This window comes from Anopheles nili, chromosome 2 (assembly GCF_943737925.1).
Source record: "Anopheles nili chromosome 2, idAnoNiliSN_F5_01, whole genome shotgun sequence".
In the NCBI taxonomy this organism is placed as follows: domain Eukaryota; kingdom Metazoa; phylum Arthropoda; class Insecta; order Diptera; family Culicidae; genus Anopheles; species Anopheles nili.
In genome coordinates, this window is record NC_071291.1 from 34147799 (window position 1) to 34291977 (window position 144179).

At 50.1% G+C, this 144179-nt stretch overlaps 2 protein-coding genes across 2 annotated transcripts; both read right to left on the bottom strand.

Annotated features, from left to right (window-relative positions):
- Positions 1-4168: 4168 nt before the first annotated feature.
- On the bottom strand, positions 4169-74035 carry LOC128721401 (uncharacterized). Its single transcript, XM_053815153.1, has 6 exons — positions 73954-74035; positions 36960-37393; positions 22606-22828; positions 15034-15161; positions 9169-9337; positions 4169-6964 (listed from the first exon to the last, which is right to left on the bottom strand). The coding sequence occupies exons 1-6, from the start codon at positions 74024-74026 to the stop codon at positions 6450-6452; spliced, it is 1542 nt and encodes a 513-aa protein (XP_053671128.1). The 5' UTR covers positions 74027-74035; the 3' UTR covers positions 4169-6449.
- Positions 74036-87360: 13325 nt separating this feature from the next.
- LOC128721905 (histidine-rich glycoprotein-like) lies at positions 87361-88938 on the bottom strand. The gene has a single exon (XM_053815711.1). It carries the CDS (start codon positions 88936-88938, stop codon positions 87361-87363), a length of 1578 nt encoding a protein of 525 aa, XP_053671686.1.
- Between the last annotated feature and the right edge of the window lie 55241 nt (positions 88939-144179).

A 144179-nucleotide genomic window follows, 5' to 3' on the forward strand; every position in this document is an offset into this window, starting at 1 on the left:
GAGGCGGCGAGTTAATTAAGCATGATATAACATTTGGAAGCGCAATCGGATGTGGGACGTTCTTCGTGAAACCGTACTCGAGCTGCACCTTTACGATGGTACACGCTTTGCTCCATTGTTCTGATTGCACCGGTGGAAAGGACCTAGAGCTGATGTGTTTTTCTTCTCTTTGTCGTACAAACGCTGCACCGAACCACGATGGTGATGTTTTGTCAGAAATCGTTGACCAAAAGGGTTTGCTGCACTTTGATTTCAAGTGATTTGACTGTGACTCAAATATTTCGCTCACCCGATGCAGCAGTGTAGATACGGTTTTAATTAAATTAGCCCTATTATGACGCTAGCCCTGGGGGTAAAGTAAATGAAGCTCGTCCTTGTTAGAGAGGACATTAGAGGGCACATGCAGACCAGTTTCGGTGTGTGGTTGAACCTTGCTGCTCCGGGAAAGGGTTAAAGTCTCACAGTCTTGGAATTGCATCCTTGCATCTATTTTCTGCAGCGAATTGAATGAGTGAAGTGCAAATGTATTGATATTTTTGAAGAATTTCGGATTTAATTTTCGATGTTGAATCTCTTACAATTACAATTACGTAACAGTATTGCGTTCAAAGGGTGTATTTTTGTTGGTCTTTTTTACCTGTTTCATTTCTGTCTTACTTTTTAATCAGCTTGTGCTTTTTTATTTAAAATTGAAATCGAACATGGATTGTTTTAAAGCTTTATTTGAACACAATGGGAACGAAAAGGTTCGATCTTGAAACGATACTCTTTGGGTATGCCCCTCATTGTTTTGGCATGAAAGGCGCAAAGACTTAGTTTTAGATTATTTGCTTCTCGGTATTGCACGAGTGATCGATTTTCATGAATTTAGAGTAGTTTAATAAATCCGATCCACGTCTCAATCGATGTTAGGTTGTTATGTCTTTGAGCATTTGAAAATTAGTGAACTACGCTGCGGCTTTAGCAAATATTCCAATATATTTGCAACCATTTTTTTTTTTCATAATAATAGTTCTATATTCTAGTAAGCCTAGTTTGTTTAATCCGGTTCCACTGCATACTATAATTCCCTTACTTTGTTATAATTTGAGCAAACATTCTCGGATTTAATATTTATTCTTAGCTCATACTACTTTACGGCTTTTTTTACTTCTGTATCCATACTCCCGTACACTGAATATTAATTTCTTATCGGCTAATCGTATCCATACTCGCTTACATAAGACTAACTCCTTTTAACTGGTAGCCTAATCTGGCTTTGCTTACTACCTTCTCTTCGCGCATTACCAACTTTTTACCGTTTATTCGATTTTGCTACTGTTTAGATCGCTATTCTAAGTATCTCCGCTCAAATACCCTAGTATGCTTATGTGTTATACGTACAGCTTTTCAGCACACCGTAGTACTACACATACTTTCAAGTGTTGCTCAAAATGAGCCGTACTAAGGGCATTATTCCAACGTGAAGAAAGAAGCAAACCACTCCACGGGTTGTTGAGCATTCCTATCTTTACAAAAATAAAAAAAATACACACAGCTGGCGCTCATCTTCCAGTTGGTGAATGGCTCTACTCAGCTCCATCCATTCGAATGCTGAACTTTTCATTATTGTGCCGCAAAACGTTCCCCTCCCAGTTGCTGCTATAGGCTGCTGGAAGCCTTTTGCCAGACGCTATAACATAATGCCACGAATCATGCCGACACCGTCACCGGGTTACCGTGCATATGAAAGTAAATACGTTCGACGGCAAAACCAATTGCCTGATGCGCGTAATATGAAGTGAGTTAACAACTATCGTTATTTGCCGAGCTCAGCTTGCGAGCGCAATGCTAACAGGCCGGCTTCCCTTAATTAATCGAGTTCTCATGATGCCGCTTTACACATCCTCGAATCGAATTGTCCCGTGTCGATGTAAACCCGCTTTTCATCGAGCAAAACTTTCCAACAAACGGGCGCTTATGTTGGGGGCAGACAAAACAGTAGACAAGGTGAACGGTATATCCGCTATGTTTGGTTACGTCCACTGTTTCTCGGTGCTCGCAGCTCAACAAGGGCTCCAGCGTATGCAAATCACGTCGTGCACAGCGTGTGCATGTTAAAAAAAACCGCCGGGTTTCTCTCCCCAGTGGTACTGAGGAAAATATATTGCATTTTCCAGCGCAGCACGAGTGTGTGCGTGTGGTAAAATGTATGCAACACCGAGGTAATGCAGCATGGTAATCGTGAAGCTGCTTCAGGATGACGTGGGTGCGAGAAGCGATAAGGATACGGGTCAAAGTTCGGTGCGAGAGCTTTGTTTTTTATGTTTTTTTTTGCTGGATACAAAATTCCAACATTCAAACGCACATGCCCAAGGAGTTGTCTGGCGGTGACGATGCTTCCCTAAACGTGGGGGTTTTATTTAACCCCCGTTTGGCGTTCACATAATTTCCACGCGTCATCTCGCGCTTGCAACAACGACGGCAACGTGGCGACATTTCGCAGCATTAAACTCGCAACATCGAGCGTGCACGAGCCAATTAAAACGAAGAAATGCCATTAAAATGCGACAATTCGTTCGTCTCGGTGAAGCCATCGATGTGGCCCACGGGACGACGTGACGCGCTCAAAAGAAGGCCACCACCATCGTCGTCCTCGTTGGGGAATTCATTTTTCCATCCTCCGTGGCTTTACGCTCGTCGTCTTTAATTAGTTTTATTTATGGAGTCCTGCCGAGCGCGTCACAATGTGCGTGTCCCCGTGTGCAGCAGCTGGGCTTATTAAAGCGGACGGTAATGCTTAGAAGTGGCCTAATAACTACACCGATAATGTTACGGGTTGCTCTTCGCCCGTTTGCGTTGGGGGGCGCGGGAGTTGAAATCCGGACCGAGGCGTGGTCGTTATCACCCAGCGGGTTGCGATTTGTTCGTTAAGGTTTCAATTGCTGGACGAACACGTGCGTCGGGTTCGCGTCCGGGCGCTGTCTGGCTTATTGAACGATCGAGTGGGGAAGTAAATTAATATGTTGGGGTCGTACACTTCGTGCGAGCGTCAGTTGTGTGGCTTCTGGAAAATATTATCGCCCCTTTCCACGACCCGGCGTGTGTGCTGGGGCGTTGAACAACCCCTATTTGTGGGAGATTACGGTGTTTTCCGGCGTACACGACTCCACGAGGGTTTGGGGGCACTCTTGTCGCAAAACCTCGGTGCAAGTCCTTTGCGTGACGTCCCGCGTGCAGCTGTGGATTTATTTTTAATCCCCTTGGGCAATTATACTGCTGAGCGGTGAAATATGTGTAAATTAAAATTATGAACCAGCGGTGCAGAAGCCCGACCTATGCGAAATCTGGTTTAGAGATGGCATTTCAATGTCGGTGCACGGTTACTTTTCCGGCTGTCCCCCATTTAAAGCTAAAATGGGGGAGTCGAATTTCATAGTGAGGGTTTATTTTTCTGGGAAAATGTAGCTAAAAAATTGAAGCGTTTGTATATTTCATACGTTTTGCTCAAATATATCTCATAAGCTTCGTTTTCAAATATCATTCCAAAGCCTACTACGCATGCTATTTTTGTTAGCGTCAATAACAATGCAAGGTAAAGGTGAACGATGGACTATAAATGCACGATAATAACAAGCAGTTATGTAGTTTTAAATTTGAAATAAACCAAAAATATACAAACATTACGTATGGCTGCAAAATTGTTTGCTTTTTAGCGATTTAACGAAATAATCTGATAGTTAAATTTACAAACAGCTTCATACAAAATTGTGAAAAAGTTTATAAAACGCACCATAAAAATGGATTTGAACAAACTAACTTAACCTGCCTACTACGTTTTACCATGCTTTGCTGTTTCATGAGCTTTTGTGATATCTTTTATAATGTGCTCTTGTGTGGAATTGAACTTACCCGTTGCTTAAAAACAAAGCGTTTACTTACGTGCTTTTATTACAGCAAAGCCAGTAACCTGTTACGATTCCAATATTTTCTCAACATCGTTCAAACGATTCCGCCAATGCGCCAACGTTCCAACGCATGCGATGGTCCGAGAACTGGCGCGACAGAAATAACATGTCCCCGTGCCACACAACTGCACAATTAAACCGGCACGCATAAACATAAGCATAACCGTTAACGAACAATTGGCCATCATCATTCTGCTACTTACCGCCGACATTTCGCCATTTGCGCACGCAACACCACCAGCTTCAGTTGTAATGTTTTATTTCATATATATTTTTCCATTATTTTGTACATTCATTTATCATATATTGTTTTTTTTCTCCTCCTCCTCCCTCTTTCCTCTCACGGTGCTACTGCCACGGTTTTGCGCCCGCTGTTCGGGGTGAGACGGTTTGCAATGTTCACGGTTTCCCTTTTCCGGTTTCGGTGCTCGCGATTCGCGTCCGATTGACGATCGATGCGGGCCAGCTCCGAAACGCGTCCTTTTTTTCCACTCTTTCCCCCTCATTAACCTGCTAGATGCGTGTGGGGAGGTTTATTTTCCCACCCACATTTTCCACGCACGCTCTCTCTCTCTCTCTCTCTCTATCTTTCGCTCGCGTGCTTCCTACCATACCAGTGCCGTCTAGCTTGGCTTACTTGCACGTACCGTGGATTAGCAGCTACCGGGTTCAATGCACGGTTCATTAAGCACGCAGTTTTACTGCGTTTCCGCGCCACCCAACCCACCTTTCACAGCGCCCCTTTTTCATGCGTACAGCGAACCGCGATGGGTAAAAGGACACGCGGGCGCACTTCCTTTGGCGCTCTCGCCTATGGCTTTATTTAAATCTTGTTCATTTTACTATGTTGCTTCAGCTGGATACAGTTACGGGGGGTTCGGTGTGTGTGTGTGTATGTGTCTGTGGTTGGCTGCGGGGGTGGATGCATCCCAAACCACCCCCCAAGACGCCGTGGAAAAGGGAGTATGGGCGTTGAGTTGAGACTGAGATTTTCGTAAAATCCACATCTAGCGCAGTGTAGTTCCTTATGGGACATGGGCAGGATAGGGCAGGGTTTCCACCTAGTGTACAGGGGTTGCTTTGCTCAAAAATTTGAAAAAAAAAAATATCACTCAATTACTTCCATAATATAGTTCGTGTTATTCCATCCGACTGGCTGTGGGCGTGTGGGATGGTGAGTGGGATGAGTGAGTGTGTATGTTTGGGGGTTTCATTTGTTTTTTTTTCCTTTCGCTCTCTTGATTTACGATTTTATATGATTTTACCATAGTTTAACGAGTGTTTTCTTTTTTTTTTGTTCTTTCTTTTTGTTTTAAATTAACGGAGTAACTCTCTCTCTCTCTCTCTCTTTCTTTCTTTTCTCTAACGTGGCCACCTGTGCGCCTCCACCAGCTGTTGCAACTTCCTTCTCAACTCGTTTTTCTAACGAAAGCTGCCTCGCCAAATGGTTTAACCGCGGAGAACACACAACTCCCTTCACGCGTTCGTATGCACGCCTGCCGCAAGCAGACCTGCGTTTGATTTAGCTAATGTCGATCCCTAACTCCTCCATCGCATCTGCACGCCCCCGCTTCAACGGGCGTGAGTAACCAGCTTATATACGATCTCTCTCTCTCTCTCTCTCTCTCTGTCCCTCTCTATCTCGTCTTCGTTATGGCCACGATTTCGGTTTCATTATTTTAAAACGCACTTCCACATCTCGGACCCCCAATCCCATAGGACGCCCAAGGCTCGCCTAATGGCGTTTCCACCGGACCTTTGGGCTTGAGGGTGAGCTGAATATTTCGTTCCGCTTACGTTACGTACTATAAGAGATACCTAAAGATAAATCAGTTTAACAGACTTTTGCTTAACTTACACGTTACATGTTTGCGGCCGCAGTGTCCGCACGCCGATCCTTCGAGCGATCCCTTCGATCCTTCGAGCAATCCTTTCGATCCTTGCGTATTTTCTCTCTCTCTCCCCACCCAGGCCGGCCCCTCGATCGGATTAGGTCACGCAGTTACAATTTCGGCATCGTAATGTTTTCTCCACACCATCCGAACTGGCCACAGGGTGTGTCATGCAGTCCGCAACGACGGTACGGCGTATGCAGCGCCGTGATTAAATGGGTTTAAGTGGCCTTCTGCCGTTAGTTGGGCAGGCACCCGAGAGAGGGCGCCACCGTCACCGGGCTTGGGGATGCAGATTTACAGCCGACGAATGCAGAACGCATCAGCCGAGAATCAGATCAGAAGGAGTCGAGGCGGTCGCTCGTTCTTTTGCACCGAAAGGTGTCGGGATGTCCGACGCTTGTCTCTTACCTCTCTCGAAACTCGCGACCACCACTGGCTGTAGGAAGGACGAAGGATGATGCCCCCCACCAGGGACAGGATAACGAAGTGTACTGGGGCGTGTTCGTGAGAAAGGTGTGCGTGTGCTCGTTCTCCCTCTCTCCATCTCTCTCGCTCTCTCTCTTGCTCACGGCAACTTGGTAAGCGAACGATCCTGATGAGCTGCGTCTCATCGAACGGCTTCAGAGCCTTCGGAGGTCCTGGTCCTGCGGCGTTGCTGAAACGTCTGGGAAAAGCAGCAAACCGGTCCCGGGCCCGTCCGCCACCGGTGATTGTGGTGGTGATGGTGCCGTAACAGCCTCTCCGGCCGGTCATGGTTCGAAGAGTGCGAGCTACCGGCCATGGCGCTGGTAGCAAAGGGCGGCCGTGATGAGGCCGCGAGAGGGCACGTTCGGTGCGGGAGCATAAGTGGGAGGCGTAGGGACACGCAAGGAAGCCTCATACGGGCGAGACCGAGAAGGATGGGGCGCAGGAGACAGACTACGATGAGCCGCAGGAGCTGGCGTGCGGCCGGTGGCCACCGGATCGGCTCGGAAGGCGCAGCGCACCGACGGAGCAGAGCAAGGACGAAACCAGCACCGATGCCAGCACCAAGAGCTGATGGTTGAGTGGCGTGCGATGAAGCGGTCGTCCCGCGCGCTGCATTGCTGCTGGGTACTCCCCTGGAAACGGAATGGGAAACACCTGTCAAATTTTTCCCTCAAACTGTTCTTAACCAGTTGGACAGAGCTACGTTCGAGTTGTGGTGCAGTGGATGCGAACGAACCACCGGAGGACTGGGCCACCTGCCGACGTACCGGGCCCGGGCGCTGGAATGAACCAAATGGCACGACGCCGGGGACAGGGGACAGGAAAGCGGAGATCGGGGAGGAATTGGCGGGAAGGGTGAGGGAGTGGTTGAGAAAAGCGGAAGCGATGGAAGACGCATACGTAATATGGTAATGGCGAAAGTGTTGGAAAAGGGCCACATTCGACCACGAAATGGTGCAACCTTTTGCTGGCCCTTTAGATGAAGCATTCCGGCTTCCTATGTGAAGAAGCCTAATTGAGCGTGTGAGCGTGAGCACGAGCTGTGAAGTAGCAAACAGTGTATAATATTATTACGAAGCTAGGCAACATTAGCCCCTTGACGTGCAAGTTTTTTTTTACAACACTTTGCAATTTTCATTGGTTCCAGTGGCTCCTGTTACGGTGATAACTGATAAAGTTCTCGGATGGGCGTTAAAAAAGACGTTCACTTGTAGCGCCCGCGTATTTGCTAAGCACGCAGAATAAACAGCGGAGTTGAATAAGTAATCATTATTTAGCTATTGCAACCAAAAAAAAAACCTTAGCTACCAAAAATGACGGAATGAAATATTTCAAAACCTTGCAGTTTTGCTTTTCCGCGTCTAGTGGAATCAAGACAACAGCATGCCTGGTTGTTGCCATGGAAACAGTCAAACATGTCACTCTTTTGCAGCCGCCGTTTTTGCAAGACCGTTCCTTTTTTTCTCTAAAGCGTCAAAATGCGCTACGCTTGTGGCCGCAATAAATCAGCCTTAATTGTTGAAACGTTTTACGCTAATTGAAATGTTTCGCTACCCGTTTGTGGGGTTTTGCGCTTGTTTTGCGAGCGCATGATGCTTCCCGGCCACAGTTTCAGAATCGATTTTTTTTAGCTGTAACACACCCAAACCGTTGTATTCCGGGCAAAAAACCCCACGACATCGGGGGCGCTTCTAAATAACTTCGCAGACACGCTGCTGCATTTGGGGCCGCGCTTACCACGCAGCCAATATTTCCATTCCGCGCGTTAAACCAAAAGCAGATTATTGGCAAAGTTGGAAGCGAATCGGAAATTAATTTCCCATAACCATTTACGCTCTCCCCCTTTTCGGCTCGCTCGCGTTTGGAAAAGTTTTTGCGAATCATCTCGTCGACGGTGCGGATTATGCGGAATTGAAGCCGTTTCGCATCCTTTCTCCCCCAAAAGGATCAACAGAAGGCGCGTAATAGGTTGGCTCCCCGAAGCTTTCGCCGGGTACGGAGCACAAAATGAGATATTAACCAATCTAATATTGACCCATGGTAAAGGCAATGCCGCTGGCTGGCCTGGCCTGGCCTGGCAGGATGTCCGGAAACGTGCACCACAAAATTTGTTACCGTCCGTCCGTAGTTTATTCGGTTGACCACGACCGTCGTCCTTGCATTGCATCACGAATCTTACCGACTCCCGAAGGGTCGTGATTGCGCTCAAGGCACCGCTCAAAAGGGCGTGTGCATTCGGTGTGCTTGGCTGAGCTTTTGCACAGGGTGCGTTACAACCCACTTTGCGTTACGTCGAAGCAAGCTCGGTCTTCAGTTCGAGCGCTTCCCTGAATGCTTGAAGACGTTCGCCCGTGGGAGCGGATGGAGATTTATTGACATTCTCCGGCCGTCGGTCGGTCGAGTTCGTAAAATCGAGTACACCAGCGCTTACCGACCGGTCGGTTGGCGAGTGAGGCGATCTTGAAGTGAAGAGGTTTCCAAACAAAACTCCCGACTCGGGGCTTGAATGCATCTCGAACTGCCCTGGTCGTACCGCGAGCGAGCGAGCGAGCTCGAATCGAATCCGGGACTGCAAGGACTGCACGGGGTTTCCTCCCATAGGCACCATTCATCAAGCCCGGGGTTCGCAATCTAATAAAAGTCCATTATTGGAGCGATCAATCAAGATTCAAAATATACAGCAATATAAACGGCGCCCGTTGAGACGCCGGGCGGGTCTCTCCGGTTCCAGTCCAATGGGAAATGAAATAAAATGAGCTTGGACGGGGTTTTGTTTGGCCTTGCCCGCGCGTTGCCCCCTTCGCGTCGTCCAGTGGTTCGGTGGGGATTTATGGGTGGGTATAAATTGGTGGACCTACCGTTTAGGACGTGCACGGTGACACTTTTGCTTTTGGCGTTGGACGGATTGCACGTGTACTGTCCGGAATCCGATGGCCGTGCGTTCTGGATGAGCAGGAACGAGGTCGTCGTGTCACCTTTCTCGGTTATGACCGATACGCCACCGCGCGGAGAATCGTAGCTGATGATCTGCGGGAGAACGATAAGAACGAACAAAACACAAAACATGTTAAGTTGTAACTTTGGCCACCGCGTAAGGGATTAAGGTGGAAATGAGTATGCGAAAGGATGCGCATGCTTTCGCATTGATTGTTGAAGGATCATATTATGTTTAATATCTTCATGATCCTTAATTTAAATTGATGAAAATGATACATTAAAAAAAGGTCCAATTTTCAAGGAAATGCGGTGCGTTTATCTTGTAGCAAATAGGTAGTTTTAGAAACATCTAATCGAATTATAATACACGCACCCTTGTCGCGTTTCTTTAGTCTTTAACTGAATAGTCTTTACCTAAAACTACGTGTCACAATCAATACTAATAGGACACTCACGACGATTGTTGGCCATTTTATTTTCACTACTCTATCGCACGTTCTTAGAATTTTTCGCTGTCAATGGTAAATCGAAATCGAAATCAAAGAACATATTGTAATTCCTTGCATTTTCAGCGAACACATTTGCATCGAAACGTAACGAACAGTGCACATTTCATCAGTTCACCGAAATGGTATTTATGGCAATCAGCAAATAGCGCGTATCAAACCGACCGCAACGGCATTGCACTCTCGCAGCGATATCGCGATTTCCATAGAACGCCAACATACACCTTGCTTGTTATAAAGCGCATTTGTTGCGCTGGTCGGAAACGATTCATTTCGAGTCACTTCGCGCAATCCGCGCGAGTCATTCCATATGATTGATGGAAGCTTCCAGCCCACGTGGACTCGCACTCGCATTAGACTCACATTTTCCCGGTAGTTTCCGTCTTCAATTTCCCCGAACCGAGCGGCACAAACACCGGCGGAACAGGTTAGCTCCTCGTTGGTGGTTGTTGCTGCCGTTTTTTGCTGATGGCGAGCCGCCAGCCTTCTCGTGACACTTGTGGCTCGTCAACAAAATGGCGCACCGTGGGCGGAAGCAACTTGTTGATTGGCCTGTCACCGGCAGCGGAACGCCAACCGCTAATGATGATGGCGCTGACCGCCATTGCGCTGTGCTTTCCACGGACGGGCAGCACGGATTTGTTGCGCTCGGTGTTGCGCTAACAAACATCGGCCACTATCGCTGGTTCCGGCTCACCGAACCATACCGTCAATATCCGGTCCGCTGCGATCATCGCTCGTCATTATCAGCGTAGCCATCGGCTCAACGCTCTAAGGGTTGCTCTTGGTCCGTTACTAGGCAACGCTCAACACCGAACGAGCCCCGGGGTTTGTTTTGCCGGTCGGATGCGTCTGTTTGCGAGCTGCACGGTTCAATGATTCCCCGTACCAGTCGTTAGTGTTTTTAGACGATTGGTGTTCGGCTTCTTTTTTGTGATTATTTTTTTTTTATTATTTTTAGCTGCTACTGCCGCTGCTGCTGCTGCTCCCGCTAAGCCATAAATGCCCATCTCGGGCAGCTTTCCATTGGGGAGAGCAAATCAAACATCCAAGTACCCCGATTCCGCGTACGTTCCCAGCGACACCCCTGGATGGTGCGTACTGGTCAGCGATCAGCGACGTAATTTTGTTTCATGAATTATTGATGAGTAAATATTTGCGGGCTGTGCAGCTGTTTATACTTTTCTCGCAGCCGCTCGGCCGATAGGGACGCAGAACCCGAGCGAACCCGTCTTTTATTTTCTGCTACTTTTTTACTGGATCGGTTGCAGACGGTGAACCTGTTAGGCAAACCTGGCAAATACCCACCAGACCGTTTGCTGTTCAGTTCGGTTCCTGCTAGTGCCTCGTGGGGGCTTGTATCTTGGGGCGAGATGGTTAGCCTGCCGCTTTTCCGGAGCTTTTTCCGGGGAATGGTGGGCGGAAAAAAATCACCACAAGCGACCGGCTGTTATTTGTTTTATTCCATTTGCCGTGCTTTCGTGCCGTTCCCCGTCGTTTCGTTCCTCTCAGGCTCAATTCTCAGGTGCACACGCGCACAACGGCACACCATAACGCCATTTTGTAGGACGCAAGGTCGCTCGGAGCTCCCTCAACAGGTTTGCGAATCCACGCGCCGGAAAGGCTAACATCCGGCTTCCGGTTTCCGGTTTCCTGTTTCCGACGTTTATCAACATCCAAATCGGATTTTTATAAAACAACTTACACACAGCCATACGCATATACGCGACCACACAAGCTAGCTCGTGTCTGTGTATAGGAGCATGCATGTAAATCCACACGCAAACTGGCCGTTGAAGCGAAAATGCACCTCAAAAACCCGATTCCAACCGCGTTGGAATGGGATTAAAGAAATTCTATCTGAAGCTTTAAGCTTCAATCATTACGCGACCTATCGAGAAGTACCACTCGGTTTTTTTTTGCTTAACGAGCAAAAATAATCACGCCAGTAATGACGTGCGAAATGTAGGTGAATATTCATTAAAACATTCCGTGTGCGCATTTTCTTTACTCTTTCACTCTCTCTTTTTTTTTGGTGCTCTCACCGCCACCAACGTGCTCATCTCACGTGCCAAAGCGGAGGTCACATTTTTACTGCTCGTTTCCTTTGCTGTGGCAGCGACAAAAATCATTCCTTTTTTAACATCCCTCACCCCCAGACCTCATCGACTCGAACCCGTGCTGACCCCGCACTGGGACGCAAACGACAGCTTCATTATAGATTCGTGCGAATCCATGTGGAAAATGGACACAAAGTCGGCACGCCCGGTGCCCGGATGCTGGACTGTGATTTCTTCGTGGTACGTGGGTGAATCGCAATGTGTGTGTGTGGGATACAGGAACGGTACTATGTGTAATGAGTTACACATTGGAGATGGGGAGTATTTTTGTTTTTCTCTTTCAATGTCAGATCGGTTCGATGCTTTTTCATTACAACACGAAGCAGAGTGCACGGGCATTTGATGTTTGCGGGTTGAAAATGAAACATTCGCCCGGAGAGGTCATCTCAACAAGCAGGTGCATTATGTGGTTGGATTGCAATTCACTGTAACGGACACCGAATAGGAAGGTTTTGATGTGAATTTTTGTCCATTTTTTTTGCCAAAAAGAAGCCAAATTGTTTGTTTTGTAAAGATGTGGAAAACCAGAAAAAATGAAACAGAAATTCTGGCGCATTTTTCAAGCTTACATTTTTTTCTCACAAGCTTAATCGTAAGCTTGAAAGGACATATTTACAAAAGCTTCGTACCCAGTACTGGATCGGAACATTACACCTATCGCCCCACGCGTTAAGCCACTGGAAAATGGCCTCTCGTAGAGGATGTTTGCGAGATGTCGCGCAAACCCGTTTAGCGTCCTTTGTGAGCACCAAAATCACCTCCATCGGATGTTGGATATTCTAGAGTGATTTTGAAGTTGCATTTTCCATTCTGCGGGCCCCATAGCACCCCAATGCGGTGCCATTTTCACCCACCAAATGCACCCGCGAATCATCGGCGATTTGACTCGCACAAAAACGTCGGAACTCGGCGCGAACCTGTACGACTGCCGGTGCCAAAATTCTCTGTCAGCGAGTCAGCGAGCAACCGTTCGTTTCAATTTTCCACCTGACGAAACGCGAGAGCCACACGACGCGTGGACCGTGTTCGATATCCTATTAATTCATTTAGTTTTAGCTCATCGTTCCGGACCCGGTTCCCCGCGTGGCGCCATGCACACAGAACGGTCTGCGATGGTGTGATGGAACCGTGTGTCAGGCTTAATCCACCTGTCCAAGCAAGTCTCGCCGTTAGGTCGGTTGTCCCGGGAGTCCGCAAATGGTTACGTGGAACCCATTTGCACCATCATTTAGGGCACACTCGCTACGACCGCTACGACCAACGACGACGACGCCCACGACGGCGACTCCGGTTCGGTTCCCGGGAAACGTGCGCAATGCAGCTTAGCGCACCGCTGCATCCATGAATATGGTAATGGATTTTACGGGAGAGTGCAGTTGCCTCGGGTGGAATATAAATTAGCCGACCGAAAGGTTGCAACCGAGAACCGGAGATCTCGGTGTTCGGTGCATCGCGGCCTGGCCCTGGCAGAGGTGCATCATCGTGCGACCTGCACCGAGCGAAGCGAAGGATGTCGAGGGAACGAAAATAAAAAAAAAGAAAAAACCAGGTAGGTGGGCGAAAAATCTGGCAACATTTTGCGATCCTTACACCGCTCGCAGGTAATTCCATAATGCTTATTAGCCTGCGGGGAAAACGCGCGAGTCGACGGCATCGTTGGAGCCCTTTTTTTTGGCGTGTAGCGGTAATCTGGAGTGCAGGGCAACGGAGTGGATGAAAAAGAAAGAGAACTAGATTTAACCCTTGCCGTAGGGGTTGGGAAGCTGGGAGGTCAATTGGAACTGGGCGCCAGGGATGAGCACATGCATGGGTGCGAGCTATCAATTACTTCCATTACGTGTGACAGGAAAAATCAATTGGCGCACTTTGGCACGGCCGGTTCTACGATTCAGTACGTCCGTTCGCTCGTTTGTGTGGGGGTTTTATCGTGATTCTTTTTCTTTTTGGCCCCCACATCGCTAGAGGGATGCAATGGTTTTAATTTGTTTTTTTTTTAAATCAATTGCATTCGTGAGCATTGTGCGGATTAGATGCAGTTTCGGTGGTGGCACCGTTTCAATTAGGTTTAATTTCACCGCTCGGAACGGGCTACGGTTCGTCATTCAATTGGGTGTTGTCGAGTTGAGCGAAATGATTTGAAAAAAGGCTGTTTTTATCGATAATACACAAGAGAAATGGTAGCCCCGGAAGGCCGTAAATGAAAATCCGTGGTAGGGATTAGGTTCCTAAAAGGAGTATAGGCTGAGCGTTACAATTGAAACGACTTCAACCAAAAACTGCTTTACTTTTCGAGGGATACTTTCTTTAGAACTGCTTCGAAACTGAATTTCATATTTTATCCGGTCATTCATGAAGATCTTTTCGAGGTTTCCCGCACGCAGACGTGTTATTGATTTATTTCAACATTCGTGTTCAACGAACTACGATCTAACTGAACCTGCAATCAATAGTATACATATTTTGTCTTGCAAAAAATAGTCTTTTTCTTTTGTTGCAGAAATTCTTAGTGATATTCAACTGCGTGTTATGCTGGCTGAATATTGAACACATTGCAGTTAGTGGAGCATCATCTTCTCCGTAAAGACCGTTCAGGTGCATGTGTGTTAATTTTTTTACCAGATGCAACTGAACCTACTGAAAGGTACTTTATTGAACCTTTACTGACTTAAATACACAGCTTTTTTAGATTAAAATCGTTTCGTTACGCAATATAACTCGTAACATTCGATTGACCTTGCGAAAGACAGATTAAAAATTGGTCTGAAACGTAAGTTTAACGTCTAGCAAAAGTATTTAAGTATGCTTGCTGACGCTGAAGAAACGCAACTTATTTGCCTTCTATTTTGTATTGAAACCCTTCATTCTGTTTTCTTGTTCCTTGAATAAGGATTGAACTCGGTCGTGTAGAACAAAGCAATTGTCATACGAAAGGCGCTCTCTCGGATGTTTGCCGTGGTTCTGCCCATCTGAAGATTCCAGAGATAACGCTTATGCGATTTGTAGCGAAGATTTTATCCCTTTTTATCGGCTTACTGTTTATATATGAAACGGTTCCTTCTTCTAAACCGAGCACTGCCGCAATGGCTGGAATGCAATTTCACAAAACCCATTGGGGCTTGGGGCGATTCGCGACCACTCCGCCCGGCACGCCGGTACTTACCGCGTTGTTGTGATTCCAGAAGATGTAAGCCGGCGGCTCGGGGGAATCCTTCACGACACAGGTCAGGTTGATGGTCGAACCGCTCTCGATGTACAGATCGGGGGCACCAATTATCTCCGTCGAGGGTTCTGGAAAGAAAAGCAAGCAAAACGTGGGTATCGTGGCCATGAGAATCGAGGATTTATTTTTGACCATGCGCGATTTCGACACTCTTCGGAAAAGAGTAAGATTTTTTCGCCACCAAAAATGAAAAAAAAACATTTAAAAACCTTTTTTTTTCATTTTCAGACGAAACCCGATACACGGGTGTGTCGTGTGTGAGCTCCTGCTTTTTTATTGCACCAGACTCGAGTTTCTTTAGAAACCTAGCCCGAAGTGGCCAAACCTTATCTCCGATTCGGCCTCTCGCAAGGTGCTCCAGCATAGTGATCCCAGCAAAAGTAATCCTGCAAACAAACCCCGATCCGCTCCGGTAACCCCTAAGCCGGTGGTCCAACGGGAGGCCCAGGAAACCTGCCAACCGTACCCGTGTGGAAATTGACCCCAAACCTGAAAAACCCGGCCCTGAAAGCCTCCGCTGGCCACCCGGAGCTGTGGAAATCGGTCGTATGTTTTATCTTTCTCTCTTCTTTCTTTCCTTTTGCTTGTGAGTGTGAGTGTGTGTGCGTCCCTTTGGGGCGGTTTTACTTTTTAACCCTTCTCGCGTTCTCGTCTTCGGTCGATCGATCGATGCTGCTTGTGGGGGGGGGGGGGGGGGGGGTAGGTTGGATGAAAAGGGCCCACCTTTTCTTCGCTTTTGCGCCGTGCTATTTCATTTCGGGAAGATTTATGCCCGATTCCGTTTGTGCCATTGGCGAGGACTCGACGGCGTGTGCTCGGGCAAACGAAAAACAAACAGCAACGCACGGCGCAAACGGACCGAAACTGAAGAAGAAGAAGAAAGAGGAGAAGAAAAAGCCCCTCCCCCCAACAGCCGGACAATTCTTGCTCCTTCTGCGTATTCCTCTAAGCGGGTGTGATCCAAATTCTTTCCCAAAAACCCCCGAGCAGGGCAGTTCCCGAGAGCGTAAAAAATAAATAATAATACCACGCAAACGGTGTGTCCCTGTGTTTCTGTGTGTGAGTGTGTGTGTTAGGTGGGACATCCTCCTCCCCCCCTCTCCTCCCCCAGTGGTCTTGTTTTGTTTTGTCCCCCGAGAAAACCGAAACTCAACCGAATGGTGGGATTTTCCCTCGTGGTGCTGGTGGAGGAAGGATTGAAGAACCTGGCCTTGGCGCATCCCGCCGGGGGAAAAATGGAATTTATGCGTCCCCCCTTCTCCGGTATGGGACTACAATTCCCGGGGACCGATGGGAATGGCTCGGTTTCCAAGTCGTCCTTTTGTTTGGCCCGTCCCCGGGTGAGGTATTTGTTTGCGTTCGCTTTGAAGCCGTCCCACAAGCCCGTCCAGGTTGCCCATCCTTGGGCGGCTTATTACTAACACCGGGAGTAATAAATCAAATATTTTCACTTGATTTTATTTCCTTCCGCCGGTGGCAATCCGCCGCATCCTGCCGACCGAAATCTTCGGTGACGGAAATGATTGAAAACAGGACGGTTTGATTACGATGGGACCTTTCGCCTGGTTTGGCGCGTTTCCGGACTTTACCCCGGTCGCGCCAATCGATGGCGAAAATAGCGCAGATATTTTCCTCCAATTCCGGGACAGTTTTCCCGCCCCCACACCGGAACCACGCGCGTTGGGTGGGATTTCGTGGTGGAATCATCCTGTCACGCGGCGGAAATGGATGTCATTTTAATCCCACGCCACACTAAGCCCGAAGGGCCTTCGTTCGCCTTCGAGCCATCGGCTAAGGGTCGATGGTGTGAGTGTGGAATTTGCCATTAACGGAATTTATGATAATTCATCAATTAGTTTTTTTTCTTCTTCTCATGCACGTGTGTGTGTGTCCGTCCGTCTGTGCGCATTTCGGTGTGTTTGCTCCGTCGCCTCGGCTGCGAAAATCTTGACACATTCACACTCACACGAATGGGTTTCAGGGAGGCATGGGTATCGAAGCAGGCGTGGAAAATCGATACCATTTTCGAGCTCACGACGGCGTGCCCATTATGTGATTGCGTTGCAGTAATTGAAAGTTTATGCGAGCTTTTGCGTAAGCGCTTCTTCGCAAGCGCTTTGAGAAGTCGCTGATTTGTCGCTTCTTTCCTGCGTCTTGCAGGTTTTTTTCTCGTTTCTGGAAAAAGGGCTCCTTGTTAAAAAGCGTCCAGTGACGTAACGACGAATCTGGTGAGGTGAGCTTGCGATAGCTCGCGTTCGATTTCGAGCTGCATAATCCTCAGTGAAGTGCAGGTGCATTAGCCCGCACGGGTCCACGCCCTCGTACAAACACATACGTACTGGTGGGAGCGTGGCCCGAGAAAAATGGAAATTCGGAGTTTCGTTGCGAAACCACGAGCTGGGCGCACCTGAACTTACTTGCGGGCAGCCAACACATCCTAAAGGGGTTTGGTTTTTAGTGTAAACTTTCGTATGATGTGTGCTCCGAGTCGACCCGAGCCGGGGGAATTTTCCAACTTTTTCGCGCTATCCTTTTCGTTCTAACAACGTACGGTTGTTTCGTTACAAATTTGCCTTCCAAAAGCTCTCTTTAATTCGAACATTTGTGCCAGTGATGCTTTTGCTCAGCAAACATCTTTCCGTTGCGTGCGGTTCGGGCTGTGTGCACGTGGAAAAAGCGTGGTAAATGGGTTCAAAACCCATTTCGTTTCGCCAGCTCTTTGATTCGTCCCTCTCGTACACAAATCCGACGCTTGTGTGTAGTTTTCAGCTCGGGTCGGGCAACGTTGGGCGCACCCTAGGAAGCACCGGAACGCCGGCAGGAACTGATGATAAGCCGCAATGTTGCTCCCAAAACACTCGCAACCGGTACAATCAAGTTTATTTTCGGACTCCCCTCCCCCGGACCGGAAGTTGCCCCTTTTCCACCGTGTGGGAGCTCCCGGAGGTTACTCTTTGCAACTTTGTGCCCGTGCTTTCAACGCGCCAAAGGCGAGCGATCCAAGAGCGAAGTTTCGTCCCTGCTCGAGCCATGGCCTGAGGTTCAGCACCGTAAGAGGATGTGTGCTATTTTTGGGATCCCGAAGAGCCTTCTGCGTGTAACCGAGCGGACAAAAAGCGATTTACACCGGGAATGGTGCTTCCCGCGTGAGCTCGGGCGAAACTTTCGACCTTTCGCAAACCGGAAGTGTCCTCCAACCCCATACGGTGGCGGCGTAAGCTCGGATCCGGCACGCCCCGAGTACCGAAGCGAATCTACGCGCTCTAATATTTATCGATGGTTTTAATTGCGCCCTGCTCAGTTTTATGAGTTTGTCGATTAAGCGAGTGGTTTGGTTTATTTCTTCCGAATGCAAATGAGCCCGGGGATTTATCGTGGCGCCATCGTTCACCATCGCAACAGAGGCAACATGGTGCATGGTGCAGTGCTGTTTTCCGTAGTTTTTCTAGGTTTTCCCTGGCACCGAGGAGTGTTCCATCAGTCGAGCGTCGTGCATTCGCCCGCTGCTGGCTGGTGGTCGAAGGGGGAGTTGATACGGAAAATTGCTTTCGAAGTTTGGCAGTGATTTATCGGCGATACCAACCCGTCGTGTGTCGTCGGTGAGCGGCTCAATCTGCTGGGGCTGTGTGTGGCACGGAGCGTCGTTGCACCATTTGTATTTGCACCAGCCTAACAATTGGAGTTCGCGTGCCACCGCCAGGTTTAATGGAGCTCCCTGGATGGTGGTGGTTTCAGCTCAATTAGCTTCGTGATGTCGAGTTACATTGCTGGGTGCTTTTTGTGGTTATGGAATTGGGGCTGCAAGCTGGCAATGAGAGCTTATGGTTCGAGAGGTGTTCTTGTTTTGATTTTCATGTCGATCTTTTTGCAGGGTGAAATGTTGGTGCAAGATCTCATTTATTGCGACATTGGAATGCCAATATTGAGGTTGTGCCGTTGGTAATAATTTCGTTTCGAATTAAAAACCTAAAATAAACCTCGTAGGTAATAACTGGAACTGTTCGAACTGCGTAATATTACATTATTTTTGATTTGCTAGCTTAAATATAGTTTGTTTGGTTTTCGGCTTCTCTTTCATAATGTATCAAACACGAAAATGTCTGACCTCTATTTCTGACTGAAAAAATTGTGCTGTTTCGTGCAGTTCACAGGAATGTTCATATACTGAATTCATTCATATACAGGAATTTTTATTATGAAAGACCTACAGTTGTACTCTCTTGCGAATTCATTTCATGCTGCATAGCTACATAGAAACCAGAATTTTGTCCTTTGGTTGGAGTTTCAATCATCCGAATAATTTCTTGGTTGCAATAGTGCTGTGATTTTGACCTGCAAGTGGCAATGCATGCATCCTGTGAACGTATCGTGCTGTGGATATATCATGCTAAGAAATTGCAGGTACTCTTTTTCTTGGAACTATTCCGATTTACGAGTGCATTCAGTAATGCAGCTATACTACGCCTGCCTTTCTAAGAAGCTAGCATATGAAAGGAACTCAAAAAGCTTCCGAGTCTTTCCATCATCTAATGGGTAACCCAAATAAGCGGAAGAACTCAAACAACTCGGTGTCAGACTGCAACATAGTTTCAACGTAAGCAAACTAATTTTAAAATCAACCAGCTGCACTTTACGAAAGCGGTTTCGCGAACATATTGTACCTATTCTAAGTTTAGTGGAGTTATGGTAATAATTCTTTGAATTCCGTTCATTCTTGAGACATTTGGCTTTAAAAGTTGAGTTTTGTAAAGGGAAAAAACAGCAGTTTGCCTCGTAAATAATCTTAAACGATGCTTCCCGTGCAGAGTTGTGCTCAAAGGTTGAGAAGCTGTCTCGCTTCTCGCGTTTTGTGACCGTGTGGCTTAGGTTAAATCGAATTCGAGCTACGGACATGCGGAACCGAAATCTTCAATGTGGTCCCGCAATTGAGATTCCAATCACCGGCTGAAGCATCACATCCATCGGAACACATAAATTTTGTCGAGGCTCGGTGTGCCTTGCCCGAAATGGGAGATTTCAATTTCCTTGCCCCCTAAAAACCAGTGTTTGGCAAACATTTGAGCCCGCTGCGCCAACCGAAACCGGCGAAGGTCAGCCATCCCTACGGAAATGGTCCCCCTCCCCAGGAAGGGTTCGAATTGTTTATTTTTCGACTGCCGTTCGGATGGATCCTCACCACGAGCGATGGCGTTAAAAGTCCCTTCAACGGTGGTAAGAATTAAATCGAGCCGTTGGTGCAGCGTTTGGCAGCGACCGTACCTGCAGTAACGGCGTTGGCATCCTGCGGCATCCGACCAACGAGCGACTAAATGAGTTTGGACACTTGGAACAAGGACACGGAGCCGGTGCCACACACGATGCCACACTCACACACACAAGAAAGGCACAACCGTATCGGGATGCTGCCGTAATGGCCCTGTTTACAGCCGGTAAAGGCGAAGCGCTTTATGATGCGCTCTACTGCTGCGTGTCGCAAAGATCGAGCAGAAGAATGGTACCATCCTCTGGGTGGCCAGGAAAGCTGCAGCAGTGCACCAATGCACCGATGGTATCGATGGAAGCACGCTAAATTATTGCAATCGTTTCCGAGGTGCTTTTGCCGATACCGCTGCGGCGAAGAGTCAACACAGCCACTGCTCACCGATAGAAAACCGATCCAACCGAGCGTCGTTTAATTGTGCGATGCACCACACACAAACACACACAAATAAACTGATGCAGCTGGATGCATTCACATCCCTTTATGCAGTAAATGTGGCGAGCTTTTACAGCCGCCAAAGGGGGGACATTTTTGAGCCGATCAAGAAGAAAAGTGCACGATCGAAAAACCATCGATGCAACGGTGCATACGTCAGCCGAGTGTGCGTTTGTTTTATCAGCGCACGGCCGTTGTTGAATTATTTTGTTACCGAAATATGCACACGTTGCCCTGCGGCTAATGCTTCGGATTGTTTTCCGCTACCGCAACCGATCCCATGGCAGTTGATGCCGCGTAATGAGCAGCAAGCATTTGATGACTCGCGCTGGGCAGCGGCATTGTTTGCGCTAATACATTTTCGGTAAATTTGTGCATATTATAGAGCACTCACTCGCGATGTGTGAGCTAGTTGCGTTAATGCACGCTTTGGCTAACATGTTTGTGTGGCGTGCGGGAGGAATTAGATAAGTGGCATTTGGCCGCTTGGAAGTCAGTGGATCAGAATGGATTAGCATTCGACAGCATTCTAGCGCTAGCGAGCCGGCTTGGTATCAGGCGAGTGGTGTTTGCTAGGGTGCAGATTGCGTTAAGTGCCGTTTCATAGCCTGATTCGAGTAGCCTGCCAATCCGCACGCTCTCGATCGGGATCGATAATCGACGGGTACGTTGCATTCACTGGCTAATGTTCCGTAAGATATGCTGCTTCATTTAATGCACCATTAGGCCTTGATTGATGAGTAGTTGGCGAAACAAACATGAACGCTTGGATGTACCTCGCTCGGGGCGATGTGGACATGCGAGACATGCGTAGTTGAGGACTTGTAGCAATGGAATTTAAATTATGTAAACTCGAGAGAACCGGCCAGGGAAGTGCCTCCAAAACAGAGTTTAATACGGCAAGCTTTATTTGAAAATAAACTCATAATTATTATTCAACAATTGAAGAACAACCAAAGCTAGCTTCATTTATTTTGTGCTATTGTTCACATTAATTCTAAACTATAATTTTGACAACCTTCATGGTAACCATTTCAAGATTCCCATTGAAGTGAATTCAAAGTTGCAAAATTAAAATCAAAAGCCTTCCTTTGCCTTGAAAAAGCAACTTTCAGTCAACAAAAATGAGCTTTTGCTTCACTGCAATTATGCGTCCGTACCCTGATGGATTCCTTGGAAGCTCCGCATTGGGAAGCAGGAAACATGAAAGAAATTGTGCGCTAGCTTCCAAGAACCGAAGCATAATTGCACCTGGCGTTATGGCTTATCCAGTCCAGTCAGGAGGAATGTAAATTTCTCAGCTCCAGCCTCGTTCGCGTGAACTTAAACGAAAATATGAAAAACTTTAAAGCACGATTGCAGCTGGTGCGCACTGTCTTCTCCAAATAGGTCCGTTTCGCACGAACTACAAATCACGGTGCAGGCCGGTGCATCCAGCTAGCTGGCCGATTGAATTCCCCAGTGAGTGCAGTGTGGCGCATGCTGTTAGGGTTGCATTTTTGCCTTGCAGTGTTTTGCTGCACCGCCCGGCGTCCGGAGCTCAGTGAAATGATTTTACGACGCGGTCAAACCGTTTGGGAATTAAAATTAATTTAGAAATTGCTCCGACAACCCCCGGCACGCTCGGTCGTCCTGGCCGATCTCACCCATCTCGGTTCGGACGGAGCCTTTTCGCCGAAGCACCCCGAATTTGGTCCGGGCACGATTTGCATGGAATTCAAGGCAGGGTCACTGGTGCACTCTGGAACACGTCCCAGAACCGTGCTCGGTGTGGGTGGTGTTGGTTTTCCCTCGACCAAGCGACGAAAGGCACTTACCGATTACGTTCAGATGCACGAAGTGGCTCATGTGGGGCGTCGTCGAGATCTGGCACTCGTAGATGCCCGAGTCGCGGTGTTGCGGGTACTTGATCTGCAGGCTCCAGTCCTCCGTGTGCGGATGATGCAGCGCTCGGAACCGCTGGTCGGAAGTGTACGTGTACCGACCGACGGTCAGGAGATGGATGTCCCGATGGCGCACCCAGGACACCTGCAGCAGCATCTGTCATGTGAAATGGGATAGAGAGAAAGAGATAAAGCGCTGGTGTAACGAATGAACTAGCTAGGATTCATGATGAGCTTGGAATGATCTGATTTATGCACGATGTACGACACGACGGTGCTCTTTGGAAGTGACGTTTCCCTTTTTGTTGACAGATCTCATCATAGAGCTACTGCTACTAGAACGAATCGGCTCCACCCGATCAAAGTAGGTCTTGTTTTTCATGGAGTTCGTCGAAAAGTCGTCATTTCCGAGTTCGATTTCGAAAAACTCCCATCTTCTGACCGTCAATAGAGCTATTTCATCCTCCCGAGCACGAGAAACGCACTTTCGACCGAAAAATGTGTCCGTTTTTCTCGACATCATTTACCCGCTGCTAAGCAACAAGCTGCAAATCGCTCGAGTTTATCATCTTAATAGCCAACCCGGTTGGGGTTGCATTTTGCTGCACGTTATTGCAAAATGAAGCCAAGCGCTTGGCCATTGCTGTCTTTCTGTCCACCCGGTCGGTCCTGTTCGAAAGATTGTTGAAAGGGGCCAAAGGCACGCAACCGGACGATTTGTACGTCGTACGGTTGCCGACCGCATTGAGGCTAGTGAACTGGCTGGTGTGCAACCGACCACCCCGTGGGGTGGAGATGGTCACATTTTCAGAATGATTCGTGCTGTTCCGTAAAGCGATTGACGGCAGGGTTGAGCAACATTCTTGAAACACAACAGCACCGCCTCGGTGGCCACTTTACCAACCTCCCTATTGCGATGGCAATTACTCGGGTAATTCGAGACGAAGGCAAGTGGAAAAGTGTCACGGACATCGTGGTACAACGTCACTGTACCGCACGAGGTGAACTTCCGGCTAAGAAATCCAGTACCCTATGCGGTTGGGTGGTTCTTTTCCATGACCACGCAACATTTTGTTCGAAGAGGACGACGGTTGGGTATGTCGGATTTATATCCGCTGCGTCCGGGTGCATGTGTCCGGGGTAGAGTGGAGCACTCTTTTTTTTTTTCCTACCATAAAAAGCTTATCCAACCGGTGCGCAACGATGCAACGCTGACGGTAATGCGAGTTATTCCCACCGGAGCATCGACACAACGGCAACGGGCAATTGCATCTGGCGGTTCGGAAGTCGAAGGGCAACGAGCTTATCCAGATGCTGCCGAAGACAGCCGTAATCGGAATAGAAAAGTGCACCGAAGAGTGCAACAATGTTCGATGTCATGAATAATGAAATCAATTAGCTTCAAAACCCGTCGGTTGGTGGAGGTTCAACCGGGACTGGGCGCATCTGGTGAATGCCATTCCGGCACGAGGCACGATTTATCGTACACGATCCTGCAGCCAGCCTGGTCTGCGGAGGAGCTTGGTTGAGTGTTTTTTTCCCAGGAACTAGCTTCGATCGCTTGCTTTAATGGCAGTTGATTTGATCGCCGTTGAGAAGTGCACTTTGCGCTTGTTCATTTTCAGTTGTTAATAACGCTTCGGGGAGAATTTGCTTTCGCAACTAGGCTTGTTTAATCTGTTAGGATCGAAAAATTTTTATTTGAAAATTGCGACGGTGATGGTACTAAAATGGTTTGATAGTGAGGACATTTTATTCGGTGTATGAAAACATTCAAAAACCTTTAAAGGCAGTATTAAATATGAGAAAGAATATTTCTTGCTTGGATATTTAGCATTGATTGCAGCTTAAAAATCACTGCAAAAAAATTGTGCGGCACAGTATCGCCACATCGTGTGTTTTGTAATGATATTGTTGAGTGTTTTTCTTTAATCAGCCGTTAAATTTGCTCTTTCCCCTCCGTGTTTCTGCTGCAAATGATGTTTCGTGTTATGCAAATATTTTTTCATGTTTTGTTGTTCGCAATTATTGCAATTCACCAAGACCTGCAAGAGCCTAATAGCGAAAAAAAAAACAACTAAAAGTAAACGCTCCCGTTCGGGGGTGTCCACGTTGGCTCGCACGATGGAGGCGCCTGGTTGTTCAGCCTTCTCGTTGGTTAAACAATCAATTTATCTTAGCCCACCACTCGGCCCCGAGGGTGAGCCAATTTTCGTGGCACGTCGAGTGTGAAAATTTATTGGCTGTCCATGCGAGGGCCGATATTACGGCATTATTTGGTAGTACACCGCTCCCGGCACGCTATCTTGCTGCACTTGAGCGGGTGGACGAACGAACGAACGAACGAACGAACGGAACATACTTCAGCACTTAAGCACAAGATTAGACCATCACAAATCATGAGCACGAAAGGGTCCACAGCGAAAAACGACTCACGCACACCCGATACCACCCGGTACGCCTGTACGCCACCACGCACCATTAAACAGCACGTGGGGAGGGACACACGGTGGACGAAATGTGACACTCAGGCTTCCAAATGGCGGCCAAGCAGGCAGCGGTGGCAACAGAGCACACAAAAAAAACCAACAATAAAGAAAAAAGTTTTCTCCGAAAAATGACAAGCCGAAAGCGAAACCATATTATAGGTAGCGTTTCGTTCGCGTCACCGGACACGTGTCAACACGGAACACGCAAGGCTCCCTCCGTGGAGGCTTTAATTGATTCATACATATTTGATCCGGCGAAAGCACATAAAAACCGCCTCCACACGTGCGATTTTTCCGTCGCGCTTCGTTTGGCCGTGATAAGCTTCGACCGGTGGCAGTGCGAATGCTCGACGCGGAAGCCCTTAAAATTTCGCTCGCCGTTTGCGGAAGCGTAGCATCGCGTGGGCACATTGCATGGGCGTGGGAAGATAAGTTGGGATGCTTTTTCGCAAGCCTCGCCAGCTCGCAGCACGTCCGGAGCGGAAGGCATAAGCCGCGGCCGTGCTGTAACGGGTGCGATACATTTTTAATTTCTGTTACATTTTAAATGTGCGTTCACGGTGGGCATATGAGCATGTGGGCATGTGGTTCGATTGCGAAAATAATCATTTCGTGAGCCACTCCGGTAGCATGTAGTATGTTACCGGATGGAGGCTGCTTACTGCGTTGGATTCTATGGAAATGTTGTGTGCTTGAGCTAGCGTTTGTCTGTTTAAATTTGACATTTACGTCATATTTTTCTTCAGGGAGCTTGTAGGATAGGTTTTTCTAGTTTATACCTGTTGTGTGCAAGGCTTAAGTTCTTTTGAATAAGATTTGATTTAAATTATTTTTCAGACACTTAGTTCAGCCCCGAATACCATTTGTGAGTAAAAGTATACAAGAGTAACCAATATAGATTGAGAAACAAGGGTTTTGTTATTGATTTTTAAAACATTTTAAATAAACCCATTAGTATCAGCATACATACATGATGATTTTTTTTATTTATCGCCTGAAACGTTAGAATTTGATAAAAAACATCATTAGTTTGTGCAACATAATAGCTTCATTTGGTGACGTATATCTATAAACCAAATCAATACTGAACCTATCTTGATATAGATAGTTATACATTTCAGTGGTTTTTAAACTCTACATACAAAAAGCATGGTTTAATGATAAGGCACAATTAGACAATAGGTAAGGCTAAATTTTTCTAGGTTAATAACTACTTCATTAGTTTGTTCAAAATAATGGCTTGATTTGATGACGTTGATTGATGGAACTATGGGGTACAGGATATGCTAATAAATTGCAGTGATATAATGTTTTGACTTGCAAACATGGAAAAAACATTCCACCTTTTACTGATAAGAGACAGCACTAGCCATTCAGCCATTTGTATATGTCGTTTTATCGAACGGCACAATTTTCCACCACGGTGGATTGATGAACGGATTGATATAGCTAAAACTTGATCCATTTATCGGTGCTGCTGTGTTTTGCTGCCCGTGTGCTTCCGCATCGGTTTGTGGTTCGGCCACTTTTTTGTTCATGCATCTGTAAAGCTGCTGATTTGCGTGCTGGGTTTTTCTATTGGTTTATTTTATTATGCTTTCGCAACCGTTTCTGCACCTCGGTGTCCACGGTGCCCTGCCAAAGCTACCCTTACGTGCACACAGAGCATGCACGATCCATCCTCGTGGGTCTGGTGTGTGAGTTCAAGTGGTCGTAAAATTTCCTCAAACATGGATTCATCCCACCACACGGTCCCGGTTTCGGATGAGGCTTTCATTTCCGGCTTCCACGCGTCCGCCAGCGCTCCCGTAACGCTGACGTAACTGAACCAATTTGGCGAGGAGACACAATCTAGCGGTGTCCTTGTACCGTGAAAATGGCCATTCGGTGCCGACCGATGTAGCGATTTTCCGGCTGGATTGGACATGCATGCAGAGGGTCACGAAAGCACGGCCACGACACGGAACACGAGCGCAAATGGAGACAAAATGGTGGGGCAAAAAGAAAAAAACGAAAACAAAAAAGAACACTATTAGCCACCGGGAGTTGCCTCGGGTGGATCCATCGTCCACCGTTCAGGCGGGTGGGTGGGTTGAGTAAAATAAATAAAATAAAAATATATTTATTGCCCGTATGCAGCAGGAATAAATTATCCACGAATGTTTTTGGGAGCTCCACCGTCGTTCGGGAGGCTGTTGTTATGTAGAACCGATGGCACGCGGCAAAAAAACAGGACCTCGTCGAAAACGGAATTGTCTCACGTTGGGGCGGTTCGGATGGGGGTAACAAAAGACCGCGCGCGTTTGTTTTTTCGCCCCCACGTTGGGGACCTATGGGAGGACGGTGAAAACACCGCACGAGGGGACAGTTTTCCTTTTTTCTTCTCTTGTTTTGCGGGTGTTTTTTTTCGCATGCCACAGCGTTTAACCTCTGACTATTCGGCGAAGATTGGCTGTACATTTGTTTTTTTGTTTTTTTGGTTTGTTTGGCCGCCTTTTCTCAACATCACGCGTGGTGTAACAGCGGAAGCGAACCGTGGTCAATGTGAACGTGCAACTATTAATATCCGGTGGCGGAAAAGTGAATATCAAATCTCATGCCACCGGCGGGGAAATGCTTTTTCACTTGAAAAAGGAGTAAACAAATGCGGTTTGATTACATCAACTGGGCGGTAGCCCCAAGCGGTCGGTGTTGGTCTTTTTGTTTTCGGGGGTTTTCGCATTTGGTCATTAAATTCGGTACAAAGTTCATTTTCAATAGCGCCTATAGTGAAGCGGGGGTTTCCACCGGTGCTCGGATTCATTTGCACGAGCTCGTGTTTGTTCACCGGCACACGAGCAAACAGTGCCGCTAAAAAGGCAAAAGGTAATTACGGGCATTTTGCATTCATGAGGTTTCGTGTGGGTAAACGAAACGTGCGAAGGCTCTTTTTCTAGCCAGCGTGTTTGCTGGGAGGTAATCCCAGCAAATATCGGGCCGGATGTGCCGACGAAAAACGCGCTATCAGGCAGATGGTGTTCGTACTTTCCAACCACAGGCCAGCCGTAATTAGCCTTCGATAGAGTGGTGTCGATTGTGATTTATATTCGATTACATTCTCATTACATGGGGTGTTTCGTAGGTGTGTCCGTTGCATTTAGTGCGCGGTTGAAAGTGGCGTAAATTAACCACGATTGGTTCTGTAATAAATGTTTCAAAATATTAAATTTCCAAAGGTTTTCCATTTTGTTGCATCTCAGACTGTTAGCTTGTAAATTCTGTTCGCCTATAGAAGCGATTGTCACATTAATGTATTTCCAATGTATTGTTAAAGCATATAAAATGCTGCAATAAACCTCATTTAGTACCTTTTCAATACAAATTCAAATTCTCCTCATATGATGATATGCTTTCACCTGGCACTTTCCCCACACATGCTTCGTGGATCAAATGACAATGGAACAAGAGGTAGATCATACGATTATTTATTTTAAATAGCGTGTTTTGGAAATATTTAGCTCCACCATAACCCTCAAGCACATGTTGAGCAGCCGCTTGATTATTTGTTCCCAATATTCCGCCCAGTCTATCAGCATCAATTCCATCGTCGTCGCGTGTCGTTTACAATGCAAATGTGTGTGCCATAGAAATTACATAGCAAAAGCACGACAAAACCCTTCCCTCCCAGGTTTGCGGTGCTCGAAAGCTCTTCTCCCCCCACAGCTGACCGCTCACTCGGTCCCTCCCATAACGCCCCATGTTTTTGTGTAGGAGTTTCTTTTTTCTCCAGCCATCCTGCCAGCCACCAAACCCGTCTAATAACCGGTAAAGATACTCGATTTATGCACTACGACATCGAGCGATTATCATTAGCCATTGGCGTAGTTTGCATCATCATAAATAAAGCTGTTCGTATAATCCTGTAAACCACGCTGCTCCGTACAGTCCGTCGAAAGGCCACTAACAGCTCGACAACACAACCACACCACACGGAGCCCGGTCCGGATCAACCCGACTGCTGCTCCGGGTGGTGCTCCGGTCGTACCGCGCGTTTGAATAATGCATGAGACAACATAATCGAATATATTGATTGACTTTTCCAACAAAACCACTGCCACTGCGCGGGTGGTGCGGTCGTGCTCGCGTATGCGGGTGTTGGCCACGAAAATCATCCGAGAAGACAAAGTACCCGAACCAAACTAAACCAGCTCAAGTTTCTTCGTCCACCATCGTTCCCTCTCTTGCTTTGGGAACACAGATGTTTTTTTTTTTTGGTTGCCGAAGGGGTTTTAATTTTGTTGTCAAACACCGAGTTCTTGCGGGTTGCGAGTCGTTCATTTTCCTTCACCCACTAATAATGTCCCATTATGGAGTTCGGAAGGACGTGACTGTGTGTGTGTGTGTTGTGTGACTCCCTTAAGATGAGCGGGATGAATGGTGTACTTAACGAGGCAGCTCGACGTCAGGATACCAATGAAACCCCCAGCGGGAACCGGTCCGAGGACGACGACAGCCGAGTGGACCGATGACGGTGTAAAACATGCACCACCATCGGAGCCAGAACCGTTGCGAGAATACGCGTCGTACGGGGCCATCATCACGACGCAGTACATAACTCCGATAAAAATCAATGAAGTAATAGTCTGTCTCGTTAAATATTAATGGGAATCAGTTTGCGTTTTTCTATTAAAAAAATTGCTCCTTCGGGTGCATGGCGAGATGGTTCAGATCCCTTTTTTTTTTCTTTCAGTTGTCCGCTCGCATCGCAAGGTGGTGCCATATCTGTGGGGGTGTGTAATTAAATTGCTGCCGGTCCTGTTCCATCTCTCTCTCTCTCTCTCTCTCTCTCTCTCTGGAACACGCCATCGTAGTGCCTTATGGTGTAATGCGGCCGTTTTGGCTTCCATTTCCACGGACCTACCGGATGGATGGGGAGTTTTTGCTGCTTCTGCCCGATCGCCGGGACGATTTATGGCAATGCGTGGTAAAAAGGGGACTCCATGATGGTGGCGCATTCTCGAAGCACATTCATATTCAGCACGGGGTGTGATGGAAAATCGTCGTTTCGCCAAACCGGTGGGTGTGTAATTAAATTCAGTCACTGAAATTTGCCCCGCGTCACGGCGTAGTCATAACAGCAAGGTGTTTAGGGCGATCGGTGAGCATGGAATTTTCAATTGGAAAAATACAACCCAACTCTGTGCAACAAAAATTTCGCTTGTTCGCGTGATGATGCACCTTAAAGAGCTACATTTTCGGCTTCCCTCGGGCGTCATATCACTCTAAGCGGATCTGCTGAAGCATCACGAAATGCATTGCTGCGGTTTTCTTTTATAATCTGCGAGATGCTTCTGCAACTCGTTAGACCGTTAGCAATCCCAATTTCCACCCACACCCAGCGCTCAATAGTGGGTATCGAATCGAAAAATATCAATTTTCAAAATGCTTTGTACCCTTGCATTCTTTATTGATTTGCGGACGTGCTGTCTTCTGTGTTTTTTTGTTGTTGTTGGTTGTTGCTTCTTCCCGCGTCGTCTGCACCGCTGGGGCAATAAAACTGCCGGCCGATGGGAAGAAAATGAAGACGGAGAAAAGGGAGGAAGAAAAAAAAACGCCAACGACAAAAGCGATTGCATCCATTCGGTTGATTAGTTGATTGAACGGCCACGGGACGGGAGAAAACACCTAATCAGGAAAATTGTTTGTTCGCTCGGATACGATAGTGAAGTGGCTCGATTCGGAAACACGGTCAACGTCTTGCCAGACGCCAGGCACGTTATGTTTTCTCGCGATCAGCAGGTTCGATGATGCTCAACAGTTCGGTGGCCTTGGGCAGGGAGTTCCAGCAAAAAATGGCACATTTGAGGTATGGTGTAGGTGAGATATGACAATATATATCATTCAAGCATGGTGTTGGAAGCTGATTTCAATTGAATGAACCACAACGCATTCAAATTGTTTCGAATGGACAAAATTCCCGCAAGATTTAAAGGGAATTAACCTGGGAAGTATGAGCCACTGGTAATCAGAATTGATTATGATTAAAACCATCGCTACATTGTTTCTTTTTTTTCGTGAAAAACAATGCTGATTTCAATTGAATGAACTGCAAATTTTGTCAAACGGGTTAAAAAAAAGCACGATTTAGAGGGAATGAACTTGTTTTGTTTGAAAAATGGAAGTATTTCTGAACATTATATTTGCTCTCTATACTGTTTCTTTTTTGTGGAATTGTATACAGGAATTTGTTTGGTATTTAGCTACGCTAAAATTGGTATATTTCAAAGTAATATTTTCTGTATTGAATTCAACAGAATTTGAAAATATATAGCTATCCCCAAATTAATCGATAAACCTGTACGAAGTTTTGATTGTCAATTGCAATACTCTTTACTACTAGTTAAACGAAACTAGATACATCAAATTACTGTTGGTTTTGCACCCGAAAAGAAACGTCCGTAAATTTGCAGAACCAATAAAGTTGCTTCGTTTTTTTTTCAAAACCAATAAAAAACAGTGCATTTTTAACGACCAATGCACGACCACACGCCCTGCACAGAAAGCGCTTCCGGTGCATGTTCGAGGTTCGGGGCGGAGGATTTTTTTCCTTCGTTGCGCGTTGTGCACAGATCCACCCTCGCACTGTCTTTAACCAGTGTATGCGAGTTTGCATAAATATTTTCGTACACTTCCGTTTTCCGGAGGTTTCGAGAAAGCTCGGTGCCTGGCGCACCAGCCCAACCCCGAGTGTCCTTTCGCAGTGCGCTCCCACGTTCCCCATTTATTGGCTCGTGTCTCATGCTAAGCGGATCGGGTCTGTTTTCCCGCCCGAAGGGGGGAGGCGAGAATCTCGTTTCGATCGTGTCCGGATCGAGGCAGCCACTTCTGCCACCGGTCATGTTTTATTCATGGCCACCGAAAACTGGATGAAATGGAAAGAATAATAATAATCATAAACGAACGGCGCAGCAGCAGCAGCAAAAAAGAACTAACAACCTCTCGGTAAGCACATAAGCACACACACGCACATGTGGGCACTGGGTGCTTCTTGCCGACTTCACAAGTCATCATGTTTGTTTTATGCCTGCGATGGTCTCCGTTCCGGTTCGTCCCGGCGTAGGGGACGGTTTTTGATGGACGGCCAACGAGAGCGAACGAAGCGGACGGCTAAAACCGGTGTAGGAAACGAGCGCACAATTGCCCGTTCCACCCTGCCTTTTCGAAGGCTTTGCCACGAGACACCGGGGACGGGTTCGCCGGCCTTTCGCCTTCGGAAGGAGGAAAAATCGGATCCGACCTCCCATCCGTCGGTTGTGGAAGTAACTCACTTAGATTTATGCTTTTATCGAGTTGCCTCTGATGGTGCACATCCGTCAAATGCGCAAAGCACCGGTCGCCATGGTGACCCATCGAAGTACACGTTGAAAGAAGGTTCGCTTGCGGATAACGGCGGTTCAATACCGAAAAAGGGCCGACCAAAAAAAAAAAAACCAACCACCACGCGCGCTACTAACGCCATTCGAAAGATGAGAGAGAGAGAGAGAGAGAGAGAGAAAAAAAAGTGAAACGAAGCGACAAGCAAAGATGTCATTTGTGCCAGAACGATAAATGGACTTGGCTGTCTAATGCAGTAACGAATTTTTCGTCCCTTCATCCCTTTTGACAGGCGGCCTTTGTGCGGGCTACATTTTCATTGCCGTTCCCATCCGTTCGTGTTCGACGAATGTTTTGATTCGTCCCCCTCACCCCCCCCCCACATCCCACCCAACCTCATGGGGGGTTTTTATGTGGGCAAATTTGTTGAAAGGATTGCCCGATTCTCGAGGTGCCATTTGACTGGGGCTGAAAATTAAACCCCGTCAACCATGCGCCAGCCATTTCTTGACCTTCAGCGTGGGCTTTCGGCTTCAAGCCACCAGGTTCGCCCACTTGCCCTGCACGTGGACTAATAAAGCCACAGATAAACGGTGGGTTGGGGTTTAGATTCGGTTGCCGGCTGGGTTTTAGATTTTTTGTTGCTATTCTACGCCACCGACACTTCGGCCGTAAACTTTTGTGCCAGCCTATTCGAGCACATTACGACTAATGAGCGGGTGGCGCATCTGTCCCGGACACACGGCCCTTTTGCTTCAGATGGCATTCCCTGGAAGGCGGCGAAATTAATGAAATTTTCATGAACTTATTCCCCCACCCCGGGTGGCCCCCGGGGCACTTAATGCCATCTGCGCGAGCGCGAAATGGCCGGAGCCCGCCGTTCGCCAGAAAATGAAACTATTTCTATGCTCGTGCGGGGAAAACAAAAAAAAAAATAAAGGACTGCAAAATCAACGGCCCGTTGTTCCGCCATCGGCTCGAGGAGGAAAAACCATCCTTAATTATGCTGCACCGGGGAGGGCAAGTGCAGAAGGCGTTCTTCTAGCCGTTCCAAACAAGAGCAGGAGATATAGAAAAAGAGCCACACATACGTTGAGCTGACTGGCCACGTGGCCGTGGGTGAGTGGGCTTTATCGACTTTGCTCAAGAGCAAAATAACACACTCCTTTCCTCGAAACTGCTGCTGCTGCTGGCCAACGCAGACGGTGGGCGCCTTTCTGGTTAAGAAAACGAACAGGAGAGAATAAAAAAAATTGGACACTGAACCGACGATACCGGGTTGGGTTCATGTCCTTTGCGCAGCGATTCGCCTTAAAAGACAAAGTTCTAACAATGATGATGGTGTCCAATTCATAGTTCACTTCCCTCCGTTGGTGGTCACGAGTTGGAATGTGCGTTCTTTTTTTTCTTCTCCTCATTCTGGCCCTCCGGTGTGTGTGTGTGTGTGAGAGAGAGAGGAAAGCGACTGAAAAGTTTCGCTTGCAGTTTGCTTTGCCAACGCCAACGCGCCGGAGCGAATGCAACAATCCACCCAGGGTTCCCACAAAAGGACAGACAGCACTGGGGGGCGCTGGGCATTATCCGCAACCGGATTTCCCGGCGCCTCGGCACGAAGCCTGCCTGCAAAAAGGACATCGAGAACGGGCAGCAGCTGAGCAAACATAATGAGAACGCTCTTGCAAGGGTGTCGTTAATTACCGGAAAACTCAAGCTCGCTTCCCTGCCACGGACCTGCGCTAAGGATATTGGATAACAATAGGCGGCTAGTTGGCGTTGTTCGGTGAACTTTCACTCACACACATTTGCCTGGCATGGCCTACTGCCGTCGACGATAAGCTGACAGACGGCACACAAAGAAACAGGGCTGCTGAGGAACGATGATCGATGGGGATGACTCCCGGGGATGCGATCGATTTGTGGAAACTTTTCGACGAGAAAGCGAGCCAGCGAGCGAAATCCACCGCCCGTAAGGAAATAAGATACTTTCGGAAAAGGGCAAACTTAAACAATTTGGCTGCGTGTGCGGGTGTGTATTTTGGGGGGCAGCAAAACGAAACGTACTTTTGCAGGCAATGTTTGGCTTAGTGACTTCGGGGCGCACGGTGGTTCAAGTCACGAGGTAAAACGAAACATGTGCACTTTAAATGGGCAGCTTTGTAGGCTTTAAGAACTGTGTTGCCAGCGATCCAATTTCTTCACAATCATCGTGAAAACACTGACTCTTTGGTTGCACATCGTTCTGTTGAACTATTTTGAAGGAAGAACAACCGCTCTCAGCTCCCGTCGTCAGCTGCAATTGTCGTGTCCGATTGGCGATGAGTTGAGCCAACTTCTTTTGAAAAATAATTTCACATGATAGACACGCGCCGAAACGAAACGCATAACACGGAATCCCTTCAATCCGATATGAGCGGACGTGGACAAAGCGTCGGCAGGATGAAAACACCCCAAGGAGCGCACAAAAATCGCTCGACATGAAACACGAACTGCAGCTCCATCAAAACCGGTCGATTGTGTCCGCACGGGAGCAGGATCCGTATTTTTTGTTTCTTCGCCTTTTTTTCCGTTCGCTTTCTTCCCCAAACAAGCGCCACATTTCACCAACATGGTGTACACCCAATGCCAGTCGTCGTCGTCGTCGTCTTTGCTGCAGCAAACGTCCGATCTATTGTCACGCTTTGTGTGAATGTGTGCGCGTGTCAGTGTGCATGCGAATGTTTGCTCGAAAACCATAGCCTACTGGGATGTTGCATCCGGTCGGTCGATGAGCGCAGTGAATTGTTTTTTTGGACACCATCGACGCACCGCGTGAGCGTGAGTGAGATGCGACCGAGCAGAGAGCGTGAGAAAGACAGAGTGAGAGCAGTTTTTCGAGGGAAAAACAATTCCATCGAAAGGGTTTTCCTACTTTAAGCGGCAAGTCTGCGGCGTTTCTCGTGTCCGTTCGTTCGATGGCGTACGAATTTTTGTTTTCTTTCGTTAGCTTCGACCACGGCAATCCTGTCTGAGTTCGTTGCGCGCGCGTATGTTCGCGGCAACCATTTTTTTTTGCTGCTGCTTTTTTTTGATCTGTCTTGTCTTTCGTCCTAGCACAATCGCCGTGCCACTCATCCGATCAGGAAACACATCGTACCGGACGACGGGCGGCAAAATCATCATCGCAACACAACGGCCCGTTCACGTTCTAATCGGGATTCCGCATAAACCGGCGATCCTTGTTCCTTTTTTCGCTCCTTTATGCTCTCCTTTTTTTTCTCTCTCCCACCATGTCATGTTGCCGTGGTTCGGACAGGACATGCCTCCCCGCATTGTTCGAATTGAAAATCGATCGGCCAACTGTGGTGCCGTTTGTGCGATCATCAATTGTGCCGGCCAGGCAACCGTTACTGGTTAGCCATGGTCACACGCCAACCGCGGGCTGCCAGATGCATACGCGAGTTGCAAAGGTTCTGCTATCATCTTTTTTTTTTAGCGTCGTTGCTCCCTCGCTGAATCCCGTAACGGAGCCCCAACCGGATTGGCTTCGAGTTGGCTGTGGTTAGCGCATGTCCGCACGTGGGTGGGCTGGTTGATTCTGACAACGCATCCCGACACCACCGAATCGAAAGGGAGCATGAATTTAACATCGCGCACATCGAACGCCAAGCACGGTGCATTCGAGAAAGGTCTGGGAAACGTCCGTGCGCGGTTCGCTGACGTGGAATTCATCCCAAAATGCAGAACCGTTTGCTACCGATGCGTGGATTCTTCGGATGCGAACGTCCGTTGCGAAGCCGAAAAATCGTTTCAATTAGCGCCTGGTGGTATTGGGGGTCGATACACGAGATCTCGCATAGACAGCGAAGACACGCACAGACACACACGCATGCGAAATGTCCCTTCGCGTGAACTGCAATTAGTCGGCGATGGAACAAATGAAAAAAAAAAAACCCTTACGCGCCAACTTGCGTACGGATTTTGCATCAAACATTTTGCGCAAAGATGTTCACGAAGCCGGTTTTGTCGGTTTGTTTGGTGCATTTTTTTGTGTGTGTAATAAAGCGCTTCCCAGTAAAGAACACCCTAGCTTTTCCACAGCTACCGTTAAGGCTTAACGCTCATCCACGGAGTAAACAGCAGCATGATAAGAACGCCCAAAACGAACAGAGGCAGCGTTTGCTTTTGATGTTGCACGCGAATGGGAAAGCCGCGTGGTGATTCGTGAGCATTTTCGCCGAATCCAAACCGCCGGTTGCATGAACCGAAATGGGAGCCAAAATTCAATTTGCGCGCGCCTCGCACCAAGCGCGAATCGACCACGCGAAAAGCGACCCAACCGCGTGTTTCGTGCAGCCCGTTTGATGAAAACTTGCCCAAACTCCTTACAACGCCCTGTGGTGGTCCGGTTTTTGGTGCACCGAAAGAGCATACCATACCGGTTGCGAAATGAAAGCCAGGCGGACTTACCGTCTTGTTGCCCAAGTTCTTGACGCGGCAGTTCAGATAGGCGGTTTTTCCCAGCAGCGCTGTGACGTTCTTCGAAGCGGCCACGTCAAAGTACGGCCCAACGCGGGTCTGCTCGGTTGGCAGGACCGTTGTTGTTTCGATGGGCGTTGGCCTGCTGCTGCCACTGTTGGTACCGATGGTCGGTCCACTGCTGCTGGTGGTGCCGATATTGCCACTGCCGCTGGTACCTGTGGCCGAGCTGGGGCCGCTGTTGCTTACGCTAGTACTACTACTGCTACCACTACTGCTGCTGCTGCTGCTACTACTGCTGCCACTGTTGCTGTTGGTCAGCAAATTCGGTTGTCCGTTGGAGCTGCTACTGCTGCTGCTGCCGCTGTCCTTCGTTGATGTCGTTTGCTGTTGCTTTGGTACTGTCTCTCGTTGTGCTGCGTTCACTGTGCGGTGAAAAAGGGAGACGGAAAAATGTGTTATTTTATTACTTTCAATTTTGTGAAACAAATCCTCTCAAATATGAGAGATGAGTGGTTTTGGAGCTATCAACACTCAGTATAAAAAAACCTCATAAGGCTGTACAAATTATCTTCAAGCTACATTTTTAATGCTGAAATGCGCACAGAAAGAAATATTATGATGCAATCCTCAACATAGTTTTATGTAGCTCGTCAGCAAATGCGAACTATTTGATGATCGATCGCATCCAATAAGCGAGAAAAACAACTACAAAGAGCTTAGCCAGCAAACATGTGAGCTTTCCGGAATTTCATTAACATTTGCTCGTGTATTTTTGACTCAAAGAAGAAAAAAAAACAGAATGAAGCATGCAATATCACTATGTTTGAGGCATTCGTAATGGAAATCGTTGTTTGCCTTCGAATGTGTTTGTGTTGCCGCACTGAGGTTGATTCGGCTCTCGTCAATCGCTCCAACGATCGAATTTATTGCTCCTGCTTGATGGATTACACCGAAAATGATGAAATTTTACGGCCACCCTGCTTCAGCAGCATGGCAAAGCTGTACCAGCCCCGAAACGAAGCGAAAATCTCACGCACCCTGTGACTTCCCAAAAAAAAAAGAAAGCTTTCTCCTTTTGCGGAAACTAACTGCCACCACTTCAGGGGATGTCCTTGCGAGTGTGCAAATTTATCATTCATGAGTCCACGAGGGCAACAATCGTTTGGGGAAAGCGAGTGCATCACACAATAGCTAGCAAAAAAAAAAAGAACGCTCACCTTGGCAAACATTTCGACAGCTTTTGCGAGCGGTTCGCAAATAAATTCAATTTGCCTCCCGGGGTAAATTTTGCATCACCAACGCCGGAACCGGAACCGATGCCACCGCGACCGGCCAGATGCGTAATTTGCTGATTTATGGTACCGGACCGGAATGTGTCAGCCAGCAGAACACATCCGAAGGGAGGTCGCGATTGGCCGCCTGCCAAATGCATTTTGGGCGCTCGTGGGCCTCTTTCTCTTCACCCCACTCACTTTAGAGGGAAAGTAAAATGCAATCACTTACCCAACCCGCTGCACTCGCTTCTTTCTGGCCTTAAATGAGTGCGAGGCTCACTCCACCCACCACCCAAATCCATTACAGCGGCTCATTTTGCCGCATTGCTCCCCACGCCGGAGGGAGATGAAATTTGGCAAAATTAATTTAGCCCCACAAGCGCACTCCAACAGCGCACGCAAAACATTTGATCGATCGTGCTCTCGGGTGCGTGGGTGGAAGGCGCTGTAAATGGTGTAATTTAATTTCGTTGCATCCGGAGCGCGGAATAAATTTTCCCAAGCCCCAGTGATCCGTGCGTGAAGGTACCGCGTGCAGGGGTTTTTGTTTTTGACCACTCGTTCGCTTTTTTGCTTTTCTCTGTTTTTTTTTCTTCTTCTTGTTATTATTTCATTTCAATTGCCATTTCCAGGCCGCATTCCCGGCGATGTGGAAATCATTTCTCCAGCTCGATGCCAGCACCAATATCGAGGTTTGGTCGTTTTTTCGGGCGTGCCGTTGATTAAAATGCACTTTACAACCTGGTGCACCGGATCGGATCGGTAACGAATCAATCCACTTCGGCCGTACCTTACGCTTCCGCATTGGGCGCGTAGCGTGGATCCCTGCCAGCGTGCGGATCATCTTAATCATCCCCATCAGAGTGGGTTGGAGCCGTTTGGCGGGCTTAATGCGTGGGCACCGGGGGCCGCACGGGGGATTGCTTTAATCCATTTTGAATGATCAGCCCCCGCGGGCTCGCTGACGATTGAAATGTAAATAAAATATTGAGTGCTCGAAAGCGCATTACGGCGTCGTGCTTTTCTCGCGTTGGGCGAAAAAGCGCAGCCTTTCATTACAGCACATAGCCGGCTTTCGACCAGCCGGTGCCGTTGGGGTTGGAAATATGTTTTCGTCTCGAAAATATGCTTCAAATTGGAAAAAATGCGCCACGAACCGGTGGAGAAAATAAAGCAAAGCATGGCAAAGGGGTTCGAAAGTATTTTGCGTGGATGATTCGTTGGCATTAACTTTGCGGAAGGCGCTTCGGAAATATTAATCCCATAACATTCCTTCAATCCTTATTACTTTTGTATGTTGCACATCCGAAAAACCCACCACGGCATGATTTCTTATCCAGCCGTGAAATTTGGGCGAAGCACAGTGTGAAGCATTGCTCCAGGCAAGCCGAATTTAATTTTTTCGAGTCTTTCATCCTTGATCGGATATTTTTCCGGTTCCAACGAAGCCATGGTGAGCTCGATCGCTCGTGCAAGCGCATCGGTAGCGATGCAAAATGTTTCATTTGTTCTGTTTTGATAATCCACTACAAAGAATCGGATCGAAAAAATAATAAAAAAAGTAGCAAGCATCCTTTGGAAGCGGAAACGATGCCTTCCGTGCCAAACTGCCGCTTTGAAGGACGATACATTGGAAGTGAGGGAATTATGTGATTCGATTGCCCCTTTTTTATGTGCTGTTGCTATTTTCTAATTAATTAGCTGCATTTCGCGATGCTAAATGCATTTATACACAGCCGCACGAGAGCTGTGGAGTGGAGGGCTTTTTGCCGAAATCAATCAAGGGTTGAAAAATTATGAAAATCACCGCTCATTGACGCGCCACAGCCAAAAGAAGTCCACCGCGCCCTCCCTCGAAAATAGCCACGGCGTGGGTGATTTCCATTATTTTCACTCGCGCTCGCGCGATTAGAATAATCACCCGAGCCGGCCAGCTCCGTGCGCGCATATCAATTTAAGCTAATTAGTGTCCCTTAGTTGCCCGGGTGCAACTTTCCGCGTTGTTGCGTTCGCGTTGTTGCGTTGCGCGGTCGATTTGGTTTCCCGATACCCTCGGGCACAGGCTCATTAGTGATTTTCAAAGCGCTTTTGCTCACCTTCCCCGGGCTTCCCGGGCGGTGTGGGCAGGAGGAAGGCAAACCCCGTTAAATCTGGTGATTGAAATCAGTTGATCGAAAATAATATCTCCTCCTCGCGATTTCCCACCGTCAGTCGGGCGTCGAGTCGTCGTGTGTCGAGCGCGATGAATGGCGGCATCATTAATCTAATTAAAAATCAATCAACCACCAAGCAGGCAGGGACCGTGGCAGCGGAACGCTGGTGAATTGCGGGGGCGAGGGCTGGTTATTATGAAATTTTCCACACCCGACAACGCGCTTCACACAGGTGGGACGTTCCCCCGGGCCAGTTGGTGGTGCATTTTTATGGGAAATTTAATCGCAAAATAAGGCTGCCATAAAACGTCACGGGAAAAAATGTCATCGGTTGCGCGCGCACCGAGCGAAGTGGATTGCTTCGATTGATTTTGCAAAATTCGTCACCAAGGCAACTGGTTGGCGCAGTGTGATGGAGCGTGGAAAAAATGAAAAGAAGCAAAAAATCGACCCTAGTCGTTGAAAATGCGCTTCGGGAACGCTTTGGTTCGAAGATTAATCGTCAAATTCCGGTGAGAGATCCCGGTGGCTTCGATTTTGAAAAGGGATAATGTGGCATTAGCTAGTCACCGCTGGTAATCGGTCCCGCGAGAAGACACGCTATCGAGCTGGGCCGGTTTATTGGTTAACAAATTCACCGACCACCCAGACCAGCCGCTTCAAATCCCAGCAGGACGATGACGACGCTGAAAGTTCGAACACTGTGTGTGTGTATGTGTGTGTCACGACACTTTTCTCATCCTTCCCACCAAGCGCATGGAATGACGCAAATGAAGCAACCGAAAATGGAGCCACCGACGACGTGGCTGATGACGAAGCACACAACGACGAAATGAAAAGAAAGCACAAGAAAGTGAACAAAAGCAAGGCAACGCTGATGGGGCCTCGTGGGCTTCATAAGCCATGCGGTGGGGTCGGACAAAATGTCAACCCATCGGTTAGCCGACATCGACAAGCCGATGGGAGGTCGAGGAGCGCTATCGAAAATAAAACAAACTAATTTCCCTAATCTAGCGGCGTTCATTTTCGAGATGAATGAAGATTAAATAATTTATAGTCAACTTTTCTCGCCCGTCTCGCGTCGACGGCGGCGTGATCGACGGTGGCGTAATTCAATGAAATTTCGCTCTGCACCCCATTCCGATTCCCACCCCATTGCCGATGTCTCTTTATGTGGGGACGACGCAAATGGAGAGAAAAATGTCCAGCAATCAAGCGCCCGTTCCGTGGCGCGTTGTTTTGTTTCTTACTCCGCGCTGGAACCGAACCGATTCGTGCACTTATTTACGCGCGTTGATTAATGAAGTTTTGTCTCCGTTGGGTGGAAAAGCTGCTCGGAGGCACGCAGTCGTCGTCTACGGAAGGATGGTTGGAAGTGGAATAGCGCCAAATCGTCGAGCGCCATTTGTTACTGCTGGTTTGTGCGGGGCGTGCGAGTTAACGTTCGCCGATTTCGAGGGCATTTGGGAAATCGAAAATTTACTCATCGAGCAGGGCGCTATATTTATTGTTTTTTTGTTTTTTTTTTCATTTCACATGCTTCGTGAACTCGCGATTTTCGTAACCAACCAGCGAACGAACGGAGACGGTTTTCGAGTCTTTTTCAGGGGCAATCAAATCGCACTGTCTTCTAAGAGCCCTTGCGTTTCACTTGCGAAGAGTTTATCGGTTTGCGTTGCAAACCGGAACTAAACCGGCTACCCGGAAGTGAGAATGCAGCTGCATGCGTGGCGGTTCGAAAAGAAAACAAAAAACTAACCACCCCAAAAAGTGACCGACCGGAGAACCGATTCAACTACCCGTGGCAATAATCAATTTATCACGGGAAAATACATTATGCAAATCGCTCGGATTCGCCCCGCGTCGGTAAAGTGGCATAATTTATGCAGCACCATTTTTGAGTAGGCCATGGTCTCGAAAAACACACACATCCGTTTACGGTGGCGGTTTGAAGCGTTTTGCGAGCGCCTTACTTTAATTATAATCCCACCGTTCCGTTCCGTACGGACCCAGCGAACGCCATTTACGTGCAGTTCCCGCAACATAGCGCTTTATGTCCGAAGTAATGCATTTATTGTGCGCGAGCAGAACCTCGGAACGTTCGGTTTCGTAAACGACAATTACCTCCGAGACGTCGAGACCCGGGTTCCCAGCACTTGGGGTTTTTTTTCTCCTGCTTGGAGCTTGAGCCGATGTTTTTGAATATTTATAAGCACCACCAGGCAACGGTCGGCTTATCTGGCGGCGCTGACTCATGCTTGCTTTCCCCGACCGCTTATTTATTTTTTTCTTCTTATTTCTGTTGGAAGCACGCTGTTTGCGTTGATAAGAATTGACAGATCCAATTAATTTAAACATCCTCTCTGTTTAATATTTGATTGAATTAATTCCACTCTGCTACGGCTGATGCTACTGCTCCGTGGTGTAGGGCTGTAGCAGAAACAACACCATAGAAAAAAAAATTCTCCCAAAATGGCATTAGCTTGGCAAGCTGTTGTCGTGGGAGGAGTGGGAGGAGGAGGAGGAGGAGGAGCGGGGTGGTTAGCACCAACACTGAGCGGTTCCAGCGGAGCGGAAATTCTCAGAGGAAATCTGTGGCGAAAGTTTTGTGCCTGACCAAAGAGCCATATCGCGAGCCCATGTAGGACACCGCAAAAGGACACGGTTCTTGGGAAGCGACCCCGGGACGATGTTTGAGCTTGGGACGATTAATTCCCGCGCTGGGACACTAAGCGCTTGGCTGGCAGAGATAGGGGGGGGGAGGCGAATTGGAGCCAAAGCCAAATAAGGACAAACACACACGCCCGCGCGGGTGTGCCATTTTGTGCTGGTTTTCTGAAGGAAATGTGGAAATGGTCCGGCAAGCGATGAAAGCATACGTAAAACGGTGATTTTCCAGCTTGCGCGCGCGCGTGTGTGTGTGTGATTGCCGGTGTGGGTGGAACCGTTAAGGGGTCACCATTTTTAGGGGAAGGTTTGACTCGTGCGCGTACGATCGCCTGGGTGGTGATAGCGCGTGACGGACAAACCGTGCGTTGGACAACTTCTGATACGATCGAGCAAACAGCTCGGAATTTGTGCTTCTCCCGGGGGCTGGCTTTGAAAGCCAAAAAGGCCAAAAGGGTAGAAGACAATCACACACACGCAGGCAAACGAGCGTGGCGCCCGAGAGCGACAAATAGAGACAGCAACCGATCGATTATTTAATCAGTGCTCGTTTATCGGTTCGTTTGCACCAAGCATGAGCATGGTTTTTGCGCGTTGCCGGAGATGGAAAAGCCCGCGAAAAGCACCAACGTCTATTTTGTGATGCCTTTTACCCGCGTAGTTTGGCGTAATGAAATCGAGACTTTGCTGCCTTTCCGCCAGCTGTGGAAAAGCAAACGCTTGTTTTATCAGCACCGGTAAATGTAGGTCACCGTTGATGGTGGAAAGCTGAGAAAATGCTCGCCCGCTCGGGAGGGAAAGTTTTTGGCCTTCCAAACTGTGCAAAGATGCTTCCGGTGCCCAACGGGGGGGGATGGATTGCGAAAAAAGGGGGGGTTTTATTTTCCAACGGACCGGTTTGCCAGCTCCCCCGTTTTCCCAGCCATTACCCCCGGGTGAATAATATTCAACTGCACTTTGAAGCTGTTGACAATTTATTAAGTGCGATACACTCCTCGAGAAAAGGGGGGGAGAGAGAGAGAGAGAGAGAGTGTGTGTGTGAGAGAGAGAAAGTGAAATACATCAGCCCATTTTCGCAAGCGAAACGAAACGGCATTGATTCAATTCCATTTTCTCCCGCTCGTGTTTGTGGGTGGGCGAACAAAACGCGCTCGAAAAGGATAACACCCGCACCTCCACACCGCACTCCGGGAGACAATTCCCCGGGTCGTGTTTATTCATAGTGTGCCGGAGAGCGTGTGCGTGTGCGTTGCCAGCTCACATTGCATGCACACGGTGCATACGGAATCCGGCCGGAGCACATTCAAATGCGATGGTAAGCGCAAACACGAGCATCATAAAAGAAAACGATCCGGAGCGCCGTGTCGCCTCCCACCCCGCCCCCTCTTTCCCAAACGAGGGGGTTTGCTGGGGCGGAATTAATGTTACACAGGGCTGCGGGCGATCTCGGGCCACGTTCCGATTCAGCGTTCCGAGAAGCAAGCAACCGTCCCGGCATCCGTGCAAGAACTTGTGCGCAGAACTTTGCGAAAGCTTCCTTTTCCTTCCGCACTTTCCCCCGCCCCGAGTCGTGGGAGGTGTCCTTTTACCGGGGAAAAGTGGAACTCTTTCCTGGCGAGGGGGATGGTGAGAGCGAGAACGCTTGAAGCGTACCGAAGGAGCAACTGAAAGTGACATAAAACGCTGGCCATCCGCCCTGCGCCGTCCGGCCCGGTTGCGAGCTGAGCGAATTTGAATATGTTTTCCTTTCGCCTTTGAATGCGTCGGCAAAATGCCGGCTGCAGTTCTGTGTCCCTGCAGGTGTGTGGGTGTATGTGTGTGCCCCCCCCTGCTGTCGGTAAAGAGGAAACAGCTTTCGCAAGAAGCATTTGGCCCGTGTCGTGCCGTGCCGGGCTCAATTTAGCTCCGATTCCAAAGTGGCATAAAATCTTTTCCTTTCGACCTTTAAAAGTCGAATGGCAAGAAATCAAACGTCATGCAGCACGGGAACGGTGCGAGGTTCAGGGGGGAAGACGAATAGCCCTGAGGTGGTTGAGTGCACTCCAGCCACCCGTGCTTTCACCGGCCTCCGGTTTCCCTTCGAACCGGAACCGGAACTGCTCTGTCGGAGTGAACGCTAGCGTCCCGGGGTACCCGGGTGCGTCCTGCCAGTTGCAGCTGCTGAACCACCAGAGCCACCCGACCGGAAGCCGATCCTTGAAGGATATGGAAATGAACGGGAGCCCGAGCGAACGCACGGCTGGGTGGGCGCCCCGGGAGCAAAACGGAAGTTTATATTTGCTTCATTATATTCAATAAATAAATCCTTTTTATATGCGTTCGGGTTCGGGCGTTTGCTCGGGGTAACGGTAAGGGCGCAGATCCTGGGGGTCCTTGTCGTAGGGGTAGAGGGTGGAGGGTCACCCACACCACCGAGAACGCAGGTTATCTCGCACCCGGCAGACGACGCTCCCGGACGGTCTGGTGTGTGGGTGTAAGATAAATGGACCCGAACCCGGACCGGAGCATGTCGTAAAACAGTGTGGTTCACACAATTTGCACCTCGCCAGGCCCCGCGAACACTTTGTCTCGGGTAATCTCGCTTGCATTAACCAAACCGAGCCTTGTGGGTGTGTGTATGGGGGTGGTTGAGTGCAACACAGGAAAGGACAGCCCACAATCCCGTCGTTCTCGCATAAAGGGCGGCATCTCATTGGTGTTACGCTGCTTCAACCCAACACCTGCGAGGGAGTCTCATCCGGACTTAGCTTTCCAAACGAAAGCACTCACTCTCTTCTTTCTCTCTCACACCGCACCCCAGCAAGTGAGGATGTGGCTCGAGCTCGTGGCCAGAGATAAAAGGGAGCAACAATCATAAATACACACGGGCACACGAGCACACAGGGGGCAAAGGCACGTAAGGGGTCCTGCCTGCCCGGAAGGTGACACACCGAGGTTTGGTTGCACTTTTCGAGTGGTCAGAATTTCACTTAAGCTGCGAAACCGAAAGCATCGGGATGGTGGACGCGTCCGGGGACGTGTGAGTGTGGTGCTCGGAGCGGGCAGATGCAGATTTTTTACGGCACGCTTCTTACTGCCACCTGCAGAACCGTTAGCCCCACCCTTCATGCCGCAATGCCGAAACACGGGGCTGTAATTTATTTTGTTCTCTCATTTAAAATTAAATCCCATTTGTTTTCATTACCGGCTGTGGTTTGGAAGCGCTTCTGCGTACGCCACACGACCCATTCATCTGGGTGGTGGAATGAGGAATGAGGGTGGGTGGATGATCCCGGGAAATGCTCCCAGGCCAGAATCCGGACGACCTCGTTGCTCGTTCTCTCACGACTGGGGAACATGTATCAACGGGAGCGTTTTAAATCCCAACACTTCCAGGCAGTGATTCGAGCTTTTTCCATCGAAAAGGACGATCCGCTTGGTTGTGGTTGCGGCACGGCACGGCACGGCACGTTGTATTCAACCATTGATAATGCACACAACAGGCCCCATCGATTGATTAATGCCGCTTCCAACGCCACCAATGTTGCCGTTCTCGGAAAGAGATGCTTTTTTATGAACGTATGCGTTAGCCAACGGGGCAAAATGATAAACGAACGGCTTTAATACACGCTCGATTGCGCTAAGTGGTTAAACGTAATATTCTACCAATTTGAAGTATTTACTTACGTTGATCGATCGATTCGAGCTGAAATGATTTCCTAAAATCGCACGAAATGTTATCAAAAAAAAAAAAACACCAGTTAACCTGGTTGCAATTGACCGATTGGGGCAATTTAACCCGTCGAGGTTACATTGCATTAAGTGTAAACGGTGCTTCTGTGGGAAACAAATGAATGCAATGCTCTCGAATGGTGGCTCAGCAGAAGAAAGAAGAGAAGTGGCAACACAATCGTTGTAAGTGCACCCAAAAACGATAAAAAGGGGTTTTCGTTTGTGCCCTTTTTTATAAATGGCTTTTCGAATCTTATCGCGCTGTAAAATGTATCAAAGCATGCCATGGCTGTGTGTCAGAATAGCCAACGCCGTCTCGGACGAACGAAATGAAAAAAAAAAAAATGGAGCGCCCCCTGGCGGGGGATTAAAATCGCACTCAAGTCACTCAAACGATCCTTTCCAGTGGTTCTGCTTGCGTTTCGGCCACCGTGGGCCCCGAAAAATCAACAATCCAGCTGTGTACGGTGTTGGCGTGCAAACGACACAACCAGTCCTTCGCGTGGCCCCTTCAATGCAATTCCGGGAGAGGTCCTTGATGCTTTTTCTACTTTTTTTCTGTAGCGTTTTTCCAACACCCATAGGAAACCGGCCGATGCATTCTATCGCGTCCGAGCGTTGGTTGGCGTTTTGTTTGTTTCGTAAGCTGCCCAGTCGTGCGGGACGTGCTAAAGAAAACAGGAACGGAGAAAAAAAGGCTCCCCATCCCAGCTGGTTCGCGTCCTGGCTCACGATCCTTTCAAATACGCTAAGCTTCGGGGCTTAAGCGGCACTGGCCGCGACTGGCCATTTCCCGGGGCTTCATCGCTCGATGGGCCAAACCCCAAAACGCGCTGCCTCCGATAGTGTTTATCGTTGCCCCGGCAAAAGGGAATAGCAAAGCGAATCAGACCGATTCGGCCAAATATCGGGCACTCGAGTGAAGGGGGACAACAAGAAGAAGAAGAAAAAAAAGGAGCAAATCAGCACATTCCGCCACAAGAACCAAACCCGCGGACGGCTGGAACGAGTGAGGCCGTTTTTGTTCTCTATTTCTCTCTCTCTCTCTCTCTCTCTCTCTCTCTCTCTCTTTCTCTCACGACCACTTGCGCTTTAAATAGGGCACGCAAACAAGGCAAGGCATTTAAATTGGTGCAGCATCTTGATGCCCGGGTCTGGCTGGCTGGCTGGCTGGTTTGCGTAAAGTCGGTGCGCTGTCAAAACCCGGTTAAACTCGGCACACTCTGTGGAGTAACACGCCGGAGTGGTGCCGGGCGTTAAGCCACCCCGGGGAAAGGGTGGAAAACTATGCCACACCGTGGAAAAGCGTGGCGAGATCGTTCTCATTTTCCGCGTGCTTGCGTTCTAGCGGCGGTGCTTTGCTTCGTGATGGAACAGCTCGCTTTGGGGCGTGGTGATGTTGATTGGTGCGGAGATTTTTTGTTTCTTTCGTTTATCACAAACCGTCTATCTCAACCGGTTTGTTTTGGCTAAAAGCTTATCGTTGGGTATAAAAGTGATACGGCCTATTTGAAGGAAGGCTTGCCGTGTACGAAATATGTTCAATGAGATGATGCTCATCAAAACGTTTTCGGGTTTGAGTTTGAGACTGGAATTTCGCTTCCAAAAGATTTCTATTCTGAGATGCTGTTATCATTTATACCACGACTTTCGCGTTTCTGTTGCAGCCGTTCAGTGATTGATGTGCTACATTTCGATGAGTTCATGCCTATAGGCTAAAGCCATCTTTATAGCCAAAATTTTTAATAATTTTGAGTGATTTATACTCGAACACATATCTTATGCAATTCACTGTAAAATAATCTCTGTAAAATCACTGTAACTTGCTGCTATCATTGAATGTGGAGCCTTTTTATGAAATGTTCTGTTCACCTTGCTTCTCATAGAGTCCAGTGAATATAGTGAAAACCTCCTCCAAACTTTGTTTGCTTTTGTGAACGTCCCAAAGAGTCGTGCTTGTCGTGAAACTACCGGGTCAAGAGCGTAAAACATTGGTTTTTGCATGCAAACAGAAATTTCCAAATAAACCATTCCACCTCAAAAAAAAACCCGTCCACACCACACCTGAAAACGCCGAGTCGCTGCAAAAATGCCAGGCGACGCGGTGGCATTTGGTGGTCGCAAATGTATTAATATTTCCAGCAGCATCTCCAGCCACAAAATCATGCCCCAGCGACGGGAAAATGAATTCCCCCGCTTGGTCGGGGGCTATGCAAAGCGGCCAAACGGAATTAAAAAAAAAAGCAACCGAGTAAAATAAAACCCACACCACAGCGTCGAGTCAGCGTTTGTGCATGAGCTGATGAAATTTGCCGTTTGCCTTTGCAACATTTACCCACTGGTGTGCGAGCAGAAAAGCGGTGAAGTAATTTGTATGAAAAATGAACAAAAATAAAATTAAAAAAGCAGCAGTCTTTCCGACGAGCTGTCGTGACATTGCTGGCAAAAGACACCACGGTGGCCAACCGGTTACGTTCAACAATTACGGGAACGCTCCCGTAAACCGCGGTTTGTTTGACTCGAATCCATCAAATGCCAGCGCCCTGGTTCCTGGTCCCATGGTTGAGAATTGCGCCAAGCTGAAGGCACAAAACCCAGGACACCCGTTAGGTCTGACCGGGTCGATTGTGTCCTCCCGCTGCTGCCCACGAGCAGCCCCGTTTGAAGTTAAAAGCATCGGATGCATCCGCTGCAGACAAAGCAGCGAAAAACAAATAAAGCACGGTTAAAACTGCACTTAGCCATCGGAAACCGGTTCGTGTCGGTGTGGTTGTGCTCGTTTCGTGTGCTTTCTTTCGTCTGTTTTTTTTGTGTGTGTCGCTTTCTGAGTTCTCAGTGCGCCGTCTTGCGGTCTCCTGGCAGGGTCCTGCTTTTCCCCGCGAAGTGACGATTGCGACAGGAAAAAATGGACAATGGCGTGAGAAACAAAAAACACACACATAGACACACGCGCTGTCTGCCAGCGAGGTTTTTTTTTCTCTCCAGCCGTGGCATACTGCGTCGCCATTGTACTTAACTGCAGAAAGCACTCTAGCGAAATTGCGACCCCTCTCGGAAGATGCGATGCACGAAACCGGCGACGAGATTCGCCATGATTCACCGGATGGAGTGCGGCCCTCGGTCCTGGGATAAGCCTCCGCGATGGGTTTAAGAGCCGCCACAGGTTCAGGTGGCAGACGGGGAAGTTACTTCATTTCGGTTTTGCAAGCTTTAAGCGCGCGTGTGAAGCTTTTGCTTGAGGAGTTATGCTTGCAAACGGCACTGAAACCGTCGCGTTCTTCACGCGTTGGTGACAATTTTTGCTGACTTTGACAAAAAACAAAAAAAAACCCGGCCAGCGCCTACTTCGGTGTTGCACGAGTGAAGCAAAAATGGTGGGCACCCATTTTTTCCGCTCAAACGCACGGAATGAGTCCCATTTTGTCGCGCAGGTACGCGCCTGTATTTCCAGCCCGTTTTGCTCGCGCGTTGGATGAGCAATTTTACTGGGCCAACTTGTGGGCACTTGCGTCGAGTAGTGGAAGTGAGCCGGCGGCCTTTTTCCCACCGTACCACGTGACGTACCGATTCCGGCGTTGTCAGCTGCTTCCGGTTAACCCGACTGCATTTACCTACCGCCATATTTTCCGTGTTCCTGAGCAAAGTGGTCGGGGCACTTTTGCGAAAGCCTGCCGTCCTACGACGATGGGCAAGAAAGGCTCGTCGGAAACGGACGACGGATCTTGAAAGGGGCTTATTTTCCGTTCCCCGTGGCTCGAAAGTATGCTCACAGTTCGAGAAAGCGAGCAACGAACTGGAGCGATGGTGACCAACTTTACCGCCGGCCGACCGCTTTCGGTTGACTGACTGTAAGATGATAAGTGAGGACGCAAATGTACTGTGAAGATGAATTTTCGAATTCATGTGGAAAATTTGCGGCCACTCAGCGTGCCTGGGGCGAAGGCGAGGGGCCACTTTTCGGAATGTTGATTTGTGGTTTTTGGGACCTGAAACGACTTCATCACTGGTCGCCGGTGGAAGGGCGTTGGGAAATTTCGCTCTCCAACTGCTAGCTGATGGGCGCTGGCGGCACCGATTGGGTGAAAGCAATTTGTTTAATGTGCAAATTCAATGCCACGAGTTTGTTTAGGAGCTGTAGCATTTGGGATCGATGCAAACAGCGGCGTGTAATGAATTATGTTGCGAAACGGAATCTTTTTTCTCCGATGCCATTAACCGACGCCAGAGACTGGGAACCCTTTCCCACATCGAGTGAACTTTCGTACGCCACTTTTGAAGCGGACTTCGGATCGATTGGGGTCGAATGAAAATTGAATTATATGTATCGACGGCGTAATCAGATTTTGGGACCATCGCCTCCGGGGGGAGTGATTTACGTTTGATGAAAGTTTGATCAGATTTGATTAGATGACATTTAGTTGTTTCACTTGCGCCTCGCAAAGCACAAGCGGTTGATATTCGCCATTGTGTGTGGCGCTTTATGCGAGTGTGTGTGTGTGTGTGTGCGTGGGAGGGATCAACATGTGACCTTTCTCGGGGTATCATCATCAGGACTACACGCCCCCAACCTGGACGAATCACCTTCGATGAATATTTGATGCCCTAATCAGTATCCTTGGCACGTTTTTCACGCTTTGCCTGCTTCGATGCCTGCGTATGTTTTAGTGGCATGGGTTTATAGTGCTCTGGGTTCAATGCTCCACACGGCCTCGGATTCGTACCGACGAACGATGCCGTTGGACTAGACGAACAAATTGCTAAAATAAATAGATCATCATATACCGGCACGCGTTGGATTGAAGGATGGAGTGCTCGTGCGTCAATAATAAAAAAGACCCCGATTCATTCCTTTGCACCACGGAAACCCGTCACGAGCTGCAGGGAAATGCAACTAAACCACGCGAAAGGATGTGTTGCCTGCACAGTGCCGGTTTGCCGGCAGCGTGTCCTGCGAATCGGCCATTTATTCCATCCCGTTGGACGGAAAATTGGCACGCCGCGTTTAATTGAGCAAAAATGAATAATGTTCGTGCGGGGTGCGCTTATTGTCAATTAAGATAAACCGTTTTACTCGGTGTCCTTGTGGAGGAGGCGTTCGATTTCACGTAGCGATGTTTTTTTTTTCACTCCGCCCGGCCGGCCCGGCCTCGTCGGCATGTTTACCCATTGTAATTTATTCCGATTGTGAGTTCCCTCGATCCGGGGTTGCAACATAATCTCGAGCCCGGGTCGAATCGATCCGTGCATCCGGAACCGGGCATGACGAACAAAGCACCACCACTCGGGCGACAAACAGCCGTATTATGGTGGAGCGAATCGGCGTAATAATTAATATGCAATAATTATGCTTTTATTATGCGGAACATTTTCTCGGATCGTCATTCACCTCGGGCCTTGGGAAAAAGGATTCGATTTCAAGCGTGGTGTGTTTGTGCTGGGTTTTTGCTGTTCGATCGCAGCTCCACGGTCCAATCCACAATCCGCAGGCGATTGTGCACGAGGTTATGTTGTTTTTTTTTTCGCTCCACTCCACCTTTAATCATGCACACACACAGACACACAAAATGCCCCTTGATTGAGTCCTTCACGATCTCGTTATTTGCTCGATTGTTTGACAAATGGTGTAAATGTTTCCCAGCTGGGTTTCCTGGCGTTTTTTGGCGTCCTGTGCCCACCCATCCACTTCACACAAAAAAAAACATTTCATCGATGGAAATGGAATGGGAAATCGCTGTAATCATGCTCGCACGCACCAAACACGCGCATCAAACGGACCGTAGGCGTTTGTAAAAGGTACGGTCAATTAAAAACAATTCATCAACGTTTAATGAGGTTTCGAGTGGCGCGCAATGTAGAGTTACAGTTCCCGTTCAATTTTTGTTTTTGTTTTAGTTTTCACACAACACTCGATTGAGCGTGTTCCATTTTCCAACCGACCATCAATGCTTAATTAACACTTTAAATTTATTGTTCGCACCGTTTTGCCGCTCCACCGACATCTGACGAGTGAAGAAGTTTGTAAAAAAAAATTGATCACACCACACGCGCTTGATCGAAGAGACACGTCCCGAAACGCCGTGTCGCCGAGTGACGCAAGGAATGCGCCCCACAGGAGGGTTCGCATTCTTGGGCCAAATTCATAATTACAGCAGGGCGTCATGCTGCGTCATCATCGTGCCGCGAAGTGCCTGGGAATGTTCCTGTGCATCCGGTGGAACATCGTCACCTGGGCCACATTTTTGCCATATTCCTTCCGGCCACGTTCCGATCGTTCGGTTCCACGCAGTGTCGCAGGATCACTGGCCGTCCCGGTTATGCCAGCCACCCGGCCGGCATGTGGCTGTGGTATTTCAATTATGTCGCCCTTCGGGGTGGCCTGATAGTTCGCTTAGTTTGCCGTTGACTCAGTTTATGACTCTATCGGTCAACCGTACCGATCCGCGGCCAGGGCCAGTGTGCCGAGTTTCCCGGCAGGTCGTAAAAGCGAATGTAATGATTATGGGTCGGGAAAGTCAATCGGCCGATCGGCTGTAGGGTGTTTTTTTTCATTTTCTTCTCCATTTTCTTCTGTTCATCGGTGCCACCGGTGAGGAATTTTCTCGCTTCCTCCAGCCCGAGCGGCCATTTGATGAGGCCGTTGCGCGTTGCCTTTATCGCCGATGGGTTGGGTGGGCTGGTTTATGAATATGTGCCTACCGGTGCTGACGGTGAAACGATGACGTTGCTCGGTTGACCTGCACCGGGACCACCGGTGTCAAGGGTGCGATTATTGCCCACTTAAAGGACACACAACTAATGCCGGTGCGATATCGGGCCGCGTGAATGCGGGACCCATGAAGTAGTGTGGTTGTGATGATGGTTGGGCCACCCCCAAAAAACCAACTCATTAGCCGGTTGAGGTCGGGTGGCCCAATTTTCCCGTTGATCGGTTGTGCTTCGCGCCTATTCAATTAGGGTGCCGTTTCGAATGATTTTTAATACAGTTATTATCCGGTCGGTCGGAATCGTTTTCCGATGCCCGCCCGGTTTTTTGGGACGGTCGCAATTAGGCCGGTGTTTTGAGCACGGGCGCTCGGTGACACCGGGTTTATTTTATTGCGGTCGATACGCTTGCCCAAAGGGTGGTGAAATTTTTTTTTTCGCACCATCGACGGCAAGGCACTCAATTGCGAGTAATTTTCGCGTATGGCTGGACAAAACGACGATTAGGGATGCCTGCTGATTGGTGTCCATCAGCGGTTTCCGTTGCTCTGTGGCTGGCAAAAGAAAAAAAGCCCGCACTCAGTAGGCACGTGCGTATTTATTCGCTGGTTGAATACTGTCGAAATATCCCGAATGGTCTGGGTTTTCCCGTGCGTGTTGCGCTCTTTTTGCGAACCACATTTTGTTCCACACTCGTGCCCATAAATCACCATTCCGTGGCATTAGGGGTCCCTAACGCTCCCGGGTGATTTATGTGTGTGTGTTGTGCGAACTTGCGCACGTCGCATGTCTTCTTGGGTCGCCCGTTAAATGTGCAAATGCGCCCATTCACAAAGTCATTCTGTCCACCGAAATAGAGGCGGATTGCGAAAAAGTAAACCGCTTCCTTGAGGAAAAAGGATTAAATCCGAACCACTTTTGACCCGCACCAGATGTAAGTCCAGGTACGCCGGTCCGGTTTTGCAAAAAGGGGTTTGTTTCGTGCCCATGGTTTGGTTCACATATTTCTTTCTCCAACCACCACACGGACGGACCGGTGAGCGAGATGAGCGGAATGTTTTGGAAAATTCCCGCTTCCCCCCAGTAGGGCACACGCTTGATCAGCGTTTTATTTCGGTTCGCCGCAGGCATGCAGGCTCACTTTCCGCCTGGCTGAAGGTGGCTTCCGGTTTTGCGGTTGCTTTCCGGTGCCACATAAATCACACGGTCGGAATCCGGATGTGGAAGCTTCCTCCCCACCAGTAGCTTAACTAGCTAATGTGGCCGTGCCGTGCCGTCGGAACGTCACACCGTCGAACAATGGTGGTGCGGGAAATTCCCACCGGAAGCGCTGTAAAACCCCGCGAACCACGGCCAATGGTGGGTGCGATATTTCTTTGCACCACCGACACGTTAATCGGATTATTGTCGGCCTGTCGTCTCGCCGAGGCCACACCGAGGTGGGTGTTTTATTAAACTTTACTGTTGCCATCACGATCGTGGCTTGGCGGGGCGGGTCTTTCGGAAATCTATTTTAAATCGGTGAACTTGAGCAGCAGCAGTCCGGCCATCGTGGCCATCGAAGGGAAGTGAATTTCACACGTCCAGCTCCGGGGAGAGACACGCAACGGTGGTGTGGTAATGGAAATGGGAACGGTTTCAAAATTAAAACGATAGTACACTGCGTAGATTGGAATTAGATTTAATAGCTGCTGTCTGTCGATTGACCGTGGAGCTTAATGTGAATCGTCCCTTTAAAAGGAGCCATTTAACATTACTTGGCGTGTTTAAAAGAACGTGCCAATTTGCAAACATGAAGTAAGTATGTATGTTCGACTTACAAGGACATTTTTTAAGATTTTTTTCCCACCGAAAATGATGCTATGCTCGTCGAGCGCGAGTTAATAAATGCATGACGAAATCTTATGAAATATTGGCCACGTGCACTTGCACATGCAGATATTTCTATAGAGCGCAGAGTGAACAAAAAAAACCTCGCTTTGAAACATGTTAAAATTGTCCCCAAAATCCAGCACGTGAAAAGATTCCCCCATCCCAGAAGAGGCGGGTTTTGCACTGCACCGAAAGGCTGAAAATTCTCCACCGATTCACACGATTCATTCCGCGGATGATACACCATCACGATGCGATCGCGCATCGCATCCGTAAGACGCCTCACGATTGATGTTCCGTGCGTGTGTGCTGCAAGTTACATCGCGGCGTGTAACGGGTTTCCGTCCCACGTCAGAACCACGCTTTCCCGCGCAGCCGAGCCGTTCGAGAGTGGCAATAAAACGAGATCAAAGTTTTCTCATTTCCACGCCCGGCGGGAAGTGGAGGAAAATTGGAATTTCACCTTTCCATCATCCGGCCCAATTCCGGGGCCCGCCAAAAACCCGGCCAAAAATGCCAATCAAACAATTGCAATTGTACACGTGCGCTCGAACGCTAGAATGTGGCCCTGCAATGGTGAAAGCTTTCGGTTGCTCGAGGGTTTCGAGTAAAATGGCACTAAAATTGTGGCACCGAGCAGCGGGCACAAAATTCGCGCACAGAGGCACACTGGTTTTTTTTTTGTTTGAGTGGTTCCGGACCATGAAAGCTTTGTTGTTGATGTTGGTTGTTTGGGCTTTTTTTTTTTGCTTCCCTGCCTAACCAGTTGGGGAATGAGTTGCGTAACAATCGCCACCTCTTTTGATGGCTTTTTGCGAGTGCTCGAATGCTGAAGCTGCACCGCGTAATAAATAGAATACATTTGCGCGGGCTAATATTTGATTAAAGTATCATCAGTCCCATCGCAACGCGATACCGATTACCGACGGCAAGTGAATAATTTATTCATGCTATCATCGATCCCTAAACAAAACGCCACTTAGTGCCCCGGGGTTGGCACTCCGGATCGGGTTGCGTTGCTGTCGGCACGGAAATAGATCCGTCTTGCAGCCACCCCGTCTTGCGAGGGCGGGAGGCCCAAGTGGCGTGCTAATGTCCAATTGGTACACTTTAGTTGACCCAAAAAATTGGACCCCCCCGGCTAGGGACAGCAAAAAAGGCTCGCAGCAAACCCAAAAAAGGGAAAGCAGGAGAACACGAGGCGAAAGGCGATTTATCTTTGCCCGGTGTCGGCTAAAGATACGCCATTTCGATTGATAAACAGCGCTAGTTTTGGACGCCGGCCAACGATTGCCACTTCCGGTCCGGGGCCGAAGTGTGGGAGCGTTGGCTCGTCTTTTTTTTTGCTCATTCGCTGCGTGTTTTTTTTGTCTTCCACGGTCCATGCATTTCCCAGCAAACCAACCGGGGGGTTCAAGGTTCGGGGATTAGAAATCGAAATGGACAGCCATATTTCACTCACCCGGAGTTCGTGTCCCTACGAAAGGAAGCACATCCGGTCCGGTGTGCGTGTATGTGTGTGTGTGGGGAGAGCTTTTCCCTGGCGTTAGGACGAGCGGACGCTTCAGAGACTCGTCAAACTCGAACGTATGCGCGGCGTGCAGGTTAAGCACCCGACAGCACAAGTGCACCAATCTCGCGAAAGATGGTGGTGCGTCGTAAACTTGCGTGTGTGTTGATTATCATAAATTTGCGTACACTCGCGGGCTGCTTGTCGCAAGTTCATGCTGCTTTGCCGCATGTTCGTGCGGGTACGGTGAATCAAAACCATCAATTTGTGTGATTAATTTCGCACAATCTTGCGAGGCACATCCGTCACGCGTAGGGAGGCACATTTCCGTTCGCTTGCAGTACGCCTGCAGTCAAGGACGAAAGGAAAGTGCTCCCAGCAAGCAACCCCCGCAACAGGATCGGGATCCAATGGGTGGGGTGCTTTCATGTAAATGCTCCATCAAATTCAACACACACCCACACGCGCGCAAATGTTCGATGAATTTACATTCGCGCTCGCGGGATGAGACGGTATTTACAAAAATCCGCCGTTCGTTATCTCGCTTTGGCCAGCAGCAGGCATCAGCTTCGCCGTCTGGTGTGGAGTGGCGTTTCGTCGAAAAATACATTATCCATTGAGGAGTGTGCGGCCCGCGTTCGACTCGTGTCTTGTCGACTGATAACGCTCCACCCCATCCGCCCGTGTCCTTGCAGACTGGTGAAACCGGCGAATTTTCCACCGGTTTCGGTACCGCTGTTGGCAGCAGTTACCTAACTTATTACCATAATTTAATTTAATTTATTTTTACCCGCCACCACCACCGCGACTCCCAAGGCGAGTTCCGAGCAAACAATCCACAGAAACGATTGTACAGTGCTGGTGAGTGGGTGGCCGCTTGGAAGGAGCATCTGATGGATTGGTGGTTTGACGAGCGGTCCTTCGAGACGTTTGGCTGGAATTTCCATGTTGGCTCGTCATCGTCACGAAAGCGTGGGGTACGGGATTAAGCATCACATTTTTTTTTCTGGCAACACCATCCGATCGGATAGCTCGCTCGGTAGAGTAAATAAAAGCGCCTGGTATCACTTTTTCTCGTAAGAGCAAACATTGCGGTTCGATGCGGCCGTGTGGCTGCGCGCAGCTTTGTGAGCAATTTTTCTCCATTGCCGTTTCTAAATGCACTTGAGGGGCTTGTTGCGCGAAAGAAAAATGATGCGATCGATTTTCATTAGCCTTTTTTGGCAAGGACTCGCACTGACAGGACGTGGCGGTGAAATGTTTCACGGCATGATGAAATATTTCACAGAGTGCAGAATGACAAATGCATGTCAGGCGCAATTTTGGAGAGAAAAATTCAGATAAAAACACACAGAAGTTGTGCATGTGTGTTTGCTGTTAAAAAGAAGTCAAAGGGCACATGCCACTGAGTTTCATTTCTCCTTTGCTCAATCGATATCAACTCTACATTTAAAGTTGTTCGGTACATTCTCATCGGTTTGGAATTTCACTGGCGTACGGCACAAGAATGCATAGCGGCTACCGGTACAAGTTCGCCCTTAGCCCAGCACAATGCAGGCATGCTCAACTGTGGCATCCTTTCGCTCCTCGTTTGGCACACCACTACCACCGCCAGCGCATTGTCAGGACGTTGCCGTGCAATCGAAGCACGGCTACGATTACCAGCACCGTGAAAGGAACGGCCTGACCGGCAGGGTTACCTCTATCAAATAACAGTAATTGACTAGACACACCGGTAGCGGTTGCGTCGGAAAACATTTGGAGGATCTTTTACATGTACCTTTTACAGTTCGCCCGGATCGGTACGGAACGGACGGCACGATGCGAACCCCGGAATGACACTTGACACGGTACATTATGAAGCGCTCCCGGGGTTCGTGCTCTAAATTTACGCTCGTGCACTTTTCACTCTGGCGCTTCACAAACCCCACACGGGCGTTCTCCTTCTTATCGTATACCGGCAAGCTTGAACAATTTCCACTTGTCACCGCAATTGATACTGCTGCTGCTGCTGGTGTCTTCTGGTGCTGGGAGCCAACCTAAAACGAACCACCGCTCGTCGGAAAAACCGGCTCATTCCGCAAGCATCGTCGGTGTTCGTACGCCTTCTCGCTGGCACAGCCGTTTCGAGACCGTCGAGAGCACTCGCATAAATTGTGATTCCATTTCCCTGCCAGTGGCGTGCTCGTAAAATATGAGACATTGAAATTCGAACCGACGAATCCCACTCACCCCCACACACCACACGGGTGTCCTTCCGGGACAATTTTATTTTTCATCCAACTAACCTCGATCTATCGCTCGCTCTCTCTCTCTTGTGGGTGTTTCTTCTGCTTGGCTGTAGAATCATGCGAGGCAGTCTCGAAGGGCCCCGAGGGCCTGTATCATCCACCCGCACGGACGGGTGAGTTTTCCCCGGGAAAACACTTTCCCCCTTTACGCCGTGCACAGATTTGTTACCCCTGGGCCACAGTGGGCCGCTGCGTAGGCGAAGGCATTCGAGCGGTGCCACGAATGGCAGAAATCGTTAAACAAAGTCCTCAAAAGCAAGCAAAAAAAACCCACCCCCCACACACACACACAAGGGACACTGAGTGGAATATTTCCTCCACATAAATAAGCCGTCGGTGGCGCAGGATGGGCTTCACCATTTCCGGGCACCGAAATTGGTCAGATGGAGTTTGACTCTCAAATCAACCGGCTAAACATGCGCCTTTCCTCGCAAATGATCCGCACGCGTGTTCAGGCGTGCTGTCACCCCCGTGGGGGAGGTGAATGAAAATCAGCCGGCGGCTGAAGAATAGTTTTGATTGTTTGTACACACTTTGGTGGTTTTTGTGAGGCGAACTCAGATGCTCATCTGTGCTCATGATGCCAGGGTTGAACAGAAGTTTCGCCGAAGCTAAGCGCAACCTCGCGTTGAGACGAACCGGGGCTTGGCGCACGTGTGCCATGTTTTGCCCACCCACCTCGCATAAGCAGCTCGCGTGTGTTATTAGCTTACGAAACTGCTCGAGTGCTCGAATGAAGAGCGCTTAAGTCACACATACACCACGCCACTTGCAATCCAGCTTCAGCGCCTGCTGGGATCGGCAGCGGTTGACGAACCATCGCGCCGAGTTTAGTTTGGGAGGAAAATGGGAAAACCCACCCACTCCGGTGCAGCCACATGATTAACGGTGTTCGAGAGCTGTCGCGCCGGTCCATCTAGCGCCTCTGAATCAACTCTAATTAGAACCATCTCATCAACGGCGCTGAGAAGTGAGAGGTGGTAGCAGGAAAATAAAAGGCGAAAAAAAAAGGCACAAAATGAAAGCAACGCAAAATGAGCTTCAAACTCCCTCCCCCGAAGTGGCCCAAATCCGGGGTCCGCAGGTCCGTGTGGGCCGAGAGTGGGTCGAGAATTATTATGAGTTCATTATGCCGCAACCGCCCAGTATCCGGGGACGGATTTCGGGTACCGCCCGGGTCCGGGGTTTTGTCAACGTCCACGGCACGTAATAATGGATTGGAGCACGGTAATTTGCTTTTTCCGTTGCTCTGGTGCGCAGTTGACGCGCACCGGTGGTCGAAATTTTCCCGCCCGTGCTCGGGTGGACGGTGTCTGTTTTTCCGAGGCCCTTCGAGAGTGGGAAGGAGATAAATGAGCAAGCGAGAAAGAGAGAAAGCAAGAGCGAAAGAGAGAGAGAGAGCATCCGTTGGGGGTTTGGTGTGCTGGAAAAATGTTTCGCTTTCATTAAATTCTAATTTATTATTCATTCAATGTTTCAATCAATACCGCTCAGCAGGCACTGGTCCCCCTTTTGGCGCGTTCACGTACGTCGGCCTCCCCGTCCCAGTTTCACCAAGGGGCCGAGCGGGTACGAGCAAGGACCTTCGGCTCCTGGCTCGGGATATATCCCGAGAAAAACGCACTTTTTATTTATGATTGCTTTTCTCGGGCGTCGGACGTCAAACCAGTCGCATGGAACGACCGATTGGTAAATGAAACGAATGATAACGAAATCAACCGGACGCGGTCTTGCGCGAGGCACTCTCCGTTCGGGTCTTTGGGCTGGTCATTTTTTTTCCATTCTGCATCCATTTCTCGAGTGTCCTGCCCCGTAGGTGCTGCTGATAAACGAGCCTCGGTCGTTCGGGGATGGGCTTTTTTTGCGGGACAGTACGGGCTATTTTTCCGTTGACGAAATTTTGATTATTTTTTGCCGCACCCGCGCTCGCCGACCAATTTTGTGCGCTGGTCGCAATTTCGTCGGAAGCGGCAAGGTCCCGACGAAGATCAAACTCACCGCAGGTCACGGTCCACGGCTGCGGACGGTGCGAATGGTGACCAATCTTTCCTTCGAGTGGGTGTCTGCTTTCGGTTTTCTTCCTTTCCCTCGAACCAATTCGGCCATTTCGCTCGCCCGTCCAATCAATCGTACTTTGGCGCGGTAATTGTTTTCTTCGGAACAGTGGAAACCTGTTTTTTTTCATTTCGCCACCGATCCCCAACTGTGGGAGCTGTTTTGTAGTTGATTCGCGTCAAATGTTGCGATGCGTTTGTAGTTTATTTTTTTTGCTTGTTTTGGGTGGAGTGTTTGGCTGGAAATGATACGGCAACGAGCGCTGGTACGCCGCTGAATAAGAGAGCACTTTGCTGGGAACTGGTGTAGCGGTTCGGTGAAAGCGATGGGGCAAAAAACTGTTTGAAATTACCGCCGAACACTTGAGCTGGTTTGGCGGAAATTCTTAACTGAAACACGTTGTGTGTCTGATCGCTCGGTTCTCAGAGAGAGAGAGAAAAAACAAAAACAGAATCGTATCAACCGATCGATCGATGAATGTGAAGTACGTCTGAAAGTGATTCCTGGAGAGCATTAGCCGCTCAATCAGCTAATTGATTCTCGTGTTTTGTGTGCGAGAGAAGAAGTTTAGAGCATTTAGCGACTTTTTGGAAAGGTTTCTATCACTTGTGCTCGAACGGTTTTTGGAATTGAAAATGTACGAATGCGTTGACAGATTACTAGCGTTTTTTGATTTGCCTAAAATTGTTTTTGCTACTGTTGCTTGAGTTCGACTGATGGTGGGAATGTAATTTGTGAGAATGTTACTTAATAATCAGGTTGCTTTAAGCCCCAGAACCGAAGGGCACTCTCGGCGAAATCCTCACTCTAATCATACTAGTTGGCAACAGCATTATCTCGTTTTAGCAATCAGTTTTTCTTGTCGTTCATTGGCTTTTGATAGATAGAAAATACTTCTCCGACACTATCTATTAAAAACAGTACTAAGTATTGAAAAATATAGCTGCATTAGTCGTCATCGGAGAGGTTATGTTTCCTTCGCCCAAGGAGGTAAGGAAGAAGGACTTTTCCAACGAATATCGTGTCGAAAAATAATATATGTTATTTTTGTATTAAATTAAGTTTACTATATCAGTTCTCTTGAATTATCTCTTGAGTTCTTTAATCTTGACATACTTAATTGGTGAAAGTCACAGCAGTCATACGAAATCTAATCGATAGTGACAAAAACGCCTTCTCCGATAGTGATTAGTGCGCATCATGGAGTTTGCCTTTGAGGGCGGCCAACATTCACGCAACACCGTTTTGCATACTTTAAAAGTCCGCTTCGGGTCCACAGCCCACAACCCAGCAAACATCCGATAGAATGTGCGCTCGCAACAAGCGCTCAACACTCCTCCACCGATGATAAGGCACCCCAAAAGTGAAGCGAGAAATCTAGTTTGCAGTCAAATTTACGGCCTAATCGCGTTAAATACTTGCACAGGCTCCGACGCTCAAAGTGGCGAAATTCCCGTCCCACTTATGCGCAGTGCGCGTGTAACTCGGTTACGGAATCTTATTAGCGCGGCGTTCTTGGCGTACGGTCGCGTGTAAGCATGGCCTGCAATCTGCGGTCCTCATGGCTCAAGGCCTGCCAGCAACTAGTTGCCAGGCGAGCCAGCTTTTGCTCAACCCGGGGAAAAGTTCCCATCTTGGTCTTGACATTGGACGCATCGTGTCACATCGCGCGCGGTTTAGTCACGCCCCGAGATCCGGAGCACCGTCGGGGAACCGTCGCTAAGTGATTTGGTGTAAGTAATTTGTTTACCGGTGAGAAAATAGTTTTTTCCCCGCACCGTGTTTTTTGGGGCGATTAAACTTTCCCTTGCAATGAAACGGGGTTTGCCTGTTACGCGGTGTCAGCGCGCGGTTCTGGAGCGCACGATGCATATTTTTGACGTGACGGAAATTAAGAAAAAAAAGGGGGGAAAAAACGAACGAACACCGTGCAGCTTGGGTCGTCATTTTAATGGGGGAATTGTGCTAATTTCTTAACGCCAGCGCTTTGCAGCTGCTCGTAATCGAGGTGCATAAGGAAAAGCTGCTAAAATTAGCGAAAAAAATAGTAATTCCAACTTATGCGTATTTCACGAGACGATGGTGGTTGAGAAACATCCTTTTGAAATGGTCACTAGAGTCATCGTTAGTGAATGGTTTCATTCGACGGAGACAGTGGAAGAGGCCAATTTATTTTCCTTGCTCTCGAACGAAACTAGCTCTACTGCGTTGTATCTCGTACCACTGCATTGTGGCTGTGAAAAATCGTGCTATTATAAAAATTGTAAAAAAAAAGTTTTCAAATTGGATATCGATCCAAACGGACCCAATGTTCGTCTAGGAATCAATTAAAGAAAGGCAACAAAAAAAAGGGTCTTATTAAATGGGCAACATTTTTCACTTCAGCAGTGATTTGTGGCACGTTTAGCCGTACCAAACGATGCGTTATCCGGCGCAATGAGTGCACATTAATATCGAAAGCACAGTGCAAAGCATACAACGGACGCCTTTCAGGAATGCAATTTTCAATTGCGAGCGTGATTGTTCGTGCGCAAAATTAAAAATAACGCGTTCGTTAATTTGTCATTTTCAGGAAAATTCACCACCCACGAATGGGTTTGAATGTTTTGCTCAAATGCACCCCACAACATCGACGGGCCACAGCTCATTTGCATGTTTGACCGTTGAAACCACAAGGCTGCGCTTGACTCAGCATGATCGCATAATCACATTAATAAAGGTGTAATTCACCAACACCGTGTGGGGTTTTCGGAGTTCTACTCCACCGAGGGTGTTTGCCATTGTCCGCCAATCGAATGATCAATAACTACGGGTTGAGAGAAGGCACATTGGGTCATAAAAAAAAACAAAAAAAAAACCCGAAACCGAACTAATCTCGCACGTGAGTCGAATTAATTCCGTAAGTAGCGAACAATGCTCCCCACGATCCGGCACACGGAACCCAGAAGCGAACATAATCGTTTTTCTTTTTGCAGCATAGACACGCACCCTGAAAAGTGACGTCGAACGTCGTCCTTCGTCGGCCTCGGCTCGGGTGGACTGTTAAACAGTGCTCAACCTGCGACTTGGTCCGCGAGCGAAAAGGCACAAGAACGGCAGGTAATTCCATTTGCCTAGCCCAACCCAGCGCAGCCCGGCCAGAGGTCTTACTGACCGCAGCCATGCAGTCGCTGGCCGCCGCGCTACACATCCGGTTCCGGCAGATCGATCGAACCGAACCCATCATGTAAACGGGAACCAAGCGCACCCTACGAAGCGTTCGGACGATGGCTTCGAACGACGTGGCACTCGTAATTCAGCCGGGAGCCTGGAACGGCGTCGACCGAACGTAATTATTGAACGATAAATTATGCATCCCCGGGGCCACGCCGGCCGTGCTCCAACAAGAACCGGCCGAGCTAGCCACTCTGGATGGTGTGGGTTTTGGGCCGAAACGAAAGCTCGCAGGATAATAACGATAATAATTCGACTAAGCATAACTTCTCACACACGCGTACCGTATCGGTGGTGTCTGGCCGGGTCTGGCGTCAGTTGTGCTTGGCTCGATTGGCTCCGACCCTAGTGCTAGGATGGGAGTGGATCTAAGCGCTAATATTGAGATACTACGTTACCATTCCGGCTTTGTGAGGCTTGGCGGTTCGCTGGGACCTCGTTCTCGAACCGACCATGGTTCGAGCGCTATTTGCTAGGCTGCGCACTATCTAGGGATCGGTTCGAACGACGGAACGGTACCAAATCACATTACAACCAGTGTGAGGGTGGAATTTGTGCGCTCCCTCCATACAGCAGTGTTAGCCTTTCAGGGTGAAGCTTTCGATAGCTTCCGCTGCCGTGAACTAATTGTCAGTGGCATTCGGGGAGGGACGTTTTTTTTTTCTTATGCTTCTCTACTCCCTATTGTTCCTGTTCACCGTTCACAAAAGAGAACCAAACTCCTTTCATACGCACATCACTCCGGCCAGTCGTCCGGTAGCCGTCGTCGTCGGAAAGCGGCTTTCCGTTGCGTTCCGATGTGATCTTAAATCTTGATGGCTTGGTTGAGCGGTGGGTGGAAAACCCCCTGCGGCACGTGGCAGGTAGCAACACAACAAACGCAACACATTCCAAGGACGAGGCCTCAATTCAAAATGGGAGTGCCGAATGACTTCTTTGGAATTGCGGAACCTCACCGCCACCGAACGACCGGCTCGGCTCGGGCTGGAATGGAGGCGATAAAACGATTTACACTTTTATAAATTGGCGTCCATTAATCTGTGGAATATCGTGGAAAGTGCGGTGGAAGTACGAGTGCCACAAAAGGCGGAATTTTCTTTATGTCCCACCCCGTTCCGGACGGGCGGATGGTGGAAAACGCACGCTCAGCGCACTAGCTCCCGAGGAGGGCTGTGGAAAAGCTAACCCGACAACGATCATCGCATCGCTCAGCGGAAAAACCCCAGCTGGGCCTGGGTGTCGGAGGAATGAGCCATCCGACCGCACGAATTCGCTATGCAAAACTGGAACACCGGAACATAATCCTTCAGCAAGCGGAGATGGAAATAAAAGGACACACCAACTGGAGCCGGGTGCGCTGGGTGTGTTGCGTTTCCGGTGGCGGTTGGGTAAGCATTTGTCATTGAAGGTAACCTTTTCTTTTCATTTTTTTTGCACGCTACCCCGGGTCGACGAGCGCTGTTGAGCCCTCTGCTCGCTTTTTCGGATCGGTTAGGTCTTACCGGTTTATCTCGCATCAAACGGTTGAGATGGTTGCGAAAAGGATGTTCACGACGGCTGGCCTGGCTCGTCCTGGCCGTCATTCAGAGGGGGTTTTGCTTTCTCTTCTTCTGCTTCTACTTCTTTTCATTCACCCAAAAACCTCCGGGTGCTGAAATGCAGGATTTTCGGAAGGATTTCGCTACACCTATCCGGCCGATGAATGCGTCGCGATAATCGCGCATAATTCAAGGCATTTCCGCCCCCTTCGGGAAGGGCGATAAGATGAATGGAGCGTTGTTTTTTTTTTTCAACAACTACTACAACTTCCGCGCTCGCGGCAGCACTGGCGGCGGTAATGGTGAAGTAAATTGCACGGAGCTAAATTATCACTCATTTCGGTGGTTTGCGTGTTGTTTTTTTTGTTGCATGTTTGGTGTGCGATTGTGCTCCAGGTTTGACGCTAAACCCGCCTTCAAAAGTGACCTTGCGCGGGCGCGAAATGAAAGATGAAGTCAAAATAACAACAACGAAAAAAGCGTGCTCGTTTTATTGCCGAGCTTCTCGCCACAGCGCGTGAAATTAATGACCGGAGTTAATAACAATTTCCTTAACTTTCCCGACCAGCACCGAAGCACCGAGGCACCGGTCCGGAGGTCCTTCGGTTCGGTGCATCTCAAGGCCTCCCGGGATCGTGAGCATTGCAGCACGCGAGAGTCGTCACGCTAGCTGGAAGACGCGTGGACAAAAAGGAGCAAAGCGCACATAATCATCTTTTCCGGGAAGGTTAAAAAAAGGTTAAAAGAGAGGGAAAAAATAAAAAGACAACCCTCACACACAACCCCACGGTAGACAAAAATGGTCGGTTGTGTGCAACAGTTAGCCTAAAACACATCACACAAGGCTTGTCGGAATTTCTGCTTACTCGTCATAATCCCGCAGGAGCTGAAGCAACACAACGGTTACTTGGATTTGGATGGTCTCGTGTGTGTTTGTCGTTTTGCTGTGGTCAGCACAAAAGCACCCATCCCATCGCAGTAGGCATCGCAAGCACGCCTGATAAAGGCAGCGAACCGTTCTCCTACATTCATGCATGAACCAACCAAACCGAACGCGGCCAATTGGACCGCTTCGGACCGTTTCTTGAAAAGAATAAATAATGCCGCACGAAATTCCGTCGCGTTTCACGGCCGGGTGGGCTGGATTTTCCGAATTTCCCAGCGCTCTTTTCCAGCCCACCATCACCGAGGGATGCGTTACACGACAACATTCTTGCGTGTGAGCGGGTGGGATTAGCAAACACGGTCGGCCGTCGGTGGGTGGATTAGATTTTCCCGTACCTTCCCGTACGTTTTCCCGGGGCTCTCTTCGTTTACACCCACCCGTCACTCGGGCGGAGAGGCTCTGTGGAGCTATTTTGTCATCATTACAGGGACCTTGGGCGGGCTGTTCACTTGCGCGGGTGCTCGTGTCAGTCATGTATCTTCATAATGCGCCCACCCAAAACCCCACCCAGGAAAAAGCTAATAGAGCCACGAAACCGGTGGTGACACCGATGGTCGCCCCATCATTAGCACATCGGTCTGTGTGACCCTCAGTGCGCCCGGGGGCTGTGGACGTTCGCGCGAAGGTACCCGCACAGATTAACCATTTTTATTTGCATATATTAACGCGCCGACTGCCGTCCAGTAAATTCATATTAGCCACTCGGCAAACTACGTCGGAGGCTGGCTTCGAACTTGTGGCCGAATTTAGGCAGCCTTAGTGGTCCAGTAAATTGGCAAATAGATGGTGAACGTGGATGGTGGGTCATGTGGGTGGTGGCTTCCGAACTATCCCCGGGGTTCGTCGATCCGGAACAGCGATCCACCCTGCGCTCGTATATCTTGATTATTGACAAGGAAAGCTTACGGGTTTTGGGGTATTTGGGGACTTCTGGGGCTTGCGGTTGGAGAGTGCCACTCGCTAAACACGTGATGCATGAGTATTGATAAAAATCGTCCACTTTTTCCGAGCCACTAAATTATTGTAAAAATGCCATCGCTCTGGCCCAGGCCCTCCCCCGGGCCATTGGTATGCTTTTGAAATATTTTACCATCTATCTCAAGATGGTGGGCTCAACTGTTGCTGCTGGAACAGGATGGCGTGTGTGTGTGTAGGTGGGCAGGTCGTAGATATCTGTTTGCCCTGGGACAAATTCTTGGAAGTCGAACGAACGAATCCTGACCTGAAATATGGCCGGGTCGGTGCCGCGAAGTCGGTACCGTACATTCGATATGGTTAAATTGGCTAACGGGAAAAATTGTTACTTATTGCTCCAGCTAGGTAGAATGGCCGGGAATCACATGCACATGCGGAGGCAGTTATAAATTTACATGAGCTAAAGAGCGGCAAAAACTCTGAACTCGCACACCGATGCCGATTCCACACTGAATTCCCATCCAGCGCGATAGTGACGCACGAGCACGCCCTTTTTTTTCCGATGGCTAAGCTTTTGAAGCATACTTCGGTGGATGAAATCCGGTTTGGAATTGAGGGTTTGCAAATTAATCCGCATCGTATTGTGCTTAAAAGCTCGATCACCGTAACAGGCGCTGGCGTCGATTGCAATCGTCGGTTGCGATAATTGGAAGCGACGCAGCATCAACAGCAACAAAAAGAAGAAGAAGAATTAAAAAAACAGAACACAAAAATTCTGCAACAATTCCATCCCTCGGAGGCTAGAGCTGGCCATTGGTTTCACAGGAAACTGGTGGGTGTGTGTGGTTGAAGTGCTTGTTCGTTCGATGAATTGAATGGGGCACACATACACACACACACTCATCCACCCATCCACCCACATCACTCCCGCACACAGGTCAAGGGAAATGGAATGCGTGCTTTACATCCCACTACGAAAGCAATGTGCATCCGAAACGGATTCATCCCTGCGAGGAAGCATGAAGTTTGATTTATTCTGCATAATCAGCACGGTCGTAAATATTTCCTCTGCACAGCGCAACAGCGTGGTTGGGAAAAACGGGCCACAATGTCCAGCACAGCCGGGCAGCGGTCCGATTTCCGCTTAGTCAGGGTTTTATTTGACGTGAGCCTTCAATTCGCATCCCTTGACGGCAGCCCGGTTTTCGGGGGGGGTTGCTTGCTCGGGCGTGCCGGGATGCCTGGGATTAGCTGCCCCCGGGGATGGGGCGGATGGCAACAATCGGATCCGGTTGGATTTGACCCGGAAGTGGCGGTAGTGGGTGGTTAGCGAGATCGATGCACGAGAGGCCGAGGCGAGCTGCCAGAATGGCTGGAGCGAAAAATGCTCTGTTTCGATTTGTGTGAGTGTTTCGCCCGTTTTTCTTTCTCTCTCTGTTGCTCCTGCCTTTTTCTTCGCTTTTGCTTTTGCACTCACCCCGACCATATGGCTTCGGGTGTAGTGGGGTGTACTGGTTACGGTAACGTATCTTTTTTTTTCTGTTCTCACCCCATCCAGCAAAGCGTACATTTTTATGGCACGATTGAAAGCACCGAGAGCGATCAGTTTTGATTGGCTTAGCGGAACAGATTGACGCTCTAATGGATGGAATTTGAATCCATCGAACGGCCGTTGGCGGTGAGGATTGTCTCGAAATACCGCCCACTCTCGACAGCATGTACAACACGCTTGAAATGGGGCGGCATCAGGGCTTTTCAGGGATGGATTCCCTGAGCGATGTTTCTTTTTTGCAATCAGCCGAGGGAACGCAGCGATTTAATTGAACTGTAAGCTTACGATTTACGGCAATCACGCATAATGCCACATTAAAATACGACCTTCCCCCCCTTGTATGATGGATGCGCCCTTATTGCTCACAGCACGATGTTGAGCGATCTTACGGACTCGGAAGTGAAGCGAAAACGACAAAAAAAAAGACAAACATACGGAAAAAATCGCGCTGACCTTGCGCGAGGTCCCGTTTCAGTGTCACATTTTTTAAATTAATATTAATTAATCCTCCGCACCGCGTGTGGCTCGATCGTCGCAGGGAAGCGAAAGCAAACTGTCAACGTTTCACAATGCATTATTCAGCTTCATCGTTACGCGGCACTCGGCCTGCGACGACACGTGCCCAACGGTGCATGTAAATTTCATTCAATCCCAACGACCGCTTGAATGACGTGAAATTAAATACCATCTCTTGTTTGGCTTTTTTTTCATTTTTGTTATCTCTCGCATCCGCATTAAATTAATATTTACGGATAGATTTTACGCCCGGTTGGGTTGCGGTGTGCGCTCGCGCGAGAGGGGGTGGTTTTTCCTCCTTGAAAGTCGATACGCAATCCAATGGGGACGGTTGGCGGCGGTTTATGTGTACAACACTGTTCGCGCGGTCACGTTACGCCCCTTTTAGTTTAACGACTGGACTGGCGTGGAGCTTTACTTTTCTCTCTCTCTCTCTCTCTCTCTCTCTCTCTCTTTTTGAAGCCACGCGCAACCGAACGAACGCGTGAAGCGAATCGATCCATGAAATGGCCGCCCCATGAAATTACGCCATCTTGGATGGAAATGGAACGGGAGCGAGTAAAAAAGTTCGCACACACACGCGCGCGCACACACACGCACAAATCTGGCCCTGAAAACGCCCCGGCTACTGCGATGAGACGGTTTTACACCTTACCCACAAAGAATCGATCCGAATCGCCGAAGATCAGGGCTACGCGGTCAGGATTTGGCATCGTGGAAGGCATCCCACCCTTCGGGCTCGGGGTTGTAGAATTTCAATTGTCGGTAAAAGCGGGAGAGACGGATTTTGTTTTTTTAGTTCGCCCTATTTCCCTTCGCTCCTTCCTTTTTGGTATTAGTGCGATGATAAGCTAGTCAGAGGGCCCCACTGGCTGTGGAGGAATTCGAACCCACGAACAAGGACATGGCTTGGTGGCTGATGAAGCGCAAACGATGAACTCACCCCCGCCCTCCCAAAATCGTCCCCTCCACCCCTCCCCCCACCCACCGACAGGCGGATTGCGGTTGATTTGATCAATGATACGTTTCAGCGATTTTTCCCAACCGCAACCAGTGAATGGAAAAGCATAATTAACGATTATTGCCTCCGATCCCGGGGCGGCATTGGGCGCCTAGGCGTGGAAACCTGGACGCTCGTTCGCCCCCGTTGCCGCCCTATATTTTTCTTCCGAAACCTGGAAAACCATCAGCTCCACCGGAGGGGAACGAAATGAGCACGCAAAGCTGGCGCAGCGAAACTGCCAGCCAAAACTTTAATTGTGCGCGCTGGTTTGGAGCGCGTTGCATAAAAAGTTAGGTGAATCTGGCCGATAAAAATTAAGTGTACCGGGGGGTCACGTGCCCTTGCTGGGCTGTTGAAAATCAGCGACGCAAGCGAGAAAATCCCCACAAAGGTTAATTGCGAATGTCAAAAGGGCGCGCACGTGGCGGATGGGTTTCACGAAAAATAGCCAACCGGATGGGTATTGATGCGGAAATTATGATCCCCCGCCAGCGTTGGGAGACAGCGCGAGCGTGAGGCGTTTTTCGATTAAATTAACCGCGACCGCTGTGTAATGGATATTAAATATGGATGGAAGTGATCGATTTGCCCGTGATTGAACCGTAGCGCGTAGATTACATGCATTAAATCGCAATCGCTATCGTTCGCGAATGGGGGTGTCTAATCGGACTGCGGCATCGTTGCACCACGCGCTAATAAATCAGAGATTCTCATAACTCATGCAAGCGTCGTTGCGCTATCGGGTAGGGGGGCCATTTAGTGACCAATACGATCGCTAACAAATCACACCACACGGGATAGCCGGAGTCCCTCGTGGGCTGGAAATGGGTTCAAGGGAATGGGAGAAAGGCCCGGTGGATATTTCTGGCGATTCACCTCTAATTGATCTAGAACATATTTCATACCATCGAAGCACATCGCTTCGTTACGAGGATTAATCAACGCAACACATCCCTGCAACCTTTGCGTTGACCTCGATTGGGGGAGGCTTATATGCGCAGCTTCCTCTTTTTTGTTGTTGTTCAGGTCATTAAAAAACCTTTCCCAACTGACCTTTACCCGTTTACAGGCGGTACTTTTTTTCCTTTTGAGTGGGTGTGTTTTACTGGCGAATGAAAAGTTCAGCCCGCTGACCCGGCCCCGGATGAATATTCATGGCGCAATTTCTAACACTTTCGAATTTATGAAGGCCAAAAGGTTAGGGCCTGGATAGTTGTTAGCATTATGCGGTTTTTTTTGTGTATTTCGTCAAATTTGATTACCACCACTCTAGTTCAGGGATGGCAGGAACGACAGGGCGACATTAAATAAGCACATGCAAAAACTACCAGTCTACCCACCCACTCGCCGGGTTCCCAGGTGTCGCGGAAGCTGACTTGATTGCGTCACAATGTCACATTTGCGCGAGAGTTTAATTGCACCGCGGGAGGTGTGAAAAAAGAGAGAGAAAAAAAAGCTGTTCCCCATCCTGGCTCCGGGATGGGACCAATTGTTATTCAAACGTTGATCAATCGTCGTTAAAGTGCCCAGAGGGAGGTGTACATTTGTGTATGTGTGTGTGTGTGCGTATTGGTGGGTGGGCCGTTGATTCCACCAAACCTTTCCGCACTGATTAATATATAAAACCGCTCCAACCATCCAGCCCCGGGTTGGTTGACGAGTGACGTTTTTCCGACCATTCGCTCGGCTCGTAATCGCCCCAAGCGCCATGAATGGGGGAATAATTCTTCCCAAAAATTTATCACTGTAAATAAACGTAAAAATTTATACGCATTAAAACCACCCTCCCGCACCGTTTGGCCAATCGTACCCATTCCCCCAGCCCATTCGGGGGCTCGCTGCCGTGAAACACCATGCGCCTCCATTGAGCCATAAATGTTCGTTACCAGCTTTTCCACGTCTTTAAATCACACACCGTTGCACCTCGCCCGAGGTTTTCCCGTTCGGTATGCGCTGAAAAGCATACACCCGCTCGCTGGGTCTCCACCACCCACACATACATGCGTGTTCCCTTTTTCTCCGCCGGGGAAGAGGAAACTTTGTTGGATTGTGATTATTTGGCAAGCGAGGCAAGGCGCAAGTAATCAGCCTAGACCGAATAAAGCCGAAAAGTTTATTTTCCCATCCCGGGTGGGCGGGAAAACTTCCCTGCCAGTCGGTCAAACGGTCGTGCAGCAATTCCAGTTTTATGTCAATCATCAAATGACTGTTCGGTAGCGATTGCTAGGCGCGACAGAGACGCCCGACGTTCGTTAAGTGCAGAAGCGAGGCGTAGCAGGGTACGCAAGGAAAAAAAAACACCCGGATATTTGCATTGGATTTTGCCCACCGCCGAGCCGGAAAGCGATGCCAAGATTTTGATGGCTTATTCAATTTCTTTTTCGCAATGGGTATGGTAATGCCATCTAGTAGCCTGGCGTATTCGGCCGTGTGTGAGTACGTGTGTGTGAATGTTTTTTGTTTCGCTCACTCTCGTATGCTTCGGTTTCCTTTTTTCGCATCGTTGATCATTTTTCTGTCGGTCGCCCCGGTGGAAGGCAATGCTGTTTTAAAATTGATACGCAACGCAAACATCGGCAAAACGTGGCAGTTGCGCGGCTCGTGCGTTTGCCATTTTTTGTTTTGTTTGCTTAGCCAGCGCGATCTGGCTGATGATGATGAGGTGGTGCCCAGTGAGTGGTGAAAAAAGGCTGGGAAACGTACACACCCACTCGCGCGTGTATGTGTGTTTCGGGGAGCGAGCATTTAAACTCGATAGGCTCGATGCAGAGAAAGTATCGCGAATCACAGCGGCAAGGCACTGTATTTGTTCAACCGATGCTAACGATACGCGTAACGCAGCCACGCGTGGCACATTTTCTTAATTTTCAGCTAATTAATTCCTACCATAGCGCCCTGCGTTGGCAGAAGAAGACAAAGACCTCCTCCCACGTAAAAACACGCTCGTCTAAGGCAGCCTAAGACTGGCCAATTGTCGGGCTGCAAATCGCGCCCTGACTAATGCTCGCTCTCCCCCGTCACGAGCGCACACTAAACGAGGAAAATCGTCGGCAGGAAAACTTACCTTGCGGGCTGCTCGAGCAGAAGAAAATAACCACCCACACCAGGCACAGTATGTGTGCCTTCGTCATTGTCATTTTGAATGCGCTTATCCACTCCCGGAGGGACCGCTTGTTGGCCCACCGGTGCCGGTAATCTGTTCCGCTTCCTCGGTTGCTCGGTCTCGTCCACCGTTCACTGGCCCACAACCGTTAGCCCACCGTTACACATGCCACACCGTTACACACTGCCCGAAATGGGGTCTAAGGTTCACTTCAACCCGGCTTCAGGCCCCGGTTGTTGGTTGGTGGACGCCACTTCAAACCGATGCACGGGTGCACTCATCCTGCCACTTTGCATGATCAAAAGAAAATGCCACTTCACTTCCGGTCTATCGGGCGCTGTGTGTATGTGTGTGTGTGTGTGTGTGTGGCCTTCCGCAGCTCCGGCAGGTTCCGATGCAGGTTCCCGTTTTCCGGAAGAAGCACACTCGAACAACTCACTCGATCGCCGAGGGTTGCTGGCTCTCGTACGTGAGCCGGCACACGAGCATCGCAATTACGGGGAAGGTACTTCCGGTACACTCGCGCACGACGACGACGACGAAACCGACGGCGGAAGTAACGAAATGATAATTTCCCAAACACATCCCCACCGTTGTGCTCCTTTTGTGCTCTTGGGTGGTTCCCGAGAGAAGGAGGTTGGACGCTCAAGGGCGACCGATTTCCGCTCCACTTGGCCACAAACGACGTGCGCTAGTTCCGGTTTTTCTTTCACTCTCTCACTCACTCACTCACTCACTTGATTTCGATTCGTTACCCGATGCTGCTGTTTTGTGGCGGTGAATATTTTATGATTCTCGCCACGCTGGGGCCACGCGTGACCCGCCCGGGGAAAAATCTCGTTTGCTACCAGCACCCGGCCAGACCCGTGACCGGATTAGGGTAAATTTTATTTGCGCCTCACTAAATGATGCATCGGGACACACGCGGGACACCGTGGCCGTTCCCTTTTTGTTCCTTGTTTCTCATTGCACCGGGCTAGTGGCCTCGTTCGGCGTACCCATCAGATCGTTCGATTCCCGTGCCACAGGACACTGCATTTCGGTTCGCGATGTGTGCGTGTGTGTGTGTGTGTTAGTTCCTCTCGCTGGCGATTGTTTTGTTTTGTGCCCACATTCCTGTGTCTCGTTTTTTCTTCGTCCAATAGCTCCGCGAGCTTCCACTGCCACTTCCGGGCGCGCCTGGGAAGGGCCTCAGATTCGGTTCGTTTAACCCGTTCCCGGTTCGCACGCTGATGGTTGGGTTAGCGGCGGGTGTGCGAAAGCTAAACGAACCCGGCACCCAGGCACCGATGGGCAGCACTTGTGGCAGCGTGGTGTGCCAATTTGTGAGTCACTTGTGCGAAAACGCGCTGCAATCGCTGGTGTCGATTTTCCCGGCGTCTATCCGCTTTCAACCGTCTGTACGCCGCGGGTGGAGTTGATGTGCATCATAAATGGCCGCTGGAAAAGAGAGAGTGAGAGAGAGAGAGAAAAAAAAGGAAGCAAAATGTAGGTTAGTGACTGACGGAAGCGTTGGCGTGACGAACGTTGGGTGAAAATTGATTGGCTCAATGAGTAGGGATTGTTTGATGAGTGCACGGTGGCAGAAATGATCGCCTGTGGCAGAAGCCACATCACACATACACACACACACGTGCCCTGGAGTTCCTAGAACCATAGCTCCTGGTGGCAGGAATTTCGATATTTATTTATTTACAAATACGATACCGGGGGCGTAGTATCGATGATGGAAACACGGCACATGGTGACGGAGAAACGATAGAAATGGCGATTGCATTGAGCTCGAGTTGCACTCCATGAATTGCGTCCGCATGCAACGATCGACACATTTTTCCGTGCTGTGTAAAACACAAAACTAGACAAAAAAACAAATAGGGCGCTCTCAAACAACGGCTTCAAAGGCGAACGTTGTATCGATTGCATTCCCGGTGAAAAACACTTCTATTATTGCAAGTGTTAAACTTTCTCTTTTTTCATTTGCGTGTCATGTTTTTTCCCCATTGGTAGCGAGCGGAAAAGCGCTTTCAAACACCGACCGTTGCGTTGCTGGTTGCGCGTAAAGAACACAGCAACTTTGCTGGGTCGCATTAATTAACAGCAAACAAACAGCGAGAGCTCCTCGTCGCGAAGAAACACTCTTCGCTCTACGACGCGGTTTACATTTCTGCAAGAATCGGGCTCCAAGGACGCTTCCTTCTTGCTGTTGACTCGGCGCCCCCCGAAAAAGTGTACATCCTTTGGTTCGGGAGCGCAGCATCCTTGCCACACAGAGCCTTTTTAATCTTTTCGCTCAACATGCGCACATAAATACACGCACCCGTACCCATTGCGTGCGTGTGCAATTATTTACCTAACCAAACTCACCCACCCACGCAGCGCACCTTTCGCGCGGCACGGATTCACGAAACGATCGTGCGGGTTATGATTTTTTTTTATTTCCTTGTTTGATTTCCCACATTCCGGAGGGGTAAATCGTTCCGAACAAGCCCACCCCCACTTCAACGGAGAGCGGAAAATCAACACGTCATGCCGCCCGACCAAAACCCACCCACTCACCCACCCACATGGTGGCGTCGAATGTCGTGTCACTGGAGCTAAAAACCGCCGGATATTACATCAAACAAGTGCTACACGAACCATTTGCTAGGGCGGCACACATCAAACGGTTCCGGAACCCGAAAATGGTTCCTATTCCGCACTCATACCGCAATAAAGATGTGAAAACATTTGCGTAGCGGAATTTTTTCTTTTTAGCATCCCTTAGCCGTGTGAAACGTGTGAGGTGGCGTAAAGCTTGCCGAGCGTTTCCGTGTCACCCGTGTGCCGGTGGAAAACGCGTCCGTCGTCGTCGTCGTCGTCGGCACGTATCTCTCGCGCTACTCGAGAAGTGCTTCAAGCAAAGTATGTGAAATTTTCCCCACGCACGCAAGGCACCGGCGTTACGTCGATCGCGCGAGTCCTAAGCGATATGTTTGGCCGTAAAATAGCGTACCGCGCGTTATGCGCCATCGTTATGCTGTTCGATCGCGAACGTGGCTATAAATTATCTCTATTTTGGGGGTGGGAGTGCGTGGTTTGGTCGTTTCCGTACCATGGAAAAAGTGGGCTCTCGAGTGCCCCATTTCAGCCAATTTGTAAGCAACCAAACACCCCAACGGGGATTTTTCCTTCAGGCAGTTCTTAACGGCTCTATCTGAGCAGGTGGATGTGTTCTCGTATGAAAAAACAAATATGACGAGCCATAAATCAGTTCAATTAGCTGCTGGAAGGTTTTGAGCATCGCGTGGCATTTAAATTGTAACAGAAGCAGGAAAACAATGAGCTTCAAGCACTATCCGTTAATTCAGAGTTTTCTCGTTCAATGTTTTCTTATCAGCCCAACTCGTCCACTCACCCTAATGCCCACGAATCACGCTCACAGCGGAAGTTGATCTTCTCTGGAGGCGTAACAACGCGGTACACGATCGCCGTAACACCTTCCACGCGGGACCGTGGCATATTTCCCGGAATAGGCACACTTTGTGGGAAGCTTGAAGTATCGCTTTCAACCAAAACATGCCCCGGCATTGGCTTACAGCAGGAGCGTTTTTGTTCACCGTTCAAGCTCAAGTTGCCGCAACGATCATCCCCACCAACGCTGGCTTACCACGGGCGGGTGGGTGAATAACAACAACAGCCAGGTCCGGCTGGTTCCGGCGTAACGGCTGAGTGGTAAGCGCTGTTTCCGAGTATTCCGTTTCCGGGGTTTCGGTAAGGGCGTCCATTTCACTGGAATGCACCACAACCGACACACTTAATCCGCGCAGTTTTGTGTAACGTAATTCTGCCTTCCGTTTGCGGAATGGTGGAGTGGTTTTCAGAAATTATGCCAAGGAAAGACAAACCCGGCTAAGCGCCCGCAGAAACACACGCAAATCGTTTCGAATTCGCCACCCTTGGCGAGCGTAAATGGTTCGAGCGAAACTCCCGAACTCATCCGTTTGGCTTGGCATGGTTCTGTTTTCACACATTTCCGGATAACGCGTGGGAAGGTTGTGTTGCGGGTTTTTGTTTCCGGTGTGCGGCCAATGGCATTAGTTTCTGTTTTTTATCGGTTTAAGCGCAGCTCGTGGAATAAATGGAAAGAATCAAACGCTCAGCTGATTGCATACCCACCTTTGTGCGACATTTAATCACCATGGTAATGTTGCATTGCTAACATTGCTAAGAGAAAAAAAGGGGCACCCACTTAATAAACCTGTATTGTTGCCAATCATTCACCAACCCAATGGGCAGCAAATGGTAGAAATCCAATGCGTAAAAGTGACTTCATTTGACGCGTTACACCAAATTGCAATTCCAATTTCTAATGAAGCCGTGCGGTCGATGAGACAGTGCTAGTTTACGGGGACGAAATTGAATTAAATCACCACCCACCCTCCTGACAAGGAAAAATCCCGGCCAATCGTCACGCTTTTACCGGCTGAAGCGATGATGAAGCCACTTCGTTTTTGCTTCGTCCGCGGTAGGCTCATTTTTTTCCGCATTTTTTTTTGTGCTTCTTTTTGGTTAATTACATCAGTGGCAATTTTCGCTCCACCCCATAGCTGAGGTGCGGAATCGGCGCATTTTGTCACCTACTTGCGGTGTGTGTGTGTGTGTGTGTGTGTTTATCCATCAGCCGCCCCAAAAAGCCCCAAATCCAAACCCCAACCGGAGAGGTTCCGAACGTGACACTTCGAAACGCCGGGCTTCAGGGTTTTTCGCTGACATGGCTCACGGCTCTCTCTCTCACTCTAGCATACACACAACTGTCCATTTGACGAATCGCTGACCCAAGCGGACTTTCCCGTTCGTCCGTTCGTTCGTCGGTGAGCCCGCGTTCCGACATTCCCGAGTTTGATTGACCGCGTGCGTGCGCGTGTGATGATCGTGACAGCCGCCCGATCTGATGCGGTGATGATTGGAGATTGCATTATTAGATTTTTCACCCACCCACCCACCCACCGGTCGGTCGGTTGGTTGGTCATTTCCCGGGAAAATGCTGTCAACAGCGACAGCGGCCGTCAAATGAGACACCATCCATCGGTGTGGTGTGTGACATAATACTTTACCAGCCCTGTCTCTTGAATGTGAGTTTTCTTCACCACCGAGCTTTCCCGACAGCGGTCGAAGCGAACGAAGGCGACAAATAAAACGCCAAACGCCCCTGGAAAGCCCCGAGTAGTGGAACGATTCCTTCATTTGCCTAGCGATTAGAGAACCGTGTGGGTGCAAAGTTTGACGTACTTGACTTTGGCCCGTCGGGGGGAAAAGTTTTCCATTTGTGCCAGCGTTCGTTTCGAGTTGCGATTGATTTGTACCCGAAGCTGGGACGCATTCGGTGCTAATCAGCCGTTATCGGCTGATGCAATTAGCAAAGTCGTCGATGTTTATTGAGCTCGTTGCTTGTGGTTGCTTTTCGCGATCACCGCGAAGGAGCGTCGGTGCCCAAAATCCCACAACCCAAATGCACTTCACCCTGGTGGGTGGGTGGTTGGCCTGCGTCAAGTTCGACAGCAGAGCAGCTTTCGATGAATCCGCGAGGATTGATTCGGTTCATCTGCAAGTTCCGTTCGCCGCACCGCAAGGACCGAATAGACAAATAGTTAAATAACAAGAAAACTTTCTTCGCAAAACAACGTTCTCATCACGCGTCCTGATGCACCGTGGTGCCGGGCGACTTTTACGCCACCCAAGGGTTTATTTAGCCCAAAACCGGCTTTGCCGAGTAGATTGATTTTGCTTTCCCCCGTTTGCTAAAACTTTTCTAGCCTTTCCGTGGGGCTGCTTATCGGCAAACGGAAGGCGCGCAACAACAAAACACACGAGGGCCCCCGAAAAAAAAAAACAAAGAAGCTCGGAGAAGGTTCCCCGGGTGGGTGTCGGAGCAATTTTCTTAACGGCTTTTGCTTTGCAACAGGGCAAAAGAAGAAAAGCCGTGCGAATGGTGCCCCACAAAAGGCATCACCGGGTGCATCACCGAGTGCCGCCAAGGCCACCGCAAATGCGCGTTCGAATACGCGCGCATCCTCGCACAATGCACGGCCTGGGAAAAGCGAAAATAAAAACTCACCCCATAACAAAACATTGCCATAACAAAAGTACGACCCCAAACGAGATCGCCCGCCGACAGTGAAATAGTTTGCCGCGTGTGTTCTAGCGGCAGCGGGCTTCGTTTTCTTTGTCGCTTTCAAAAGGTGGAGGCTTGCCATTTCCAACCCCAACCCACCCGTGGGCGAACTTTTCCGAAACCACCGAAACTGCAGCAAGCCGAAATGGAGGCACTTCGTTATCATCTGCCGTGAACTTGCCGTGGGTTCGGGAAGGGAAAAGTTTCCCATTTGCGCAACGGTGGGGCATCTGCCGTCAGTTTTCGCCTTGCGAATGGGCACGCTTAGGGCTGCGGTTGGGGCTGCATGCTCCACTTGTTTGCGTGGAAATTTGCACAAGAAATTGCTCTCAGACTGGCTCAGCCGTCACACTCGGCCAAGGGAGCTTTTTTTTCGTCTTCCTCTGTTTGCCACTCTGCCACTGTGCGAGCGTTTCTGCGTCGTACGGATCAGGTGGACCGGATGAGATGGAAAACCGGGCGCCCTCTAGCGGTCGGGAACCGAAGCAAGCGAGAGAGAGAGGCCAAGACCGAGAATTCGCATGATCGCATTGCAACAATTTACTTCCGTCTGGCGTCCGGTGTGCCCAACAACTTTTTGATATACTACCCATCCGGTACCGGGCGAAGTTGTCGGTTGGTCGGTCGGTTTCGTTCCTTTTGGGGTGGTGCTCCGTCACATGCCTTGGGGCTGGGGGGAGGTTTCTATGGGACCGGGCACAACCTGGGAGGGGGTTTGCCAGCGGAAGTGAAACTCAAAACGGTTCTGTTTACACGCCCCCGAACGCCCAATTGACGATTGGTGCTGCGTTCCGGAGTGCCAGCTTCCGCACGGAGCGTGTACTTTTTGGGGGATGTTTTTTTGTTAAGCTTCTTTAATTCAATAAACAAAGCCGTCGTCCTGGGCGGCGGTAACGGCGACAGCAACATCCTACGCCCATTGGCCGGGCATTTGCAGCAGATTACATTCAATTTGAAAATTCATTTTGTTCCGTAATGAACGTATGGTTGTTTTCGTGTTTTGCAAAATACCACATTTTTCTGATTATGTAAAATGCTTTTTTTTGGTAGTTGTTGCTGTTTTTATCCTCCGATAGCAGGGGGTCTCCGCCGCACGTGAGCTTATTTTTTCTGCTTATGCTAGAAGCTTAAGTAGTGCTGTATATAAATGCAGATGACGAACATACGAATACAATACGCTGAGATGCTTATAAATGATGTTTCTTTTTCACCATAAGTACAGTATTTACGTGGAAAAAATATTTCAACTGAAACGCATAAACTATTGCCCATTGTTACCAACACATTTAACCACTGATGCTGATAATATGAAATGTTTTATGTTTTCTACTCATTACCCTAGTGCTGCTCTCCACACGAATTTCTGGAGAAAAACCAAACAGCTCCTGTGCATGCGAAAACACGATGAATAGCATAACATCGGTTTTCGCTTCACGCACAAAGCAAAAATAAACCAAGCAAAAAAAAGAAAAAATCTCGCCAAAACCACCCCTCAACGGGGAAAAAAAACAACCAACGTGTACAGTTCTGACCAACCGAAATGTAGCAGCTTTTCCATAAGTTCGAAACGTTCGCTTGGCTCGACGCCATTCGCTCAAATGTCCGCTGCACAAAACATGCACCGGACGCTCGCCCCACGGCCCAAATGGGCAACTTTCTGCCCGTGGCATGCCCGTTGTTGCGCCACGGTGCCCTTTTCCCACCGCACGGTCCCGCTGTCAAAGGGACAAAGTTTGGCGTGATGAAAACAAAACTCGCCTCCATTCGTACATTGACATTCGTACGTTTTATTTGCTGGGCAGCAATTTGGTCAAAGTTGGCCATGATTGACACTGACGTTGGTCAGAAAGTTGCGCGCGTGCAGTGCCAGCAGGACCAAAGTCCTGCCACCACACACGTTCACACTTCGGCTTGGATACACACGCGCGCACACAAACGCACGGCTTCCGTAAACACGTTTGTTTGCGTGATTATTGCGTTGGAATGTCTGTTTGCGTTTGCGTTTTGGGGCATCGAACTGCTTGCGTAAACACTGTGTTCTGGTTCAGTTTCTTTCGGTGCAGGTTTTTCCTCCGGCGAGGGCTGACGCGAAGAAAAAAAGAAGAAGAGAAAAAAAACAAGGAAACAACCTACGGCCTGCTTTGATGAATAAAGTCGACGCGCGAACGGTTTTCCCACTTCAAAGTGACAGCACAATTTTGTATGCAGCAAACACGTCTCCCGTTCGTTTCGTTTCGAGCGACGGCAATGAGTTCGTTTGAATATCGCGCGAGATATGAATCGCGACAAAACCCGCACGCCCGTTTCACGCTTCTTTCGAGCGATGCACCACGGTGCATCGGTGCATCGGTGCAGTTGCGATCGAAAAGGACGGCTTCACGCCCGGGAGCGTCACATCGGCATGGTGCAAGCCCTTCGGTGTCCTTCGCTCGAGCGCTCGAGTGCCATCAAGCATCACCATCACCAGCAGCAGCAACAGCATCATCATCATCATCAGTGTCATTGGGTCGGCCGTTTGGGTTGACAAACGAAAACGAATGCAATCAGCCACTCGGAGATTCCCTGCGCTAAGTTTTTGCTTTTTTTTTGCAGCGAACATCGCGACTTGGCGGCTTTTCTTCGTGGAAATGCACCCGAGCAAAAGGGGCAGAAAACGAAGTCGAAGAGACACAAAAATCCCGCCGTTGCGTTCCGAACCGTTTGCGCACAGGCATGCACGGACGCTATAAAATTCATAGCTCATCTATATGCAAAGATGTTCTCGGCGGGCACGGTCGTCATATATTGACTAGCGTGTCACGGTGCGCCCGGTTTGGCGTCCGGAACCGGAAGTCGGTGGGAGAAAAGTCGGCGGAAACCGGTTATTCTAGGCCGAAAGTGACCCAACGGGCTAGCAGCGTTACCGACTGACTGACTGGCTTACATTCGAGCGACGCGATTCGTGGTCGGCCTCCGGCATCAGCGTGGCCCCGGATGGTGATATTAATCCGTGCACAACGACTGTCGTCTGTCGTGGGAAAGCTGGAAAGGGGGTGGTTCACCTAAAAGGGTGCACAATTTGCGATTCTAGCGAGCGCATATAAAATGTACGAGGTCGATTAACTGCTGTACTTACTGCAGAATGTTGGGAGTGTAGAAACCGCCATTCCGTTTGATAGTTTTCTACATAGTTCTGCCGGCTAATTATTCGAATCACTCTTGAAGGGTTCTTGTTGATTTTTCTCTCTCAAAAACGAACAAAAAGCACCTTTGGGGGTGTCAATAAAAAAGAACGCAACAACGACAAATGTGACCTAGAGCACACTCACAAAACCACAACTTCGGAATCAGGGTTCCAGTAAATTCCGTGAAACGATTGGTGCAAATTTACCCCCTCCCCCCGCCCACCTCCCACCCACCGACACCATAAATGAACGATAGATTCACTTAAATCTTCCACGATGCAAACGGCTCCCCACATTAACTCGAACGCCGTACCAACCGCGTACGAAAACGCTGAGCAGGGTGTGTGTTGGCGGATTTTTGGCATTCCCAGGTTTGGGGGTGTTAAAAATATTCATAGCCTCATTTAGACCTCCCCACCTGCCCCCCCCCCACCACCCACCACCCATACCGACCGCATCGGAACGCCGGGAAAATGCGCCCCTCCCAACCAAATGGTAATGGGTACCGATTTTTCTCTCGACTCGCTCCTTCGGGCAAGGGAAAATATGGACCACCACCCCCCTCCCCCCATTTTGGTGGGTTTGGTGGACGAAATATCGGTGCTGCCTTTCCCCTGCACCCTGCGCACATATAAATAATCCATTCGTTTTCTGTCATGCGCCTAAATGGGAGCAACTTATCTGGTAATTTACTTCGTATTTATTTTCCCCAACTCGAAACCCGCAACAACCCCAAACCCGGGCTCGTAGGAGCATTCCACACCTGCCTTTGTGGGGCACGTGACGCGGGTGTGATGATTTACGGTACCGTGTGTGTGTGTGTGTGAGTGGGGGGTGAAAGTGAAAACAAAACAGGCAAAACGGGAAAGCAAGGATTATGGTCTCGCCTGGCGGCGTCTTGCCCGCCAAAAATTTCCAGCATGATTCCTTGCAAACGACTTGTCACCCTCGAGCCAGCGGCCCCAGAGCCCAGTCGCTTTCGGTCGCTCGAATAACATTTCCCAAATTATGATCCGATGATTGATGGCTCGCTTCACGAACGTGCCCTGTGTCGGTTGGTACACGGGACACGGGCTTTAACCTACCAGCATCCTGCCGGATGTCACGTGACGAAGCGTTCGCTGATGTCCCCGTTTTCGTTCACGCTGATAAACGAGGCGAGGGACCCCACGAAAATGGCTCCTGAATTTCGTCGGCGTTTGGTGGAATTTTCCCTCTTGTGTGCGTGTGTTAACACATCCCTGTCTGGTTTTTGGGCAATCCCGCCATTGCAAAAAGGGGCCCACGTCGCGTACGAGTACGGTCGTTTAATTTCACGCGACTCTGGCGCACAATTTACCGGTGGCGGTCGTTACGGTGGTCGACACTGTGACCCTCTTTGTAGGGTTGGTTGCAGGGGCAAAGGTTGGTCAAACAAAACTGCACCACACCAGCCAGCCAGGATCAGTTCTTCATTATTCGTCCGGTTCCCTCGCCCTTAGCGGATGTATTTGTACCCAAAATTTAGAGCCACCATCGCTGGGGTGTTTTTCGGACCGGCGGCACATGACTTAGAACAGCACACGCTAAGTAGAGCGGAGAAACCGGAGCATTGATTTATTGGACGCATAATCATACATCACAGTGACGGATGGGCCTCGTCGTCGTCGTCGTCGAGTATCTCGCGGATCTTGTGCCATGGTGTCCGCGAACGGTCGCTGCCACCATGGCTCGCGGATGAGGACGGGCTGATGCCAACAATTTTTGACATACGACGCGACCGTCCAACACGGCGACCGAACCGGCCTACACAACCGGGCCTACACTCATGTACGCCTGGCCACAGCGCCAGAGGTGTCCATTACATGGACGGGCCGAAAGAGCCGTGTAGCGAAAGTCAAAGTCATTATTAAACAAATTGACTTCAAACTCCGTCCCATCCCGTAGGCAAGGTCACGCGCCTGGGTGGTGGTCCGTGGTGAGGGTGGGAATTCCCCCTTACCCCCCTCCCACCACCACCATCACACTGCTCTACCACCTGGTCGATGAAACTTCGCTCGGCTGAAATGACGCTCGATAAAGGACGGCGGAATTCGGAGCGTATCGTCATGCAATCTGACCCCCCGGTCGTGCCCGGTGAAGCTCTTGAGGAGGGTGGGTGGAGAAAAGAAGGGGGGGGGGGGGGGCGGGCATATAAAATTTCCGAACCCCGGAATGTGGCCCCCCTACCGGGTTTGGATCGATCGTTCTCCCGTAGCCAAGGACTGAATGTGAGCGTGGAAAAATCGCCACTATGCGCAGGACTTCGACATTCTGAGCCCTCCCCGTTTGGTCGCCTTTTTGATGGATCGCTGGCAGCGAATGGGGTAACAATATCCGGAAAATGAGCGGCAATCGGGACTGAAGGGAGGCAACATTGGGGGGGCGGGAAAAAAACGAGTGCGTATGATTAATTTTGTCTACGCCGAACACGACACGGCTCGCGTGGGCGACCCAAAATTCACGTCACGTTTAGAGGCATCCCAGGCGTCGATATCGAGGGCATGCGGAATGTGCCCCCGTCCTGCCGGAACCGGTGTTCGAGCGAAATGAAGCAGTAAAAAAGTGAAATAAAAACATCCCATTAGCTGTCGAAATTCTAGCACATCGTGGCCGTGTCCGTCCGTTCGAAGCCTGAATACGCTCACCATCCTCGTCCTGGCTAACGAGAACCGACGCGGTTCGAAAACGAACCGAACCTGGGTGGGATCTCATCCCCCCCTGGTCGGCGGGGTCCTATTGAATTTCGCAACCCCACCCAATCGAAAGGGTTGCTGGCTGGTGGGTGGGAAGGAAAATTAATGTTGCCGCCCACCGTAGGCAGCATCAACACCGGCGCAACGGTTCCCACCGACCGAAGGTGATTATGTTTCGTCCTTTTATTATCCCTTTCCAGCAGCGGTGATATTTACGGAGCGAGACGCGCCGGAAATGTGATTGTATTAAAAACACATCTTCGGGTCATTTTAAAACGATACGGTACCGCCGCAAACCGACCGGCCGGGGAAGATAAAGCCGTTTTTGCCATAAACGTGATAACGTGGCCTCCCCCATCGGATAATGCGCTCGGGTCGGAAGAGAAGCGTTTGAGTCGGGTTTTAATTGCTATCAGCAGCTAGGGCTAGGGCTATATTAGGACAGGTCGAATGGAAATTCTTCCCGGTTGCTAACACACTTTACCCTAGTAGGCGCTGAGCGTCCGTTCGATGCAACCGTCAAAGGTTTAGAACAACCGGTTGTTTTTAGAACAAGCAGCTTGACACAGGACGCCTGAATCCTTGTGTAGCGTTGTTTCAAACGTTTTAGAAAATCGATCCTCTCCTTCCATCTTTGGTCTTTGGGCGTATGCTGGCCCATATATGCGTTAACTATTGTTATTCCTTTAGGTCCCGCAACAGGAGAAAAAATACACCCCAATCTCAGATATTATAACTTCATAAACCTGTCAGCGTTTCTTCTCGTGTCGGCAGATAATAATCGCTTTTAAAGGACCCATCTCCCATTAGCAGCGGCACCAGCTGGAGGTGGCCACCTTCGAGAGATTGGAGCCGCTTCCCGAAAGCACAGCCCACGTTGAGTTGTTTTTCCTTCGCTTGATTAATGCCCGTTGCTATGATTAATGACTTGTCAGCTGTGATCCGAAAAGTTTGATAATATATTACCGGCCCGCTGCTCGAGACCACGCGTGCCACCGAGGCTCGGGTGAAAAAGGGGGACCCAATGCAAATAGTATTGCGTTACGGCTCGAGAGCGTCGATTGCAGGCCCCTTTTTTTGCTGCATTCCATTTCCACCGAACCAACCATAGAACCAACCCTCGGATTGATGGCGTCTTTATTTATGATCTGCCATATGCCAAGGTGGAAAAACAACCCGCTTCATCCTGTCGCTTTCTATTGTGTCCGTTTCCAACAGTTTCCCACACGTGACGTAGTTTTCTCATACTTTCCGTTTCATTCGCTTGCCGCTCCATATCGCGTGATCGTTCTTCGTGGCTTTGCTAAAGGGGGGGGGGGTTTATTGGGATACTAATTTCTTACTCTAAGCTAAGGTTCTCAAGCTCCTCGACGGGTTCTGGGGCTGCGAAGCGGATGGCCAGCTCCGAGGCAGCTCCGTGTCCTCCGTAACCACCGTCGTGTCCGTAACCATGATCATGCACTGGCTGGCAAGGGACCTTCGCCACCGTCGGAGCACATCCGACAAGCAGATTAGATCCGCACTTCACTGGTGCAGCGTGGCCACCATAGCCGCTATCGTGACCTTTGGACGCTGGTGGTTCGTAGGACACAGATCGGTAGTGCACCTTCTTGTGCTCGTATCCACCATGGCCATGACTCTCATATCCGTGTCCTCCGTGGCCGTGACCGTGTCCGTGGCCGTATGCGTGGTGCATCTGTTTGTGCTCGTATCCTCCGTGACCGTGTCCGTGGCCGTGGCCGTGGCCGTGACCGTGCTCGTATCCGTGACCTTCGTGTCCTCCGTATCCTTTATGCTCATGACCATAACCCTTATGCTCGGCGTGTCCGTAACCCTTGTGCTCGTGACCATGTCCGTAACCCTTGTGCTCATGTCCATAACCCTTGTGCTCGTGTCCATAACCCTTATGCTCGGCGTGTCCGTAACCCTTGTGTTCCATGTGTCCATAACCCTTATGCTCGTGGCCATGTCCGTATCCTTTATGCTCGTGTCCGTATCCCTTGTGTTCGTGGCCCTTATGCTCGTGTCCGTAACCCTTGTGTTCCATGTGTCCGTATCCCTTGTGCTCGTGGCCATGTCCATAACCCTTGTGTTCGTGACCATGTCCATAGCCCTTGTGTTCGTGGCCGTAACCCTTGTGCTCGTGACCATGTCCGTAACCCTTATGCTCGTGTCCATAACCCTTGTGCTCGGCGTGTCCATAACCCTTATGCTCGTGTCCATAACCCTTATGCTCGTGTCCGTAACCCTTGTGCTCGGCGTGTCCGTAACCCTTGTGCTCGGTGTGTCCGTAACCCTTGTGTTCTGCGTGACCATATCCATGTTCGTGACCCTTATGCTCGTAGCCTCCATGTTCCTTGTGCTCGTGGCCATGTCCGTAACCGTGGGTCTCATGGTGTCCATATCCTCCATGTCCTCCGTGATGTCCTCCGTGATGTCCACCGTGATGTCCGCCGTGATGGCCACCATAATGGCCGCCATGATGACCACCACCGTGACCTCCACCGTACGCACGCTCAAACGTCACCCCACTATCGACGCTGCTCTCGGTCTCTTGATCCTGATCGCACACGGTTCGCTTCACGCCATCCTCACCTTCAACCTCGGTACAAGCAACCGATCGTCTCGACCGGGAACTCGATTCGCTTCCTTCGACTGCGTCCTCCTCCACGAGACTGCTCACCTGCTCCAAGGGCTCCTCGACCAGCTGTACGTCAGCCTCCGGAGCCACGGCCGCTGCCGTTTCTACCACCGCATTGTCCGCTGTCTGCTCAGCCGCTTCGACAGGTTTCACCGATTCCACCGGTCGGGTTAGGTCGGTCTTTGGATTGGCGGGTAAATTGCTCACCTCCACAGGGGCGGCACACGCAAGATGAAGCGCGAGAAACACGCACGCGATCACTGCGACGAACTTCATTCTGTTCAACTGTTTCGCGTACTGTCTATCGGCTGTGTTTCTGAAGCTCCTCTCTACGATAGGTTTCAGGCACTGGTCGGCTACCGATGCCGCTACCACAAACTCAACTAGTCGTTGATCACTGATCGCGGCGGCATATTTATGCTCCCGCGGTTCTCGATCGAGCAGCGCGATCGAAATGCACGATCAGCAGAAAAGCAAACGCCGTGCCGGTGCAGTTCGATGAGGAGGTTCGATTGGGGATGCCTAGGCAGCGATTTCCACCTGGCCATTCGATCGATCGACACTTTTCCTGGTGTCGCAAACTTTTGCAAACCTCAGCACAAAACGAGGGCGATTGTTTGTTTTTGCTCGTTCAGGGCTGTCAAACTCAGCCACCCCAGCACAACCCAGTAGGCGTGGAAATAAAAAAAAACAGACGACATTATGGCCAGTTCAAAGGCCGCTCGGTGACGGACGAACGAACGAACGTAAGAAAAACAAAAAGCATTTCAGGTGGGGTGCAGTTTCGTGGAAAATAGATAGCTGTTTGTGTTTGTGCAATTTCCCTCATTTTCGGTGTTTTGATTGCATCGGCACATATGCACCGCCGGGAGTTTGGTGAGCCACGGTTGGTTTAATCAGAGCGTAGATAATTTGGTCAGCGTCTGTCCCGCCCCTGGGGAGGATATAATGGGATTATTTTCGTTTCACTCGAGCCGAAGCTCGAGACTGACTGTTTATTTTCCGGGACTGTAATTCCGTTGATTCGATTTGCATGCTCCCTGGCTGGGGGATTTTCTTTTTCCTGCCAAATCAATGCTGCTTCTTGTTGGGCGCCTTCCGACAGCCCCGGATGATGATTAATTAGGCCACCAAACACACACACACACATACAACTAGGATAAAAGGCAAGCAACAAGCCTATTTCGGCTGGGGGATTTGGAGGGAAAAGCGATCGCTTCGATCTCGAGACGTTCGAATTACCTCGTTCAGGCAGAAAGCAAAAAAACAAAGTAGGTTGGTTTCGCTTCGTTTCCGACGGAGCCCGGTTCCATTTTCCTCGAATGCAATATTCATCCCCGGGGTGAACCGGAACGTAGGCACCCATTGCCCGTGGTTGTTATTTTATTTACTTTCGCTTTTGCATACCGGTGGGCTCGAGGAAGCAAAATTCCCAGCACAGCTTTTGTGCCTTCAATTAACCGAATCGGGAAGCCTTACCGGGCCCGGGAATCCGATTGGCTAATTGTAATCCGCGTCTTAGCTGCTATTAGTCTAAAAGATGGAGAGACGTTTCGCGGCAGACGATCCCCGGGTGGGTGGATTCATCTTTCAGGATCGAGAAAAATCACCACCATCGCGATATCATGATTGATAATTGCCTCTCGGTGAGATAAACGCTTAAAACACGGGAATTAAGACGTTCTTAAAGCCGCCGCTTGATTCACGTGGCAGAATGGCATCCTGGTTTTTGTTTGTCTCCGGCAACAAACACGATCCCAAAACGCCCATTTGCCCTCATTCCGATGGTTTGTTGGTATTCCATCGGCATCGTTTCGCATCACAATGCGATTTAGCGTAACTCGGTTCACCCCCAATCGAAGGCATCGGATAAAGCGAAATAAAGCCGTGCGATGAAGTTTCCCACCCAACAGAACAGGGCTACCTTTTCATCCGAACGCCGCGAGCCAGCACGTGCGCACCCGGGTCGTGGGTGAATTTCACACCCAGCCCCATTGATGGTACCATTTTCCCATCGTATGTATGGTAAATTTTATTTATTTCCTCAAATCTAACCAATAACAACCCACCGGGAGCAGAGCTCGGGAGAGCGCTCGATTCCCCAATTCGATTTAGTTGGCCCTCCCCTCCCCCCCCTTCCGCAAACCTGTCGGCCACCCAGTGAGAGGGTGGAAGGTGCCAATGTAACAAGGGGTCGTGCTCCATTTCCCTTCACGCGGCTTTGTTTCGTTGGTTCGCCAGCGTGTTTTATGTTGACGTATCGATGGATCGTTTTTGTCGTGTTTTCGTGCACACGTTCTAACCCACATAAGGGAAGGACACACACACACACACACGCACACACACATGGCCAAAGACCTCCCCCGGGTGGGTGCCCTTCCGGTTGAAGGAACCAATTTTGTGATGGCGTGTCTCAGGGCGCTCGCGAAAACGCTCCTTCCCAGGGAACCTGCTTTTTTTTTCGAAAAGCGTCCAGAATTACCACACGGCACACGGCGAGTTGCGTTTTCCCGGCTCGTTTCAAAACGCGCCACGTCCCACGTCGTTTATTGGGCGCGTTCTTAAAACAGGGCCCAGGCCCCAGGCACCCGTCGTCGTCCTTCGTGCTTCATTGTTGGCACTTGTCGTGTGCCGGAGTACTGAAGCAGGGGGTCATAAACCTGAGAGCGCCTCCAGTCGACTGGAGCAAGTGGAAATTTGCGTGCGCACGGTGAACCGAGCTAGGGTGTGCTCCTTTTTTAAGATTTTCCAGCGATGATCGATTTTTCTATTAGCCCCAGGGGTTGGATTCGAGAGGGTGGCAAGGATGGGTTGGCTACATCGTTCGGAAAACCTCCGAAACACAAGCTACAATTAGCGCACGAGCGCGAGTGGTTTTTCCCGCTGGTTTCTCATCAACAACCTACCATTAGCCCCCAACTCTCGCTCAGCGAGGCTAAGCGGGGAGCAACAATTACCTGCACTGGAACTAACCGGTACCGGTTCTGGCTCCAGCTTTTCCTTCCACCCATAAATCCTCCGCGCGAAACACTTAACCAACACAGGCTTGGGATGGGGGAAGGTTTGCTTCGGTGGCTTCGTGCTCATGTCGCTTAATGGTCTGCTCTTGTGCCGGAGTTGCCCGTCGCTAATCGATGTTTCCAGTTTTCCACACACACTCGGTTTGGTCGCCTCGTTAACGAACGTCCCAGGTGCATTCGGGGAAAGTTCATCCTGCTCGTGCGAGGAAAACTATCGCCCGGGATGAAAGTTACACACCCCCTGCCGAGAAGGTGCCCGAAGGACGAAAAACTGCACCAGATAAGCTCGCCACCTTTGGCTGGGTTGGGGTTTTGGGCAGGTGACCGAATGAGTTACTGTGGCCGCAGACGGACGAGTTTCAGCACTTCGTGTGGTTAATATTTAAATGTCGATCGGGGTTTCGGCCAAGCGTGATGCAATCATAAATTCGTTCAGCAAATGAAGCTACGGCTTTTGTCGGTTTTTTTTTCTTTTTGGCTAAATTCGATTCCGTTCGTCGCGCGAGAAAGCCGCGTTCCCAGCGCGTCCATAAGAAACCTCACGTCACGTCCAACAGAACAGAACGGGAGGAAGGATTTCGATTTTCCGGCCGGTGCAGAAGTTTTCCATCGTGCCTTCGCCCTTTGCTTTGCGAAACTCATTAGCAGTAAATTTTATAGCGAACATATTGATTTCCCAGGTGTACCCGGCCGAAACGCGCGCAAACCAGGCAACTTATGCCCTCCCTCCGGGGCGGTGAACGGTTTCGGGTGCAGTTAATGGTGCGCGCGTTCACGATCGAGCCCGGGGAAAACTCGTGGAAAACTCGTTCACCACTAAGGCAGCCCTTTTTTTTGCTTGGGATGTTTGTTCTTTGCCATTTTAATCTTGGCGTGATAATGCACGGCTGATAGGGCGCGCGAACCGTGGCGCTTGCACTGTGTGTAAACTGATAACAATTTAGGCCGCTTCCGGTTAGGGAAAACGACTTCCTAGAGCAACGGAATCACGCAGCTTCTGGTAGCTGGTGAATCGCACCCGGTTTGATGCCTTCGATGGGAAGGCGCAATAAACTTTTCAATCGCTTCCATTTCCGAATACGATCGAATGGTAATCTTTCTTATCCCAAAAAAAAAGCCCCAGCTCGACGTTCGAACCCGATCGAATGTTCAATCAAACGATGAACTGGCGCTTAAAATGCCGCTCTCGGCTTCCCGCAAGCGCGCTCGCTCTAATGCCACCTAATCCCATTTTTCATTTAGGAATGGGATGGGGATCGAAAAGAAAATATATATATGCAAAACCAAAGCCTCCTATGACCATACCAGGAGCTGTGTGTCGTGCGTTTCAGGGCATTTTGATTCTTTGTGGTTTGAATGTCACGCTGTCCACGCGTGGAAGCCGTCGAGGATTCATCGTTCGGGCCAGTGCAGGCAGGCTAAGGATTGTTTCTCAAATCCTCGCCGGACCATTGCCAGCACCAAACACCCGGGGGTGGAATGCGTGCGGAATTATAACTACGATGGGGTTTCTGTGGGGCAGCAAGCAAGCAAAAAAACCCTCATCAGCCTCAATCCGAAAGGCCGAAAAGAGCACGTTTCTGTGTGTGTGTGGGTGGATGAGATTGTCGGTGTCGGTGCCTGTCCCGGGCGAGGGTCTTTCGATAGTTTTTCCTTCGATTCTACGGCCTGCCGGTGCGCTTAAGACGCTCAAGCGTTCGGAGAAGCGTGGACCACGCACGCACGAAAAGCAAAGCGAAAGAACGTACCAAACGACCGGCCGGTTCGAGTCAGCATCGAGCCAGCACCAGCATTGGCAAAAGCTGCTGGTGCTGGGGATGGGACTATAAGCCGCAAAACCACAATCTTCCCATTCCTTAGCTCGCTTGCCGCAGCGGCGTTGGTGGCGTTGATCGCTTTTCGGTTCTCGATTTCCGGCTGCCCCTCGAACTGGCCACAGGGAGGCCTACAGATTTTCTTTCCCACCCGAGCTTGAGGGGGTTCAGTTTCAGTTCGGTTGGAAAACTTACGATGCGATAATCCGAAATTGCTTTCCACCGACCAAAGCCCGAACCACTCTGGCACGTGTTGCGAGGCACTTTTTTATCTCTCTCTCTCTCTCTCTCTCGCCGTACTTTCCAATGGCCACTATTCCGATCAATTTGGGATTCCGGTGCAATAAGACCGGAGTACGAATGGGCATCGCGCGGTATGGTATTTTAAAGTGCTCCGAGCAATTTCGTAGTTTACTTTACACGACACAGCACAGCGTGGGAGCAGCTTCGAGGGTCTGCTGTTCGCCTGATCCTTTGAGGCAGAGCGCGAGCTGCGGTGAATGTGACACATTTTTTTCCTTTTTTGAAGTGTTCAGTTCAACAAGCGATAGCTCGGTTCGCGGAACGGCCGCAATAGCGTAGCATAAACAGTCCTGCCATCCTGCGGCTATATGATTACACGCTCTCCCAAGGACGTTCCGTGGCGCTCGCGCATTCACGTGTACCGATGCGTGTGCCGCGAATTCGCTGAAAAGTTAATAAGACACACACACGCAAAGAACGCCTCACAGCCACACCGTGCTCGACGAAGACAGCGAAGACCCGGGTGCGGTAATCTGAGTCCAAATCCTTATCAACCTGAATTTTCATTACCCAAGCCCGGGCGACTTTCCACGACTTCACGATCGGGAGATCCGCAGCCCCGAAGCGTCAACGTGAAGCGTATCGATTTCCCGCGCCAAAAAAGGGGTTTTCGATGGAAAACGATGGCTCGTTGAACTTGCGCAAACACGGCGTGTTGAAAATTGAGCCATCGGCTCCCGCAGTCCTCGCTGTGTTTCGCTGTTTCGAGCGCTCAACCAGGGTGGTATAGCCCTAGGTGACGTGTGTACTAACACAACGCGCGTGTGCTAAATGTACTAAATTTAATTAGTTTTCGTTTCACAGCAAAACACCCAAACGCCCCGGCTTTAATTTTCGCTAGTGCCGTTCGATTGGTTCGCTTCATCGCACCCGTGGTGGATGAAGATGAAAATGCGCCGCCAAATTGAAACGCAATCAACTCGACATTTCCATCGATCGGCTCGCGAGTGTTGTTGCGAGCGTGTGATAAACCCGCTCCACGGTGCGCAACGTTTTACAGCATTGTCTGTCGCACGGTGTCGAATGAAATCGTGTTCTTTATGGGGAGCCAACCCATCCGATGGGCGCGTTTTAGACGACGAAACACGGCCACACGTAACTTTCGTTTTCCATCGTGCTAGAGTGGTGCCGGCATTAGCATCCGCCACCGAGAGCTTTCCACGCTGGAGGGTGTTTTTGGGTGGGGCGTGCGATAAGAGCGATTAGATATGATGGCGATTGAGGTGATTGTGCGATCGCAACGCGAGATGCTGCTTGATTGGGGAATTGGGCACCGGATCTCGTCTGGTTCGAGCTTTGAAGTCGTCTAGCGACGTTTCGAAGGGGAGAATCGAGTGAATTTTCACTTTACGATTCAGTCAATGGGGGGGCTTTTTTTGTGTGTGTCTTTTTTGCCGAACGAATGTCTTCCCAAATCATCTCCAAAGCCACTCGGCGGCTCTGAATCACATTTCGCAGCGTTGCAAAAAGATGCAGCCCACCTTGCCCAGCGAGTCAGCAGTTCGCGTTTTGTTTCCTTTTTTTTGCCCCACAATCTGATCTGCCCCGATGAAAGAGCCGTGCGGTGTCGGTTTACCGCATCAAGCTCTCCGGCACGATGACGCAGACCACTTCCAGGTGGCCTTGTAATTATGTTAATGCAGCCACCGCACGTCATGTGTCGTGAAGAAGGTGCCTTATTTGTATTATAAATGAATCCGCCACCGGCACGAAGCACCGTGAGCGAGAGCGGCTCTAACTTAATTTTCCTTTGTGACAATGGCGCCTCTGCAATGTGGAACCAGCCGGCTGAAGGATCTTCGCCCAACGGCTCTCGGGGTTTTAGCCGGCATTCCCGGAAGAGCGAACCGGTCAACCGAGCGGGTTTGATACTATCACTCACTTTGTACGTCTATTACTGGTCATGTTACAGACGTCACAGAGCGCCAGCGCTATTATCCTGGTGGAAGGACGACGAGGAAGATACCGACCATACCCGAGGTCCGGATGTAACGACGATGTCGACGCAGACCCATCTGGTGGTGGATGGTGGGTTGGCGTGACCTCGTGGCAGCACTGAACCAACTTTTCAAGCGCTCCTTGGAGACTGTCGGTTGATGCTGGCGATCCATCACGGTTGCGTTCCGGAGAAGCGGCGCTGGGTTTTAGGCGTCCTGCTACACGCTACGGAGAATTAATGTGGCGCTTATAAATTATTGATTCAATTATATGTGCGCTCGGCCTTCAGGGATCGTCAAAGGTGCGCAAAACGTGCGATCAATAGTCAAATGCGGCAATTGGTCTGGCGTCGTTTTCCGGGTCGGGTGGTGGCTGACGAAGCCGATTGGTCCACCGGTGACTCGGTGAGTCCTTATGGAGCCGCACGATATAACGCGAAGGAAGTGCTTGGGCCGTGAAAATCCATAGATTAATCGGTAGTTTTACCGTAAAAAGGATGCGCGACTGAAGGGTGGCATTCGTGGCATTTATGGAGTCGTAAAAGAGATCATTTTAATACACTTTTAAACCGATTAGTTTCGTTTCGTGACAAACAATTTGGCATCAATTTTTGAAGCGTACATATTGAACGGTTGTTTGGTTTTTGCTACGTCTATAAGTTGATATTTTAAACATGATGGATTCGGTAGCATCAATTTATGCTGTGAATTAATGCATCATAATGATCAGAAAACCCCAAAAAAGCTTCAGCATACGCGTTGAATCGAGCCATAGATGGGCGAACAGACACATCGAGTGCGTGTGTCAATAAAGTGTGTTTTTAAAAGCCGATAAAGAGCTCTTTCATTCGCAGAAAAGCAGCTCAAAAGTTGTATGACGCCCCCAACCTGATTTCACCGTAGCCTTGTAATTGTGTGTAATTAAGCTCGATGCGAAACATTTGTAATTAAATAATGCCTTAAAATCGGATCTTCCCGGTACCATATTAACCCAGATCAGATCGTTTGATGCAGCGATTGACGGCCTGTGATAAATTTGTGCCCATACGTTCTGCGCAGCAAACGCTTTAAACGTTTTCAACCCTAGCAGAAATTGAAACGCCCCAATAATGGAGTGCAAATGAAACCCACCCCGAAACCGGTCGCGTACACGGTGCATCGTCATTCCGGGAATCAATCCCACCAGCCACCCGATCGCAAGGAATGTGTCAGCAAGGATACTCCGTCCACGGAATGGACGGTCGTCTGCTCGTCGACTGCAACCGTGATGGCGATGGTGACACGATCACACACACATACGAAACGTTCGAAACGCTTGCAAAATGGCCTCCTCGTGCGAAACGGCAGAGCGACGTAGTAGGCGATGTTTGCCCGCGGTGCATTTGCATAAGATTAGCGATCGCAGCACAGCGCAAGGGCACATTATCATTATCGTGCTTGTGTAGCATAAATGAATTGATTACGTTGTGACAATATTGGACAGATAAAGTGGAATGATTAATGCTTCCGGGAGGGCGTCGTGGGCCGTTGCAAGTGGGACACAAAACGCGCGTCTCGAATTACGCCTGCCGTTGAGCCGCGAAGCTCGGTACCAGGACGAGGCCATTTGTCAGGTTCACCCGTACAGCGTAACCCCAACGGGATGGGGCCGTTGTTTCTCATTTGCGCGTTCCCCTTCGCGTCGGATTGCGCGTGCATTGTGCAGCGTAATGCAGTTTGTTTTGGCGCGTTTTGGAGCTGAGGATGCGCTTGCCGTGGAATGGCGTGTTTGATGTTTTTACGCGCATTCCGCGATCGGGAATAGATTGGATTTGGTGGAGCTACTGCGTGCACTGGTTCCCGCTGGTGGGAGCTCGAGCGATTAATTAAAAGAGTAGGATGATGCAACGCGGTTGTTGGACGGGGGAATTTAAGTGGATGGAATGCTGGATGGTAGTAGAAATTCGATACCAAGAGCAGGTTTTAGCGCAGCTATGCCTCCTCCAAACTGCTGCTACTGCCGCTGGTCCATAATTGTGTTTACCCAGGACTGGTACGCCTAAAAAAACAGCGAGCCTGCTCCGGAAGGCTTACCTGCAATGAGACACACAATTGTGCGGCCGCAAAAGGAGAAAAAAAACAACGAAACCATTAGGGCGAGCGTTAGGGAAAGTTGAATTAAAATCAAATAAACCGATCTGCACCGCCTGGACCTGGTCGGCGTTATCTTCTTGTTTCCATTCCGCACCCGCGCTTCGGCACGTTCTGTTTGAGTAAGTTATTAAAACGTGCAGCGCCTTAGTGCCGGGTGGATGACCGACGGAAACTGAGGAAAAAAAACTCCCAACCCGACGAGGTCTTGCGCTCAAAACAAGGGGTCCTTCACGGAGTGGGCCGAAAGCCGAGCACTCCAGAAGGAATCCACGGCCTGCGGAATCATCACAAAACGCCAAACTCGGCCGATTGGAGCTTTCTCGGGCGAAAAGTGCCGACGCCAGCGGATGGAAACGGATGAACCGTGGCGATCCGTGCGGCCTTTTCCCAAACTATGCAGCTCTCTCTCTCTCTCTCTCTCTCTCTCTCTCTCTCTCTCTCTCCCGCAACCGAATGGGGTCCAAGCAAACAACATAAAAAATTGAAAACAGCCCCCGGAAGGCAGCCAAAAAAAAAAAGAAAAGGCTTCTCACCGACAATGGCGCAGCATTCGGGAGGCCCAAGTTGCGCAAGCAAATTTTGCCACCTAGTGCTAATTCTGTAGGGTGTTTGTTTTCGTAATTAAATTATTCCTAGGAGAGTTTGCGTTTAAATATTCAACAGCATCCCCTCCCGGCACTGGTCGACAGGAGTTTTGGGGGAGGTTTTTCCAACCCCCCCCCCTTCCAGAAAGCTCGGAAAAATGGGCCTCGGTCCGGAAATGGGAAGCCTCCGAGATAAAGATACACTTCGCACGGTTCGGGCTGTCCATCGGATGTGCTATTGATTGTAACTCACCCGCGGGCTGGCGGGCCGGGTGTTGGGCAGAACTTTTGCATATTTTATCTAAAACTAGCCCCCGCCCCACTTTGCGCCGGCCTGTTGCTCGAGGGAAAGAAAGCATTCTTTGCTCGAGCTTCCTGCTCTCATCCCCCAACACACCCGGGGACACGTGTTTTCTTTTCGCTTTTCTTGGCACTCCACCGCTTGCCAAAAAGTTTCACCCGTGTGCGCCTTTTGCGGACCTGGCCGAGAACCGCGGGCGAGAATCGGGAGTGCAAAAGTTTGCAAAGCAAAAGCGAGCATGAAAAGACAATTGACCGGCTGCTTGACTGCATCGCTGGGAGGACTGTTGGCTACTTTGCCCGGTTTTTTTTTTCGGGACGCGCCATTGTTCCAAGTTTTCCCATTGTTTCTTCGGCCGGGGCCGGGGCCGGAAATGTTTTGCGCAGATCCGTCCCCTTTGGGTGGGAAGGACCCACCACCCACCGGGTGGGAGGTCACGCACGGTGCGTCGAGGAAAATAGCCTGTTAATGGCCTGTTCGGTTCGGAGGGCTAGGCTTTGGTCAGCGTGCGCGGAAAACCCAGTTCCGGCTGAACGAAGTGACAAAAGAGGCTAACGTGGCGGGTGGTTCGTGTTCGTGTTGGCTGCGTTCGATTGTGCGCTCGACGACTCGAGGACTCGTACTTGCAAATACTTCCATCGTCGGAGCGGCAATGGCCCGTGTCACCTTTTTCTAATCGCTTTTTCCAAACGCCTCCGGAGTCCACCGGATGGGGGTTGTAAAATTTTAATTAGTTTTCAATTTTTATCGCTCTTCAAGCACGGTCACCCTGGACCTGTGCCGGGAAATTGGTGAGAAAAATTAATTAAACACAGCCTCCCGTGGCCACGTTAGTGTGTGTGTGTGTGGGGAAACTTGTTGAAAGTTTCGGTTCCGTCGGCTCGCAGATAGTCGGCAGATTCTGCGTGATCTTCGGTGGCCGTTTGGTTATGGCGGGAGCATTCCTGGCGTTCGGTTTGGCGTTTTGTGGAACAACCCACGGCCCACCGACGCGGGTAAACGGTTGAGTTTCATTCGCAATCATTTTACGATGGAATTTGCGGATGCTTATTAAAAACTTGCCCGGAAAACATCGCCGGAATGCTGATTAGCGCCAGTGCTATTTACAATTTGCGCACGCTAGCCCGTGCCCGTGCCGGGAAGGCGGACCGTCTTTAATTAAGTGCTTCGGGAGGATGTTTTCGTTTTCGTTTGCGAAACCCCATCAAACAAACATTTGCTAGATGAACGCTATTAAAGCCCCGATCGGTGTTTGGTTTGTCGTGTACGCACGATGACGCACAACGGCGAGAGGAGCAAAAGAAAAGCTCGCGCTACAAACAACTAGTTGAATCGTAGGAAACATGATACACTGGGCCCCCTTGCGATCCTCCTCCGAACGGGCTATCGATTTTACATCAAAATGCTGAAACAACAGGCCTACCAGTGGTGCTGAACATACACAAGTGGGTGCGCTAAACAGAAAAGCAAAAAAAAACGGGCAGTTTGAAAAGAAGATGCTGATGGGGGCTAAAAAAAAACTGGCAACGTGGCAGCTCATGGCCTACGCTGCCTTTTTTTGGTTTACGACTCGCTGGGTTTTATTACCGCGCGGTAGTCGAGCGCGCTTTTGGGTTTTGCGTTTCATTTTCCCACCCACCGTGTACGCGAGTGCCGGGATTTTGGTGGGCATGGAAAAGTGCGGACTCTCATAAATTAGCGAACAGAAATTATTTTCCTCTTGATTTATGCGCGAGCCCCACGAAATCTTGACCTCGCTGCAAACCGCGTGGGTTGCGTCATCTCGACGCTGAGCAAGTGCATCTCGATGCTCGACGCGTTAGTACTAGGAATCACCTAGTTCCTGTGACCGCTCCTCGAATCCTTCCACTCGAGCGGCTGGCACCATTCAAAGTGGGTTTGGCGTGCAAAAACGCCACAAGAAGGCGCAACTGTTTTTGGCAACTGAACGCCGCCTCTCGGTGGCTCGAACCTGGCGCAATCGAGTTCTGGGCAAATAATTTCACACCGAGACGCGACTTCGAACCGCGGCGCTAGCGAGAAATTAGCACTTACTCCCGAAAGCCCTTAATTATTTCCAAACACTCCTTGTTTGGATGGCGCCGAACATCGAACGTGAGCGGAAGATCAAAAGATTTCACTCGCAGCTCATCGCGCCCCGTCCCGATGAAGGACGGGTTTCTGCTGATGGTGTGATTTTTTTTTGCGTGTGGCGACGGGAAATCGAGTGCAAAATGTTCGAAGCGCGCGCGTGTGGCAGGCAGGGATGCTGGACCGGGGCCAGACCGGCTCTTGAAGATGCTCGGGGGGGGGCGAGCAGCTCGAAGCTCGAAGGATCAAAGTCCAGTGTGCAAGTGTTAATTAATATTCGGCAGTAATTGGAGCACCGCTGGGGTTGAAGTGCGAAGTAATCTTGTGCTCGATCGGTACCACCTGAAAGCCGTGTTTCGAAGAACCGTGCCGCATCAGCCGCGACTGCGAAAGGTGGTAGGGCTAAAATTGATGAACAGGTGACAATCGTGTACCGTTCTCGATGGTGGATTTTGACAACAAAGTTTCCAATCGTACGGCCAAAATCGAAAACTCTCTGTATTTTCCCGAATTTGTGCGGTTACTTTGTAACCGCCTGAATGTATGCAAAAGAAGAAGCGTTGGAATATTCGATTGCGACTGAGCAAATGTAAAAACAACTCGTATTTACGAACCATGAGCAAGATTGGGGTGAAAACTGAGAAGAAAAATCAAGGGATTAAGACAACCGAGATATCTGAGTGACAAGCGGATATAGTTTTCATCCGTCTGGTGCATTTCAGCAGCATTCATACATATTTCATGGCGTTACTTGAAATTGCAACGGAGAGGAATCCTCCGAGGACGAGTATGACAGTTTGATTCGATCGAACTGTCACAAATAATTCAAGCCCTATCTTCTTGCAGGGCTTAATAAATTGCTTACCCCCCCACCGCTACTGGAACGTTGCTCGAAATGGAAAAGGAAATTAAACTTGCATGACATAAGAGCATTCTTAGACTTTCAGCACATCCGAGCCAAGTAGTTTGCCGTTTTTTACAACCCTTCACGAGCTCCATAGTCAGCTGTCTCTACAACCTTCCATTACTTTCCTTCACATAACCTGCTGAAAACCCGCCACACACAAGCTCAATGCCACAAGTATCATGAGACGGGAGACAACCGTTGATTCCGCTAATGGTTTGCCTGTCCCACAAATTAATAAACCATTTAACCTGTTTGACATTCCGATCCGAGTCTCGGTTAGTCTTTGCCACCGCCGTTGGCACAATGAAGTCACAGCAAAGCGCCGCGAAAGTCGAGTCGGTAGTTAACCTTTTTTCCTCGAGACATTCATCATTCCGATCCGCAAATCAGACGCCACGTGGTGATGGTGTGGGCGTATGTGCGTGTGTGAAGCTCTCTATGCTCCGCAACATCGTCGGTGTCATAAATTTACGTTCGTTTCGCCTCCCTCGGTGCTCGGTTTTGCGGTGTGAAAATGAGGATCCAACCCAGCACACCGCCTCTTTAGTCAACAGCCTTCCAGCTCCCAGCCGGAACCGAGGTCCTTGCCACAGGACGAACTCGTTGGGAGAAGCCCGAAAGTTGGTCCACCGGCGTTGGTGCGGCTTGCAGCATGATAAGGCACCGTTTGGCATGCGTGAGTGTGTGTGCACAGCATGAGCCTAGACAAACAATAGATTTAACAAGACAAGAAAACATGTGTTCCGTCGCGGCGTTCCGAACGGCAGCAAGGGCTTTCGAAAGCACGAAGAAAATGATATGGCACAACATAAATTAAAACACGCAAACACCGAGTGAAATTGAGGCCTGAAGCTAAGGAAATATTTATACAAAGTCATCGCGAACTCAGCGCCTTCTGGTGAAGAGGCAACCACCGCGAGGCCACATTGTCGCGAAGCTTCGTCGAGGAAAATCCGCGATGCGAATGACGGATGATGTACGGGTTTCGACGGCGCGCGGTTCGATTGTGTCCGGACGCAGAAAATTCCCGGGACAGATCTGTCACGCTTGATTGAAGTGCCGGCGCGAAAAACGGACGTAAGTGGATTTACAGCGAAGATGATAAATTGGCACTACCTTTCGTCGGTGGAACGGGTCGAGATGTAAAATAGAAATAAACGACCCAGGTTTCACCGGGTCAGTAAAATAAGCATCGACACTGTTGGTAGTGTATCCGTGGCCAGTGGTTCAATGCACAAATTAGACGCATCTCTAGCTACAACGCTTCTCAAGCTAACCCAGCAATACTGTATTCATTTGCAAAGCTCCTTTCGAAAGCTCCTTCAACTGCCTCGAAAACCGGAGCTGAATGAAACCCCGGAGCCTTTCATCCCAGAAGCTGGCCAGGGTCGGCCTTTCAAACATGCGCTTCACTGACTTATGGTTATGTATTTTTTCGCCTCCCACGCGGCTGATTCTTCTCAACGCACGACTCAAATGCCAAAACGGTAGCGAGTGAGCATTTCGGTCCTTCGAGAAGGCAGCCTTTTAAAGTTGGCGCAGCATTTGGACGGGTGGATGGGCGAAAGGACACCGGGACATTTTGTTTGCGTTTGCGTCCATAAAACTTCGTTTGATATTAACCCAGGCCCGCCCGAGTTGACAGATATGATAATGTTTAACCAGCAGCCACTCGGTCCCAGGGGACCGTGAGGTTGGGCAAATTTTCACGGCGCGCTCACGCCGTAAGCAAACATTTATCCATCAAAAATGAATTTCGGTGCAAATACCCGCACGGCACGGAGCGACGATCCGAGGAATTTAACGTCCAATGAAGCGAGCGGCCGTTCCGCGTGCGTTGGCATCGCCGCTTGCCTGTGTTGGCGGTTATTAGACGCTCGGACGGTTTGGTTTTGGCCAAATGCTTGGCCGAAAGCGTGTCAGTTTTGTGTCGAAAAGCAGAACGAGAAGATCGGCACAGCCCTTAGGAGGAGGTATACATCAAAACCATCCGCTCGGTCGTATTGACACAGAGCCGTTGATTAAAAGGCAAGTAATGCTGCGGTACTGCGCATCGAAGGAGGCCGTGACGAAGACCTCGCCGAGAAGCTGTCGCCATAGGAAACGCGTTTTTGGGGTAGAGAGGCTTTTTCGGTCGGAGTGAACCACTTCATTACCGAGCCCAACCACACGGCTGATGAGGCTTTTGGGACGATCTCGCACGTCTTGAAATCATAAAAATCAAACCGAGCGCTATCCGTTTATTTGATACCGCTTTAAGACGCCCGACGAATGCCTGACCGGGGCGGAAGCTTTTCGGCATCTCAATGCGCACGGCTGGCGATACTTTACACCCGGGCAGAAAACCACACGCCTATCGTTGGGTGGGTGGTGTGTAAGGTAAAATCACCCAAAACCGAGCACGCCGGACCCTTTTGCTTCCCACGCGCGTTTGATGTCGGTATGGTGTGGCCCAAGTCGGTGTCCGGGATCCTTTCGGAAGCATCTTCGGCCCACACAGGCTGACCGGAGGCAATTCCATGCCACCCGAACTAGGGGAGCCTTTTCTCGGAAGCCAGACAGGAGCCGATGGAGCACTTTAGACTGGCCGGTGAAGGTGTCCAAATCGCGTCCGATCGCCGGGTTTTTGCACCGGTTTCGTTCGTGCTGTTATCTACCGCGCGACGGGTCTGTCCGAGTCGGCTTTTTTGAGGCTCCAGAAGAGAGGGTTTGTGGAGTGCAAAAATAAAGCAGAAAAAAAAACCCGTAGATTGAAAATCATCACCCAACTCTGTGGTGCAGCTGTATCGAGGCCGGGGATCGAGAATTCAGCCCACCGGAAGTTTGGCGTCCGTTCGATAGGAGGACAACCGCACCCGAAAGGGTCGAGCTTTTAAATCGCTCCGTTTGCCCTGTTTGCCGGTAATGAAACAGGTGCCAACACGAGCGTTTCGGCCTTTTTTCGCAAATTAAAAGGAAACTGCCTCGAGAAGGTGTGTGTGTGTGTGTAAAAATTCACTATCGCTTGCGAACGATCGGGTCGGAAATCGGGTGCTTCAAAGTGCTTCCGAGTCGCTTCTAAGCCGCCGGATGGACGCTTTGGAATGTGCAGTTGAGCAAGAGATAATTAGGATCGCCCTTCGACTGGGTCGGACCGGGAATGGAATGCGCCACGTGGAAAGCGCTTTTCTTTTCATCGCTTTTCGTCGGGTGGTCTTCCGGCGGGTGGTTTCGATTAAGCTTAAAGTGGAACATTTTTCGCTTCAAAACCCCGGTCCGTGATTCGATTGGTTGTTTCGCACGCTCGGAAAAATATCGCTTTCCACTGGGAACGATCGTGTGAAAACCAGCCAAAAGATGCCATGATGCGAATGCTGCTCACCCAACATTGAGCCAGTTCCGCTGTGGGGCGGAAAATCGGTCCCAGGCTACGAACAACAACGAACAACACAGAAACAAGCTCGAGATAGGCCGTACACAAAACCAGCCCACTGGAAATGCACCGAACGCCTCGCGTTGTGTTTTTTCTAGCCGCCCCCATGCTCGTACGCTTCCGAGATAAACATGATGTTGATCGATTTTTGATTAATTTCCTGCCCGCCCTGCTTCAACCTAGCTCGGGGCCACACTGCCCGAAAACCAGCATGAGTTTGACCTCGGTGGAGAAGGCACTGCAAAAGTGCTCAGATCGTGACGAGCCACCAACAAACGACACCGCCCTTCGACGATGATGATGTGGCCGGAGCTGGTGGCCATGCGAAGCCGGAGCCGGAAGCAAAAAAAAAAACAAAAAAAAAGAGGAACCCGCACGAGCACCAAGGCGCACGGCAAAAAGTGCCACCGACACTGTAATGGCTTAAATGTGCTCACGACCGGCGACAGGACGAATGCGAATGTTCCTCCCCCGTTGGTCCTGGCATCAGCATCAGTGTCGGAACCAGTGCCGCCAATCAAGTGGGCTTGGCCGGAGCCATGTTGTTGTTGTTTAGTGTTTTTTTTCGTTCGTTCGTTCCACCCACCACCTCGAGTGGACGGGGGCTCGTCGTACTCGACGTCCTCGTCGTCCTTGTCGTTCTCGACGTTGGCAAACAAAACCAAAAAAAACAAAAACCAGCACATCGTACGAAGGCGTGAGAGCGTGATTGCATAACGACGATGACGGAGGCGAGAATCGAGCTGTTTGCGCCTGGATCCTTGCACCAGGACTCGCACACACACTCGGGAAGGTGTGATAGTGCCATTTTAGGAACGAGTCAGGTGCCTGTTTCGTGTAACGTGCTGGGTGCAACCTGAGCAGATTGGCCAAGAAACAAGTGGCCGATTGGACAAACCGACCAGAAGCCGACCGAATCCTTGCGCTCTGTCGGAGCACACACCCTTGGTCGAAAGCCGGAAAGGAAAGAGGCCGAAAGGAACTGAACCCGCTTCCTTCGGCAATCACTCGCGGGAACGAACAAATTTAAACACAATCAGGCGCGATTGGGAAATAATCTGGCGCGGAATTAGAAAGCAATTTGTGTAAATAAGCGACTGACCCGCCGAGGTTAGCCGTGCGAAAAACTTTTGCGCACTTCGACAGCTGGCCGGGAACGGAAAGTCGCGCGAAACAGGGCAAAACTTTTGAGTGCGCGGAACGCCGAGAAGAAAAGCGCCAACCGGTCGTGGGTAAGTTTTGCAGTATGGAAAATATCGCACGGGCCCGTTTGCTGGCTTTGTTTTCAGAGCACCGCGACCGTTTGGGTGTGTGGTAGCGAGGCGTTAATTAAATTATCATTTCTGATAGCACATTCGATGACAAACCCAACTTTTGGGGGGCGGTGGATTTCTGCACACGCTGAGCCGAGGTCGGAATACGTCAAACCGGCATTCCGGAATGATGGGGGAGGGAATTGTGATTGAACAGATGGGATCTTACACAACAGCTTCATCCTGGAGCGGCTGGTGTTTGCGATTGGGACACACAAACCGATCGTACAAATTCCCATTCTTCTAAACATCACCCGAGAGATAGTGTGTGAGAGAGAGAAAGAAAACGAGTGGAGGATGATTTTTCGGGCAGATAAAATAAGATTCTAAACCATCACCAGCATAAGAATGGCGCATTATCGAGCCACGCCGAGGGTCAAAGCATTGTTCAAACACACACACACACACACACACACGCGTGGGAGGTTTATGTTTCTCTTTCCACGATCTAAAAATAAAAAGAAAGCAGCGCAAGCGATGGAACTCGATGGGGATGGATTGGAGCCGAAATCAGATCTGATAAAATTACATCTATCGCATTCTGCGCCCCAGCCCCGGTCCAGGATCGTATCGGTAAACGATTTCACCGATACAGATACCAATTTCCATGCAGAAAGCAAAAACCCCCATCGCGTTTCGCTTAGACAAAGGGTTTGGTTGAGGATAAGATGGGCATGATGTTTCTTTCGTTTTTTTTTGTTTTGTTGCTTCTTTGCTGCCGGCACGGTGCAGTGAAACTTTCGGGTGTTTCGGATTTGAAAGCTGAGAGATAGAAGAAAAAAGAAATACTCACCGGCAAGGAATGAGCTTTGGTGGGGTGAAATTAGAGTCGAAGAAAAGGACGAACACACGGGGCGAATACAATCGGCAGATGGTGGAATTATTTGCACCGAAATCGATCCCCGGTATCAGCTTGAGGAGACACTGATGAATTACTTCCCCGGAGCAGCTGAATGCCTGGCTTAGGACGCACCCAAAAAAATGAACGAACGCTCGTGGTGGAAAAGTGGGCGAATGTAAAATTTCCCCGCTCGCATTTCGAAATGCAATTTCCGGGACGGCCCCGAGCTGCATTTGCATTGCAAATTGCAAATGCAGTAATTCGTAAATGAGGCACCCAGCTCGGGTGTTTTTGCAATCGACGCTGCCGAAGGTCGATCAATCTTCCCGGCCCCCTACAGGACATCTTAATTTCCCGGATCGGCACGATAGTGCCCTACAAATCACACTTGACGGGCTGCTTGGAAAGTGGACGAAAACCCCACAGCGAAACACCGTGGACATCTCCACGACGCCACGAAAGGGCGAAATGCCCCCTGCGAGTCGGTCAGTTTTCGCAGTCGCCAACGGTCGGTTCGACGAGAGCCGGCCCATGGGTTTTGGTTTGCGGTTCGGTAAGGGCGTACGTAGGCCTAGAAGAATTTCCCCCATCGCCCAGCAGGACGTCGAGTACGACGGACGAAGGACGTTCAATTTCCCGCCAGGCTTGATCTTATCACGCAACTGGCGTAATGGCGGTGTCTAGTTGCGTTTGCTTCGTTGCCATGGTTCTCGCTTACAAACGCACGGGCTGGAATTAAAGCAGCCACTGAGCGACGCACACACACACACCATCGCGGTCCATCGAAGCAATCCGGGAAAACGAAACGAACGCGCCCCAACTGCAATCTAATGGAGAACAGAGCAAATAGCGCAAACGACTTTACACGATGGCAAGGCGGACGAAGGCGATGGGGCCAGAAATGAATTGAAGTGAAAATAATGGGCAACACACAAGATTAAGAGCCCCAGGGGGGGGTGACTGGGTGGGGAGGGGTAGGAAAAACAACAACAACAACAATAACGCTCCGAGTGGATAAGAAAAGGAAACACGAATGGGACGGGGGTTTTTCTCTCGAACTGCCGAGCTCAGCACGCCGTCTGTTAGGTGCAAAAGTTATGACCGAGAAACAAAAACGAACACCAGTCGAGGGACTCGGCCCGGGCCAGTCATCGCCGGCGCCGGCCATGAGCATGAAGATGCTTTTAGTCCTGACGTGAATGCGAGCGCCTGGATGAGATTCCGCACGGTGGCATCGGTGGTAAGAAAGCCGGCTAGAAGGCGGTCAACGGGGCTCGGCTCGGCATGCAGCGTATCCTTTTCGTCCTTTCGGTGGTCCCGGTGGTGTGAACGTCGATACGTGTGATGGGTCACCGGGTGCGCTCGGTTTCAATTTGCCGCACAATGCAATTAACGACTGAGCGAATCACGAGGAAAATCCATCCTCCCAGCCACGGGGGTTGGATTCTGCTGCCACGCAATGGCGTTAGGTGCTTGTCAGGGTAGCATTCCCTTAACGAACTCGGTGCTGGCCAGTGCATTCCTCCACGCAGTCGACTCTATTAATAACGCTCGTTTTTTTCTGCTTCTTCTCTGCTTCCGTCTGTGCAGGCTGCTTTTAATTTGCTTCACGAGAAAAGCGTTCGCGCGAACAGCACTACGACAGCTTATTTCGGTAATATTTTGTAGCCATTTAATGCCGATCGTTGCACGCTGCTCTACGCATAACCTTAAAGTGGCCACCTATGGAGCGTTAGTTGCGGGAAAGCACTTAGCAACAATAACAACAATGAAAAAAACCCATCGGGAACAGCAGGAAACCCAGTGCTCAAGGGCAAACGCATCGACCCGGTCGGTCGGTGAGGTTGGCCACTGTTGTTCTGCGTGGGGTTTGGGGAATTTATCTGATCGGGAGCGTTCACAATCGTTCACGCTCCAACGCCCGGTACTCGATCGGATAATCCATTTCAGTGACACGTGACATTCGATTATAGTTTTCACATCCGCCCGGTTTTTCACACGTCGCTGGCGTTACTGGCGGGCGGAAAATGTCGGTACGCGAGGCCACGAGTTTCGTCCGCCCGGGGTGTTGGTTTCCGCGTAAAGCTGGTGCAACTTGTCCCGCGCGAACTAATTAGCGCCTGGACAATCAATCATGGATCACCGGGATCATGCCGCTTGCGAAGTGCAATTAGAACGGCTCTGGCAAGCTAATTTAGCGCAAATGGTGCCGTTCTAAGAAGTGGGTCCGTTGTTGGGTGGATTGATTGAAATTGGTATGTTAGCTGGCACTAGAGCGAGAGCGTTTCGTGGAAGAAGCAGTGCAAATATACGTATCTATTTGATAACCGACATATTTCACAGTTGCAGACAGTATATTTAAGAGCACTTCAAGAGTTTAAAAGAAGCCTACAAGTATGCAATTCAATTTTGATACTCGTAGGTTTTCATTGAAATTTAATTCAAATTCATTCAATTCTGAACAACTACCAATTTCTGAGCAATTGGCTAATAGTGCAATTGGTTAAATAAAATATTACGCCCCTTTATAGATTCAACAAGGACCAGTGTTAAAGGGAAATCATTTAAACTGTGTAGATTGAGCAAATGTAAATTAACAGCTCAAAACGCATTACACTGCATAGCACTTTTTCTACAATTTCTGCCATCGCTTATCGCTCGCAATCATTCGATCAGTTTTACAGCTCGCCTAAACACCTCGCAAATTGCAACACAAACAAATACATCCTACTCCACGAGTGGTTCGATCCCATTTTATCCTCTTTATGACCTCCTACTTTAATGACAAAAAAAATAAATAACTGGACCAAACCCCCGGCTGCGAAGGGGCGTTGAGTGCCGCCTGAATGATTCATAAATCCAATCAGCAATTGAATGGCCTGGCCATCCAAAAGGGGCTGGGAGTAGGGCTGAAGAATAAATAATTAAAAATACGCCCGCTACTGCCGTGGCGTGAACAATACGTCAGCACCCTTTTCGCCGGGGTCACGGTCACAGTGAACAATGAAAGGTGTGAAATGCAACCGAACCCTCTCGATGCATCCTGCACAATGCACCTCGCAGTGGATTGCAAACGAACGAACGGCTCCGTTTCTGAGAGCACGGTCTATTCACACGGCGCATTACACCCTTCCTCGGTGATTCTGGCGGAAAATTACACTGATCCTTCAGAAGAGTCCTACACCGACATGGGGCTTGAGTTCTGTGCCCGTGGCGAGTCCTTCTGGTGTGGCAAAGAATGCAAAGATCTTCGCTCGAAACCCTTCTCGCATTGCGCTGCCAACGACAGCGAAAGCGAAGGAACGTCGCTGGGAGTGAAAATCTAATGGATGGAAAATTTATCGGCACTTTCGCGAGACGGTGGCGAAAAGGCGCAATGCCGCGGGTTTATTCTTCCAACTTCAGCGCTCGAGAGCTGCAGCGCGCTGTTCGGACGTGGAGTGTGTCTGTTTGTTTGATTTCAATCTGCAATCGTTGCACTTTGCAGTCAGCCAGGCAGCAGCAGCAGCAGCAGCAGTATGAGCAGCAGCAGTGTCTGGCTTGCACAGAAAGGACGGCGTAAATTATGGTACATAATATTTACATTCGAATGGGGCATTCCGCTCGGGCGATGGTTGGAATTTAATTTGACACCGTAAGCCGGCGCAGCAATATACGGCACTGCGCCGAGCGGATCGCGATGGCCGACAAGTCATCGCAGTTTATGTGCCGTTGTAGTGCGGTATTAAATTTGTGGTTTTTGCGCCCAGCGAGAGAGAGAGAGAGAGAGAGAGAGAGAGAGGGATAGAGTGCGAGAAAAATAAAATACTGCCGCCTCGGGCACTCGGGGTGTCGCCATGGCTTTTCACAGCCATGCCCACCCGTCGGTGACAGGTTTTACTATCGATTAACGGCCGAGAGGACTTTCCTCCTTTATGCACCGGCAATGGCGATCGATTCGAGGTGCAGGCTGTGCAGTTAGAAAGCCGTTTGAAACGAGTACCACAACGACATGCAAACGACCGAAGAATTCAGCCCCACAAAGCGAAGTGTGTGGCGTATTTTTGTGGCTTTACTCGTAAAGAGATTTGTGGCCATTTTCTTTTCCGAATGCAACGAACCGAATCGCGTAAAGCACACTGGTAAATGCACATATCATTTCTACATCAACGGTAGGAGTATGTTTCCGTTAACGAGCAACAACCCAATCCTTGTAGAGGTTTAGCGGCATTTCGTGAAAATGTATCCCATCCGAAGGACATCGACGCGGTTTTCGGTGAGAAGATGTTCGCTTCCATTTGACAGCCGCTGGTCGCAGGACGTGTGTCGATTCAAAACAAAGTGCTTCAGCTGTCAAGTGGTGAATCATCGCCAAAAATCCGTCGTTCATGCGTGACGTTCAGGTGACAACTTGTGCCGTTTCATCGTAGCAACCCGTGTCGTGTCTTCCCGTGGTTCAACTAATACGTCAACCAAAAAGTTGGCGGTTTTTTGTTTTCATGTCGTGACTAATTAAACTCACAACGCGGCAATGTTCCGGCTCGGTTTGGTCGGACGGGAAAAACCCAACTTTAAGCTGGAAATAGATTTTTGGGGGGCGCCCGCAGCAACGCACCCATAAGCTGGCGAGACACGCAATTACCAGGGCCCGAGACTCTCCCAGGTGATTCGCCTCACGTGTGCGCGCGTACTTCAATCGATTCGCATGGTAAACACTCGAGCAGCGAGTGGATGCAAACCGTAAAACCTGCCAAGGGCCGTCGCACGGTCGGTCGCCATCATCTGGCTCGTTTCCGACATGTTTCAAGCTCCTCTCCGGAATGTCGGCTTTCCCGAACGCCTGGCCGCATTTTCCGAACGCTCGCACGCACGCAAACACACACGCGTGGAATTTGCATACGTGCGCGAGCTCGCCCACGCCACACGCTCGAGGACGAAAACCCTGTCGTTGGTGTTGTCAGAAAAATTACGCTTCCTTTGTGTGAGTGGGTCCTTTTGCGTATATTGCTTTGCCGTCGCCGGTGGGTGCGTTCCCTGCGTTCAACCCCACGCCCACCCCCCAGGGGTGACGTCGGACAGATGCTGGGACGGTGGAGTTTGGCGCTTTGTTCTTTGCTCGAACAGAGCAGCAGTCGGAAGGACTATTTTCCCCGGTCGCCCACGGGGTTGTTGGCTGCGATGGAATGGAGGGAGAAAAAGATGAAGAAAACAAAATTCCCCGTTCCCCGGAGGCCATACGTGGGGGTGAAGAATTCGTGTTTTTTTCCCTAAGCGTAGCTGTTCCAAGCGCCAAGGTAAAACGCTGGTCGTTTTGGGGGGTTTTACCTGGCCTAGGTTTTCACGACAATCGTGGGGATGTTTGGAAAAGAAGAAGAAAAAAAAACCTCACCATAAATACGTTTTTCCCGAAACTGTACAGAGCTCTGACAGCTCAATCGAAAACGCATCCACGCGTTTTCAAACGGAGCAAAGCCGACCGACATCCACGGTAACGGAGATTAAATAGTGGAACCCCTTTTCCATCGCTACCAGGAATCGAGCCAGTCGGAAAAGGTAGGCCCGGTTGCGTCTGGAATTGAATCAATCGTGGTTTTGATGCGGGACAATAACGTATTTTTCACCAAACGTTGAAAGTTTTTCCCAAAACCACCCAAGTAGGCGCTGCCCCACGTCACCGTTGCTACTGGCAATCGACATTAAACGCGGTTTGTCTTAATCGACACGACGGTGGCTGGGACGGGAGTTCGCCATTTTCGTTAGTGTCCTGTGTGGGAGCCTCAAAGTATTCGCTGGTCGTGTAGGCGACATCATAGAACTGGTGCCCTTGTAAAATGTGCGCCGCGCCCTCGGAAAAGTGTCACAAGTGCCGTAAAAAAAAAGGTGCCACCAGATCGTAGCGACTGGCGAGACTGAGGTCGGAAAAACAGGCTGTAAAAATGGGCTCTCTCTTTCTCTCTCGCGCGCGCGAGCGCTCAACCACACCCGATGCTATCGGTGTGTCAGCCTCGAGGGTTTCATAATTTCCAACGCCACACCGGCAGTAGACCGAACGACCGCCTCGCCGGCGGTCAGGACGATGCCATCGCGCATAAAATGTCACAGCATGGCAGGACGTCGTCGGAAGCGCCGGTTCCATTATGGCCGCCCCCTTTGGAAAGATCCCGAGCCCCACCGATGGGGTGGCGTAAGGACAGATCCCGATCTTTCGGCTTGCTGTTTTAATGGTTTTTAGCCACCAGCCTTAGCCCGGGAGCGTGAGTGCTTCTCGAGTGCGCTTTCCAGTTCCCGCCAAAGGGCGTTCCCTTGGTGTTTTTTTTTTCTTCTTTTCACCCTAGCTCCTTCTTTCTAGCCCGGTGGTGTGTTTTTCTTTCCTTCCTTTCGATGGCGTATCGCGTCAAAACATCTACAGCTCGGGACGCTCGTGGGATCGCTCGCTAGGAAGCCCTAATGCCGCCCAGCCGTAATTATTTGCACGACAGAGACAGTTACGCCTACGAGGTTGGCCGGAGACTTCACTTCCGTTCGGTTGATTTGCTGTGCGTGCGTGTAAGCGATCTTCGCGTAGTCCTCGTCGTCGTCAGTTTGCCATTGTGGATCCAACTCAATTGCTTTGTTTTCGTTACATTACTTGGCAGGACCTTCGCCTCCCACCCATAAGGCGGTTGGGAGGAGAGTGGGTTGGGTGCGATCCGTGAGGCCTGTCGCTGATGGTCAACTACAGGGTTGGGCAAAAAGTAGGGGTGACACAAAAAATAAGCACTCCACTGATAATTATGTCACTCCAGCGCAGAAAAACGGACACGGACGCACCCGAAGCTGGAGCTTTTCACCCCTTCCAGTAGGACTAAGCCGAGGAATGAGTGGGGGAGGGAGGGGAGTGTTTTTATTTTTCTTTTTTCAACACGGCCTGATATTGATGAAGTCGTTCTTGGCATTAAAGCGACCTCGCACACCCAAATACACTCGCAGTGTGAAAGGACTTAAGTGTACTTTAGAGCACTTATCCCGGAGTAGCCTATCAACAATTAAATATTCCTCTTCACAACGTGTCGGATCCATCACTTATCGTTGCCGGAAAGTGTCGGGAGGAATAAATAATCTCCACTCTCCGGAACGGTTGCATTAGTTTTTCTACCTTTGAAAGCGTCTCGAATGATCTGGGTTCAGTGCAAACAAACACACGCAGCTGTGTGCAATTGATCGAGTGCAAATAATTACACGAGCATCGATAAGGGAGCTTGACACAAGGAAGCGGACTCATGGGGTCGGAGTGTGAGAGAAAGAGAACGAGAGGGAGATGGTTGGAATTTGATTGCAATCGCAAATCCGGAAGCCTTCGATGGTTTGGGGGCGATGCTCAAGCAAGCTCGATTTGACCCAAACCAGAGTTTAGAAACGGCTGCTTTTTTGTTTGGTTTGCAGCTCGGACACGAAAGAAGATTTGGATGCGTTCGATTTCGGTCCAGATCCCTATCTCTCTCTCTCTCTCTCTCTCTGTCTCTCTCTCTCTCTCCAGTGAGGCCACGAGGCAGTGGCAGTGAAATATGAACGAACCAGCCAGCAGGCAGCTTTCCGTGCTTTCACCGCCCTGAAGGTGAGGCGGCGATGAATATTTTATCGAACGATGGACCAACCGGAGCACTCCGGGGGCTGCACCACGGTTAAGGATCACCCGGACCCGGATGGCACAGGAAAACGGCCACGGAGGCAGAAAGGATCCGTTCACGGTGAGTAAAAGGATGAAATAAATCCCCACAAGATTTATCGACCTCCTGTATCGAATATTTATCGCCGCCCGGTTTCGATGAACTTGAACGTGGAGCGTTTGCGGGGGAGTGGGCACCGTGGGAGGGTACAACATGGGTCGGGTTGTGAGGGTGGGAATGCTTCTCCAAAGAAGGCGCTTTTCCGAGGCGAGATGTGAACAAACCATCCCACCCGCCCGTTGAAGGTGCAGGATTGAGTAATTTGTGCGAACTTTGAGCAAAATCCATTCCTAGAAATTGATTTTTTTTGCTGCTCCTTCTGCTTCTTCTCAGCTCCAAGCAGAGTACCACTCTGCATGTGCCATGATCCCTGGTTGCCGTGGTGATGGACAAAGTAGGCAAACGGGGCTCGTTACAGCCGTTGCCATGGGGAATTATCCCACGAGCATAAGCAATATATGCTCATGAAGCATGTGCAAGCATTAATGCCTCGCTTCCGAAACCTAGAAATCCATCGAAGCGATGCGAGCTTTCGAAGCAATCTTCTACCACGCACCCACACACTCACCCACGAGCCCCTTCGGTAGCCATAATTGAGCGCAAACATTAGTGGGACGCTGGGTGTTTTTTTTTTGGTGTGTGCACCCACACACGCTGCGCTTCTTCCGAACGAGTGCACTTTACGCTTGCTCGATGCGATATTTATGATCCCGCAAATCCACCCATCCACCCATCGAGGGCACCCGAGAGAGCACTCGAAACACTCCCGCACCAGCCCAATCATTGACCCAATAAAGCCACAATAATGCCGGAGCCCTTCTTATGCAAACGTTATGGCTGCTGCAAATCAAATCACTCCACCTGGTGCCACCGGCGCGCCCCGCGGTGGGTTGATTGAAAATGAAATCTCTGCTGCACAACAAACCCCGTGGGTGGGAATTTTTCTTTTTGTGCATCCCCGCAGCCGGAAGGACGATTGCGTCCCTCGGTGGTAATCATGGCGCTGCTCGGGGAGCACGTTGCTTGCTTTGGGCCACCACGTGGGCCAATTCATTCGCGATCGCGTTTGCGCGGATGCACCACCGGAAGTGGGTGGAAGCTTTCCCGTCCGGTCGATCTCGTCCTTGATTGCCATCTCGGGAGGCTTACGGGAGGGCCACTCTCACGGGAGCTGGTGGCGATTGAATGCCGATTCGTTTCCGTTTCCGGTTTTATACGCACGAGCGTCCCAGCGGCCCAGTTCACGGTTCGTGTGCGCTTTTCTTGATCGCGATGCCGATGCCGAAGTGATCGGTAGTTGTTCTCATTATTCGCATATCCTGCACGGATGCCACTTTGTCCACGAGGTGGGTGTTTTGGAGCGCATTTTTACGTACATTCGCGTTCGCAGCCACGCGCTTCAGATCCAATTTATCTTCAATCATCATTACCCGAGCTCTTAAGCGGTTTCGATCGCCACCCGGCCGGGCAGAGAATTTATCACACTTTGCACTTTGCGAGGGGAACGAGCGGGACATTCGAGAACATTTCCGGCCCTGCGTTGCGTGGCGTGGTTTCCCGCGAGGATTTTGATATTTTCCATGATTGATGAAAATTCGCCGAAAACCCCTCGGATGTCAAACGCAGCAGGCTTTGCAAAGACAACAGAGCCCACTACGACATGGTGGAGCTTCTTTTTCTCGCTCGCTGTCTGTCAATCGATCTCACTCTCTCGCTCTCTCTAACTCTCACTCTCACTCTCACTCTCGCTTGCGTCTCCTTTGGTGTGGGCTTTTTTGTCCCTTCGGCTCCCCATTTCCATTCTCTTCATTGTGTGAGCTTTCGATTGTTTTTTTTGTTGTTGTTGCGATTGTTTTCGAAAGGTCGCTCACTCGCTATCTCTCAAGCTGGTCCCACCGCAACCGTCAAATACCGGCGGGAAAATCAGCCTGGTTTAATTTTTCATTTAAACAAGACTGATTGATGTTGCAGACAGCAGCAAAACTGTCAAAAGCTCGTCAAGCCAGGAGCTCGTTACGACCACCAGGGGGCTCAGGCTTACGACTTTTGCGCTTCCGAGAACACGGCCAAGGATCCATGATTGTGTTCCCGTGGGGACGCTCGCCGGATGCTTTTATTCGGGGTACTAAATGTGCTGCCAAAAATGCTGGCCACACGTGCGCGCCCTCGCGCATCTTGAGAAAGCGTTCATTTACTGACGCGAGCGTTCCCTTTTTTTGCGGGCATTCGATCGCCTCACTTAAAGCCTCGCTCACCGCACAGGTGAGCTTTGCATGCTTTTTGCACACGGAACGGCATTCAGCTGTAAGTGTCGTTTCGGAAATGGGGTTCCCATTCACACGGTAAACTACACGTGACACGTGACACGTGACGGCGGTAAGTTTCTCACCTTCCGGAAGTCGGCTTTTTTTTCGTCCTTATCTGCATCTTCTTCTTTTACCTGCACGTCCAAAAAGGCACTTTCCCGCATTCGGGATCGTGGATCGGAGATACATTTTTAATCAAACTTTCGCCCGAGAATTGGATCGATCCCACCGAAACAGTTGTTGACAGGTGCCGATACGCTCGAACCGGAAGGTGTCATCCTTGCCGGCTTAAAGAAGAGGAAAGCCTCGACCGTACTTACGCGCGCGCCTTAGGTCAGGTTCGCCAGCGGGCCACCGGGACAAGGAATTAGCATTTTGATAACGTATTGTGCGACCTGCCAGCCTTTTCCGATCACATACCCGGTGCAGTGGCTGGCGTTGACGTTACGAATACGGCATCCTTGATATGGCATCCGGGTGAAACGATGGCATTTCTGCCCTCCAAAAAAAATCCCCGGCCCGAATGGCGTGTGTGGTAATCGCAATCGAGGGTGGACGGAAATGGTGCTCTACTCGTCAGAGGTAGTAAACCACAGTTCTCCTTCAGCGTGACGAGTGAGCGTTCCTTATCGTACTGACTCGCCACCAGTGGCTGACGTTCATTGCCACCGTCAGTTATTTGGGGGGTGTTATAGGTAGCATGGTGCTTGTTTACTGATTTGATTGATAAAACTCACAGTTGGAAGAATAAAATGGGCTGTGAAATATTACCTTTGCAGTACGTGTGCTTTGAGCATAAGACGATTGGGGATGCAAGCAAACGTTATTAAGCGTAGCAGCTATAATCAGAAGGCAGGTACGCAGATTCAGCTAAAACCCTTGTGAATGGATATATTTGAGCAACCATTCGGCGTTGCAGGGCACAAAAAGCATAAGAATCCATAGTTCCCAAAGCCCGCCTGAAATAAGAGAAACCTTCAAAGGCCTTCTAATTCAAGGAAAAATAATGTATTAAAGTTCTGATTTCGCTTCATTGATTCCACGTACGTAGCAATGTCAGCTCCTGTGGTTTGTGCAAGAGTTGTGAAACAAATACGGTGGCGCATGTTCTAACAATCTGTTTGCACTCAGTCCACGTTATAAGTGTATTCCTCTTTGATTGTACCCGTGTTCTGAGAGCTTTCGCTCTCGTTTTGCAAGCTTACTCGTTAACCAAATTAATCGTTACAGCTATTTCTGTGTGTTGGAAGACTTCATTTGCTTTACCAATGCTTCGCTACAAACCGGCACAGGCTTTTCTCGCCTAGGAAACAGCTTTACGCCGCTTTCGCTACCTACCACCAGTGCCATCAAATCCAATGAAACCACATCCAATCGGGTTTGGTTTGCACCATAAACCAACCCGAACGTGCAGCCGTGGCACGTGCCAGCTTGAGAAAAGGTCAGACCGGGGACATTCACGTAGAAGAATGAAAGAAAAACCAACACATACACAAAAAAACACACGATCTCATTACTAACTCGGCGCTGGAAGCTCGGGTGAAATTGTTTACCGAAAATGAGTGTCTATTTCCGGCGCTTGAATCCGTCCGGCCACCCGGTCGGGTCGGCATCGCTGGCCACCGAGTGGTGAGTTTCATATTAGAGCCTGTCAATCAAAACCCGTGACACATCCTAAACAAAACGAGCTAGTCCCGCGTCGCGAAGGTCGTTGAGCCATCGCATTTTTTTGTTTGCTTTTTTTTTTTCGCTTTCCCTTTCCCCGGAATCTCATCACACCCAGCAGTCGCCGACCCTGGTTCGGGCACGGGCAGGAAAATCAAATTTCGCCACCCACAACCCACCACAGCGTATCAGCAGCCCGGTCGTTCATGGCGATGGAATGGGAATTGGGGAACGAAATGTTCTTCTAACAAACGCCGAAAGCCTTTCTGCCTTTGGGAAACCCGCCGTTAACAATGTACGGATTTATCGGTTACATCGTCGTGGCCGTGTCGGTGCTTTGTCTCGGGGCTTATCTCCGGTACATAATGCTAATTTCTTTCACCACCAGCATTTGGGAGCATCATAGCTGGGGAGGCGTTCGCGGTGGGAACAGGATACAAAGCCATGTCACATGACGTGTTGCGAGCGGGTTCACCTTTGGATGCTGGAGCTGCTTTCAGATCGCTGGTTGGTTGGCGAAAAGCGTGTAAAACTGTTCGTGCCGTGTTAAACGGAAATTTTACCAGGAGAGTGAGTAAAAACAATCAATCCCTCAATTCGAACTCGAAAGCGAGTGTGCGAGAGGGAGGGAGAGAAAAAGCGCATGGTGAAACATTTTGCCTTTATCAAATGGTGGGCGAAAAAAAGTGGGAAAAAAATCACAAAATCGAAACACCATTTGATGGATGCAACGCGAACCTACACCACCGGGAAAGGGTCAGCCAGGGGCACTCAAAATAGAACCACTCCCGGTGCTGGTTTTTGGAGTGTTGAACAAACTAGACACGTCTCGCACCTAACGACCCCCGGGCAGGCCGTAAAGTGAGATCAAACACACACACACGCACACAAAAAAAAAGAAAAAAGGAATAACGGAGGCCCTCCTGATGCGACCCGGTGCTAGAAGCTGGGGTTTTTCTCACTTTTCCTTTCGCTCCGGTTGCATGCGGTTCGCACTCATCTTTAATGGAAAATTAATTGAATGTGTCAAACGGGCGGTGATGGTCGTCCACCCACCCACCCACACACACACACAGGAATGGGTGGGACCTTGTGTTTCTTTTTGCACCCTCCTTCGCTCGGTGTATGCGTTCGAGGGAGGTATGTTTTTTTGTGTGACTTGGGTCCGCTTAAGGGAAGCTTTCCCTGTACGGCAACCATGCGTGTGAGTATCCCAGGTCGGGTGGAAAATGTCAACAAGCGAATGGATTTCAAAACAGTTGCCGTCGTCGACAGGCCACCCGCGTGAAGTGATAAGACGGCAGCTCCGGTAGGTTGGTGCTGCTTGGTGCTGTGTCACAGAACTGCGCCCGCGGCGTTCTTCGGTTCTTCGGACCTTGTGCGGCAAACACGCTTGTCTTCTGCCGGTGACGCCGAATTGATTGCACATTAGTGCTTCGGCTTGGCGCTGTGCAAAAAGTGCTCGTGATGCTCGGGAACAGGAAAAGAAGGGGACCGCTAAGTGGCGACACGACTGACACGAGCATAATATGTTTTCGAAGAAACACGACACCGCTGGTTGGGTGAGAAAAACCCCGAACAACCCTAACAAGGCACTCCTGCAGGTCGTGTGGTCATTTGCATCGGCGATGAGAGAAAGCAAGAGAAAGGTATTCCCCAAACAACGTTTTTGGGTTGCGTCCTGCCGCCAGGCCGCAACCAGTGGTGAGTAATTTTAAACAAAAATCGCTTAAATTGCGACCCGTTAAAAACCCCTCTTCCGAACTCTAACACGAAACGGCGGAATTAGTCAATGTACGTCCCGGCACGCCAATGCATTAGCTGGGTTGATAAATGAACCACCGGTTAAATTACTGCAGCGCAGCCGCCCCGTGGGTTATGATCGGGTGATGCGGAAGAAAATTAAAAAAGTAAAAAAAAAACACCCCGTAACCACCCACCCGGGAAAGGGGGTTAGGAAAATCCGTTAGCTCGTATCCGTACCAACTCGTGGGCAGGCAACTCGCGGGAAAAAGCATTTCACGGGCAGCACCGTGGCGCATTAGTCAGCGTTATTACGATGGGTGAATAGTTTCGCCAGCGTTCCTTCACGCGGGTGCCGTTTTCTGCCGTGGAACGGCGTGGTAGTTTGTTGGAAAACTGCTGTTCTTCACCTGCTTGCGTGCCTGTTTCCTAACGACCGTGGAGATCCACGAGGCGCCGTTAATCGTCCGGGTAGTTCCGGGCGAACGTCCGGGAAGTGACCCGGGTGGCTAATGGTGGCACAAATAAATGAACGAAATGGATAATAACTTCCATCGGGCAGGGTAGCCCCACGCAAAGAGCTCATGGATGCCCGAGAAACCCCTTAACCTCAATGCCTGGTGGGTTTATAACATTCGGTTTCGCGATCCTGCCCGATTTCCGGTTCCAAGCGACGATATTTGACGTCGTCGTTGTTGCCGGCGTCCACCGGGCTGCGGAGTTTGGCGCTCGTAATTAATCCTTCAGGACGTTCCTTATGGCGGTAGAGAGAGAGAAAGAGAAAGAAGTTTTCTAGTTCTCTCTCGCTCTCTTCTCTTCGTTATCGTGCAGCATAATTTTCCATATTTGCGTTCGCTTTTCCACGAGCCCTTGCCCTGTGTTGCGTCCAATGGACCTTCCCGGATTGGCTCGAATGCGATTGTGCTGCAGTGTGGAGCAAAAGTTGTATCGTACCCATGTCGGCTTCATAATGGGGCTCTGCTCCAGAGCGAGCAAGCAAAGATGCGATAAAGCGAATTTTCCGGACTTCCCTGAACGAGGGAAAACCGTCCCGCCCCGTTGGCTATCGCAACGATAGCTAATCAAGCCGGAGGGCCCATTCCCACGGCCCGGGCAGAGATAGAGCAAAATTGATGCGGAGATAGTGCGCGAAGCAACGCCACCGACGTATTGTTACTTTTGCCGGCCGGTGGCGCGTCTGCAGCGAGGCAGCAATTATTTAACGGGTGAATCCGGCTGCCCGTGCATCCTGGCAGGGTGCATAATTTACCTCCGAGTAGCGCGCGAAATTCGTGCCCCATTTGGTGCAACGGTGCGCGTCATTCATCGTGCGACGTGCATCCAAAAGCTGAGGTCCGATTCACGAACACAAAAACGGGCACAAAACCAAACGCAAGTAAACAACGACGACCGGGCCGGGTCACCGGGCAAAAGGTCGTTCGGAAGAAGAAGCTCGCGTGGAGCGGTTTTAAATAAAAAAAAAGTTCCCCGTGAAAGTTTTCCACCGCCAGAAGCCAGTCGACGCCCGGGGGTTTCCTCGCGTTTTTTTTGCTGCAGGCTTTGCGTGTGCGCAGTTCTTTAAATCAACCCCGGAAAGATGAGCGCAAAGAAAAACAGACGGCGAAAAGCCTTAAAACTTAAATTAGAGTTGAACGGAAGTTTCCTCACGTGCGCTCGCGCGCCTCGCACAACGACACAGCCCATTTTCTTATCCCGCTTGCCGCGCGTGGCGTGACCGCGCAGCGAGTTCTTCCGCATTGTCCGCACGGGACGGCCAAGATGATTTCCGGCCTCCTTTAGGGACCCTTCCGAGCACGATCGGATGCGCCTCACCGAACCGGCCGGTGCTTCCCAATTGTAGCCAATTTCGAGCCACGACACGCGCCAAACGATGCGACCGGGCGCGCGCGTGTCCAGACACTGTCAGAACTGTGGGACGAAACGCGATCGAAATGGGCGAACGAAAGTGACCCCCCTCGTGAAGGTTCTTTTGGAAGATGTTTTGTGTGTGTGTGTGTGTGCGTTTTTTTTTTCATACAGGCCACGGATGGAGCCCCCAGCGTTGTTTGATTTATTTGCCGCCATACCATCGCGAACGCGCCATTTTCTCGTTCCTAAAACGGGGGTTCATTTTGAAACTGCCTCCCGTTGGGGGTAGCGAGAAATTGTTTCACGCCACGCCGTTTGTGCGATAGGATGGAAGATAGAGCATTGCATTGTACCTGCTCCCGGTCCGGACGATGTAGCGAGGGAAGCATTTTCCTTGCGGCATTTTCCATAATTACCTGAAATGAAAACAAAAAAAAACACATCGTTGCTTTAGTTGCTTTAGTTAGGTGGCGCCATTTTTGCCATTTCCCACTGGTAGAATTCTCGTTTAGTAACGGGATATGGCCTCCTAGATGAGCCATCGTTTCGCCGCACGCCTTGTTACCATGGAAACGCACCAATTACGAGCATTGAAATAGAAAACCTCGCAGACCAGCGGCATTTTCGCTTCCAGGCGTTCTGGTGAATTGTTCCTTAGAATGTGCGTTCGGTTTCTGATTTTCGCTTGTTCTCGTGAACCACGCGCACCGAAAACACTCCACTGAGCAGTGAATTGAAAACTTTATGCACACATTTTCGCAGCATAACAGACACCCAAACATATAAATTTCTTCCTCGGTATTTTCATCACCCGGCCGGTGAAAAATGCGCACACGATGGCAAATAACGGGCCAAAGAAGCGGGTGCGAGGTGTTGCAAAACGTTGCAGGAAAAACATAAATTGACATTTGTTCTGCGACAAAGAAAGGAAAAATGAGTTTCTTTTCCCGCCCGAAACACTTGCGACCGGGCGGGGGTGAAAATCAAAAGAAACCTTTTGAAGGCGTTTGGCAAACCCGGGCGTTGTCTTCACTCCGATGTCACATATGCCAGCAGAAGTGCTGCTTAAGAATGGTAATAAGATAAAAGGGCCCATGATACCATCGGGGCCCAAAGGGAAACGAGTCGCATGACAAGACGAATGGTTTCCATCGGGCCAGGTCTGGGTTGCTCAAAAGAAGCAGAAAAAGCACCCAAAAAAGGCTCGGGCAGGTGTTTGCCATTCCGGGAAAGTTCTCCCAGACCTACGGGGCCTCGGGCGGGAAAAAACACTCCAACTCCTGGAGGGCCCCCATCGATGAAGGAACGTTCCTTCCCGACTGACGGGACGACGTTTCGACACGAAACGTTCGCCTTTTTTCGGCTTCATTTAGCCGACGTTTCACGTTCACCAAACGTTCTCGTAATTCGTAATGTTTTTTTTTTGTTGGTTGGTTGCTGTTGCCCGAACCCGTACAGATTTTGCAGCAATTTACCAAGCTTCCGGTAATTACATTTTCTCCCACGCCGGTGAAAGTTTCCACCGAACCGGGTGTTTGCGTATGGACGGAAATAAAGCATTCCCACCTTTCCCCGGCGTTTAAGGGTGGAACGTGGCTCGCCCATTTTCTTGTGGCTCGAGGAATCGTAGCTGTACGAACCCGCATTCCGAGCTGCGTGCGTAAACGCAAATTTAATGCTTGCCATTAGACGCGCCACATGTGTGGGTGGAACGAACTGTGGCTGTTTCCGAGCCTAATGGCCAACCGGGCTCAATCTTCCGTCACCGAAAAGGGGTGTGAACTGGTTGGCCATTGGTCGCCCGGTGCTGGGGTTGTGATTAAACTTTCGCTTTTAATTAGGACATTTTGCGAATTGGTCCACAAAGGGCCCGTGGAATGGGCCGATCGTACAGGATGGAAAACGGCTTCTTTCTAACGGTGCGGTGGTGACTGTGCCAAGAAGATGCATTTGAAGATGCGGCTTATCCTTGGATCCTGCTTTACGACCCGGCGGCCAGGCTGCTAATCCGGAAGTGATGTGAAAACTTGCCACCCGGTCGGGTGTTTTTTGTGCAGTCAGTCGAGTTTCTCGAGTCGGTGCAAGTGCGGGACATTTTAGTGCCGGGAAAAGTTTATCCGCACGAGTCCACGAAAGCATACGGTGGGGCTGACTGTCAGGCTTGTGGATTAGTTCATCCGAAACCTGGTGGTTAACGACACCCGGAATGCCGCCATTCAGGACGATAAAGGCGGCTCATGATGATTGTAAATATTTGTCGCCGCATCTTCCGGATCGGTTGAGCTTCTTCCCATCGAGCACTTCCATTGTGGTACACGAAACGAACCGAAATGTGCGTCGAAAATGGTGGAAAAGCCTACAACATCGAATGTTGCCGCTTCTCTGCCGATCGTGCCCCGGGATTAAGCTTAACTGCGTGAGATGGGACGCCCACGTGGGTGTAAAAATTAACAAAAAATCCCCACCTGACTCCGTGCTTCAGCACAAATGAGTGCATCCGACGTAACCCGCCTATCGAAACCGGTGAAAGCCACAACGCACCCCCCAAACGGAAGGTCGCCGCGCGTCTTGGGAAACTCGAAAAAGCACCCTCAAAAAGAAGAAGAAGAAGAAAAAGAAAAAAACCTCCCCAATTTGGAACGGGGCAGGAGCAGAACCACCCAACTGGTGCTTTTGCTAATGCGAGCATATTTCACCGTCACGCGATAAACTTTTTGAGCGCACGCGAAGCAACCGAACCAACCTGGCCCGCTCGCCTTCGAGGCTTCCATCGCCGGGGCTCACAGCAAGCCCATTACGAAAAGCGATACGTATTTACCGATGGCACCTGCGCGTTCACCACGAAAGCTCCTCGCGGGCCGGTCGGATGGGCGTGCAAGAGATCCTGGAGGGCTGGAAAAACACAAAACCCAAAAACCCTGGCGGGCTGCGCGAGGAGAATGTCGTTGTCAAAACATATAATCTTGAAAAGTAATTGAGGACATTTATCAGTTTGATTTTAGGCTCTTCGAGGCCGTCACTCGACTGTGTGGGAGGTACCGGCGTGTGCTCGCGTGCGTGCGTGCGTGCATGCGTACGTGTGTTTGTTCCTTTGTGGGGAGGGTCACAAAGTTTATTAGGCTTTTCGTGGGGCTTTTTTTTTTGGTGTTTCGTTTGCTCGCTCGCTCGAGTTCTGCGAGTGCCACCTCGCGGTTCGGCTGCGAGTTAAACTTTGAACCGTATCGACAGCGTTCGGTGGCGTCTTCGACTTTGGATGGTTGGGCAAGCATTTTATCGTGCTATAAATTGTATTCAACCCCCACCAGGGGCAAAAACAAAACAGCACCCACATCGCGTCCGGGCGAAGGAAAGCTGTAAGAATTCGGTGGTTCGTTTCGCAAACCAACCTCACGGAATGGGGCTGTTGGAAAAGTCGCACGGGAAAACCAAACCACCTCCGCGCGGAGGGCGGAGAGAAATAATAATTCTTCAGTAAAAACACCCGAAACTCAGCCCTCCCATCCATCGCACGGAACGCGGTGGCTCGATCCAATTTATTTTCATTTCGCTCATTGTCTCACGCAGCTGAACCTTAGTGGTGGGGGTGAGGATTTTTCCTTTGGTGAGGAAAGTCGATCAGACCGCGACGATCCCGGGAAAAGCCCCGAGTGGGCGAGTCCTGCCTTTTTTTACGACACTTTGTGAGTGTTTTTGGGGTCGGGTTTTCTCTCTCTCTCTCTCTCTCTCTCTCTCTCGCTTGGTGTGTGTTATTATTACTGTTGTTTGCTTCATTCTCGTGTCTTCGTTCGTTCCGGGAACCGGGCACACTAGCGTTTGAAGCTTTTTCTTATCGTGCCACCCTTCGACTTCGAACGAACGGGGTGGCTTTTATCTAGCCCTCGTTCACCCGTTCGCTCGCTTTCATAAATATTTTCTCGTTAGGGCGTTTTTGGGGGGAGGCACTTGGGTGCTCCGTGGTGCGCCATCGGCCTCGGGATGGTATTGATATTATTGTCAGTGGAATTTATTTCGCTCATTCCGGTCGTGGCATGCCGCCGGTGCCAACGGCAAGCCTTCGCCAAATGCCGAAAGGCGTAAGCGAAGGATAAAAATGGCGCTCATCAATTTCGGACCCCTCGGCGTTCTCGGGAATAATTGAAGACCCGCTCGCCCGTTGCAGTAAGTGTCGCAGTAATTACAGTTCCAGTGAGGCCAGCAGGAAAAAAGGTGGAAGTCTTCGCCCTTCAATACAAGAACGCCACGCCGTACGATCAATCCCTGTCCCCATGGCCGTTTCCTAATGCCTAATGTCACCGTACGCGCTGGTCTCGTGGCTATTGGTTTGCTTTTGAGTGGGGATTTTTCTAGCCGCTTCAGTGGCCATCGTTTCGGGTATTCGTTGGCTTCACTTCAACAATTTTCGTTCCCGTTACGGTAGAAGGCACCCGAAGAATTCAAGGATAATGTGCCGCGTGCAAATGGGCCGGTTGCTCTATTCTATCCTATTTGGGATGGGTCTTGGGGGGCTTAGGAGGTCCTAAGCATGACGACTGGGTACAAAAATGTCCCTCTACCTCCCGTTTTGTGCATCCGGTTTGCCAAAATGGCGTCGGCTGAGAGGCAGCCAACAACGACAGCAGCCTAACGAAGATTTGTAATCGTTAACTTTATCGCAAGCCGAGTGTTTGTTGACTTGGAAAATTGGCAACCGTGTGAGATTGTGTTTTTGTTGCTGGAGGGAAAACCAGCCACCGCCGTGAAATCGCTTCCATATCTTGCGCCATGTCTACGAAACCTACAAAAGCTGCAATGCTCTAGCGGCAATGATAGCACACACACACACAGAAACAAAAAAACAACGTTATCATTTCGCGCGATTCCGGAACGATTCGAAAAACCCCTGATCATAGGCTCACTTTCCGGCCATTGGTCCTTTGATGTGAAATGGACATTTCAAGCGTTAAATAAATAAATTGGCTCGCGCAAAAACACCCACAACACGGGGTCCGGCAAAAGCCCGACAAAAAAATTCAACAAACAAGCACCCAACAAAGACGGAGTGCCTTGTAGCAAAAATTATGTCGAAAAAAAAAACTAACTGTGCCCCCAAACAAAAATGGTGCGCCGTGTCGAATGAGCTGCGTCGAAAAACACGAAACAAACCAAAACACACAAAAAAATAGCTCAATACAAGAGAGACCAAACGACGACGGAGAGAAGAAGCAAAAAAAAAACGGCTACTAAAATCGCGCTGCAAGGCATTCGAGAGCGAATTCAAACATCTATAATTTTATGCTAATTATGTCCGAATGTTGTCCTGTCCGTTGCCTGTGTTATTTTTGTTTCTCGTCTCTCCGCGATGTCATTTCTTCGCCACCGGGCCGGGGCATCGGCGGGCAGGAAAATCCTTTGAATTGTTGATTGAGTCCGCAACCGCCCGTGCCCGGCCCGTGGGGGTGGAAAATGGGCGAACCGAGCCGTACCGCGAAACGCTCGGATGCGAGCGAAGAAAAGCAGAATGTTAATGATTCTATTTCGCTTTGAATTATAGATCGACGCACGAGTGGTGGAAAGGGGCGATCGATCCATCCGGCGGTCCCTGGGGGTTGTGGCTGATGCAAATGTCCGAATAACGATGCGCACAGCTCTCCGTGCAGATGCGCTCCCACGGTTGCTAATGGCGGGTGACGGTTCGGAAGGGGTTTGTGAAATATTTCACCCCTGCCTTCAAACGCCAGAGTTGACAGGAGTAAAAGAAAATGGCACAAGCCAACCGAAGTTTCGAAGTAACCGTCGTGAGCGTGCTCCTCCATCGGCTTTTTCGGATGGAAAATCTGTTGAGCTGACAAGCGCCGCCTACTGAGGGTGCTATTCGCAAAAAAACCTACGGCTACTACGATCGGCCTCGCTATGTATCGATTAGTTTCAAGGACGAATTACTCGCAAAAGTGTTGCGATGGTGACGAGCGGCTCATAACACTCGCCACCCACCACCCTAGCAGATATTCCGCGTGCTGGGGGGAAATTTTTCATCCCCAGTGGGGGGGTGGCTTTGCAGTTCCGTAACACCGTGCACCGTGCCACCATCATGGTTTGGGATTGGGCTTCTTTTTTTGTTTTCCACTCCCCAGGTGAGCGAAAGTTACGTAACACCCGGGTGAATATTAGTCCCACCCCGTGGTGTAATGTAACACTTTCCCGAAAGCACCCACTGCCAGGATGCATGCATGCGGTACGGCGGAAAAGGAAGCGATTCCGTAAGGCCGGGACGTCCGGTGTGGTCCGTACTCTCCCACTTGCAGGTGGTTCGATGCAACCTTGACGGTGAAACCGAACCACCAGGGCACTAGGCGATCAAAATCTCGGCACCCCCCCCCCCCAGGTGGAAAACTCCATCCCCTTCACGAACCATCGGGAGAGGCTTATGTTGTTGTTAAGCCTGGAAATTCAATTTACGTAAGGTGAAAGTTTAACGATGTTTGATTGATCGACGGTCGGACCGATCAACCGGTATGTGGGCTGGATGGGGTAGTGAGGGGGTGGGGGAAAACCCCCTTCCCAAAAGGGTGGTATGGGTGGAATGCACGACAATGGAAGCACCTACACACGCTACCGGTGTCGATGGCGATAGTAGTAGTTCGTTTCGGTTACGGGCGTGCCACAGTGGTGGTGCAAAAAATTATGAATAAAATATGCCCGAATCACGAAAGTGTGGAGAATCCCTTCCGGTGTATGGCGATATAAAAAAAACCAGAAAGAGATCCATTTCCTTCCGAACAAAAGCCCAACCAAAGGCGCAGCAGACGAGCCATCGACCGTTCCTTCGACCAGCTTGCGTAAAAGGTGTAACTTTTCGGGGGGGGATTCATGGAGAGTGGAATCCTTTCCAATCCAACCACGGTCGATGGAACGAGTAATTACAGGGATCGACTTTCGGTTGGTTCTTCCTGCGCCCGTGGGTTAGTGAAAGTGATCCCTTCCATTCCCACACTCCGTGGGACGAAAACGAACACCGCAACCGGGGGGCCCTCGATCGCTGGGGCGAAAGTTCTGTGGCATTATCGATAGCAAATTGCTATTTTCGTCGGCCACAGTTTATAATCGTAACTTTCATCACGCAATCCATCATTCGAGGCCACCCTTCCTTCTGGGTGGGTGGGTCTGTTGGGGCTTCTCCTTTAGTTTGCCGACCGTAACTTATGCGCTCGAGTCCGCGTGTTCACCAAACTTTGCCGCAGTTGATTTACAGTTCCTCATTTTTGGACTCCCCCCCCTTTGTCGGTTCGAAGGAAAAACAACCCACCCTCAAAACCTCCACGGTTCCCTGGCATAGCCCTAAGCAAACAGCACAACTCAGGGGGGTGGGTTTCGGCGTTTTGGTTGGTAATTTGTTGCTGGAACGTCGCCCGAAGCCGAACCTGGAGTTTATTTTAATCATTTGTTCGATGAACCAACGCTCGTGCGAGCACCGAAGAAGGAAAGCTCGCATGTGCTTACGTCTGCATGTCGCCTTCCCCCGCCAAGGACGACTCAATCGCGCAAGGCGTCTCGGAAAAATTGCATCTCATTTTCCAGCGAAGTGACAATCGTTCTGCCAGCCATACTCACGCTCACGCGAGTCGACGCGGCGTTATGCGGGATGTTATGCAAATGAAATTGATGCCAGACACACCGGAAGTGGGGCTACCGATACCGCGCCAAGGATATAACTCGCGTAAGGATATCTCGAGTGCTCGATCGATGGGGGAGAACAGGTGCGAATGGAACGCCTCCGAAACACCTCGGTGGCAACAGTTGTGGGCCCAAATTCGACAACCGATATCACTCGTCACTGTCAAAGCCGTACGCCACGGTGGGTGGGTATGTGTGTGGGTGGGTGGGCAACAATCCCATCATAATTTCATCGCATCGAAACGACACGCGCGCGCGTTCTCGTTCCGTATATATGCAAAGCAGTTATCACGTCCTTGCGGGTGGGGTGGTTTTTTGAGTGGTCCACCCCGCTTCGGCTCGGGAAAAACAATGGCATACCATTTCCTTCCCCCCCCCGCACGTTCCATTCCCCCCTTCCCTCTCCTCCTCTGCCCACACACCGAGTGATGTATGGGGGAGGAAGAACGTGGGAACTTGGAAGAACGCTTTTCCTTTTAGGCGCAAGGCGGCCATAATTTATCCCCTTCAATTTCGCTCACGCAGCCCGAGGAAACGAGCCCAACCCCACCCAAGAGCGGGTGGAGTGTGGCAGAGGGTGCTGATGATGTATGGTTCTGCCCCCTTGGTTCTGGAGTCCTGGGGCGCGCGAGAAGGACACAGGCAGAACGCAACGGAATAGTTTTGATGTGCGAACCGCATCCGAGCGAGATCGGTTCCGAAGCAAATACCACAACTCGGGGGACGAGACTTCTGTCTGCCACTCGCCACATTAACCTGGCCCCACTTGTGCGAGCTTCATGAGCACCATCACCATCATCATCATCATCATCATCGTCGCTGTCGGCATCATCATCATCTTCATCATGATTGCCACCATCAGCGCAGCCCCTTAGAGAGGGCGGCCATGGCGCGAATGGTGGGTGAAAAATTATCCTTCTCACGGCAAACCGTGCGTCCTCGCGAGCGACCTGGCCACGAGGCAGGGCAGGGTGGAAGATGGAAACGAAAATCGGAACCACACGCGAACACAAAAACACAAACCCCACCCAACTCGTGGGCGGGAAAAGACGCTTCGACGAGGACCTTGAAGTTATTCCAACTTCCCGCACACACTGCTCCCCGGCACACCTTGAGCGCTTGGGAATCCGGCCCGGGGATGGCTCGGGGAAAAACCCCACCCATCCACCTCCTCCTCCTCCCCTCCGACCTTTTTCCACCCTTTCACGATCACCCTCTCGGAGAGAGCTAACGAATTTGCGGTAGACCACCTTTAACCTTTATTTATTTAGCACCTTGCCGGCGGCCGGGAGCCGGTGAAATAGGAAAACCGAAACCCGCACTCTCTCGTCCTCTCTCTCTCTCTCTCTTCACTCCCACCACCACCGTTTGGTGGGTCAGAAACTCGGTGCGGCTGCTCGGAATCGAACCGGTTATGAAAGGCAGGTGGGCCCTGGGCCGGGCGATGGAAAATAGGCGAATTATTATTAAAATATGCACAACACATTTTTCATTCTGTCAAATCGGAAAGACAAAAGGTGAAAGGGATGCAGGGGGGGGGGGGGAAGGGGAGGAAGCCCACCCAGTGTGATAAGCTCCATCGCGTGGGTGGGTGGTCCCGGGTGTGCGTTCGCTTAAGCGAGCACAGAAATTAGAAGTGACAGACGACGACGACGACGCCAACGATCGAATCCAACGCGAACTGGAAGGAAGAAGTAAAAGCGAAAAGAAAAAGAAGTGAAGCATCCCCATGACGAAAGACCCGTCCGGATGGGGAAAGCAATGAAGCAAACGAACGGCAAAAAGAAAGCACATCGACGGCAAACAGCGCCCCTGGTGCCAGAAGTACGCTGCTTATCTTACGTGCCAGTGATCCTTTCGTGGTGCCGTATCGGGTCGGGATCGGTTCGGGTGGGCAAATTATTCGAAATAAAACAACCCAAAGGGCCACCCACGCCGGTGCCGGCGATTACGGGGCTTGCCTTGGTGACGGCGATGAGAGAGAGAGAGAGAGAGTGTTTTCGAGTGCGAGAGCACGACGAAAAGAAAACGTAAAATACCCATTACCGATCATGACACCTCTCTTTGCATGGGTTCGAAAATTGGAAAGACACTCCCTCCCAGCGTTAGGCCGGTGGGGCGAAATTAGATGGGAATTGTTTTCCCATCCACCCCCCGGAGCCGGGAAAAAGGGGCTGTCAATTTGGTGAGTCTTCAAAATCGAGCCCCATCGAGCTGCGCCGTTCGGTTTCATCCGATAAGAGGTCGTGAGCGAGTCGTTAATTCGTCACCATCTCCGACGACCTTTCGAGTTCCGCGTTTGGTTGGGGTTGGATCGAAATTGACAACCACACCGCCGGCTGTCGCTTTCGATTTCGGGAGCTTTTCGGTGGCTCTCCGATCTTCAGCCTACCTGAAGCCAGTCGGACCGACCGCGACGTAGGAAGATTAGATTAGCTCGGCCCGGTAATGAGTCGATCCGTCAGCCGGGAAATGGGCCACCCGTGTGGTCGTTTTTCACAGCTGCGCTTACCGTGGAAATAAGCCTGTTTTTCGGTGGCTGAAAGCTGATTCGTGGCAGCTCAAATGTGAACCACCAAAAGTTGTCCCTTTGCGCTGGTTGTGCTGCTGTTTCGGCCGCATGTGGGGCTGCTCAATTAAAAGTTTGCAATCGCAATCAGTGAAAATCGCCCCAATAAACCACCAACGGGAGCCGTTTGCAATCCTTCTTTTCCTTTGTGATGATTTCGCTTTTGCTGTTCGTTTAAAATTCAGCACATTCTGGTTTGACTGGTGCGCTCTTGCCCTGCCCATTCCGGCCCAATTGCATAATGAAATTATCATTTTGTCCGCTCGCCAGTAAGGAACGTTCGCTTTCGTACCAAGAACTACGCGCAAGCTCGCTCGGACAGCGAGAGTTGCCTGCGAGCGGAGATCCGGAGCTGAAAGTCCGGCGTCTTTCACGTCCATTGTTGTCTGGTCGCTTGTTTGCGGTGAATCTGACAGAAGACGACGTCTCGGTGAACGGTGCTTCAGCCAATGTGAATTCCACCGAAAGCACCCCCGAAGGGTACGCCCGTGTAAGCGGACCGGAGCGAAAGAAAAACGAACCCAAGATGTCCTTGACGTGCGCTGTTCGGATGCGTTACGCTCCCACGGGGATGCCAATGCCCACGGTATGGCAATCTTTTGCCGACCGACAGTTCGTTGGACAGTTTCCATTTGTGACGTGGAAGCGTTCCGCTTGAGGCGTTTCGCTCGGTGGGACAGCTACTTCCGTTCCCTCGGACCGGCTGGGTCGTGAGCGCCTGAAGGTATGCAATGCGTTTAAAGTCGTTGCCTCAGGTCGTCGGTGCCCGGTTTTGAGCAGACGTGGCTTGGTGCGGTTAAAAGCGAGTTGAAATGCGCCGTAGCTGGGAAAAAACTTAACGCCAGAGGCACAATCAAGTTCACCTAACCGGGTGCCTCCGGAAAGTTCCGCTTTGCCACGACAAACATGGGGTGTCCTGCAATTAGCCGGCCGTGTAACCGGGACGTGCGAAACGAACGGTGTCTAATTACGGGACCTACGTGACGGTTCGTAACGTGACGCGTGCCAATTTGCAAATTCAAATCCAGCTTTCCAACCGGGAGCTCCAGAAAGATGAGCGCCCGGGCCGTTTCGAGGGACTTTTTAGGCACCGCGTCTTTTGGGCTGGCAGTGGGAAATGAAACGCCACCGACGATGTTGTAATCCAAACATCATCTTCGACCCACTCAAGCACGGTAAAACCCGTACGCAAGTGAGCAAAAGTGGACTGCTTCTAATCGCTTGCCGGTTTCAGAGGCTGAAAAGCGCCTTCCAGACGGACCGCTGCCAGCGGGTTTTGAGAGCGAAGCGAAGCGTTGAGAAATGAGCGATAAAAAAAGCTCACCATCAAACCCAAATCAAGCGGCCAACCGACCGGGAAAGCCTTCCAGGTGTGTTGCCTTTTTTTGTTGTTGCTGTTGTGGATGTTGTTGTGCTGGAGCGGATTTTGAGGCTGGGTCCTTTTTTTCCCACAATTGCCTCGTGCAGCTTACCGACAAAAACGGTCCGGCTGGTCGGGAAAAGGTTCCGGCCCGGGGGTACGACAAAAAAAAGGGTTCCTCAATCAAGGAAAAAACCCCGACCCAAACGGGACCGATTCGAAAGCGCTTCGTAGACGGACAAAAACGTGCCCCATTGTACGGGCCGAAAGAAGAGCGGGAAAAGGATGAGGAAAAAGTATTAATTTATTACAGCAAAAGGCTAGCAAAGCATAAATCTCGCTCTGTTTGGCCGTTGGCGTTTCTTTCAAAATTACACCGAAGATTTTGTTTACAACAAAACTGTCTGCTTGCGAGCATGAGCCGGACGGGGTGTTTGTCACAAAACACCACAAACGCTGAAGTGAAACTGGACACGTTGAGAAGTGTGATAAATTTCCTTGCGGAAGTTAAAGAACGCCATCTCGCGGATGGTTGCGGGCACGAAGCGTCAGATAGGATAACGCATTTTTAAATGAAACTTTCAGAACCTCTCCAAAGGGAATTCCAATGTAATATTGGCAGATACTGGCAATACTTTAAAAATACAACAATTCCTGGTATTCAATCATCAATCAGTTCAGTTGTATTGGAAGAAATCTGTTTGCAACTCGAAATTGAACCATAACGCCAAGATCAAAGTGTGCTGTGATTCGAAAACAAAGTGATACCAAAATGGCGGCCTCAACTGTCGGTTTCTAATCGGTTTCCGTCCAACACTTCGCTTGACTAAAGTGGTGTGAACTGCCCGGCCGTTTTTCAAACATGTTCGTGCGAGACCCATTAAGAGCAACACCCGATCTAAGACACTTGGCTCCGGGCTCCTACACGAAGAGAAACGAGTTGTTAAAACAAAAGCCCCACCCGTCCCGTGGTCCATCCTTCCCGTTCCACCCCTTGATAGTGTGCGGTGATAACGGGTGAAAAATTAATCCCCATTTATGCTGCCGTGCTGCGGTGGCGTGGCACTATCGCGGCCCGAAGAAAAGCGTACCAAATCACCGGAACTTTATTGCCTAATTAGATTTGAAGAGGGTCGTAAACATACTGTTTGATAAATGAGCACATGAAATCAAACGAAACCCACCGGGGATGGGTCGGTAAGCAAAGGGCAAAGAAAGAAAGCCAAAAAGCAGCCAAACAAAACCACCCCATTAGCTTGGGCCACCCAAAAACGAAGCCCCAGCGCACTATCGTGTGCCATCGTGTGCGATCCGAGAGGGTTTGGTTGGTGAGAGGGATACAACAAAAAAAAACTGCACCCAAAAAGCTCGTGTTCGTGCCAAGCGAACGCGCGTTGCGCAATCGTGATGGAGGCGCCCGGTCGCTGGTGGATAAAGTTTCGATTAACTCCGGCCCATCCCCGGCAAAAGTGTGACGCACCCAACCCGGAAGGCCGGAAGTGAAGCGGGACCGTTTTGCTACTAGTTAAGTTGTCATTAAGCAGCTTTATGGGTGCCGGAATCCAGCCGGTGTTGAGCTTCTGCCAAGCCAGGCGGTTAACCTACGCCATTCGAACATCCACCCGTGCGCCCGGTGGGTGGGTTGAACGCGTGTAAAAAGGTGCCACTGGGTGAGGGACGGGCGAGAACTAGGCCATACTAGGTGGTGCCGAACATGGCCGAACTGGTCCTTTCACAGTTAAACGACTTTACAACTTTCTCCGCCCTCTTTGCCACGCGTAACTAGCCTGGTGTGCGCACGGTGTACCTTAGCACTGGAACACGCGGTTTTGCCTGTTTTACGGTCGTAAATAAACAACATCCCCTCGTGCCAGCAGCAGTGGCCAATTGCGAGGCAAGAGCTCATCTTCAATCCATTAGCCAGCCGGCGGGAAAAGGGGGTCGTCGGGTGTCGAAATTCTGCCCGTTTTTCGGAGTGATCAAAGCACCGCCACGCGCGTGAATCATTCGCAAAGTTCGGGTTGGGAAGTGGGTTTTTCCCCCCACGGGCAACGGCTTGAGAAATGTTGGCCGGAAGCATCGGTGCCAGCGTGTCGACATCTGGCTTTCGCCCGGGATGCGGTTTGGCGTAAGCGCACCAATCAATAATTATTATTAGCACTTGAAGTTAAACATAAAATTAGTCGATCATTCGGCCGAAATGGGGGTCGTAAAGCGGTTAACTGACGCGGCCGAGAGCGCTCGGTGGTCAATCATAACCGTTGATCGATCTTAGATTGTTTTATGGTAGGCCAAAATGCCACAGCTCAAACTGAGCGAGCGAACGAACGCTCGCGCACACGCGCCGAATATTGAACCCAAAATTTATGTTCTCCTGCTCCTCGGTGGCCCGAGTTAAACACCCGGGTTCGGTACTTGAAGCGCGCTCGCGAATGCTGGAACGGGTTTTTAATCGCGCCCTGTTTCGCTCCCCAAAGAGCTATAATAATGATGACGCGATTTTAGGGGCGAGCGTAGGGTGCACACATTTTTTTTTGTGATTTATTTTGTTTTTCTCTACCCATCCCCATCCCCCTCCTCCCCCCTCTTCTCCACAAACCAAAACCAGTGGCAAGTAGGAGGGCAGTGTAATTTATGAGTCCCCGGGTCCATCGAATTGGCCGCGGTCGGTAAAGGCCGGTTGGTGGCAACTTAATTAACGATACCCAGTGGGCGCACGCGAAAAGTGTGTTCGTTTTTGCGGGCGTCGACGCAGCAACTCATATGCCCACCCGTGGGTCGATCGCCCGGGAGTGTATTTTCAATCGTTCAATATTAATGTGCCGCGAAAATGAAATAAACGCAATGGCGAACATGTGTTGACGGTGCTAAAAAATGCATCACGCATTCGCCCATAAATCGGTGCTAGGACCGAGTGTTTGGGGTGGCTTTGTATGGTTTTGTTTTTGTCTCACTCCTTCCCGCACTTGGTAAACTCCCGCTTCGAGCAGCTTAAATCAAGCGACGCACTCATGATTTTAAAATGAGCTCCGGTGTGGATGACAAAAAAAAAACAAAATCTCACACCACTAACCGCCTGGCCAGTGCCGAAAGCTGGTCCGTCCGCTCAATCAACCAGGTTTCGCTTGCGCCCTTTTTTTGTTGTCTGCTCTCGCACGTCCCGGAAGCTGCATTGCAGGCATCGCTGGCAGACCGGCTCCGAGTGGGTTGTTTGCGTCCATCATAATGCCCACGTTGGTTTGGAGCGCTTTCTGCAAGCCCGAGGACGAACGTGTTACCGGGCGCTAATGGCAGCAAACGGCGAAGCCCGTCGAAAGGCAGCAACTTCATCTTCATCCGGCGGTGATTCATGGCCCCCGGGAGTCCCATGTCCCCGGGTGCTCGGGAGCGTGTTAGCCAGGAAAAGCGGACACCGGTTTTTCGGGCACTCCAGCCAAACAACCACGTCAAAGTGAGCGCGCGGGTGCGCACAATTCCGGCGCGTCGAACGATAATTAAATTTAATGCCGAATTAGCATCTTCATCCATTACTCGCATAATTTGTAGCGTGACACAAATCGCGAGCGACAAATACGTTCATTTGTTCCGTCCCCGTGGAGGCGTGGTGGCGTGGTTGGGTTCTAAAGCCCCATTCCGCGGATCGATCGTGCGCCAAACGACCGTCCGACTGGCACCGCACCGGAGTTGATGCGAGAGAACCCATTATTACTGAAAACGGAATAATGCAACTGTCGCGTACAAAACAGCGTAACAGTGTGGCAGATCGGAAAAGCGAAGCAGGCGCTGGAATCGATGTGGAAATGGTGCCGTTAATTGCACCGTTACAGTGCGCTGTCATTTCGATCGCTTAACGAGGTGTCATAACCGGCGGGATAATGGAAGTGAAACTTTTCTATCCGCTCGGTCCGGCCGTTCGTGCCAAAAAATTAACATTGTTCGGTGAAGTATCGTGTGCGAATGGTGCCTTTCGAAAAGTGCTGCCTTTTTTTTCCACGCTGAAAGCAGGAAAAAAACTTCGATGAAAATAGAAGCGTGCGACGGAGCGAAGCATCCAATTTAAATGCTGATACCATCATTCGCGCCTCTATTTCAGGGGGTGCGTTGTCGCGGCCGCAAAACCTCCGAAAATGGCCGTGATTTTTGCCGCCGCGGGTACAGTTTGTCGGTTTAACCGCTTAACTAAATTTAACTTTAATTTGAGCACACTTTTATATCGCTCGCGCGCTCGCCATGAATAATGCAGCATCGTCCATAAACTTTGCCATCCATCGGATCGGACGCCGAGCGCGAGTCCTTTTGACAGTCGTTTCGCGTTTTTTTTTGCTCTGATCCCACCCCCAGGGCTTTTGTTCTCACGCCCCGTACACTTTCGTCCTCCACGCGACGTCCCGTGACCGATCCCTCGTGGGCCTCGAGGGGGTTTTTGGCGCTGATATCAAACGACCACGTAAACGAAAATCCATTCGCGAAACATCCTCATTATTTTTTCGGATGCAGCAGCAGGTGCACGGTGCCGAAGGCAGGCGGAATGACCTTTACCGTTCTGGTGGAGGCTCTTTGCGCCGTTATTGAAGTTTCAGTACGACCGTCCGTGCGCCGCCGTCGACGTCGACGAATTATTGAAATAACCAATAGAGTCGGCACAATGACATGCCACAAATAATCAAGTGGCGTCTGTGAGAGCGATGGCGAACGGTGAATAAGGACAAAAAAACCCGAGCAGCAAAGGTACCGATTAAAATCCAACTTCATTTAGCTGCACCCTAACCGAACGAGCTTGGCGGATCGCGTGCGGAATTCTTTCTCCCGCTGGATGACGATTTTGTGATTGTCTGAACCCACGAAAAGGTCCGCCCGAATGGAAGGAAACCAGTTTTGCGCACCTACCTTTACGACGCGCACTGTAACTGTGGCCCATCCGACCAAAAAGCTCAGTTTGTCGGAATGGGGAATGAAAAGCCAAAAAAAAAAACAAAACTTCTGCCCATCCTCGCCCCTAGATCGAGGGCGAGTTCCTAAACGATACAAAACAAAACGAACTCACGAACGGAAACCGGAAGCGCACGGAAACACGGGCCCAACTCCAGAATCGGGGTCTCCCGTCAACCCCATAACCCCGGTCCAACCCCCGGCGGGCCCGTTTTATCGCACCGTTTGATCAGGGAAAAGAGCGAACGACTCCGGCCACCCGCTGCGCCATCGCACGAATGACAATGGTCGACCCGGTGGAAAACATAGCGCAATGATTATTATGCAAATGTTGTTCCCTATCGCAGCGCCTTAGTTGACTCCCGGGTTGGCTCTCGGGTTGTCCTCATTTTGTACGTGCATTCGCTGTGCTGTCCGTTTTGTTTCGCTCGAGTTTCTCGCGTTTTGTCGTCCGGTCGATTCGGTCGCATTTTTCTTCTTCACTCTTTTACAATAAAACTTTCCTGCTTGTTCTTGTTCGTGTGTGTGTTTTTTTTTTTCTTCTCGACTCGTTCACCCTCCCACGCGGTCGCCCTCGCCATGACAGGACGACCATTTCCACGCGTTTCCCTCGTTAGCCTTCGTTAGTCACGGTGCTTCCGGTGAAGTTTTTGCTGTGCCGGGTTATTTTTTCTTTTTTTTGCTTTATACTTTTCATCGATGGAAAACATTCGCTTGGCGGAAACGACCCAAGATAAAAAAAATACACCATGGACAAGCTCATCTTCGTTTCGTGCTTCGAAGAGTGTGGTTTTTTTTCTTCCTCTGCCACCGGGCTGAGCTCCCGACCTATCACCGGGGCAGGGCAGTTGTCCTGCGACCAAACACAAGTCACCCAGTTCGTCAGCGACCGTCGACCGTGATGGCCGGTGAAATCAGAAGCAATATTCAATCATCATCAACGGGCGAAGAAAACTAAGCCCAATGAAGGGATCAGCAGATGGAAATCATCGAATCATTTCCGGTAGGATACCTGCATGATTTGATTTCGGGCCGTGCGAAGGAAGAGTTGCCGCCTGGAACGAGCATTTCACTTGCTTTTTGCCTGTTTGCTTCCACCGCCAGGAAGGCCAATCTCGATCCCGGCAAAAGGGGCAACCCGGGCGGGCCGATGGGATGGCTGGATAAAAATGAATTTAAATTTCATCTGTTTCAAGTTAAAGCACCGATAAGCGACCCTTTCGCCCCCGCTAGCAAAACGCCCGCCCACCACCACCACGAAAGGCAGATAATAAAACAGATCAGGTAAATTTGTGAACCGAATCCGCGCACTTTTCGGTGCTCCAATTTAGCTGCCGAGCAGCAGTTCGGAATTAGCTCAAGTTTTGCCGCCACCGGGCGCGCCGGTGTGTACCGAAATGCCTAACGATGGCCGCCGGTGTTATCGTCCGGGATCCGCTCGGCCGACGGATCCGGGACAAAAACCGGGTTCATCGGATACATCTTGCTTTTGCGAGATGGAATATCTTAATGCTAATTAAGCCACCGAGCCCGAAACCCTTTCGGTGCCGCTCTGTCAGTGATTGTCGTGGCGCAACTTTTCTTATCATGATAATTGTGAAAGTTTGTCCCTTTACCAGGGTCCTTTCGCGCAGGTGGAGCGAACCGCCGCGACGACGCCGGGGGTTGCTTTGATCGAACGAGCTGACGTTTCGTCCGTCAAACCCGGTTCAACGTTCGCGTCGGATGGCAGATCAAGGATGGCCATGATGAATTTGGCTGTACTTGTGTGTCCCTGTGTTGGGTAATTATTCAAAATGGCCCCTTTCGGGGTTGTCTCAAGCACAGAAAAGTATCGTTTGTTCAACGGTCCCCAATCCGCGGAAAACCACATCGAATACACATCGAAATCGAGTCCACGCGCGTACCACGAAAACAGCTAGCATAAAAGGCACGAGCATAGTTTTATTAACCGCTTTTGAAGTCGTAAATAAACGAAAATGTTTCCCCCGGGATTGCTCGCTGCGTGAAAACCCTACCCAACCGCCGCTTTCGTTTTCTAAGCGCGATTTAACAACATCGCACGCTCGCTAAAAACTACATTTATATTCCCCCCACTTACTGCGGCAACGTGGCGCCGGTTCGGTAAGGACAATGGATCCGAGCGAGCTGCCACAGGATCCGCTGCCATTCGCTGCTTGTTGTGGGCTGCTACGTGGCTCCCGTGCCTTTGATGTGACGGGCTCCAGTGGCTCAAAAGCGAGAGTAAATTTTTCATCGCGTTAACCCCCTACCGGCGCCCGGGAACGCATTGTTTGAAAGTTATCCCGATGCTCGCGTTATCGGCGATGCGTGAAAAAGTGCACCAAATACGTGCATCATACCCGGCGCCCACCGTGTGCCACTGCCGCAAAGTGACGCTCTTGTTGTCGTTTCTCCTTTTTTCCAATTTCCAATTTAATTTTAACCAACTCCGGGGGCCCCGGCAAACACCTGAGCCTCCAGCAGCGGAACCGCGCAAGGACTACGCTCGAAAACGCGGTGCAATTTTCGCACGAGAGCCGGGTCGGAAACTGAAACTGGAACAATACACACGCCCCGAGTGAAGGAATCTGATTGAAAGCAAAAATTGAAATATTTGCGCAGTGGGAATCGCCCGCGGGAGGTTTCGCAATCGGAACCATTTCGAATGCTGCGCAGTGCCAGTCACCGGGCCGGGGCTGGTTGTTATTTCAGGCTGCACACGGCGCGTATCTGCACGCTCAGCTTTCATCTCGGTGGCTCTCGTTTGTGCAAACAGCTCGTGAAACAGTGCAGCACACAAGCACACAAAAAAGCCCCCACTCCCACACACACACACACACACAGTGCAAGTGCTACCGTGACATTTTTATTCCACCTCAAATCACCCGCGCCGGAGCATCGTTTAATAAATTATTTCGTCCTTATTCCGGCCGAATCCCCAGCACCGCGAGGTGGTATAAAACACACACACGCACACACATTTGGGTGCGGAAAATTGGGAAATCGAACCCCCTCGTTGGATGGGGTGAAATAGTTCACCCCTATGGCGCACCGGAGGCATCATTAGAACCTCCCTTCGGAATGGAGTATTCTATCCGAATGGGGTCCACTGGCACGTCAAAATGGACGCGAGCGCTTTTTCGATTGTGTCACTTTTCACCAAAACCCCAACGGAAGACATCGGGTCAAATCAAACCCTGTGTCCTAATGAGCCAGGTTTTTTTTTCTCCCTTCTCTAGTCGCAAAGCCTTCACCGCGAGCGCTCACGATTAGACACGCGGTCGTTATCTCTGCGCCTGCTACAACTTCAAATAGGCGTTGCAATAACCACATACACACACACATGTCAAACGTCATGCAGCCGGATCGCGCATTTGGCCTGCTTCGATTGAACTGCGGCGATGCGGCGCTTTAATGCACACCCGCAGGTGCCATCACTCGAATGCATCAAACTTCGGTCAAAGCTGACGGAGGGTTTGATTGATGGTGGTGCAGCTAGGAATGCAGTTGGATGCGCTAGCCCCAGCGTGGCAAAAGTTGCATCGAAACCGAATCGGTCAGTCGTGGCAGCGGGCAGCCAAAAACCGAACACGTGGTGGTTTTGTGCGATGCGGACGCGCCCTGTCCCGATCAATACTGCCGTGTTCGAAAGGGCTGCCGTGGAGCCCTGTCAAAGGGCCACAATGCGCGAGACAATGGGTGCCCAAATGGCAAATGCAAACAATTATTGATATTCCACGCCAAAGCTTGGCTGCAAAATTGTGAGCCACTGCCCGGGAGGGAGGGAAAAAAGAAGAACTTGAAGAAGAAAAAAACCCGCCAGTATCCATAAAACACGCGCGCAGCAGTGCGCCAAGACAAATGTTTGCTCACGGCCTACTTCATGATCTACGGCGAGAGCTTCCCCTTTGACACAGGGATTTGCTGCAACGAAAGGATTGCGGGCTGACTTTACTGACATGCTTGGTGCTTTTATTTTTTCCGCCTCAAACAGCCACACTGTGCCCCATAAAAGTTGGTCCCTCGCGCGAGCCTCGAGAGGCCGTTCCAATCTTGTGCCGGCACGCAATGTGAACCCCGCGAAAAAAAAACCGTGCGTTTACGTTTATGTGTGATTCTGTTTACTTAACCTGATTAAAGAAACACCAATCAGTTGACTTCATAAAAATGTAGCCCTCCCAACCGCTTCACCGCTTGCGCGAGCGCTCCTTCTGTTCCTTCCCTTGTTGGAAATTGTTCCTCACCATTTTAGGCCGGGCTGGCCGGGTTTGCGCGAATGCGTGCGTTGGAAAATGGTGCGACGAGATGCACGAAGCAGCAGCGCCTTCAACGCGACCAAAAAAAAAGAAAAGGACGAACGGTTTCTAGTGATTTAGTCGCACGCAAACACAATGAAAAATGCAAATAAACAGACCACGGTTACGAATGGATAAATTGTCACAAATTATGTTTGCGCTGGGGCCGCCTCGTTCACCCTGCCGCATAGCACCACCCCTTTTTTGCGAAAATCGTCTCCCAACGATCGTGGCAACAGCGCGTACCGGCATGTCAAGAAAGGGGGTTCCGGCAACGTGACTCTCGGTGCGAAACGAACGCGCACTCGTACGTGTGCTACCCGGCTTTCGGAACCCCTTTTTTTGGTGAACGAACGAAAAAGCACGCCAGCAAAAATAAAGCAAGAAGAAACCCATCACGGAAAGAAAACTTCCCATGTCGAATGGACGGAAAATCGAACCACCGTAGGAGGGGCGGAAATAGTGCCCACGGGAGAGCGACGGCCACGTGAACGGAATTTGCGGGGTTGCGAATTAGATGAAATTCGCATAAATGAAAAATCCTTCCTATTCGAAATTAACCCAACAGATGGCGGGAAGTTTGGAATTCGGCAAAAGCTCCCAATCCCTCCCCCATTGCATTTTGCACAACCCCATTCTGTGTGTGTGTGTGTGTTTGGTAGTGGTGATGCTGGCGGAACAATCGAAATTTAAGTCCCCACCTTTTTCCCGGTGCTCCCTAGAGCGGTGTAAGTCGGTGAGGATTCATTAAATGGCCGATACACGTAGTGGCGAACCCCTTCTACCG

What these genes read in the sequence shown, in the direction of transcription:
- LOC128721401 (XM_053815153.1), bottom strand. Translation starts at nt 74,026, where the DNA reads ATGACAATGACGAAGGCACACATACTGTGCCTGGTGTGGGTGGTTATT. An exon ending in AGAACTTGGGCAACAAGACG is followed by an intron (nt 22,829 to 36,959) that starts GTAAGTCCGCCT and finishes TTCACATGACAG; the next exon opens with ATGCTGCTGCAGGTGTCCTG. An exon ending in TCTGGAATCACAACAACGCG is followed by an intron (nt 9,338 to 15,033) that starts GTAAGTACCGGC and finishes GTTCTCCCGCAG; the next exon opens with ATCATCAGCTACGATTCTCC.
- LOC128721905 (XM_053815711.1), bottom strand. Translation starts at nt 88,938, where the DNA reads ATGAAGTTCGTCGCAGTGATCGCGTGCGTGTTTCTCGCGCTTCATCTT.